This window comes from Orcinus orca, chromosome 5, assembly GCF_937001465.1.
Source record: "Orcinus orca chromosome 5, mOrcOrc1.1, whole genome shotgun sequence".
Classification (NCBI taxonomy): domain Eukaryota; kingdom Metazoa; phylum Chordata; class Mammalia; order Artiodactyla; family Delphinidae; genus Orcinus; species Orcinus orca.
Genome location: NC_064563.1, coordinates 52,821,526 through 52,965,704, shown reverse-complemented (window position 1 = coordinate 52,965,704; position 144,179 = coordinate 52,821,526). Strand labels below are relative to the sequence as shown.

General features: G+C 41.0%; 5 protein-coding genes and 1 non-coding gene across 15 annotated transcripts; 3 read left to right on the top strand and 3 right to left on the bottom strand.

The window, feature by feature from the left end:
- Positions 1-31,896: 31,896 nt before the first annotated feature.
- On the top strand, positions 31,897-45,299 carry LRRC31 (leucine rich repeat containing 31). The gene is made up of 7 exons (XM_049709802.1): positions 31,897-32,080; positions 38,026-38,126; positions 39,865-40,036; positions 42,718-42,882; positions 43,102-43,269; positions 44,050-44,214; positions 45,250-45,299. The coding sequence occupies exons 1-7, from the start codon at positions 31,897-31,899 to the stop codon at positions 45,297-45,299; spliced, it is 1,005 nt and encodes a 334-aa protein (XP_049565759.1).
- A 14,412-nt stretch (positions 45,300-59,711) lies between these two features.
- LRRIQ4 (leucine rich repeats and IQ motif containing 4) lies at positions 59,712-80,506 on the bottom strand. Its single transcript, XM_033429590.2, is given in 9 exon segments — positions 59,712-59,984; positions 63,644-63,840; positions 64,859-64,997; positions 66,449-66,622; positions 76,571-76,723; positions 76,725-76,967; positions 76,969-77,064; positions 77,066-77,621; positions 80,378-80,506. Coding segments are annotated over 8 exon segments (1,680 nt in total). The 5' UTR covers positions 77,591-77,621; positions 80,378-80,506; the 3' UTR covers positions 59,712-59,831.
- On the top strand, positions 80,439-100,207 carry LRRC34 (leucine rich repeat containing 34). 3 transcript variants are annotated; one of them, XM_033429563.2, is made up of 12 exons: positions 80,442-80,926; positions 84,679-84,741; positions 85,020-85,143; positions 85,845-85,963; positions 86,062-86,126; positions 87,136-87,219; positions 91,060-91,188; positions 93,426-93,521; positions 96,637-96,791; positions 97,175-97,330; positions 97,959-98,085; positions 99,866-100,207. In XM_033429563.2, the coding sequence occupies exons 1-12, from the start codon at positions 80,827-80,829 to the stop codon at positions 100,067-100,069; spliced, it is 1,422 nt and encodes a 473-aa protein (XP_033285454.2). In that variant the 5' UTR covers positions 80,442-80,826; the 3' UTR covers positions 100,070-100,207. The 3 variants fall into 3 exon arrangements, with proteins under 3 accessions (XP_049565751.1, XP_033285454.2, XP_049565750.1); XM_049709794.1 differs by lacking the exon at positions 97,175-97,330 and having other exon boundaries at positions 80,439-80,926; XM_049709793.1 differs by lacking the exon at positions 84,679-84,741 and having other exon boundaries at positions 80,448-80,926.
- MYNN (myoneurin) lies at positions 98,190-122,938 on the bottom strand. Of its 7 annotated transcripts, none has more exons than XR_004483643.2 (9): positions 122,294-122,937; positions 121,105-121,401; positions 115,349-116,139; positions 114,456-114,615; positions 112,447-112,625; positions 111,476-111,559; positions 110,328-110,414; positions 108,248-108,568; positions 98,190-106,615 (listed from the first exon to the last, which is right to left on the bottom strand). XR_004483643.2 is itself a non-coding variant. In XM_033429559.2 (9 exons), the coding sequence occupies exons 3-9, from the start codon at positions 121,368-121,370 to the stop codon at positions 108,306-108,308; spliced, it is 1,830 nt and encodes a 609-aa protein (XP_033285450.1). In that variant the 5' UTR covers positions 121,371-121,401; positions 122,294-122,514; positions 122,853-122,938; the 3' UTR covers positions 98,190-108,305. The 7 variants fall into 7 exon arrangements, 6 of the variants coding, with proteins under 6 accessions (XP_033285450.1, XP_004270618.1, XP_033285452.1 ...); XM_033429559.2 differs by having other exon boundaries at positions 98,190-108,568; positions 122,294-122,514; positions 122,853-122,938; XM_004270570.4 differs by having other exon boundaries at positions 98,190-108,568.
- A 2,598-nt stretch (positions 122,939-125,536) lies between these two features.
- On the bottom strand, positions 125,537-125,609 carry TRNAV-AAC (transfer RNA valine (anticodon AAC)). The gene has a single exon. It is a non-coding gene; the product is annotated as a tRNA-Val (tRNA).
- Positions 125,610-127,067: 1,458 nt separating this feature from the next.
- On the top strand, positions 127,068-132,390 carry ACTRT3 (actin related protein T3). 2 transcript variants are annotated; one of them, XM_049709797.1, is made up of 3 exons: positions 127,068-127,306; positions 127,887-128,819; positions 132,259-132,390. In XM_049709797.1, exons 1-2 carry the CDS (start codon positions 127,107-127,109, stop codon positions 128,803-128,805), a joined length of 1,119 nt encoding a protein of 372 aa, XP_049565754.1. In that variant the 5' UTR covers positions 127,068-127,106; the 3' UTR covers positions 128,806-128,819; positions 132,259-132,390. The 2 variants fall into 2 exon arrangements, with proteins under 2 accessions (XP_049565754.1, XP_004270620.1); XM_004270572.2 differs by lacking the exon at positions 132,259-132,390 and having other exon boundaries at positions 127,887-128,994.
- Positions 132,391-144,179: the final 11,789 nt, after the last annotated feature.

The window sequence follows — 144,179 nt, the reverse complement described above, 5'->3', positions numbered from 1 at the left end:
ACTCTGTTTGAAGCCCTATGCTTTATATTTCTTACACATTATCTCATGTATTCATCACAACAGACCTGTGAGGCAGGTACTACTATTACTTTCAATTTATAGATGAGGATGCTGAGGCAAGGATACAGGTAGGCTCCCACTGCCAGTTAGAGAATGGGGATTTGAACCCAAGTCTGCCTGGCTTCACAAGCTTCTCACCTTCACACACAGCCTGAGGTGGGAGTTGAGTGGATTGGAGCAGAACTCCCTCTTCCACTCCCCATCTCCACCCCCAGGTCTGAGCCATTGGAATTTCTGGGGCTTTTCCTGGTTATCCAGCCCCTGGTCCTGTCTCCCCAGGTTACTCATCTTTTTCTTGCAATTGAGGTCTCAGTATGCAATTATTAATATTGTGTGGTGACCTGGAGCATAACTGTCTACTCTTTGAAAACACAAGGTGAGCATAAGTTCCTTGAAGTTCTCTGCTAATGATGCTTGACACTCTTTGGCCAAAGGAACATGAGTCCATAGCTGTCATCTTTCTAGCTCTAGTTTTGGAAGCACTGTGATTTAAGAATGCAGCCAATCTAGCTGGAACTCTACATATCTGAAAGGGTGAGGCTTTCCTTTGCCTGTTTGCTCTGAGCACAGATTCCAAACAGCAGGAATGATGGTTATGTGAAGATGTTGTTCACACACTGAAAGCTGAATGGACACCTGGTTTGCACATTGGCCATGGGAAATCTTGAATATCCTGGCCGGTTACTAGGACTCCCGTTTGCATGAGGCCCCCTTGGGGTCTTGGGAAGTGGGATAGTGAATTTTGGGAAGTTACAAACTCCTAGAACATCAAGATGAGTCTTAAACAAAGATGTGATGAAGGCTGCCTTTGATTTAGGGGGACTGCGGTACCCTGAAATGCCGAGGATGTATCATGTCTTGAATGAAGGAAGGAAAACTGATCCCTGGAGAAGAGTTCAAGGGCAATAGAGGAGAGGTGCATTATTACTGGCCCACATTTCTCTAGATCTGGGAGATATATCCCAAGTCCCTCAAACAAGTAGGCTACCTTTTGAAGGAGGGCTTAAAGAATGTAATAGCCAGTATAAGACCAGGCCACTGGAAGTTAGGCCAAAAAAACTGTGTTTGCTGGCAGGGGAGAAGCTCTTCTATAGCTTTAAGGATTATTGCAGTGAAAGGAGAGAGATGAGAATCATATTCCAGGGACAGGGAAGTAGTAGCCACAAACCCAGGCCACCAAGAGCTGGAACAGGCAACATGAACCACAGCTTCATCTGTTGAGAAAGCTTCAGGAACAAGACCAGGAAGCCTGCCTTATAGCTAATAGGAAAAGGAAGGAAAGCTTGGGGCCTTGGAGTCCAGTGGCTTCCTTGGAAAACTCAAGAGTTTTCATCCCCAAGGACAGGGAGCCTGGGAAAATAAGAGTCACCCCATGTTATGGGTTGAATTACATCCCTCCGAAATTTATATGTTGAAGTCTTAACCCCCAGTACCTAAGAATGTGGCCTTCCAGGAGATAGGGCCTAGTAATCAAGTTAAAAGGAGGTCATTAGGATGGGCCCTAATCCAATGACTGGTGTCCTCATAAAAAGGGAATTTGGGACACTGACATGTACACAGGGAGAACAGCATGTGAACATGAAGGCAGAAATCAGAGTGATGCTCCTACCAGCCAAGGTACAGTAAAGATTGTCAGCACACCACTGCAGGCTAGGGGAGAGACATGGAACCAATTCTTCCTCACAGCCCTCAGAAGGAACCAAGCCTGCCCAAACCTTGATCTTGGACTTTTAGCCTCCAGAACTGACAATAAATTTCTATTGTTTAAGCCACCCAGTTTGTGAATCTGTTACGGCAGCTGTAGGAAACTAATGCATCCAGTTAAGCCCTCAGAGCACCAGGTACTGGAACATTAATATCAAGGAATGAAAGGGACAGCAGTTCTCACTATCACGATGAGGTTATGCCCCATAAATTGTGTTCTCGGTCCAGGCCGTGTTTTGGTGAATGACTAGAATGTCTTCTCCCCTGAAGTATAAGTGTGAATCCTGTAAAATACTATATACACAAATATTCATTCAATGAACACTTACAGGCACTATTATATGCTCAGCAACCATTATCAGTTTAAAAACATGACTAATAAAATTGGGTTAAACACTCAGTTGTCTCCTTTTTAAAATATTCTGATGAATGGATCCATTGAAGCCTGTCTCCAGCATTGCTGCTCTGGCCAGGGCTCCAGAGGTCAGATAGGGATGGAGAGGGGCACTGACTCAGCACATCTGGATGAACAGCAAGGTTTCATTTATTTCAACAACACTTTATGGTTCCTGTATGGAATACTTAACTGAGAGCACTGAGTGCTACAGGATTTCCCTTTCTAGAGTGGAAATCCTGTATAGAACAATAATCAAGATAACTGGAGGAATCAGGCTCCCTGACTTCAGACTATACTACAAAGCTACAGTTATCAAGACGGTATGGTACTGGCACAAAAACAGAAAGATAGATCAATGGAACAGGATAGAAAGCCCAGAGATAAACCCACGCACATATGGTCACCTTATCTTTGACAAAGGAGGCAGAAATGTACAGTGGAGAAAGGACAGCCTATTCAATAAGTGGTGCTGGGAAAACTGGACAGCTACATGTAAAAGTATGAGATTAGATCACTCCCTAACACCATACACAAAAATAAGCTCAAAATGGATTAAAGACCTAAATGTAAGGCCAGAAACTATCAAACTCTTAGAGGAAAACATAGGCAGAACACTCTATGACATAAATCACAGCAAGGTCCTTTTTGACCCACCTCCTAGAGAAATGGAAATAAAAACAAAAATAAACAAATGGGACCTAATGAAACTTAAAAGCTTTTGCGCAGCAAAGGAAACCATAAAGAAGACCAAAAGACAACCCTCAGAATGGGAGAAAATATTTGCAAATGAAGCAACTGACAAAGGATTAATCTCCAAAATTTATAAGCAGCTCATGCAGCTTAATAACAAAAAAACAAACAACCCAATCCAAAAATGGGCAGAAGACCTAAATAGACATTTCTCCAAAGAAGATATGCAGAGTGCCAACAAACACATGAAAGAATGCTCAACATCACTAATCATTAGAGAAATGCAAATCAAAACTACAATGAGATACCATCTCACACCAGTCAGAATGGCCATCATCAAAAAATCTAGAAACAATAAATGCTGGAGAGGGTGTGGAGAAAAGGGAACCCTCTTACACTGTTGGTGGGAATGCAAATTGATACAGCCACTGTGGAGAACAGTATGGAGGTTCCTTAAAAAGCTACAAATAGAACTACCATATGACCCAGCAATCCCACTACTGGGCATATACCCTGAGAAAACCCTAATTCAAAAAGAGTCATGTACCAAAATGTTCATTGCAGCTCTATTTACAATAGCCCAGAGATGGAAACGACCTAAGTGTCCATCATCGGATGAATGGATAAAGCAGATGTGGCACATATATACAATGGAATATTACTCAGCCATAAAAAGAGACGAAATTGAGCTATTTGTAATGAGGTGGATAGACCTAGAGTCTGTCATACAGAGTGAAGTAAGTCAGAAAGAGAGAGACAAATACCGTATGCTAACACATATATATGGAATTAAAAAAAAAAATGACATGAAAAACCTAGGGGTGAAACAGGAATAAAGACACAGACTTACTAGAGTATGGACTTGAGGCTATGGGGAGGGGGAAGGGTAAACGGTGACAAAGCAATAAAGAGGCATGGACATATATACACTACCAAACGTAAGGTAGATAGCTAGTGGGAAGCAGCCGCATAGCACAGGGAGATCAGCTCGGTGCTTTGTGACCACCTGGAGGGGTGGGATAGGGAGGGTGGGAGGGAGGGAGACGCAAGCGGGAAGAGATATGGGAATATATGTATATATATAACTGATTCATTTAGTTGTGAAGCTGAAACTAACATACCATTGTAAAGCAATTATACTCCAATAAAGATGTTTAAAAAAAATAAATAAAAAAAAATAAAAAAAGACTTTGTTGATGAAACCAAAAAAAAAAAAAAAAGATAATCAAGGCCTCTTTTCTTGGCTTTTCCTTAGAGGTGAGATTGGTCCATTTCATGCAATTTTGTTGGATTCCACTAGAGCCTTTGAAATTCTTGTTTCTGAAGAACATTTTCTTTGGTATGTGGTTTAGAAATACAAAGGGGGATGGTGGTTGGACATAAGCCCTAAACAAATCTTTTTATTGTGGATAACTTCAAACATATACTAAAGGAGACAGACTAGAAGGATGATCCTGAGTATACCAATTATGTTGCTACAACAATTACAAACTCGTGCCTACTCGTTTCAGTGATGCCGTCCACTTCTCGTTCCCCACACTGTTTTATACTGAAGTAAATGCTAGCTATGATATGATTCCATCCCCAAATATTTCTCTAAAAGAGAAAGACCTTCCAAAAATTACAATGACCCCATTACCACACCTAAAATAGTAAGTCTAAGTGGCATCTATTGCCCAGTCAGTGTTAAGTTTCCCTGACGGTCTCATCACTTTTTTTTTTTAAGTGTTTTTGTTTTTATTTAATTAATTAATTTATTTTGGCTGCGTTGGGTCTTCGTTGCTGCACGCGGGCTTTCTCTAGTTGTGGTGAGCTGGGGCTGCTCTTTGTTGCGGTGCGCAGGCTTCTCATTGCAGTGGCTTCTCTTGTTGTGGAGCACGGCCTCTAGGCACGCGGGCTTCAGTAGTTGTGGTGCTCGGGCTCAGTAGTTGTGGCACAGGGGCTTAGTTGCTCTGAGGCATGTGGGATCTTCCCGGACCTGGGATCAAACCTGTGTCCCCTGCATTGGCAGGCGGATTCTTAATCACTGTGTCACCAGGGAAGTCCCTCTCATCACTTTTTGAAAAGTTGATTTGTTTGAATGAGAATCCAAAAAATGTCCACTTGTTGCATTTAGTTTATGTGCCTTGAGTTTCTATTAAGCTGTAGGTTCTCCTCTCCCTTCTTTTTCTTTGAAATATATTTGTTTAAGAAAACAGGTTATCTCTGTCGAGTCTCCCACAGTCTGGTTTTGCTTACTGCATTCCTGTGGTGTTAATATGTTTCACAGGCCTCTGTATTTCCTGAAACCTTGTTATGAGATTTAGATCCTTGATCTGATTCAGATTCGATATTTCGTCAAAGCTGGTGTTGGATCTCCTACCAGGAGGCACATCATGTCCAGTTCTCTCTCTTCTTGTGATGTTAGTGCTATTGATAGTCAGAGCCTAGATCTTATTTCATTTGAGGTTTGCCAGATGATGATACTTTAAGTCTACTATTCCTTGAGTGTAAGGATACAGCTCATACAGGAAAGGCAGGTTCAAGCTTTATTCTTTCCCAAATATTTAGTTGGTTCACTAACATTCTCCAAAGGTGACCAATGAGATTATTGTTAAAATGTCATTATGACTTTTATAATAAATTTACTTAATGTTTGTCTTAATGCTCAAATTGTTCCATCTTTGGCCAGTTGGTGCTGTTTCAAGCTGGTGTTTGAGTCCTGCACATAAGATTTTTAACTACTTTTGGGGAAAGGGCATAGACACTCTTTCCAGAACTTTCACTCATAGAGCAGTGGTGTCCGAACTTTTTTATTGTTAACTCCCATTATAAAATATTTTCAAGTGTGAATCACCAATGTATGTTTATTTATAAATTATACACATGTACTATTATTTTATATATTATGTGCATAATAACACCCCAAAAAGAAAATTTAAAGGATGAGATAAAGCTGAAATAAATAATGTTTTAAAAATGATGGCCACCTACGAGATCACTGGATATGGCTCTCTTAGCCAGTATCTTGGCAATGGCAGAGCGCTCCACCTTTGTCTGGTGAAAGCCAGCCATCATAAGAGAGACCAGGCTGCTGGCCTCCAATACTGGGGCCTGGAAAGCTCAGCCCAGTTTCCTGCCAAGAGTCTGGCCTTGAGCACAGCTGAGATTCCTAAAGTGTCCTGGCACCCCACCAGGCTCTTTCAATGTCCAACAATCTGGTGAGCAGGCCTGAGTTGGGTAAATGTTCAGAAGAGGAGACACACAGGCTGGCTTCACAGATATGGAAACAGAATCATATTCAACTCTCCGAGAAGGAAAAATTTTAAGTTAGAAAGTATGACTTCCTTTGAGAAAGGAATCAGCTGATTAAAAAGAATTGATAAAGCAAATTACTGAAAAGTACTTTTTCATTGCCTTCCTATGCTGATAAACAAAGCCAAAGGATAAACAAATATTTATGACTCAGGCTGCTAAACAGAGGACTTTTTGAAGTAATCTGGTTGAGACAAACTCTCAAAGACTCAAAGATTTTGCTCCATCACGAGTAACAGATTTCCTCAGTTGTGCTTTTATGATATTCAGTTTATGAGGACTCTCTTACTGCCAAATTGTTTTGATATTCCACTAAATTGCAAACCTTCATGCTTGTCAATAACTCTGAAACATGTTTAGAAATTGTTAAACATTAATAAGTAAGGCTGGTGTTGGAAGTAATGGTGGTTTATGCAAGGAGCCTATTGTTATCTCTTCAAGGTGTCTGAGTATAAAATCAACTCTGATATTTACAAAAACAATCTTTTGTTCTCCAAAACAATTTAAAAAAGTCAGAACAGCATCTGGCTTTTGAAATGGTACCCACATTCCCTGCCTCTCTTTTGTAAAAGTTTAAAAGCAAACCTGGATAAAAGAAAAATTTCTCCTTTGACAGTTTCTAAATTTGAACATGGAATTTTACTCATAATTTGCAATTGTGGCAAAGAAAGTTAAGAGCTGAAAGGACCTGAGAGAGTAAGATCATCTTTAAGAAGCAGCAGAAACTTCTAAATGGTTCATCACCTGAAGTTTTACTCTAAGTTATTCATTTCTATGAGTTAAGGGTTGCTAACCCTAGAAGAATGCAAATACGTCTAGGAAGCAGAATATAGTACTGCTAACATTTTGGGTGAATCAGTCAGTTTTCCTACTGATTGAAGGGACCAGGCAGAGAGAGTTTGCAAATTTTTTGTGACAATCTCTTCAAGAGATGGGAAATTTTTTCACCTACTGACTTTTTTCTGTACAAACACTTAAGCCCTGTTTTTGTAATGCCAACCACTCTTACTGAAAAATAAAATTTGACCAATTTTAGCATCTATACTAGAGATTTATCCCAAAAGTTCAGTTCTCAAAGTTGGAAACAAAAGGCCTGAGCTTTTCATTTCATCACAATCACCTTCACCTTCACCTTCAAGAGGGCTGGCTAGCTCTTCAAGTATGTGATGATAACCCACCACCCTTACTGCCTCATTTATAAAATACCTCTAAAAATGCTCACCATCACTAATTTATCCAAAAAGGAGACAAGTAAACTACATCATCATGGAAAAATCTATTCTGTGTGATTTCCCAGCTGGATTAAGTACTTAGAGGCCCTGGGCGGGCAGACAGACGTTGAAAAGACAACTGTGCTCTATTATGTAAACAAGTAAAAACAATTTCAAACTATAAAATACTTGTACGGAATCCAGCAAAGCATTTGTATTTCCCATGATGACCACTTCAATTTATTTTTCAAATATAAAATATCAAAATTTTTTTAAAAAAGGTTTTTTGTTGCTTCTCTTTTTGCTGATCAGCATGTGCCTCTTCTTCTTCCCCTCGGCTGACCCAGTCCCATGTGTTTTCGTCACAGAAGACAACTTGCTACATAAAGCTGGATTCATGTCAGGATTCCAGTTTCTTGGGAATGGGTTTACCAGTTAATAAACAAGTTTTTATTAAGCATTTGCTAATGTCCAGTACTGTGCTGAGTACTGCAAGGAACTCCAAGACTTATAAGTATGAAGGTGGTATTTCATTCAAAGTGTTTATAACCTGGGAAAGAAAGGTGAGTATGTGAAAAATGTCAGTTGTTACACAACATGGATCTGGAATTGAGTATCTGGGAGACACTCTGGAAAAAAAGCTGGACTTGTGGGGTTTTTTTTTAATTACTTAAATTTTATTTTCTGTTTTGAGTAAAAATATTCAAAATTCCAAATTCAAAGTTTCAAAGATCTTCCTCTCTCCCCTATCGTTCAACTCCAAGTTTCCTCCTCAAAGGCAATTGACATTACTGCCTTTTTGTATATTTTTTCAGCAATATCTCATGCATATATAAATAAATGTGAGTAGATATTTTCTCTCCCTTTGGAGTTACAAATTGTAGCTAGTCTGTGCCTTGAAACACAGAGGTAGTACGGTGTAGCAAGCTATCAAAAGCTGAGGCTCTGGGTAGGGGGCTGAGAGCGATAGATGAGGGAGATTAAGAGGTACAAACTTCCAGTTACAAAATAAATGTCATGGGGATGAAATGCACAGCCTGGGGAATAGAGTCAATAATCATGTAATATCTTTGCATGGTGACAGATGGTGACTAGATTTATTGTGGTGATCATTTTATAATGTACAGGAATACTGAATCACTATGTTGTGCACCAGGAACTAACATAGTGTTGTAGGTCAATTATTCTTCAAGAAACAAACAACCTCACTCACAGAAAAAGAGATTATATTTGCGGTTACCAGAGGTGGGAGATGGGGGGAGGAGGAATTGGAGGAAGGTTGTCAAAAGGTACAAACTTCCAGGTATAAGATAAATAAGTCCTAGGGATGTAATGTACAACATGATTAACATAATTGACACCACTGCATGTTATATATGAAAGTTGTTCAGAGAGTATATCCTAAGAGTTCTCATCAAAAGGGAAAAACATTTTTTTCTTTCTCTTTTCTTTTGTATCCTTATGAGATGATGGATGTTCACTGAATATACTGTGGTGATCATTTCACGATGGACCTAAGTCAAATGATCATGCTGTACGCCTGAAACTTATACAGTGCTGCATGCCAACTGTATCTTAATAAACTGGGAGAAAAAAAAAAAGCTGAGATTCTGGAGCCTGTGTTCCAGTCTTGGCTCTGTCGTTTTTTACCAGTGTGACCTTGGGCAAAAGTCACTGAGACAGTTCACCGATCTCTAAAATGGAGGAAAGTATGAGTATCTGCCTCTTAAGGTTGTTAAGGATTAAATGAGCTAAGGTATATTAAATGCTGAGAACACTGCCTAGCATGTAGAAAGCACTGTAACATGTTAGACATTACTATTTTCACATAATATGTCTTGGAGTTTGTTCCTTATCAGCATAAACAGAGGACTCTTATTTACGATTGCTTAATGTTTCACTGAAGGACATACTATATTGTGCTTGGCCTCGAATGATGAATAGTATTTAGAAAATTAGGAAAATAGTGGTGTTACAGGGCATAAGGAGATAGAGAAAAAGTAACAGGTTATCACTATGCACCTTCAATTGGCTACATTTTATTTATTTATTTATTTGCCTCGCCTTGCAGCTTGCGGGATCTTAGTTCCTGGACCAGGGGTCAAACCCGGGCCCCCTGCAGTGGAAGCTCGGAATCCTAACCACTAGACTGCCAAGGAATTCCCTAAAATTTTAAAGACTGACCATACAGTGTTGGCAAGGATGTAGGAACAAGCGGAACTCTCTCTCACACTGCTGGTCAGTAGGTAACATGGTGTGATCATTCTGGAAAACAGTTTGGCAGTCTGGCAATTTCTTATGACGTTAAACACACATCTGTCATATGAGTCAACCATTGCACTGCCAAGTATTCACTTGAGAGAAATAAAAATATATATATGTTACTGGCAAAGCCCAGTGGGTCCCTGGAGAAAAATAAGATGGTATCTACGGGATAAGGTCTAACCTCTTCTTTTGTGCTTAGTCTAGTTTCACTTGCTTTTGGGGGCCGTGTGTAGTGGCCTTGAGCCTCACACATCGGATAAGGGTTCCCAGCACAGAACTGCTGCTCCTGACACCCCAACTTGGCAAGCTGTGTACAGAAGTGCTGCACACAGCACCTCAATCCAAGACAGTGACTGTGGACCGTGCGCAGACATGCTGCCCCTGCACTTCAGTGTGAGGTGCCGTGAGCCACAGAACCTCGACCGGCCTGCAAGCACTCCAGCCCTCCCTCTGCTCATGAGAACCCCAGAAAGCAACCCAGCCAAAGGCCTTTCAGAGAGAACATGGACTTTAGAGCTTGAGCTCACACCTCTCCATTCTTTGAGCAAAGAATAAAGCCTTCCTTTGCTTCTGAACCAAGCTCAGTCTCATTCTACTGGCATGAAGTACACCAGGCACGAGGATCCTTTTGGAGACCTAACTGAAAAGGGTCGGAAACAAATTCTGGCGATCACGAAGGATGGACTGTGGCCTTTTCAGCCGCACCTATCCACCAGGCTCCAGGCTCACCCCGGCTCCAGAGGGAGGATGGCAGAGGTTTGGGGAGGTTTGCATAAGGATGACTGACTCTGATCTTTGAGTTCACCCTGATGGGGTAGAATGGCGGCAGCCTTTGGCCAAATTCAGAGCAACTCTGTCCAGCAACCCAATACCCAGGTGTGGTAAGCACACAGCGTGGCCCCCAGAGTCATCTGGACTGCACCTCCTTGAGGGGATCATACTGTGGCAGTGTTGGGGATTGGAGACTGAAACTCACACGTGTCTGCCCACTGCCTCTGGCTGGCTTCCCACGTTACCAGACAAGACGGAGCCAGGCAGTCTTGCTCACTGTCTCGCCAGTAGTGCCGGCCTCCTGACCCCTGTACAAGGCAGCAGCAGCTGCAGCAGGGCTTCTTGCCCTCCTTGCCAACCTCCAGGGGTCAACAATGCATTCTCCATCATCACAGTTTGGTAAAGGAAAGTGGCCTGCCGCATGAGTCTCAAGAGGCTAGATGGGGAAAATGCCCAGGTAATAAAGACTGCCTGACAAAACGGAATGAGGGCACAGCATGTGAGTTCAAGAAAAGGCACCAGGGATGCCTGAGTATGAAAGGGGCCTGGGTACAAGACCGGTGACTTGACCGTTTCTGGTTAGTGACAGTCTCCCTGAAGTGGGCTGGGAAGCCCCATGAGCTGCTCGCGAGAACAGGAGCCCCATTATCAGGAAGCCCTGTGAGCTGCTGGCAAGAACAGGAAACACCCACCGTCTGACCTCTCCCTGATCTCTTTTCCTTCTAATCTTCCAAGCTCCTTCCCCCTACTGCTTGTGAGGCAAGCCTTGGATGAGTCTTTATCAACTGAGGCTCCACGGACGCTCCTCCTGGTATCAACCCTCGTGATCTGGTGAGTACCCTGATTGGAGGGGAATCCCTCATGCATTTAGCTCTCACTTGGCAGGAAGTCTAAAACTCCTTTCCAGCTGAAAGAAGGAAAGACACCCGCCTCAGCTAAGCTGCTCTGGCCTGGAGGCAGTCCCGTCTTCAAGCACCGACTGAAAGTCAAGGGGAACCCCCACATAAGAGCTCACTCCTATTTGGGTCTCTTGAGGAATCCATTAACAGTTTGCTGCTGGTTCCAAATTTCCCAAACTGGAAATCTTATTTGGGTCAAATCTTGTGGCATTTGCGTGCCAATCACTCCAAGAGCCCCGATGGTAGTTGGAAAAAAGTCATAGTAAGGGGTTGAGGGAAGATCCAGAGGGGTTCCTGAATTTGATTAGTGGAATCTTTTAGACCCATGATCCACATGGGCTGACATCTAGAGCCTCCTCAATGTACTCCTAATGGGGGAAGAAAAGGCCATGGTCTTTTAAAAAGCCTGAGAGGAAGCAGACAAAGAATAGAAACAATGTAGGTCATGTTATTTTCAGACCAGGAAGTCAAGGGGTCCCAGATAACAAACACAACTGGGACCACTGAGACAATGGATAAGGGGGTAGAAGGCAAAGGCTAACCAATTATAAAAATATGATCCTAAAGGGAATCCAAGCAGCAGGAAAGACACCTGTCAATTAGAATAAGATAAAGGAAATCAATCAAGAGCCATCGGAAAACCCTTTGACATTCCTAGACTGCCTCAGGGAATGCCTTTGAACAAATACTACAACTGACCCTGGGTCATTGGAAGGGAATGCAGACCTGAGGTTGTGTTTCATTTCCCAAAATGCCCCGACATTAGGTGCAAACCTCAGAAACTGGAAATAGAACCAGATACCTCTACCCCTTGCCTGGTTGAGGTTGACTACCAGGTGTTTAATAACTGAGATATAGAGGAAGAAAAGTCAGAAGATAAAAAGGTGTGGAGGCAAGCCCATGTCCTGGCTGTTGCCCTTCAATGTCAACTGGTCACACGGGGAATCTGGACTAACTGCCCAGACTCCACTGAGTGACCCCAAGTCCCCACCGAGGGATAACAGGCCAAGGAAACTAGGACCTAATCAGTGCCCGTGTGCCATGTGTAAACAAGAGGGACACTGGAAGGAGAATGCCCTTGCCACTCCCAAAGGGAGACAGAAATGGCAGATCCTGGCCACTACCCTTGAAGGCAGATGGTCCAAACAGATGAAGAATGATGGGGTCATGGGGCTCCTCAGCTGGTGCTCCAACTGGCCCCCGAGGAGCCCTGGATAACACTGGACATAAGGGGAAAGCCTGTCAAATTCTTAGTCGACACCAGTGTCACTTACTTGGTTCTGAAGACCAGATCAGGCAAACTCGATTACAAGAGTTGTAAATTTCTAAGTGAAATAAGTCAAACAGAGATAGACAAATATCATATGATATCACTTATATATGGAATCTTAAAAAATGATACAAATGAACTTATTTACAAAACAGAAATAGACTCACTGACAAAGCAGACTCACTGACAGAAAACAAACTCACTGACTCACTACCAAAGGGGAAGGGGGAAGGATAAATTAGGGCTTTGGGATTAATATATACACACTACTATATATAAAACAGACAAACAACAAGGACCGACTATATGGCCTTGTATATACTATATATACTTGAATATATACTATATTCAATATCTTGTAATAACCTATAATGGAAAAGAATCTGAACGAGAATACGTATACATATGCATAACTGAATAACTTTTCCGTACACAAGGTTTACATGAAACATTGTAAATCAACTATACTTTTAAAAAAATTGCTGGGCTTCCCTGGTGGCGCAGTGGTTGAGAGTCCGCCTGCCGGTGCAGGGGACGCGGGTTCGTGCCCCGGTCCGGGAAGATCCCACATGCCGCGGAGCGGCTGGGCTCGTGAGCCATGGCCGCTGAGCCTGCGCGTCCGGAGCCTGTGCTCCGCAATGGGAGAGGCCACAACAGTGAGACGCCCACGTACCGCAAAAAAAAAAAAAAAAAAAAATTGTTCACCTGGATGTAGAATTCTAGGCCAACAGTTATTTTCCCTCAAAATTAATAAAATATAATAAAATTAGTTTTAAAAAGAGTTGTAAAATTATAGGGGTAACAGGGAAGGCCCAAGAACAGGCATTCATAGAGCCATTAGACAACCCAGTGGTTACTATAAAAACCTGCCACACACTAAATCCTGCCACTTTACTACCTACAGAAACAGAGTCCTTGGAACGTGATTGCGTAGAAACAATAGATACAGTCCATGCCAGTTCCCCCAACCTACGAAGCGAGCCTCCCCAAACCCTAAAGAGGAATGGTTCATGGACAGGAGTAGTTTTATGAGGGAGGGGAAAAGGCTGGCAGGATACGCTGTAACCTCCCAGACTCCAGTAATAAAAAGGGTTACAGAAGATAGACAAGCGTCCCTCAAAAATGAGGGGCAGGACAAAAGACACAGGAGGGCTTCGTCACTGCCAAAGCCCATTAACAATTCCCAGAAAATAAAAACAGAAGCTGGGTAATAAAAAAAAGTCTCACCTTTTTCTTTTCCTTTGTGTTTAGTCTAGTTCCAAGCCGCGAGCAGAAACCTCACACCCAGCACTTCAGCAAAGTTCCCACTGCAAAACGGCAGCACCCGACACCTCAGCTCCAGCCGTGTGCAGAGACGCTGCGCACGACACCTTAATCCAAGATGGCGGTGGTGGGCTGGGTGCAGAGGAGCTGCACCTGGCACTGATACGAATGAATGCCACGAGCAGCACATCTGCGCCTGCCCAGTGAGGACTCCCCCCACCCCACCCCGCCCACCCCACCCCGCCCCGCCCACCCCACCCCGCCCCGCCCACCCCACCCCCTCCACTAGATCCCGATAAAGCAGCCACGCCCAGGGCCTGTCGGCCGGTTGGGGAGAGTGAGTGCTGCGGGCCGAGCTCTCATCTCTGCATTCTCTAATCAAAGAATAAAGCTTCCATTTGCTTCTAAACCGAGCTCAGTCTCCTTCTACTGGCACTGGTGACACTGGGCAGGAGGACCCTTGTTGGGGCTTGACTGGGGAGGGTTGGTAACACAAGGACTTGTACGCAAGTGGACATAGCAGCTTTGTTTTCAATTGCCAAAACCTGGAAACAACCCAGTGTCCATCAATGACTGAGTAGAATAAACAGGTTTTGGTGAATCTATACAGTAGAATACTACTCAGCAATAAAAATGGACAAACTAATGATAAATACAACGTGATTAAGTCTCAAAATAATATTGCAAAAGAGTATATACTGCAGTGAGTTCATTTATATAAAATGCTAGAAAATGCCAACTAATCTATACTAAACAGAAAACAGATTAGTGTTTGATGAGTGGAGGAGTGGGGGTGAATTATAAAAGGAGACTGGAGGGGATGATGAATATGTTTATTAACTTGTGATGATAGTTTCACAGGGTATGTACGTGGGTCAAAACCCATTAAATTATGTACTCTAAATATGTGCAGTTTATTGTGATAAAATGTACCTCAATAAAATTGGGGAAGGAAAAAGAAAATAAAATTGTATGTATTCAAAACAAAAGGGTTAGAGCACCCATAACAAGCTAATAGAAAAACTAAAATTTTTTGAATATCCAAATACAGTTCATTTGAGTATGCATACAAAAATAGCATAATACCAAATAACCCCCAAATCACTTGCATTTAGTTCTATTTCACACTTTCGCTTCCTTGCTCCCATACCCAAACTGAGTATGTTCGTAGGAGAGGAAAAATCTTTCCTTCTACCCTTCTATGGTCTCAGCTGGGTCTCTACAAAGACAGATTAATAGCAGAAAAACAAACAAGTTTGTTAACATCTCACATATGCATGGGAAAAACTTGGGGAAAGAGAAGAGTAACTAGAAGAGGTGGCTTAGAACTCCTGCTTTTATAGCATTTTCAACAAAAAGCAATAAATTTGTAGAGAAATGACAAGACAGAGGAAAGCAGTTTTAGGTTTCCAAGGGTGGCAAACTGTGGGAAGGTAAACATATAGGAGGAAAATAATGGAGTAAGGTTTGTTTGCAGATTCCTTGGGTTGTCTCTGGGCTCATAATTATGAGTCCAGAATCATCTCTAGTAAAGGAGAATTTATATCCTGCCTTTAGGCAGAAAAGGTGGACAGTACAGACAGGTTTTCCTGTTTGCTTCTTCTTAATTGCCTTCAGCTCAAAATAAATTTATGTCAAAGATGGGTATTTGGGGGTGACATTCTGTTTTCCTCTACCTTCATTACTCAGTTGGGGAATTTTTTTCTTTTAATTGCTTTGTTGAGTCACTTAATATTTACTTATTGAATTAAACTGGTTTTTTTTTTTCCTTCAGTAGGCGATGGGAAAGAGCTTGATTGGGATGTGTGTGTGTGTGTGTGTGTGTGTGTGTGTGTGTGTGTGTGTGTGCTCTTCGAGGTGGGATGTGTGGAGAGGTGGCTAGTAAGTGGCAGGGATATCTCTATTCAAAGCTTACACCAGTGATTCTCAAACTTTTTTGGCCTCAGGATCAATTTTGCTCTTAAAATGTATTGGGTGCCTTAAAAAACTTTTGTTCAAATGGAATGTATGTCAATATTTACTGTGTTAGAAATTAAAGCAGAATTTCAAAAGCATTTATCAATTCATTTAAAAATAACAATGAACCCATTGCATGTTAATATAAATAAAATATTTTTATAAAAAATATATTTTCAAAAAAAGTTAGTGAGAAGAATGGCACTGTTTTGCATTTTTGCCAATCTCTGTAATGTCTGGCTTAGAAAAAGACAGGTAGATTCTCTTCCTTCTTCATTCAATCTATTGTGACATCACATATCATGTAGCCTCTGGAAAACTCCACATGTCATGTACAGTCATGAGAGCATAGGAGTGAGCAAGGCAAATAACATCTTAGCATTGTTAAAGTGAGAATTGTTTTCACTCTAAGGACCTCAGTGAGAGGGTTCGTTTTTTTTTTTTTTTTTAATTTATTTTATTTATTTACTTTTGGCTGTGTTGGGTCTTCGTTGCTGCGTGCTGTCTTTCTATAGTTGCGGCGAGTGGGCTTCTTATTGCGGTGGCTTCTCTTGTTGCAGAGCATGTGCTGTAGGCGCGTGGGCTCAGTAGTTGTGGCTTGCGGGCTCTAGAGCGCAGGGTCAGTAGTTGTGGCACACAGGCTTAGTTGCTCCACTGCATGTGGGATCTTCCCGGACCAGGGCTCAAACCCATGTCCCCTGCACTGACAGGCAGATTCTTAACCACTGTGCTACCAGGGAAGCTCAGTGAGAGGGTTTTTACCAGCCCCAAAGCTCTTCACTGGGAGACACCTTGAGCCCATGTCACTAGGACCACCCTTGTCACAGCATCCAGCTGACACTCTATCCTGTTTTACAAGCGTTACCATTGAAAGAGGGTCAACAATGTTCCCAGTTTTACAAAATATTTACCAGATAAAACAGCTGGAGCCTCAGTAATGTAGGGGAAAGTGGATATGAGGCCAAAAATTACAAGGAATGCTTATGTATCTGATTCATGTTTGTCCTCAGAGCCTTAAAGATGTATCTAAAACTGGATTTTAAAAAATCTTTATTATGGCCAAATTCCTCTGAAAACTGGCCCACTAAATGAAACGCCTGGAGTTGCATAAGCCGTCAAGGGAACAGTCCCCTGACCGTATTTTTCTTGAATGGCACAGAGTTTCACTGTTTTCGTAGACAACAATAGTTAGTCATTAAGGGCTCTTTTAGGGCAGAACATGGTCTTCCAGTCAGTCATGCCTGAACCAGTGGGTTAATTTAATGTGATGTGCAGAAACCCGGTATTGTGTGTTAATGATACTGTTCCTCACCACAGAATTTGAGAACTAGTGGTAATTGCGCCTCCAGGAAAGGTCTAACTTCATTTAATGTATAAATTACATAAAGCCTGTTTAAGGAACAAAAAAGTCAGCAGGTTTTTGTTGTGCAGTGGTTCTTGAGGTTAATTGCTTACTTTCTCAGCAAGAAAAAAAAATTAAAAACCATAGTAAAATTCCAATGGCAAAATCCCTCCTTTCCTACACTCAGATTGCTTCTTTTTGCATTCGATCATGTTTACTTTCATCTTTTCAGCGTAGTGCAGAAGATACGTGATAAATAGGTATAGAACACTATTCTTGAGGGCTTTACTGGAACTCGTGGTACAGTACTTTGTAACTAAAGAATGAGGACAGGAGGGTAAAGGAGCTTGTTTTTAGAATTTAGAACAAATAAATATATGCAAAAGAACTTGCAAAAATATAAATTGTTTTATTGTCAACAAATGTTTATTGACCCCCACTACATGCTCTGTCTTCAGTATCATCAAAGGGTGCTGTGCTGGGCAATGTGCAGTGTATGCACAGGTATGAGGTGTCCTCCTACTCTGGAGTAGAGATAACACTTTGGTTGTAGAGATAAGCACTCAAGGTAATATTAGATCAGAACAGAGATGCAACATTGTATTATTGTTATTATATTGCATTATTATTATCATATTAGATCAGAGCAGAGGTGTGGCAAAACAGTCAAAAGGCTGAGAGATCCCTTCTGCTATAGATTGCATGTTTGTGTCCTCCCAGAATTCATGTGTTGAACCTAATCTCCAATGTCATGGTGTTTGGAGGTAGGAACTGTGGGGGGTCATTAGGTCGTGAGGGTGGAACTCTCATGAATAAGATTCGTGTCCTATGAGAGACCCCAGAGAGCTCCCTAGCCCCTTTTGCCGTGTACCAACACAGATCAAGATGGCTGTCTATGAACCAGGAAGCAGGTCCTCAACAGGCACTGAATCTGCTGGTACCTTGATCTTGGACTTCCCAGCCTCTAGAACTGTGAGAAATAAATTTGTGTTCATAAGCCCCACAGTCTGTTAAAGCAGCCCAAAGGGACTAAGAAAACTCCTTTCTGGGAGAAGCCTTTGTTGATCTGGTGTGATCTGAGCACTCAAGTTCTAGAAGAATAGAGTCATGTGGTATCACTAACACCAGCAATATTCTTCATGATTTCCTGGCCTGAAACTAAGTTTGCAGTATGTTGAATGTTTGAAATACCTGCTAGTATAAACTTCTTTGTTTCCTACAACCCCACTCCCCAAGATCTAAAGAAGGAGAGAACCAAAGAATTTCCATTGTGAAATTTTTTAATGAGTTAAGTGTAAATGATTCAGAAACATAAGGATTTTATTTCCCTTAAAATAAACAGAGATCCCAGCCCAAGGGGAAACTATGTGGCCAGTGCAGCTTGCCATGTTCGGGCAGGGTGTGAGGTTGGGAGGACCATTTGACCAGGGCTTCTTTGCGACATGTTGAGCTGACTGCTGTCAAGGACACTTTTTGCTATTGAGCAAACTGATGGTCATTCCCATTTTGCTTGATTAAATAACTTTCTTGGGAAAAAAAAAATTAGACATTGTTAATTAGATATTTCCCTAGAAAAATCTAATGGAGTCAATTCTGTTTTGGTGTTGTGTACTATAGAGTCTATCTTTTACTGCAAAGAGAGGTCTGGCCTTTGTCCTCAGCTGCTGCTTTTTTAAAAGAATTTTTTCTTTTATATTGGAGTATAGTTGATTAACAATGTTGTATTAGTTTCAGGTGTACAGCCAAGTGATTCAGTTATACATACATATGTAACTATTCTTTTTCAAATTCTTTTCTCATTTAGGTTGTTACATAATATTGGGCAGAGTTCCCTGTGCTATACAGTAGGTCCTTGTTGGTTATCCATTTTAAATATAGCAGTGTATACCTGTCAATCCCAAACTCCCTGACTATCCCCCCCATCCCCCCTGGTAATCGTAAGTTCATTCTCAAAGTCTCTGTGGCTGTTTCTGTTTTGTAAATAAGTTCATTTGTATCATTTTTTTTTAGATTCCGCATATAAGCGTGATCATACGATATTTCTCTGTCTGACTTACTTCACTCAGTATGACAATCTCTAGGTCAATCCATGTTGTTGCAAATGGCATTATTTTATTCTTTTGAATGGCTGAGTAATATTCCATTGTGTGTGTGTGTGTGTGTATATATATATATATATATGTATATATACACACACACACACACACATACCACATCTTCTTTATCCATTCCTCTGTCGATGGAAATTTAGGTTGCTTCCATTTCTTGGCTATAGTAAACAGTGCTCCAATGAGCATTGGGGTGCATGTATCCTTTTAGACCGCGTTTTTCTCCAGATACTTGCCCAGGAGTGGGATTGATTGTAGGATCATATGGTAGCTCTATTTTGAGCTTCTTAAGGAAACTCCATACTGTTTTCCGTAGTGGTTGCACTAATTTACATTCCCACCAACACTGTAGGAGGGTTCGAAAGAAGGCATACCGATGGCCAACAGGCACGTGAAAAGATGTTCAACATCGCTATTAGAGAAATGCAAATCAAAACTATAATGAGATATCACCTCACACCATTCAGAATGGCTGTCACAAAAAAATCCACAAACAATAAATGCTGGAGAGGGTGTGGAGAGAAGGGAAACCACCTACACTGTCCTCAGCTTCTTGACAGGAGAGTCTTTGATAGCCTGGGGGCCAGGCAATTAGTCACAAAGTGAGATAGGGTGGGTGTTTTGAGGTGGTATCAGTGGACCTCTTGAGGGGCTGGAACTTGAGGTTACCCACTGGATAAAGACTGGACACCGAGGCTGGGGTAAACTTTCTTGCTTGGTGATATTCAATGCGTATTGTCACACATCAATGTCAAGAAAGTGACAGTGTCATGACTCCATGGGAAGAGGAAACAGAAACAGCATTTCCTACTCTCTTAGACTCTGTCCTGTGTACGTCTTCCCTTGCCTGATTCTAACCTGTAGTGTTTAGCTGTATTAAAGGATAACCATAACAGCTTTCAGTGAGTTCTGTGAATTCTTCCAGCAAATTATCAAACCTAAGAGTGGTCTTGGGAACCCCTGAACTTGCAACTTGTGTTAGTAGTGAGGTTGGTCTCTCCTGTGGACTGTTTTCTTCTCACTTCTCAGTTGGCTAAACTCTCACAAGTTTAAAGGCACATCTGTATGGCCTGCAAAAATCCCTACCAGCTCGGCTTTGCTGCCTGAAACCCATCAATCCTGACCTATCCTAATAGAGCGCAGGCCAGGATATTTCTCCCAGTATTTTGGTCGGGAGAAATGATATTAAAAGAAAGATAAAGGGCAGTTTGGGAAAAGAGGACATATACACAGATAAAGCTGTCCATCAAAGTATTTATCAGAAGAGTGAATAGAGAACTGATTATATAAATTATGATATTCCATAGAGTGAATATTATTTTTAAAATCAGATAGATACTTTTGTCCTAACATGAAAAGATCTCCCAGTTTATTAAAGTATAAGAGCAAGATGCAAAGAATTAGCCTTTTTTAATTTTAATTTTTTAATTAATAACTGAAGCAAAGGGGTAAATGCTTTACTGAAGAAGTAAAGAAGTTTAAACAGTTTTCTTTGGGGGGGGTGTCCTAACTTGGGCATAGGATTTGCTCATTGGGGGACGTGGAATTGTGAAACAGAAGGAAGAAAAGTCAGTACAGTGTGTATTAAACAGGAGGTTACTCCTCACAGTTTACTCCCCTCTGGGGAACTCCTGAGAAAATGTGTAAAACGCCTTCACAGTTGTCAGCTCAAGGGACAGAAGAGGGGAGCATGTACCTGCTGCACGGCCCCCAAGTTCCCCTTGGCCAAGGTTTGTCCAAGGCGGGTGTGAACTTCCTGGCACTTCCCAGGCTTGCACCTGCAGTAGAACTCTGGGCAGCTCCCTTCAGCCTCCCTCACGGTGGCGGCAGAGAAGCTCCAGGGCCAAGAAGCAGAGCTCCTGGGTTCGCCAAGGCAGCGCTGTCCCGTGAGGCCTGCACACACTCGGCTGTCCCAGCAACGCCTGCAGCAAGCTGTGGGCTCGGAGGATGTCAGTCGGGACACAAAGATCTCTGATGTGGAGTGGCATTCTCAGATTAATCCAAATGCTGGACTCCCAGAAGATGTAGAACTTCTGGAATCCCAGGTGCAGTCATGACCTGGGAAGACTCAAAGTCAGAACCGAGACGACTGGGCCAAGGGGAGGCCTTCGGGATTTCTCCCCACCACTTCAGCAACATGCCCCCCACACCCGTTGACGGCGGGGGCTCTCTCCTCTACAACTGTAGCTGATCGTCTTCCTCCCTTTCCCCCCTCTTTCTCCTGCCTCTGAAATTCTTTCATTGCCCGACAACCCATTCTGTATTTAAACATACACGGCCATGAATTTAGGTAGTAGTGGGGGGATTTACATCTCGTTTCCTCAAGGGTTAGCTCCTTGAGGACAAGAACATGAACTGTGTTTCTCTGCACCTATCAACACCTGGTAAAGGAACTATGGGTAACAGATGGTCAATCCGTACGTGGTTGATTGTGGATGCTGGCCCCATGCTGCCAAGCTCCCAGAGCAGCTAATTTCAAGGCAAATGAATGAGAACAGCAGCACAGCCAGGGGTCATGTGTAACAAAGGGACTAAATGTGCTTGTCCTCATTGAGGCAATGAATAGATGATGAGCCAGCTTGGGTAAGCACATTCTGCTATTGGCCTAAAGTTCATTTTCACAGGGACATTTCTGGTAAAGCCCTGAGCTTAGGACTGCCTAGATAAGAATGCACATTAGCCAGTAGAGAACATGACAATAAAAGTGAAATGGGGAAAATATGCCTCAGAACAAAGAATATGATGTGCTTGCTTTAGGAAGTAAGACTCAAGTCACGAGTTATAGAATAATCAATACTTTCCTCCTTCTAACCTTAATGTTGAGGTCAGCTTCTAGGGTAGGGGGCTGCAGCAGACCAGTATTCATAGCTCTCCTTCCCTTCCTGGATTGCCCTTTTGAAGCTAGGTGGCCTTGTGACTTGCTTTGGCCAACGAAGTATTCATGGAGGTGATGCATGTCATTCCCTCGCAGAAGCATTCAGGAACCGGTGGCCAAGTCTCCAATCTATCTTCCTTTGCTGCAACAGTCATGGGAGCAGGTATTCAGATAGAGTTGCAACAAAACCGGAGCAGGAAGATGGAGTGCATACACGTAACCTATACTTACTGAGCCCCAGCTGTGTGCAAATCACTTTTAGATACTGAGGATATGACAGCCTCTACTCTCATGGACTTTCCTGTCTGCAGGGCAGACATCTATTAATATTTTTGACTTATATAAATCAGCATTTAACTCTGGCTGGGACTCATGAAGGGAGGTAGAACGTGTCAAGAGAGCACATCACATGGACATCCTGAGGTCTAATGAGAGAGTTCATTTAACAGCAAGTAAGAGTTACCAGTTAAAGAGTATCCGCAGCTGGGGTTCTGAGGCAGAGAAGGGAGTAGTGAATCTGAAGAAGAAAAGGCCAGCATGGCTGGACAAGAGAAAGTGAGGGCACAGTCCACCAGGTTCATGAAACACGTAGAAATCACATTGTACGGCCTGGTGGGCTTTGTTAAAGATTTCAATCTCTTTTTCTAAAACTTATTTGGGTATTCCTGAAACAATTAATGGTCATGTATCACCCTCCTATCATACTTTTCTCCACCCTGGAAGCCCTTGTGGAATGGCACGGAGTTCCTTCTTGCTGAGAGAGATTTAAGCAACTTGAGAGATTGAGCACGTACTCCTGTCCTATGAGGTTCCTGACTGGTGTCTCCCACTCCTCTGTAGCTCCCACCATCCCATCCACCCAGTATCGGGCAGCATTCTTCAGAAGAGACCAGGACTGCTCTGATTAGATTGGCAAAGAGGGATTTGTTACAGGTACTATATCAGTTATGGAATCATGGGGAAATGGATTCTGAGTTGTGTTTCCAGGAAGACCCTAAAGCCACCCCATATTACTGGGCCACCAAGAAAACTGCTGCCCTGTCACAATGAGGCCACTGCCTGTTGAAACTGGAAGCAGCTGCTACGGCTGCAGACCCAAAACCACACACATCAGGAAATTGGACGTCACGTAACCCGTCCCTCTCCCCATGTACCTCAGCTGCAAATTCAAGGCTTGCACAAATGCAGCGGATCAGCAGAACCGAATCACATCCAGAGCCTATAATTCACTCATTTAATGTGTACAATTCACTGGGAAAAGGCATTTTAAGTTTGTAGTCTCTGCAGTAGGGAAAACCTGCTGGACGGGGTTAAAAGAGATTTTGAGCATGTAATTCGTGGTGTTCATCACACCACATATCGAAAGAATCGAAGTGAGATCCCCCTTTTGAAAATCTTCCAATTCTCACATTAGCTCTTTAAAATCCTATACTTATCTAGTGCCACTCTCCTCGTCTTTCTATTATCTTTCCCCCTATCAAGAATAAAGCCACTGTAAAAGTGTGCATTACTCCACTTCTTTTGTATTTGGCTAAAGCATGTGCCTTTCTCTCCATCTGTTCCTTGCTTTAGGAACATTAGAAGCTGTAAGAGGGCAGGTTCCTTATCACAGATGAGCTTTGTCAGAACCCAGCACTGCATAAGGTACACATACATGCTTATTATACAAATGTTATTTGTCTCATTAAGTTCCTCTGTAAGGAAGCTGCTCCTGTTTTGAGAAGGGAGCATAAGTAATGCAGTTGGGATGAGCTGCATTGAGCCTCCAGCTTAAGGACCAGAGGAAGGTAGATCCTTCAGACCTCTCCAGGCCTATATTATTTTCTGTGACTAATTGGACAGCGCTTTTACAACTCTCTGATTTTCTTTGCATTTCCTTTATCTTGGGCTGCTTTCATGATCAGGATATGTCTAGGTAGAACTTTGATTCTCAGAATTCTGAGTCTTGATGTTCTCCTGGTGCTGGGCACAGGGAAGGTGATATCTAGGTAAGGAGAATGTTGGGAGCATCTAAACCCATCTGGTGATTTTTTAGCTCAAATGGATACATTCCTTATGCTACAACAGCGGTCCCCAACCTTTTTGGCACCAGGGACTGGTTTCCTGGAAGCCAATTTTTCCACAGACGTTGGCGGGGGATGGGGGAGGAGATAGTTGAGGCAGTGATGCAAGGGCTGGGGAGCGCCGATGAAGCTTCACTCACTGGCACGCTGCTCACCTCCTGCTGTGCGGCCCGGTTCCTAACAGGCCGTGGACCGGTACCGGGGGTACCAGGGACTGGGGGTTGGGGGACCTCTGTGTCACAATTTGCCAATAAGGAGACGGGTTCACTGCAGGAAACAACTAATGACCAACAGCCCTAAAACGGGAGAGAAGATCCCATGGGCAGGCTTGTCACTACATCCTTCGTGATAACTCACTGCATAATAAGGGATGCATGGGTGGATGATGATATAAGGGACTAAGTATTAGGGGCTGTGGAGAGGCCCGGAAGGTATTGGCTGCACCTAAGATCCTACACTCAAGACTGGTCTCTGTCCTCTGTTATCCTGGGACCCCAGAGGGGCCTTGGGTACAAGTGGAGGGCCTCACAGCAAAGACAAACCATCATTCCTACTTCCTGGTGGTTATTTCTAGATCTTCCCATGAGCATCCGATTAGCCCTAATGGTTGGAATAAATGCCAGCTACCTCATAGTCCCGGTGGTGATAATGATTATGATCATGATGACATCAGAATCTATTTATTGAGTTCTTACGATGTCACAGGCACTACAATAAGCATCTGACATGGATCATCTCATCTAATCATCACAAAATACTCTGTATTATATGTTATTATGATTTCTATTTTACAGAAGACAGTATTGAGTCTTAGAGGTTACAGATGTCCAGGATCACACAAAAAAAGAAGTAGTTGAGAAAAACTAAATGTAATAAGGGTTTATTCAGGCAACATATTCCAACTCTTTTATTCTTTTGTCTACTATTTACATCTGTATCTCTAAATAATACACTTACACTGTCATTTCAACTTTGGTACTATCTATTGTCTTCCTGATAGGGCAGATGAGAATTTATTTCTGTAAACTTCTACAAATTTCCCCTTTCCACAGTCCTTCAATATGGTTATTCCAGTTTTGTAATATAACATTTACTGTTATATTATTACAGCTATGTAAAAACTGTTCACATCTTAACCATAAAGTATGTCAGAAACGTATATACATTTTTTCCTGTAATTAATAATAGCTTCATTTTTTAGTAACAGCTTTATCAAGATAAAATTCACAAAATATAATTCACTCATTTAATGTGTACAATTCACTGGTTTTTAGTAGATCCACAGAGTTGTACAACCTTCACTACAAACAATTTTAGGACATTTTAATCTCATCGAAAAGAAACCACTTACCCTTTAACTATCACCTTCCCCTACCCCACTTTCTCTTACCCCTCTCAGCTTTAAGCAATCATTAGTCTACTTTCTGTCTCTATATATTTGCTTATTCCAGATATTTAATATAAATGGAATCTTATATGTGGTCTTTTGTGTCTGACTTCTTTTACCTAACATAATGTTTTCAAGGTTCATCAATGTTCTAGCATATATCAGTACTTCGTTACTTTTTTTAGGACCAAATAATATTCCATTGCATGAAATCACATTTTATTTATCCATTCATCAGTTGATGGACACTTGGATTGCCGTTTACTTTTTGGCAGTCTGGCAGTTCCTCAAAACTGTTGACAAACAAATGTTGGTTTGTCTTTGCCTATCTTCTATTCACAGCTCTCGCGCTTTCTCTCTGGTCCTTTTGTATCTCAGAGCAGTTTTTAAATGCCTATCATTCTTTGATACTCCTTCCTTCAAAGAGTGGATCTCTTTCTTCACCTTGAGTATGGGCTGGACTTAGGGACTCACTTCTAACGAATGGAATACGGTGCGAGGGATGGTGTCATCATCACAGGCATCACAGCTTCCTCCTTGCTTTTACCCACGAATCATGTGCTCTGGCATGTCAGCTGCCAGCTTGTGAGAATATATCAGGCAGCCCTATGAAGAGGCCCACATGGTGTACCTTAGGAGAGGAGGGTACACCGGAACTGCTTTCCTAGCTCGATGGCTTTGCTGTTCTTATGCTAAAGAGTCAAACAATATTGCCTTATGCTTTTTTTTTTAAAGGAATTTTGCCTTTTTTATTTTAAAATTTTATTTATTTATTTATTTATTTATGGCCGTGTTGGTTCTTCGTTTCTGTGCGAGGGCTTTCTCTAGTTGCGGCAAGCGGGGGCCACTCTTCATCGCGGTGCGCCGACCTCTTACTATCGTGGCCTCTCTTGTTGCGGAGCACAGGCTCCAGACTCGCAGGCTCAGTAATTGTGGCTCACGGGGCTAGTTGCTCGGCGGCATGTGGGATCCTCCCAGACCAGGGCTCGAACCTGTGTTCCCTGCATTGGCGGGCAGATTCTCAACCACTGCGCCACCACGGAAGCCCGCCTTATGCTTTTTTGAAATTACCTTTTCTTCCCCTTCTCCCACTTCATCTGGATCTTCTCTTGCCTTTGCTCATAGTATCTCTGTGCTGCTCAATTTAGATTCTACTGCCAGCAGATCCTTCTCTGTGAGGGACTTTGTCCTGGAAAGGAGAGTCAATTGGTTAGTTCTGAGATTTAATAGGGCCCAGACTGTCACACACCGTCTAATCTTTCCTTTGCCTTCACCCTTAGAACCTAGCTCTGGCACTGTTCCCCAAAAACCCAATTAGCTTTCTATGCTGAGTGGGCACATTTAGATTTTAGGGTAAGTACCTTTGGCAGTTTGATTACAAGTCTGATGCCGTTCAGTGCCACCAGAAGACCCTTTGCCTGCTTTCGACGTCCTCCTGCCCACTTGCTGATACCCTGTGGGTCTTTCTGCTGTCAGTTAATCCGCCCTTTCCTTGTATTCGAAGTTCACAGGATACCTTACTATTTTTATAGTAGATAATTGTTGTGCGTTTGTTGTGGTGGTGGTTACTGTTAGAGGAATAGGTAGATTCAAAACTACACGATTGCCACTTTAATCTTGCACAGAAATGATCACATTTTTAATTTCTAGAAGTTCCTTTATTCCCTAGATTTCCCCCTTTTTACATCTTCTGATTCTTGGTTTATGGGCCCAAGAACTAAGTATAATAGTGATTTTAAAACTTTTTTTTCTTCTCCTTACTTTGTCCTTATTTTCTCCAAGTTCCCTCTTTCTTACGGTTTCTACATCTCATTTTCATATCAGAGTCTTTCCTCAACTATCTTGAGGTCTTTGGTCCTCCGAGCACTTGTAGAATGAGGGGCTCTGTGTATATAGGTAGGACTTGTCAATCAGTGGGCTTCTCTGTAATTGCTTGGGCAGCACCAGATTCATTTAGTTGAGGGACTCTACACAGTCAATATCTGCAGGTTTTTTCTCTTGGGCTGGTCAGTTTCCCAGGTAGGTGTCCCCGCACCTGCCTCTATTGGGCGGGGGAAGAGGGTGATTAAGCTTGCCTGTTCCTAGAGGAACTAAAGGGGGCTTAGGGAGAGATCTCATGCTTCCGTGCACAGACTTTACTTCACCCCCTATCCAATACGGTACTTGAACCATGACCAGTGTCTCTGAATCCAGAACCTCTGTGTTTCAACAGTTTCTGAAAATAAACTTTCTATCTTTTCCAGGGCGGGGACGAGGACGGTCTCCTGTCTGCCCCGGAGTGAGAAATGGAATTTAATAGTTTAACTTCTTATACTTTTATACTAATCATCCTGTTTTCAGCCCTGCCCATTCCTACCTCTTCCTTCAGAGTTACCTGGTATAATTACTGGTTCACTTACTGAACCTCTGGGGATTCTGAAATTTGAAAAATCTGTTACCCCAAACTTTGCAGGTAATTAACTGTAAAGTCAGGTAAACATACCCTCCTCATGCTCTCTAGATTCCAAAATTTTGTTGGAATCTGTCCAGTTCTCTTTATCCTTACAGATTCATGAAGTGATTGTGTTTTTTTAATTCCTTAATTGTTTAAATGGGGTTCAAAAGGAGTGGAGGTAAACACATGTTTACCTTTGTCATCTTTTTAATAGAAGTTTTGTCATCCTTTTAATACATCCCTTTTCTGCTTAAATTAATTGAGAATAGTAATACTAACTAATGCTAGAAATATATCTACAATAATATGTTTTCAAGGCAAGAGGTCTGAATAGGGCTGAAGTAAGCCCATCAGACATGTAACTCAAGACACTGCATGCCGCCAGAATGCTTTAGAGCTGAGTGACTGAAGTAAGTTTTTAAAAATTACCTAGGATTTTACTTTATACTTATTAAAACTTATTTAGACATTCAGGTATGGATTTTTAAAAATCATGTCGTACTTGTACATACATAAGAAGAAAAATAAAAGCAGAAATTGATTAAGGTACTCTTAAAACTTCTTTACATTTAGAGTCCTAGCCTTCTGAATCATGTTTTTTAAATATATTTTAAAAAAATGTTTAATTGTAGTAAAAAAGCCCCACATAATATAAAAGTTACCATCTTAACCATTTTTAAGTGTGCAGTTCAGTAGTGTTAAATATATTCATATCGCTGTGCAACAGATCACCAGAACTTTTTCATCTTACAAAAGTGAAACTGTACAGATTAGACCACTCCCCATTTCCTCCTCCCCCAAGCCCCTGGCAACCACCGTTCTACTATCTGTTTCTATGAATTTGACTGCTTTATATACCTCATGCAAGAGGAATCATACAGTATTTGCCTTTTTTATGACTGGCTTTCTTCTCTTATGTCCTCAAGTGTCATTCATGTTGTAGCATGTGTTATGCTTTTTAATAAAGTAAGTTTTGTGGAGAAAGAAAATGCATTTCCCCTTAAGAAGCAACACTGAAAATATGATTCACTCTGAAAACACTGGATCAAAAATTTTAAGGCCTTTGAAAGCATTCCTCAAAAATGCTTTAAAATATACATTAAGCCTGAAGTGAGAGAGAGGCATGGACATATATACACTACCAAACGTAAAATAGATAGCTAGTGGGAAGCAGCCGCATAGCACAGGGAGATCAGCTCGGTGCTTTGTGACCACCTACAGGGGTGGGATAGGGAGGGTGGGAAGGAGGGAGACGCAAGAGGGAAGAGATATGGGGACATATGTATATGTATAGCTGATTCACTTTGTTATAAAGCAGAAACTAACACACCATTGTAAAGCAATTATACTCCAACAAAGATGTTTAAAAAATTAAAATAAAATAAAATATACGTTAAGCCTAAACCTAAGGATGGAAAAGAAAAAAAAGTATACCTCACTTTTACAAAAACAAAAATCGCTTCAGTGCAAGAGAAATTACATGCCAAATATGTATTATCCTTGGGGTTTCATGGCAAGTAACCTTACCTACTGATAATACAGTAAATATGATACGGTAACTACTCTGTTAAATGCCAGCCATTAGTTTTCCCAGAGGGCTCTTAAGTGAATGCCTCTGTTCCTGGGAGGAGAGGCAAAACCCTAGTTTTTAGTTGCTGTAGTCTGGTTATGTTGTGATCTGAAAATTTCCCCAAATTCGGTTTCCAGGATTTACCTTCACAGAGTAAAACCCAGTGCAGAGACAAGGGGGAAGCCATTCTTAAAGCTCGAGTTGGTGTGGGAAGCCTGAGGACTTGCACAAGTTTGTATATAAAGAGAAATACATTTTGAAAAAAATTCTTTTCTAAGCACGAGCATGGTAACCTACTGCTTAACCCACTGTATATTAAGAAACATGCAGGTGCTCTCCCCCCTGTTCTCACAAATCTGCCTTTCTCGCACCTGTTCCTTTTCTGGTTCCCTGTTAGCTCTCAGTTGCTTCCTTCTCTTGCCTTCCTCTCCTTTCTGCCTTCCTTGTTCCCTATGGTATTTTGTTTCCTCTCCCGATCACTCAAGTCCTGTGTACTTTCTGACCTTCCCTGGCTCCCTGGTCTTTCCCATCCTGCTCTGTGGTGTACTCATCTGCACATAGAGCCCAGCGGGGCCTCACCAGCTGGGTGGGGTTTCACTTGGGGAAATTACCACATCCTGGAGCGCCATCCAGCAGTGTTTTCTTAAGACGTGGGAGATGGAGTCACAGCAACTGGGGGGGGGGGGTAGTAAAAGCATTTACTGTGATGGCTCTCCAAAGAATAGCAGTGTATAAACCTCCCAAAGGTGAAAATGAGTGAAACTGACCATAGAGGTAAGTCTTGGGTGGGAGCCAGGGGACCAGTGAAAGGAAAAGCGCCCCCCGGCGTGACGGTGGGATCAGGATGGGGCAGTCAGGGCAGCAGGTTGTGGCTGGATTCACAAGCTGAAGGTCTCTCTTTCCCACCCACCCTACTGAGGCTCGGTCAGCTACGGGGCTGTGGCTGGGACACCTGTCTGGTTCCATTGCTGTCTGTTCCTGCGTGAGCCTGGTGGGCCGGATCCTGCTTCTAGGTTGGAGAAAAAAAAAAAAAGGATGCCCAGTTGTGACTTCTAAAATAGTACTCCGGGTATATGGAACATTCCATCCCCCAAGCAGGGAGGTGGGCTCTGCAAAGTCATTTTGAGGATCCCCTTGTGCAAAATGTTTCTTGAAACATTCTGGAACATTGTAAGACCTATTTTATAGGGAGGAAGCCATGAACATTGTAACTTTAAGAATACCTATTAGGCCCTAGCCTAAGGACAGAATCTAAATTTTATTAACAGAATCTAAAATTCCATTTATAGTTTCATCCCTTTAAGTCTTGAACCCTCCCTTAAAATGTAAGCAAATCCCCGGAGGGATTCATAGATTGACCCTTCTGAATCTTGAGCCTCAAATCATACCAGAACTACCGCTAACCTCCATCCTCCATTCTTGCTCCAGGCAAACCAGAATTCACTCCTAGAGGCAACCCCAGACTCCTTTAGATCTTCATACCTGGAAGTTTCTGAGCCTGATTTTTCTTCTTGGGACACTTCCCTCTCTCTCCTCTTTTTAGCTACCTCAATTCTTCAAAACCCAGGCGATGCCACTCATTGTTCAAAGGCTGTGCTCCAAGACAGGCTTGGTCCAACTGTGGGTTCCCTGGCTACGTGGGTCTCTCCTCCCTGACAGCCCTTGCTCCAGTGTAACCATCTTTCCACCAGGTTAAGACTTCAGTGACATGAGCTGTGTCTTGTTTATCATTGAATCTCTTAACATCGAGAACAGTGAGTTCTGTTTATGGAGTGAATTAATTCTTTACTGCCAATGTGTTTTTATGGCGTGTGGGTGAAGGGCTGCAGTAGAGAAGGTGAGAATGCCAAGAGAAAAAGAAACGGTAAGCCAAGAGATGCGACTGGGGTCCCTGGAAGCAGACTCTTCTGGCCCTTTGCAAAACTGTCGCCCAGACAGCTCAGAGGCATGCCAAGTGCTCTGACACTCTCTCTCCCGGAAGGTAACTTTAACTGACTGTTGAAATTTTAAAAGTATTGACACATTTAATGCACTTGCCAAAGTGGTGTTTAATGAATTGTATCTCACAATAAAATAGGGCAAAGTTTAAAACTCAAATTTGCTTTGGATTTCTATCTGCTATCATCTGTTAGTTCCAGGATCCTGGGTTGCATCATTCTTATTTTTATGTTAAACACTACCAGCAAGAAAAACGGAAAGTAAGGGGGAAATAAAGACAGGTGTAGGGAAGTTAGGATTTCACACAGGCTTGACAGACTCTTGTTTTCTTCTGAAATCCTAGAAAACAGAAAACCACAGGAAGATGGCTTATTGAGAAAGACCCCCTTCAACTTGTCCATGAGTCAAACAGGGAACAAGAGTTCCTCAGATGGAGAAACTAAACCCCAGACTTTATTTGTCAACAAATGCATCAGGCGGTCAAAATTCAGGTCCCCCAAAGCTGAAAACAGAAAAGAGAGCAATGACCTTAAAACAACTGCTTTTCGACCCAGCGACGAGACACCGAAACCTAATATGATGAGTCTGTTCTAAACATTTATTTTGTTAAATGCTTTAAATAATTTGCTCATTTTACTTTTTTGTTTTGGCCATGCCATACGGCTTGCGGGACCCCAACCAGGGATTGAACCTGGGCTCCCAGCAGCGGAAGCGTGGAGTCCTAACCACTGGACCGCCAGGGAATTCCCCTCACTTTCCTTTTAAATTATCAAAAGTAATATGTTGCAGAAAGGTTTAGAGAAAAATACCCTCTTTCCTTTCATTCTAACACAAATGGTCATTTCTTCAAGATTCTTTTCAGCCTTTTATTCATATACATGCATTTATGGTCAACCAACAAGTCAAACACTGAGCATCTGTGCCAATCACTTTTATTAGAAGGACAGCCATGAAAAAGAGAACATTTGCGTACATAAAGAACCAAAAGCAGATATAATTTCAGCGTGACAAGTCATATGAAGACAAAGTAGGCTGAGGAGACAGAGAATGATGGGCTGGGGGTGCTATTTTAGATGTGGTTGGAAGGAAGGAGTCTCTGATTTGGCGGCATTTGAGCTGAGATCTGAAAGTCAGCCACGTAGAATGAATGAAGCCAGCTACACAGGTATTTGTGGGAGCAGTTTTCCAGGCAAAGGGATGTGTAAATGCAAAGGCCCAAGACGGGAGTGAGCCTGGAGTGCTTGAGAGCAAGCCAGGAGGCTAGGCATGCTGAAGTAGGATGAGAGATGGAGAGAGGATGAGTAGTAGACCAGTCAGAGAGGTAGCTGGGGCCAAACGGACGTACTTTGTACGGTTATAAGAGCTTATAAAGCCCGCTTGATCTGACACGGAGCTGTGATCCTACTGAGACATATTATTATACTGCTCAGTTCTCATATTGTTACGTGATGTTCATATGCTAATTTTGACAGTGGCATAATATTCCATTACAGGCCTATGCCAGAATTACTGAAGTTCCTTTTCTGCCCTTTAGTGAATATCTTTGGCTTTCCCTCTCCCCTATTTTCTGCTTTAGTCTGTTTCAGCTAATTAGCACAAATTCCCAGAACAGAGGTTACAAATACAAGGGTTATGAAAATATTGCTAAATCTCTCTCTAAAGTTATGTCATATACAATGCCGTCACTATATTATTAGATTAAATGTATTTTTAAAACACTTTAAACTTTTTATGCAAACATATACAAAAGAAGAGAGAACAGTATGAGTCCCCAAGACCACTTACCTCTAACAATTACCAATCCATGGCCAATCTTGTTTCATTTAAACTTACCCTCATGTCCGTCAGATTATTTGCACCAAATACCAAAAATATCATTTTACCTGTAAGCAGATTGAATGCATTTTTGGAAGTAGAAAATTAAGAAGTCTACCTTTAAAAGAGGGCAGTCAGAAAGTTGTTGATATTTGTTCTAAAGTATGATTTGGAGCTTCAGGAACATGGTTCATGGATACCCACAACCATGATTAAATTAACTGCGCGAGACCAGTCAGCTGGTTACCCCAGCTGGGCAACACCATGCATGGTTTCTCCATTTCCATTTCTCCCCAAGTCCAGTGGCCCCTGGAGTCATGTGAATTCTGTCCTCCGAACAGCTCTGGGACCTCGTTCCTTCTCTCCGCTGCTGTCCTGGCTTTCATCGTCTCTTGCCTGGACCACTGCCACAGCTTTCTCCCTGGTTTCTCTACTCCTGGTCTTGCTCTGTGGCCAGCCTGTCCTCCACACTGCTACCGGGTGCTCTTTCTAAACCACAGATACTGTGGTGTCTCTCACCAGTTTAAAATCCTTCACTGAGTCTTTCCTGCCTTGAAGAGAAAGTCTATACTCGCAAGCATGGTCTTCAAGGTGTTTGTGATCAGTTGAATATCTCTTCACAACCTCTGCCTTCCCCCCAATCTTATGTTCATCCTCTACTCCTGACATTCTGACTGACTCTCTCCTGAACTGGCCACATTCCCCTGAAATGGGTACCTGTGCCTAGAAAGACCTACCCTTGTGGCATCCTCCCTCTGCACCCCTCCCCCATTTATTCCTCTCTCATGTCCACCCACCTGGCTGACTTTCACTCACCCTTTAAGGTGCAATTTATCTACCACGTTCACCTGGAAGCTTCCCAAGACGCACCCACTGGACTTTGGACCCTCTGTGGCTTTCTTGTCTGCTCCATCAGACAGGTAGCTCCTTGGCAACAGGAACTTGTTACCTTGGTTCCCTGTACAGCATCACCCATGTTACAAACATGTAAAAATGTTTTATGAAAGCATCGGGATTCTTGGTTGTAAACAACGGAAACAAGCCCCTACAGGTTTAGCTTGGAAAGGAACCTAATGAGAAGATACTGCTTGGCTCACAGAATCACCTGGAGAAGCAAGAGCTCGGTTCAGCAGTAAAGCCGCCAGAAAAGGCCCCGAGTCACTCCATGGAGCTGCTTACGTGTGGTCACTTTGCACCCTCCATGGAGTGCCAGCCCTCCCTCCTCAGCCAACCTGTAGCAGCTCTGACTCGTCTGTTTTATATAATGAGGTATGACATAAGATATTTTTTGAAGGAAGGGGTTTATAGATTAAAAAAAAGAAATATATGGCCTGTAAGGAGATGTCCAGGGGCCTCACAAACTGGTACTCATATTTATACTTAGGTGGTTTGATAAAGATTTGTCATCTTGATTTATTTTGGTTATTGAGGAACTGTAAAACTAATATTCATTCATTCATTCAGTTATTTGCTCGTTCAACAAATGTTTACAAAGTGCCTCTGATGTAAAAGGCATTGCAGAGTCCCATCTTCCTGGGAGGCCTCAGTAACTTTAAGTCACTATGCTCCTGAGAAATGAACCTGGCAGGAATTATAATTTCCATTTTATAGATGAGTAAACCAAGGCTCAGAGAAGTTAAGTGACTTGCTTACCTGATGGACCCACGAGTTGAACCAGGTTTTCCCGTTGTGCTGCCTTGGACTTGCCAATCATATAAATATTACAGAGCGCCCAAGTAGGCTGTGGTCTGAGAAGCGATTTCTGAATCTGTCAACTGGTTGGTTGGTGGACCGCACCCCACCAGCCTGCAAATCTTGTAGCTGCTCAGCCTTGAGACCAAAGAAAAAGCCTGGAGACAACAACAGAGACATCAAAGCTCATTGGTTAAGGGGCATCTTACACAAAGGTCCTGGAGCAACACTCCTTCCATGGATGGCTGGCAGCAGACAGGACATGGCAACAACCTCCACTACTTGGTGGAGAAGGAGGCTACCATTTATAGGGGGACTGATGTCAGGTGGGCTCATCAGTTACCATGGAAACCAGCAGCAGGGGCAGGGGGCAAGCACGGCAGGCAGTTACTGATTAAGCCCTATAATTAAGAGGATTGGAGAGTCATGTGAGTGAAGCAGGGCCTGGTGGAACAGGGGATGGACGGAGAGCAAGAGAACAGCCATCTTGAATGGCCTGACCATACGTAGGTCATTGGTGGTGACCCCTGAGAAATAATTTATTTGGCTAGGCCAGTGTGGCAACCAGAATGTAGAGGGTTAATTGGTAACTGTGGTGAAGAAGTGGGGTCAGCAAATACAAACCATTCTTTCCAAACATTTGACAGTAAAGGAAATGATTGACAGAACAGTGGTTTGAGGAGAAAACAAAGAAAAAGAAGGTTTGGTGAGGCTGGAACTTGAGCATGATTGTAGGTTGAGCCTATGGAGACAAAAAGCTAAAAAACAAAAGAGAGAGCAATAAGATACAATGCAGAGAAAATTTTTTTAAGAACAAAAGTTTTAAAAAGCACCTGCACATAATGGGCTTTGGAGTCGATTGCTCTGGGTTCAAATTCTGCCTCTGCTGCTTACTACTTAACAGTCTCTCTGAGTCTCAGTTTCCAAATCTATGAAATAGTGTAATTGTGACTCTTTGCATTAAGTTTACACAAAGTGCCCTGTACTCACATCCTCCACCCACAACTCTCCTCACCCAAAATTAGGGTTGCCAGAAAAAATACACGCAATATTTGGGACATACTTTTACTAAACAATGATTCCTTGTTTACCTGAAGTTTAAGTTTAATCGGACGTGCTATTTTTATTTTTCCTAAATCTGGCAACCCTACCCAAAACAAAATACCTTGTATCCAATGTACCACAATAAAAATTGAAGGCCAAAATGAAGAGGTAAATGGTAGGTGGATGATGCTGCCTCCTACTGGTAGAATGTGACAACACCAACTATCCCCGCAAAGATGTACAGCCTGTAGGTGGTTTTCTTAAAAATAGCAAGCCACCAAGAAAACAAAACAAAACAAGAATAGCAAGCCACCAGATACACTGTGGAGGAGAGGGGGAATTTTTATTATCCTGCTAATATTTTAGTCTAAATTTACTACTACTGTCATGCCATCATCTTTTCATTTCCACTGGTACTAATATATTTCTTTTTTGCTATGTGGTTGTATACGTTTTGTCAGGGGTGGTAGAGTATTACTGCACATTCAGAATTTATGCTTTCCTATTGGATTCCAGTATACTCTTTGCATGTGTTTTAAACTGTGCATTTTCACTTGCAAAACCTCTTTAAAGTCACTGTCAATACATGCCTATTCATTTTTCCTTACAAAAGTATGATGTGTTTCACATGTGTCTTAAATGTTGACACATTCATTAGGTAAAGCCCTGGTACATAGTAGGCACTCTATAAAATCATAGCTTTTTATTTTTATTTATTTAACTTTTAAAAATTGTAGTGATGGGCTTCCCTGGTGGCGCAGTGGTTGAGAATCTGCCTGCTAATGCAGGGGACACGGGTTCGAGCCCTGGTCTGGGAAGATCCCACATGCCGTGGAGCAACTAGGCCCGTGAACCACAACTACTGAGCCTGCGCGTCTGGAGCCTGTGCTCCGCAACAAGAGAGGCCCGCGCACCGCGATGAAGAGTGGCCCCCGCTTGCCACAACTAGAGAAAGCCCTCGCACAGAAATGAAGACCCAACACAGCCCAAAATAAATAAATTAATTAATTAATTATTTTTTAAAAAAAGTAAATCCTATTTTTAAAAAAAGTTGTAGTTATATCATGTAGTGTGGTATTATTACAGTGGAACTTGGTAAGGGTGCCACTTAAAAAGTCCCTAATAACGAGGACACATGAGGCTTTCTGAGTGTATTCTCTGGCAGGAGTTGAGAAAATACAAAAGCTCTCCCAGGGACTACTCTCTCCGGATGTGTCAATTGAGGGGTCTAGGAAATGAGCAGCGAGGGTTTCTCTCGCTCTCTTCAGCCATCTGAGGCTCATCAGTGGTGACTGCAGTGCTTCCCGTTCCTCACCTGTCTGGTTAGGAGGCCAGTGCCTGGGCATACCCCCAGCATTACATTCACCAAAGATGTTTGTGCATCCTTCCAGCAGCGCTGTCTTAAACGCTGTAATAACAAGTTTACCTCTTTTTTTTTTTTTTTTTTGCGGTACGCGGGCCTCTCACTGTTGTGGCCTCTCCCGTTGCGGAGCACAGGCTCCGGACGCGCAGGCCCAGCGGCCATGGCTTGTGGGCCCAGCCGCTCCGCGGCATGTGGGATCTTCCTGGACTGGGGCACGAACCCGTGTCCCCTGCATCGGCAGGCGGACTCTCAACCACTGCGCCACCAGGGAAGCCCAAGTTTACCTCTTTGTCCAGGAGCAAAGCTCCATCTACATGCAAGAAGCCCAGGTCAGGCCAGGAAAGAAAAGCCACTGAGTTCCTCAGGCTCCTTTGTAGGAAACGGGTCACTGGAGCGGCCAGTGGTGAGCACCGACCGCAGGAACAGAGGTCAGGTTTTGTCCCCTTCTGAGGTGAGGTTTCACAAGGGACCAGTTCAGGGTTGTTGTCCGTCTTCTCACTTGTCTTATGGTGATCATTATGCATCTTTAATACACTCTGTCATTCACAGCAAATTTTTCTTTATTTTTATAATACAGCTAAGACTATCACTTCAGAAATGGAATTAAGACCCAGGATGGAGGAGAAAACCGTTCCTGCCGAAGTTGGGCAAAAACCCTGTCGACAAGTGTCTAGATTTGAACAACTGTAGACTAACAACAGCGGATGTGAGGGAGCCAGGTCTGTATGGAGTTGACCTTGCGCAGAGGCACAGAGGGCCTTCGGGCTGGGATGAGCAGGGAAAGTGCTCGGTCCTCACTTGGTAGTGCTAGGTCTGCAGGGTGGCCCAGACAACTCAGGAAGCGCAGATGCAATGCTATTTTTTTTTTTTAAACAAGTTAATTGATTCTTCCTCAAGCTTCAAAGATTTGAGCCGAGTTTAAGAGGGAGATTTGTTTGTTTTTCCTGAGCAATCTACGGATTACCTCTAGCTCCCTGAAACACACCTGTTCCTGCATAGGATGTATACTCATCCATGAAACTGAGCCCTGCTCGGAATTTAAAGGGGCATCTCGTTGTTATCTGTGGAATGAAAACTATCACTACCAGCAATTATTGCTCACACCATTTTACACAAAAGTGCAACTACTGTTTGTGACACTGTAGCAGGAGTTTGGTTGTGAAGAACCATCTTCCCAACACCACTGTCACCACCTTTTTTAAAAACTCTCTTTTTTCAGATACCTTAAATCAAATCTTGAATCAAATTAGGTGTGTCTACCAACAGAGGTATCAAAAGAACTGCGTTTTGAGTGAGGGGTCCTTGAGTATTTTAATTAAAATCCATGCCATTATATTTGAGACAGATCTCTTACGAGGGAGCTCTAACCATGCCTGTGATACTCAAATGCCTATGTACATGTCAGAATCTCTTGCAGAACTGGTGGAAATGCAGGCACTTGAGTCCAACCCAAACCCACCGAATTGAAATCTTTGAGGGTGGGCCCCGGGAATCCTGTTTTTTTCCTTCTTAATGTGTTCAATAGTCTTTCATACTTCATCAAGTTAGGATCGTGGTGAACAAGATGAAGTTGTTAAAGTGCTTTGAATGCTAGTAGAAAGAAAACATATTTTTTTGCCCCCTAAGCATGTTTTTAGAATTTCTTTGGAATGGTGGAAGGTCAGGAATTGCTATGTCTGTAACTCTAGAAGCTCACCATGCAGCATCTGACTGCTGACACTATTTTAACATTCAAGACAGATGTTTAAAAGCAAGCAAGCAAAGACACTTTCACCCCCTGACTTTGGCATTTCCACTCTTAAGTCTTGTTGCTGCAGGAGATAAAGATGACCTTTGAGAATCTTGTTCACAGAGAGTAGCTTCAATTTTCGTGAGCAATAGAGGAGACTCAGAGAAGATTCTGGTCAGGGTTTGTGTGTCTAAACCTGCACATGTTGGCCCATGTAGGTATAACAGGAACTTTTTAAAGTGGTGACACCCAGGTGATCAAGATAAGAAAGAAAAGGTAACGGGCACCCTCAGTCTCAGCGGTCCTGCCAACGGAGTATTCCCCAGACCTTCAGCCTGAGGGTCCAATAGGACAACAGGGTGACGGGCGTCAGGGGGGTTTGCGAAATAAAAGGACCCGTATACACATTACAGTGACGGTGGTAGTAACAGTCCTAGCAGTAGAATTACAATTTCCACTACAATAAAGGAGTTCTTATGAAATCTTAGGGAAACACCACCGCATTTTCAGAATGCAGTTATTTGGCAGAAATAGAAAACGTCCCAAGAAATAGGTAAAGTAAATGTCACAATGTCTCCAGTTGTGCGGCTGAGAGATCCCTGCTTTGTGGAAAGTCAGCAAGTCCACCCTCCTTCTATCCGCTTACCAGAGCAACAGGCAGTGGATCCTATTGACTACAAATCACAAATTACACATGCAAATCTGTTTTTTCTTGTGTTCCCTTCTACTTGCTTTGCTGCCTTCTCTTCCAGACTTGGAAGAACTGGATATTTCCTGGAATGATTTCATAGGCAGAACCCTTCATTTACTCATGCAGCAAATGCATCTTGTCAGCAAGTTAAAAATCCTGAGGCTGGGTAGATGCAGACTTACTGCTGATGATGTTCAAGCACAGGGTATGATGAATGCTTCCCTTAAGAGATGGCTCCCCTGGAAGGATCTTTGCAACCCAAATCCTCAGGGGCGAATTATCTGGGTCACCACCCCCTCAAGTGCCCATGGACGAGGATGAGAGTGCTGCCTGTACATGATGTGATGCTGTGTTGAGCTCTTGTATACCTTCTAAGGAGCTGTGTAACCTGCACCTAGCATCGTGCTAAGCCCTGGGACAGAGAAGGGAACAGGCTGACCAAGCCTCTGTTCTCATGGAGTTTAAGTGGAGATAGTAACTGTAGAATTTGCTCACTTTGGGTCTGTTACCTCATCTGTAAATTAGAGGAGCTGGGATAGATAATAATTAAGTTCTTTTCCAATTCCAAAATAGTATTTCTCTCTTTTATTTTCCCATTCCTATTTTTTAAAAAATGATCAAAACAAGATCTTCCAATTAAAAGCAATGATTTAAATAGGACTAGAACCTCAATTAAGTTAGTTTATAGTATATCAAACATTGGATAACATAGAACATAAGATAAAATTTGTCATTAACCCAGCTGCTTTACTGGGTTATGAATGCTGGGTTATCTAGAATGCTTGCTGGTTTTAGATGCAATTAATACTTTTTCTGTCTTCTTTTTGTCTGAAGTTTCTTATTTCGATCATGTATTTTGATCATTTAAATCTCTGTAAAGATTTCTGTAAAAGCAACAAAATTTATGCCAATGTCTTCTCTCTAATCCTTCCCTAGAAAATAGGGGCCAGCTGATGTTTCCTGGTTCACCCTTCCTATAGCTAAGGAAAAACGTTATACATCTCAGAGCTGGCCAGACCCTTTCAAATCCTAGTCCCACTTCTAATTCTCTTTGTGACCATGGACAAAATACTTAACTTTCTGAGCCTCAGTTTTATTATCTCTGAAAAGGGGTGATATCCACCTCAAAAAAAATTATGGTGAGCATTAAATCATTTCTGTAAAGTACCTACTATGTGCTTGACACATTAGTAGGCGCTCAATAATTCTTTCTTTCCCTATTCCCTCATCCAAAATTACCTTTCTGTGGTTTTTCATGATCAATTTAGTCCCACTGGTTAGCAGCTGGTTATTGTGTACCAGGGTCTCAAATTTAACATACTGTTACTCAGTCATGAAGAGAAGTATAGATTATTTTCTATGACTAATCTAATCTTTTTTCATGATCCACCATCCTTAAGAAACCAGGAAGTGGAATTTCTGCCCTGGGACCCACTCTAAACTCATCTGGTCCAGGAGAGAGTCTGCACCCTTGTCACTAATGTTTTGTGTCCTTTCCCCTCTCCCCGAGATTTTATCCTCTCTGGAAGGACTTCTGCATCCTCTCCACCAGGAGGGGCTATCTTATCATCCATACTCTGCTTAGCCTTAATGGCAGATGGAGTATAAGGAGAATGAATGGTTTACTGATAAGAAAACGTAAATCAGAGGCATTTCAACATTATTGCACCTGTTACAGTTGCTTAGTGCAAGATTGCAAATGCCTAGGCCCTCCAGTACCATATGCGTTGCAGACAATCATGTACTCTTTCTCCCTGATCCTGGGGGATGCCTCAGGGCAATACATATCCACGCCCCTTTGACTGGCCACGGCATACAAAATGACACCTTTTTATCCCTGGCTTATGATATTATAACTCCTGGAGAATTTGCATTTTAACCTGAGGCTCCTGGACTCCAAAAACCTGAAACCATGGAATAAATAACCAGTGGCAGAAGTTCCAGCCCAGTAGTGGACGGTGGAAGAGAGGCTTCTGGACACAGTGGACCTTCCAACACTCTTAACTGGTGCTAAAATTGACTCCAGACATTGAGAAAGCACATTTGTCATGTGTGTGGCTCACCATTCTGTTCTGCCCCCAAAGCAGTGAAAATTATTCCTAAGGGCTGATCTCCCCACACTTCCCCTGTTCTCTCCCAGCTTCCACTCTGTAGCCCTCAGATGTTTCCTGTGTGAAATGGTATCAGAAATGTCAAGTTTCACCCCCCTCACTGTATCCTCCTCCACCCCAAGGTTGCATCACTGTTATGAGCTGCTAGTGCCTGATGCTCTCTTACTGGTTCCTCCCTGCAGTGGTTGGATCAGTTGTATGTGATATTCTTGATGTCAAAGTGAGCTTTTCCTCTGTGGTGGCCAGTGCCCTGCTTTGCTTCTACCAATCTTCCTCTGGCCAAAATATAAACAGTGGTTATGCTGGGGGATAGTATTATGGGTGATTTAAATCTTCTTCATGTTTTATTTTCTAAGTCTTTCACACTTCTACCTCTGGCCGAACTTCTCAGCAATGCTGATCCCCGGAGAAGGTGGATGAGAGAAAGTAGATGGATTGGTAGAAATATTTACTGCCATAAAAACAATTCGGTAAAACCACCCCTACTAACAGGTGGATTTTTTTTTTTTTTTTTTTTTTTATACAACGTTTGCTTACGAGCATGGCTTCAGAACTCTGGAGGGACTAGACTTGCTGTGCCTGTACCTGTATGTAGAAGCTCACCGTGCTGGGAGTGGGCAAGAACTGGGTCCTTTTCTCCTCCCTGTTCCCTGGCATCTAACCAGTAGCTGGCCCGGCTTCAATACTCCGTAAACAATGGCTGTATTGATTTTGAAATGAATTCCCTGCTTTGCGGATTAGCGATCAACCTGATCTTTGGGCCATTTTGTAACAGGAGAAGCACTTAAAGCGCTGCCTGAACTTGAGTTGAATTTGTCCTGGAACAGTAAAGTGGGAGGAAACTTGCCTCTGATCCTCCGGACATTCCGAGAAGGGAGCAAGATACAAATGCCTGAGCTTGTGGACTACGCCCTCACGTCAGAAGATGGGGCGTTTGTCGGTAAGTGGAATTTGGAAGAGTCCTTCCCAGGAAAACATGTGAAGGCACCCATGATTGGATAGCTTGGAAATCAACGTTGGCTGTGTTTTCTCTCACCCTGAATTGAAAGAGTGGTTCACTATATCCCAGGTCACATGAAGATGTACCTCCCTCCTGCCTGCCCCAACTTTCACACCCTGCATCTTTACTGAGTTGTGTTTTGGATTTCCTTCCTTCCAGGTCAGTTGCTACTTAGGCTGCAAAACCTTGAAGTACTTGATCTTTCTATTAACAGAAACATCGGTGGCAGTCTCAACAGTATTGCTCAGGGATTAAAAAGTACCTTAACTCTGAAAGTCTTGAAGTTACATTCATGTGGGTTATCACAAAAGAGTGTCAAACTACTGGGTGAGTTAGGAATGGCTAAAGTTTGTATATAACTTTATATTATACGGAATTTTTAAGCTGTTAGGAAATACAACAAAACATAAACAGTGGTTATGTTGGGGAATAAGATTATGGGTGATTTAAATCTTCTTCATGTTTTATTGATTTTCTAAGTCTTTTACAGTGAGCATGTACTTTCATGATTACAAAAATAATCTTTTAAAACGGCTGACTCTGAAAAGGCCAGGGTATTTTAGGTCTGAGAGAGACACTGTGCAAAATAAGTGTGCTACTAAAGCTGTCCATTTTTCTCTTACTTTTGAAAATGGCAGCATTATTTTATGCTTAGTAGTAGGAAGGAATTGGTATTGATAAAAAGAACAGCTTCAGTGACATCTGTAGTTAAAATTGACTCTGCTGTAGAGTATCCACATTAAAGAATAGGAAATGAAATGTGTATCTATCCCTTCAACTTCTAGAGCCTGTAAAATCCTTCTCCCTGGCAGTTTGAATAAGTCTAGAATGCTATGACAGCACCAATGCTCAAGGATAGCAGGGGAAGATTCATTAGTTGAAAGATTTTGATCAAAACCATTGATGATCAATGCAGATCACAGGGAGTGTGTATTTGAAGCCATTGTCAGGTCCGAAGGGGTAGATGGTACAAAGTGGACAGTTATCCCACTGTCTGGGCTTTTGTCAACATAGTGTACATATTGTCTCAGTCTCCCTTCTCCACACCTGCCCCCTCTCCTGCCGACCGCCTTGTAATATGTCAGAATGGGGTTCTGACCTTCGTAGATGCTGCTTTTAGATACTTGTGTGAGCTGAGGACGCTAGACCTTTCCTGCAACAAGGAGATGAGTGGAGGGTTCGAAGACTCCCCGGGGCTGGCCATGCTCGAGCATCTGGAGGGGCTGGATCTTCACCAGTGCTTGCTGATGGCCGACCACACGATGTGGCTGAGTAGGTACTGCAGAGCTGAGGGAGGACTCTTGGAGCCTTGCCATGTGTTTGCAAACCTGGCAAATTTGAGATGTGCTGTTTATGAAGTTACCAGAAGGACCACATCATAAAAGTTTTGTGAATGCCCCAATATAGTAATTGGCAAATATTAAGTGCCCAGTAATTGTTGGTGAATCTAAACTCCTCCTAGACACATCTGTAAAGGACAGATGTGGCACTTGAGGGAGAAAATTTTTGAATGTATGTGGCTGTTTAGAAACGGATCTGTTACTGTTACAAAGTGGATTACAAATAGGGGTGTAGAAGGAAAGCCAAAACGAAGGGTGTTGAGTCTTTCTCGCTAATCAAGTGAAGCCGAGGCACTTAGAAACAAATGAAGTTACAGAAAGTCAGCGGGACGGTGCATGACGGGTGTACGTTACAACTTCAGGTCACTACGCTTACTTTCCTACCACAGACATAGTCCTGTAACCTGTCATGTATAAGTGCAGTTTCCCCTAACAAACAGCAAGCGTACGCTTGAGATTATGGATTTTATTCCACCTACAGCCAAAATAAACCTTCAGAATGCATCAAGACTCTGACCATGGCTTACCATCTAGACCTCTACTACCCTGGTCCAGCCTGCTGTCACCTCATGCCTAGATTATTACAAGAGTCCAGATGGTTTTCCTGCTCCTCTGTCACTCTGACTGCATTCTCTCTTCCTTCCCCGCATTGGCTACTCCAGCCACAGCATGTGTGCTGACGCTCGTGCACACCAGCCGTGCTCTGCTCTCCCTCCGTACTACGGGCTCCTCCTGCGTAGGGATTTTTTTTTTTTTTTCAGTATCTCTCTGTTGCTCATGCACAGGGTCTGGCACATAGTTGGCAGCCAGTAAATGCTTGTTGAGAATGTGATTGATTGAATGAATCAATCAATAAAGGACGAGAAAAAGAATTTTTTGTTGTTTTTAGTACAATTGGGGGAGAAAAACAGTAAAATAGGTCTTTAGGTCTAATATTGATTTTTAGCCCTGCTAAGTTATTTCTTAGACTCTTATCCCTCAATTGGGGAAAATGAGAAGAGTTCAAGGCTTTCATGAAGATTTTAAAGTAGTAAACCATTCCTTTTGGGGCTCCAGGTGGAGACTGTGAAGTGTCACCATCCTCTTTTCTTATGAATGTCCTACCCGTGGAGACACTCCTGAATTACCAATCCACCAGATTCCAAATAATGAATTTCCCATGCTACAACTGAATAACACGAACGTCCTGTCTCATCTTTTTGCTCAGAGGAGGATTAAAGTGCTAGAGGATCTGAATTGTTAACGCTAGTACAACAGAGGGATTAGCCTCTCTTATCTAGATCTGCCACCAACACGGGTAAATGGCCCCAGAAAAGTAATGGTTATTTAATAACTGTAGTGAATTGCATTGTTCTCCTGCTTAAGTTTGAAAAGATGGAATTGAAAATACATCCTGTTTATACCTTATGATGTTAAAGAATTGAACATTCTTTTATCTGATCATTCTCGATAGCTCCAAAGGCATGGAATTACAGGTCATTTAGCCAACAACGTTTGATTGATCATCTAATTGTTCGAGGCACTGTTCTGTGGGCTGAGGGAAATTCACAGGCAGAAGCTTCAATCTGGTGGGGGCAGCAATAAACCAAATACGTGGTGAAGTACAAGGTGCTGGGGGCGTTAGAAGAGGGAGTCACCGCAGCAAGTACCTGCCCTTTTTTCCTTCCCTTCCCCTTCCTTTCTCCTGTCCTTTCGTCTTTCCACTAACATTTGTGCCTCTGGTTTCCAGGCTCTGAGGCACACTCCGGGCACGAAGCAGCCCCTACACACAGAGCTCACCTTTGGGGAGGGAGGGCAGAAGACAAACACATACACAAACAAATCACGTAACGGGGCTGCTGGGAGGAAAAGAAAATAGGGAGATGTAGTAGTGACCAAAGGGTTACTGTGGGTTTGGTGGCCCTGGAAGATTCTGAGGAGGTGAGCCAGCCCCACAGAGATCCCAGGATACTGCATTTCCCACATTCGAAAGAACTATGGCAAAGGTCTAGAAGCAGGAAAAGCAGCAGGAAGATAGTGAAGCAGGGGTAACACCTGGCACAGCAAGGGCCTTCAGGGCCCCACTCCAGTGCTGCTAGCCACAGATATCTGTTCTGATTTCTTGATTTCATTGCCTTTCTAGTACTTCTGACTTATATTCTGAGAAAAGAATGATCGTATCAAACATTAATTGAGCAATTAGTGTGTGCCAGGCACTGTACCAGGCACTTTACATATACCAAGTCGTTTTATCTTCCCATTGCCTCTGTGAAGTAGTAGTGTTATTCTTATTGAGAAAACTGAGGTTCAGAGAAGTTAAGTAACTTGTCTGAAACCACACAGTTCTTTAGTAGCAAGTCCAGGATTAGAATCACCAGTTCTGTCTCCAAAGTCTTTGCTCTTAACTTCTAGCCTTGAGAGAGGCTTGGAGAAGAGCCCAAGCTGCATACTGGGAAGAATGGCTGGTGTGTATGTGGTGTGTAATTGTGCGTAAGGCAGGGCAGGGGTCAGAGAGGGAAGAGCTGTGCTTGCTGATCAAGAAGACTGTGGGGGCTTCCCTGGTGGCACAGTGGTTGAGAGTCCACCTGCCGATGCAGGGGACACAGGTTCGTGCCCCGGTCCAGGAAGATCCTACATGCCGCGGAGCGGCTGATCCCGTGAGCCATGGCCGCTGAGCCTGCACGTCCGGAGCCTGTGCTCTGCAACGGGAGAGGCCACGACAATGAGAGGCCCGCATACAGCAAAAAAAAAAAAAAAAAAGACTGTGGGACCCAAACACCCAGAAGACCCTTTGTGAGATGCTGCCTAAAACATGTCACTGTTGATGTTTTAGTAGCCCAGGTATCCCTTTTCTCTCGAGTTTTCAAGAATTGGACTTATCTGCCAACAGAAAGATGGGCAGCTCTTCTGAAAAACTACTCAGCAGGCTCTGATTTTTACCAGCACTGAAGCCATTGTTAATCAACAACTGTGCTTTGGAAAGTGAGACTTTTACTGCCCTGGGTCACAGCATTCCCCAAATCCCTGCAGGCACTGGTACCATAACATCTGAGAGGGGAGGCCTCTCTTTGCCTACAAATGAATGCTCAGCTGTAGGCAACGTAAAGTATTAATTTGTCTTTCTTTCAGGAAATATGCTCTCTTGAAACTGACTTTCAAAGCCACATGAATGATTTCTAGCATTGTAAATTTAAAATTTAAAGTGTACACAGTTGGCCCTTTGTAACCATGGGTTACAAATCCGTGGATTCAACTGACAGCAAATCAAAAGTATTTGGAAAAAAATTTCCGGAAAGTTCCAAAAAGCAAAACTTGAATTTGTCTCATTCAGGCAACAATTTACACAGATAGCATTTACATTGTAATAGGTATTATAAGTAATCTAGAGTTGATTTAAAGTATATGGGAGGATGTGCATAGGTTATACGCAAATACTGTGCCATTTTATATAAGGGACCTGAGCTTCCATGGATTTTGGTGTCTGCAGGGTGTCCTGGAAACAATGCCCCTGTGGATACGGAGGGACGGCTGTATAACCAATTCTGAAGGCTCACATTCCTGGTAACTTGTACAGTATAATTTGGAATTGCTGGAAAGGGAGGCGTTTACTAGTGTGTGAGCCTAGCTGGCTGCCTAGCACCTAGTCCCAACAGGGTTTGTTGTCCTCTGTCAGGAATCTTGGCGTGCCTGAAGACCATGCATACAGCCTGGCCTACATCAGGGATTTACTAAATCTGACATTTCTGCCTATGCTGGGGCAAGGGCACTGTCAGCGAGTAGAGGGAGACATTTTGAGGCAAAGGGACTTTGCCCAATTTTCCCAAATATACCACACAGGCATCCAACACTTTAAGCACATGGTGCCAGGGGTCCTCAAACACATCCAGCTTCAGTGATTCACTGGAGGGACTCACAGATCTCACCGCTGAGATTTATGACAACAAAGGGATACAAAGCAAAATCAGCAAAGGGAAACATGCATGGGGCAGAGTCCAGAGGAAACCAGGCCCAAGCTTGCAAGATTCCTTTCCCAGCAGAGTAACAAGGATGCGCTCCGTTCCTGCAGCACGTTGTGACGTCATGGTCTGAAATGTTTCCTGGGAAGGCTCGCCTGAACCTTCAAGTCCAGGGTTTTTAGTGGGGCTTGGTCATGCAGGCACCCTCTACGAAGCACATACCAACATTCCAGACTCACAGAAGGAAAGCTAGTGTTCAGCATAAATCATCTTATTTGTACACAAACACTGTAGGCACGACAAACCACCCTGATAAGTTAGGGAATGGTGACGACACTTCCAAGTTCCCAGATGTCAGCCAAGGGCCAACCTTGCCAGCAGGACTTTGTACGGATAGTGGTCTCAGGCCCGCTAGGTTAACTCTGTTTTGTACACATGCGCAAGACTAGTGTGGTTGGATTCTGGTGCTTCCTGGGTAACAGTGAAAACAGAGCCCTTCTCTCTGGCCTTCCCTCAAGGGTTATGTTTGTTGACACTCCCTTAAAAATGAATTGTCCTATGGACCCAAGAGGGCTATTATTAATGAAAAAGAGGCATTCTATTAATAAAAAATAACAAGTAGTTATTTATTAATATCTGTTAATAAAAATAAGTACATATAATTTATCCCAAATTCTAAGAACTCTCTATTTAAGGTATTCTTGCTCTCCTTTTCATCCCAAGTATTCTGTTCGACCCACAGGGTCTTGGTCCTTGCCATGTACTGCTCCCAGCCCTCCCCCAGCACTGCTCATCTCATTGGCCACGTGTCTGGATGGGGAAAAGTAGCAGGATATGTACGTCTCTTAATCTGAGGTCCACGGCTCCTCCCTTAAGAGAGTCAGTCTATAGTTATGCCTGGGCAGGGGGCTGTGAACTCCCTAAAACTGATTCCAATTCTTTTTTTTTTTTTTTTTTTTTTTTTTTTTTGATTCCAATTCTTTTGTCGGTGGGGAATGTATGGTACATTTTTCTGGCTCCAAAGCACCTGGGATCAGACATCTGAAAGCAAATCCTGGCTCTAGCTCTCATGACCTGAGGTACTTAACAACTCTGTGCTTCAGTTTCCTTGTCTGTAAATGGAATAATAGGATCATATCTCATAGGGTTATAAGAATTAAACAGGTTATTACATATGAAATTCTTGGAAATGTGCCTGGCTCATAGTAAATGCTCAATATATGCCAGTTGTGAATATTATTATGGGGAGAGAGTCTATAAATTTTACTTAAAAAGTAAATTTGGGGACTTCCCTGGCGGTCCAGTGGTTAAGACTCCACACTTCCACTGCAGGGGTGCAGGTTCCATCCCTGGTCAGGGAACTGAGATCCCACATACCACACGGTGTGGAAAAAAAAAAAAAAGTAAATTTTATTGTAAAAGCCAGTGGTTGCCTGGAGAACCTCTGGTAAAATCCAGATTCCTTCATGTGATCTAACAGGCCCCCTGGCGGCTCTCCCCCTTGCTCCCTGAACCCAGCCTCAGTTGGCTTCTTTCTGTTCCTTCATATCACCGAGCTCTCTCCTGCATTTGACCTTCCTGTCCTCTAGAATTCCCTACCCCCCAGTCTTTCCTGGGGAGCTCTGATTGCAGGTCTCAGTGTAAATGTCCCCTTTTAAGACAGCCTCTCTCTGAATTAGAAGTCCCTGTATCTTCCTTATAGCCTTTATCAGTATTTATAATTATGTATTTACTTGTGTGGTTTTTTAATGTTGATACTTCTCCCAGACTGTTACCCTCTTGAGGGCAGGGATTGTGTTTATTCTTCACTGCATCCTTCAAAGCACGTTTTCGGTATTAGTTAAGTCAGTCAGTAAGTAGATAGGCAGGTTAGTAGATAGACAGACAGACAGACAGACAAATTTCTCAAAGGGGGCTATAATCCCCAAAATGGCTAGGTAAACACACACACACACACACACACACACACACACATACCCCACATTCCACTGCTCAGACTAATGTTGTTAGGAAAATTCCACAAAAGATAAATTTGGGGACAACATGAGATTTCATAAATATACTTCCTAGATGGAAAATGTTGAATATTTTTAAATAAAATTTTGTTTTTAAGTTTGTGTCTTCTGCCATCAGAAGGCACAACTCTTTTCAATTATAGCTACACAATCAATGGATCATAATCAAGTAGATATTACACAAAATTACATCATCTGACATAAATCTTTAGACAGTCCCTGACTTACAGCGGTTTGACTTCACACTTTTCGACTTCAAGGTTGTGTAAAAGCAATACACCAGTAGAAACCATACTTAGAATTTTGAATTTTGATCTTCTCCCAGCCTAGTAATATATACGTGGTGCAATACTCATGCCATCACGAGGGTAAACTTAACAATCACTCTACCCAGACAACCACTCTGTTTCTCACTTTCAGTATGGTATTCAATAAATTACATGAGATATTCAACATTTTAGTATAAAATAGGCTTTGTGTTAGATGACTTTGCCCAACCATGGGCTAATATAAATGTTCTGAGCATGTTTAAGTAGGCTAGGCAAAGTTATGATGATCGGAAGGTTAGGTGTATTAAATTCATTTTTTACTTAAGATATTTTCAACTTATTGGGACGTAACCCCACTATAAGTCGAGGGAGACCTGTTTAATCCGATTTGAATTAAGAAGTAAATCAACAATAAAAAAAAGAAGTAAATCAAGTAAATACATATTTCTCTGCATCACTTTGAGAAAATAAAGTTCAATTTCTTATTGATACGTCTCTGTACCATAGGAGTGGGAGGGTGCTCTTGTTAGATATTATAAAAAGAATATATATCTACCCTTCAAACGGATATTATTTTTTAGAAAGAAGGAAGAATAGTTTAAAATGTAATTAGTGGCTATACCTCGTGGATAAGTTGCTCTGGTTAATTTTTTTTTTATTTTATTTTTTTTTTTTTTGAGGTACGCGGGCCTCTCGCTGTTGTGGCCTCTCCCATTGCGGAGCACAGGCTACGGACGTGCAGCCTCAACGGCCACAGCTCACGGGTCCAGCTGCTCTGCGGCACGCGGGATCTTCCCGGACCGGGGCACGAACCCGTGTCCCCTGCATTGGCAGGCGGACTCTCAACCACTGCGCCACCAGGGAAGCCCTCTAGTTAATTTTAATGTTAGGGGAAACCGAGAACTAAGCAGAAAATCTTTGAATTTCCTTTAAAAATCTTTCCAATATATACTATTTCCCTTCTTAGTCTCTGTTAACTGCAGTTAAGTAAACACAAATACATTTTGGTGTTTCAGAGTTCTAGGGAGGTTTGGCCTTGTCTCTGAATTTCAACAGCAACCAGGACATGTAAAACCAGGACACACTCTGGAAATCGTGACTAACTGTGAAAACTGTTCGTCTCTTTCTCCCTCTTAAATGTGAAGTGAAGGAAAGAAATCCCAGTCAATAGTGAATTCCATTTAATCAAGTTTTTTAAATTTTTATTTATTTATTGGCTGTGTTGGGTCTTCATTGCTGCATGTGGGCTTTCTCTAGTTGCAGTAAGCTGGGGCTACTCTTAGTTGCAGTACGTGGGCTTCTCATTGCGGTGGTTTCTCTTGTTGCGGAGCATGGGCTCTAGTCGCACAGGCTTCAGTAGTTGTGGCTCGTGGGCTCTGGAGCACAGGCTCAGTAGTTGTGGCGCACGGGCTTAGTTGCTCTGCGGCATGTGGGATCTTCCTTGACCAGGGCTTGAACCCATGTCCCCTGCATTGGCAGACAGATTCTTAACCACTGCGCCACCAGGGAAGTCCCCATTTAATCAAGTTTTACTTTTCTAAAGTTTCCAACATTTCTCCCCAATAAAAGTAGACAACATAAATTGAGGCCATGAATTTCAGGCAGGAGAAACGGTCTCTACAACTGTCTTAACCTCACTGATAGAAACATGTTGCCCTAGCCTAGGTTCCTCAAATTCAAGGCTTATGGCCTCTAAGGAAACCTAAATTATTGCTATTCTTATCACTGTCAATTTCAGCTGAAGCCTGCGTTCACCTCCCTGCTCTGGAAATAGTCAACCTTTCTTGGAATAAGTGTGTTGGCAGCAACCTAAAGCTGCTCCTGGAAACGCTAAAGCTTTCAACGTCCCTTCAGGTGCTGAGGCTGAGCAGCTGTTCCCTGGTGACAGAGGACGTGGCTCTTCTGGGTTTTACCTACTGGTTCCATCCAAAGCAGTCCTGGCACTCAGAGCCCAGCGCGCCTGCTCTGGCCGTCCAGGACAAGGGAGGTGGAGAAGGCAGCGAGGCCTGGAGCTCAGCCCTCTGCGCATCTTCCCTGCTCCCTGACATCTGCTTAGGAGAGAGCTTGTTAAAACAGACAAGGGCAATTCTGAAACCAAAAAGACAGTGGAGCGTGTTTCATAAAAGGAGATGGAGGAATTTCCCTGGCGGTTCAGTGGTTAGGACTCCACGCTTTCACTCCCGGGGGCAAGGGTTCGACCCCTGGTTGGGGAACTAAAATCCCACAAGCCATAAGGTGCGGCCAAACATTAAAAGAAAAAGAAGAAAAAAAAAAAAAGAAGATAGACATAGATATGGTGGTGGAAGAAGGAGGATTACCTGATGTAGAATAGAAAGTTGGAACACTGGATGTGGATGGGTGAGGCTCCTTGTCCCTGAGAGGTGTGTGCATGTGTGGATTTTGTTTACGCCTGTACCCACCTTGGCTCAGCTGGGTGCAGTTTTCTGTGTTCACCTACTGTTTCCTGTGGATAAATTATGCATAAGCAAACAAGAAATTTGTGTTATGTTCACACTGTTCTCTGATATTTCAATCTAGTTGGAACAAATATATGTTTTCAAAGCAAGTGTTATGGCCAAACACTGTAATTAGAAGATGTGGACAAATCATTGTGATTTTATTTTGCATTTCCCTAATGACGGTGAGCATGTTTTTATGTGTTTGTGTTTATCTGTGTTTATCTGTAAACTGCATATATGCCTTGGTGAAGTGTCTGTTCTAATCTTTTGCCTAATTTAAAACACTGGATAGTTTGTTTTCTTCTTAATGAGAGTTCTTTAGATTTTCTGGATACAAGTCTTTTATCAGATCTATAGCTTGCAAATATTTTCTCTCAGTCTGTAACTTGTCTTCTCAACCCCTTAACAGTATCTTTTGCACAGCACGACTTTCAGTGTTGTTGTTGTTTTTTTTAATATTTATTTATTTGGCTGTGCCGGGTTTTAGTTGCAGCATGCGGGACCTTTGTTGCAGCGTGAGGGAGCTTTTAGTGTGGCATGCGGGATCTAGTTCCCTGACCAGGGATCAAACCTGGCCCGCTGCATTGGGAGTGCGGAGTCTTAACCACTGGACCACCAGGGAAGTCCCAAGACTTTCAGTTTTGATAAAGATCTATTTCTCTATTTGCTAATTTGATGGATAGAGCTTTCTGTGTTGCATCTTAGAACTTTTTGCAAAACCCAAGTTCTCAGGGATTTTTCCTAGATCTTCTTCTAAAAGGTTTACATTTATATTTTACATTTGACATACTATCCATTTTGAGTATTCTTGTACAAGGCATGAGATATGGGCTGAAAATATTTTTGCATACGACAGCTCAATTATTCAAGCACCATTAATTGAAAAGACTCATTGAATTGCCTTCGCGTTTTTGTCAGAAATCAATTGGCCAGTTTGTGAGGGTCTATTTTTGGTCTGTTCTGTTCCATTGGTCTATGCATCTATTCTTTTACTGATACCATACTGTCTTGATTACTAAAGCTTTATAGTAAGCCTTGAAATCAGGTAGCATGGGCATTCTGACTTTGTTCTTCTTTTTCAAAATCATTTTGGTTATTCTAGTTTCTTGACATTTCTATATAAATTTTAGCGTCAGTTAGTCAATATCTACAAAAAATCCCTCTGGAATTTTGATTGGGATTGCATTGAATCTATAGGTAAATTCAGGGAGAAATGACATTTAACTATATTGAGCACTCCTATCCATGAACACAGTATATCTCTCTTTTTATTTAGGTCCTCTTTGATTTATTGCATTGGTGTTTTGTAGTTTCTACCATGCAGATCCTGCATATACTTTGTTAAATTTATATCTAAGTATTTAATTTTTTGGTGCTATTATAAATGGTACTGGTTTCTAAATTTTGATTCCCAATTGGTCATTGCTAGTATGTAGAAATACAATTGATTTTCATATTGACATTTTATACTGAGTCCTTGTTAAACTCATCTATTAGTTCTATGAGATTTTTGGTAGATGCTGTAGGATTTTCTACGTAGGCGATCATGTCATCTCTAATTAGAGTCAGCTTTATTTCATCCTGTCCAGTCTCTATACCTTTTATTTCTTTTTCTTTGTTATTTAACTGGTTAGGATTTGCAGTAGGTGTTGAATGAGGTGAGAGCAGACATCCCTGCCTTGTTCTTGATATTGGGGGGAAAGCACTCAGTCTTTCCCATTAAGTATAATGTTAGCTATAGGTTTTTGTTTGTGTTTTGTAGATGTGCCCTTTATCAGGTAAAGGAATCCTAACCTGGCTAGATTTCTTATAATGAATTGAAGATGTTTTGTTGAGGATGTTTGTGGCTATGTTCACGAGAGGTAATTCCCTACTAGTTTTTTTGTAATATCTTTGTCTAGCTTTGGTATCAGGGTAATAATGACCTCAGAAAATGAGTTAGCAAGTGTTCCTGCCTCTTCTATTTCCTGGAAAGATTTTGTAGACTTGGTATTATTTTTCATTAACTTGAAACTTTATAGAATTGACCACTGAACCTGTCTAAACTTGGAGTTTTCTTTGTGAGGAGTTTTAAATTACAAATTCAGTTTAAAAAATAGATATAGCACCATTCAGGTTATCTTTTTCTTCTTGAGTTTTGGTACTTTGTGTCTTCCAAGGAATTGGCCCATTTTACTTAGGTTGAATTTATGGAAATAAAATTGTTTTCTTATAATCCTGTTAATGTCTCCTAATCATTTTGACTACTTCTTCTGTGACCTCCTTCCTCTTCAACCACCTGCTGGAGAAAATTCTCTGCTTTTAAAGGGCTCCTGTGAGTAGGTTAACCTCGCTTGGGTCTGCGTTTCTTAAACTCAGGTGTGCCATGTAATATAACCCAATCATGGGAACCCATCATATACACAGTCCTAGGAATTAGGGTGGAAATCTTGGGGTCACCTTAGAATTCTGATTACCACAAGAGGTTTATCAATATTACCAATCTTCTCAAAGAATAAGCCTTTGGTTTGTTTTGTTTTCCTGACCTGGACACCATTAAACATATTTAAATTATTTCATTTAAAGTTATTAAAATTTGCTTCTTCAATTTTTTATTTTTTTGGTCTGCATCATATTTTATTAATCATAGCTCCAGCCATTATATATTGTTTCTTAATTTTTACTACCAGGTTTTCTTCCTCAGGTCAAATTTATACTTTTACATTTTGTCAAGGGTATTTTTTGTTCTTTCAAGTTTTAGTCAATGATAAGTATTGCTGTGTGTGGCTTTAAGCATTGCCACTTAACTGTTTTGATTATTTCTAATAGAAACTTTAAGAATTTGTTAATCCCTAGTAGTTTGTGTTTTATTCTTTTGTAAATAACAGCATTGGTTTTTTTCATATAGTAAGCTACAAAAATAGTATTTTCATGACCTATGATACTATTACCCAGATTTTAAAAAATATAACGCATATAAAATACTAAAATATAATAAATAGAGTACTCACATCATTGGAAAATTCAGATAGTATAGGAAAGGTAAAACAATGTCTGAGATTTGCTTTAAAATACTAAAAAACAAACAAACAAAAATTAGGGGAAGGGAACTGGATGAGCCAAGATCAGTGTAATGAAAATAGCATTGAAGCTGATTGATGGGAACATGGGAGTTCTCACTCCTATTCCATCTACTTTTTATATGTTTGAAAATGTCTGTAATAGAAAATTTTCTAAAGGGAAAAAGCATGCACATTATCTTTAACACTTAGCTAGGTCTTGAGAACATGGTGAGTAATGTTCTGAGACAGAAAGATAGGAAGGGACACGATCAACATGAACACCTAGGGACCAAATGCAGCTGTTGAGTGTCCTGACCGGGATGATGAAAATGATGGGGATGGAGCATCCCACTTGGTGTGGAAGCCATGATGTGTGAGGAATGATTGAAAGACCAGGGCGTGTTTAAGCCTATGGGGGGACATTTGAGGGGACCTGACTGTTGTCCAACACTGCATGGTTGGCACGAGGAAGGAGCTGAGGTTCCCAGCAGGCTGAGGTGGGCAGTGGGGAAAGTCAGATAGGGCCTAGAGGCATGGCTTCCTCCTGCTGAGAGTTGCTTCCCTCTGTTGGAGCAACCTGAAGAGGGACTTCAGGCCCTCTGTTGGGCTGGTCCCCAGTAGAGAAGCTGTGAGAGGGATTTCTCTCTGATCATTGATCAGGTTGAATGAGGAGCCCTCCAAGGTCCCTTCCAACTCTGAGATTCTACACATCTCATCTCTGTAATCCATTCCTGTTTTTGGCTGAAAAGGGAAGCATGTCCTGTCTGCTTTGGCTGTCTCTCCTAACTCCTTTTCTTAGCTTCATCATTAACTGTTATTTATTGAGAGCCATTATGGGTAGTACTGTGATATGTGCTATTCAAAGGAAAACTTGATCCATGTATTAAAGTCTCTAATTGACCCATGAATTAGAAATTATCCAAGCATATTTTGCCCATGGAAAGTGCTCAATTAAATAACTGTTGAATGAAGAATGAATAAGCAATGAATAGTTAAACAGCATTAAACAGCAAGAAAACTATTCAGAAATGGTCCTGAGTTAAAGCCAGTGAGCCATCACCCTTCCCCTTTAATTAGAGAAAGTCTGCAGTAAGAGTTGGGACTCCAGTGGAGCAGAGAGCAGGAACTCGACAAAAAAGACACTCTTTGGAATGGGATTTGGAAAGAGAAAGAAAAATCCATTTTCAAGCTGTACATGAAATGCAGAAAGGAAATTTGTTACTAGAGTAATTTCAGATGCCCTGAATAAAACTGCTAGCTAATAACATTTCATTACTAAGTATCAGTCTTGTCATTATGAATCCTGGAGCTACTGTGTTGTGTTATTGGAAGTGGGAAATGGTCACACTAGAAAGTATCCTTGGCTTTTAGCATTTAGAGTGATTTTGTTTTTCAGCATCGGTAATCCAGACAGGTCACCTGCCCAGGCTGCGGAAGCAGGACCTGAGCTATAATGACAGCATCTGTGATGCAGAATGGACCATCTTCTGCCAAAACCTGTGGCTCCTCAAAGAGTTAACCGAGCTGGATATTAGCCTTCAGCCATCAGCTTTTCAGGAGCGTGGACAATGGTTTTAGACACTTGTTATGTGCCGTGACCAAACTTCCTGAGATCACCGAGATAGGAATGAAGAGGTGGATCCTCCCAGCCTCACAAGAGGAAGAACTAGAAGGCTTTGACCAAGATCACAAAAGCAGCATTCACTTTGACCATGGTGGGTTTCAGGAAGCTGACTTCTCAAGGCTCAACTAAGCTACACACCATCCTAAGGGAGAGGAAAAGAACAAGAGTGAATCCCGGTGAAATCAAGGAGTACCAGCTTCTGGGCTGTTTGGTGGGATTTACAGTACACGAGCTTTGTAAATATATATTGTCTATAATAATCTAATGTGAGCATGTCTTTATTCTCTATTTTATAAAACAAGAATGATACTTTTCAATGGATTTTCATTTGTTTTGATATATAGTTAGTTCACTTGCTGTTTAGAAGCCCTGACAAAAATGCTTAGATTCTGGTACTGCATCTCCCTTTGTCTTGCCCTGGAATTTTCTGCCTCTCTTTTCCTAAATATTTTAAATATAAGGGTGTGTGTTTATGTGTATGTGCGTGTGTGTGTGAAATTCTAATGTGAAAGGCACAAACTGTGGAACATTTTCATATTCTTTACCATTATACGTATCTTAATGTGGTCCACTCACATTTTTATCAGAAAGTATTCCTTTCAGTGGTATATTATTTTTTGTTCTCTTGGCTTTTATCTCAGGTATAAACCATGAACACTAATAATGGCCACTGACATACAAATCTTCATTAAAAGTGGTCGAAAATTCAAAACCCAGTATCAAAAAATACCTTGTGAAAATAAAGTAAAATATTTTATTGCTAAAATAAACAAATTAACATATTACCTGTGAGCATTTCTTTGGCATGGAATTTGCCACATAAAACCTACTTAACTCATTTAAGTTTCTGTGTTGCTCTAAGTGATTTTTGGAATTTTTTATTTTTCTCTTACTAGAGCATGAAATTCATTGCATGGCAGAGGGGTCTGTTCACACATTTCTATTCTGATATGCTCCAGTCAAGTTATGTTTTGCTTTCTTCTTGCTACACTAATAATTCATACTGCAATCATTGCTTGAAAGACATGTAGAATTTGAAATCAATACCACTCTAAAAGAAAAAGTCATCATGGGAATTCCCTGGCAGTCCAGTGGTTAGGACTCGCTGCTTTCACTGCTGTTGGCCTGGGTCCAATCCCTGGTCAGGAAACTAAGATCCCACAAGCCATACAGTGTGGCCAAAAAAAAAAAAAAAGGGTGAGGAGGTCTTGAGTGGTATAAATGGGGATGTTTTAGGTAATGATTCTTCACTTCTTTCAGCATTCCCATGAATTCCATGAACACCTGTGCTCATGCAAAACCCTATGAACAAATGTTCATAGCAGCTTTATTCATACTAGCCAAAAACTGGAAACAGAGCAACACCCTTCAAAGGGTGAATGGTGAAACAAACTATGCAATACTACTCAGCAACCAGAAAGGAATGAACTATTGACACTTGCACTACTTGGATGGACTGGAAGTGAATTATACAGTATAAAAAGGCCAGTCCCCAAATGTTACATACTATGTGATTCCATTTACATGATCTTCTTGAAATAACAAAATTACAGGTTAGGGATTGGAAGAGGGGTAGGTGGTAGGTGTGACTAAAAGCAATAGCACAAGGGAGATTGGTGGTGATTGATAGAACAATTCTGTATCTTGACTGTGGTGGTGGCTTCACAAAAGCTACATGTAAGAAAATTGCATTGGACTACACACACTCACACACACAGACACACACATGCACACACACAAAAGTGCATGTATAAGTGATGGAATCTGAATAAGCTCTGTGGCTGGTAGTGAGGTCCATTTTCTGGTTTTGTTACTATACTATAGTTATGTAGGATGTCAACACTGAGGGAGGGTGAAGGGTGCATGGACCTCCCTGTACATTTCTTTGGAACCTCCTGTGAATTATTTCATAATTAAAAGTTTTAAAAGTAGACATGATAGTAGAGTGAACCTCCATGTACCTATCACATGCTTCTTTTGGGCCAATCTTGTTTCAGTTGGATTCTTCACATTTACCTCTCCCTGATATTATTCTGAAGCAATTCCCAGGCATCATAGCATTTTTATCCATCAACATTTCAGTAAAAGAACCTTTATTTTTATATATAACCATAACTCTGTGAATAATTTTTGTGTGGTAGGCATCTAATTCCTAGAGATTCTTAATCCATCAGGGTTCATTACCTCAATTCATACATTTATAGAATTATTTCTTATTTTTCTTGACAGATTTTCCTTTTACATTCTGCTTTCCTTTCTTATCTTTTGGAGAATTCCTCCCCTTCTTTTGCAATTTTAGCAGGTCTTCAAATTTCCCAAATCCTTTGCGTACCATTATTCCACGCCACCATGCCTGAATCTGAAAACAAGAACAGCATCAGCTCGTACCACGGTGGACTGGGGATGGTTACAGCTCTTTGTTCTGGTATGTAGTTTTCAAGATGTGGAGAATGAATGTCACTAGAACTCTGAACCTTATTTTCTCTCTTTCTCACTTGGCCAGTCATCCAGGCAAAGCATTTTTCAAGTATTTGGTGCTTTATGTGCCAAGCACTGTTCTAGACATTTGGGAAACAGCAGTTAAATACCAATGTCACTGACTCTGTGGAACTCACATCCCAGTGAGGGGAATAGACGATAAACAATAAACACATGACTGTATAATTTGCCAGATGGCGGAGGTGACAGTGCACAGCAAGGGGAATGGGTATGCCTGTACCCTGCCTTCCTCTTGTTCCTGGACTACCTGCGCTCCTACCTACAGGTGGCCCTTACCTGTTCTTGAGATCCTATTCCTTCGCACCTGCTCAGGAAATCTCTTCTCTAGTAGACTCTTCGAACCTGCCAGTGGCTCCCTGTTTCTCTCAGAATAAAAACTCAAGTCCTGGCCTCTCACCTTCTGAGATGGCCCACACTCTGTCTGTGGAGTGTGTTTCTACCAAGGTCATTTTCACCTCTTGAGATGGACGGCATTCTGTCTATGGAATGTGTATCTCTCTAAATAAATCCACATCTTAAACAAAAACAAACAAACAAACAACCACCCCCCCCCCAAAACTCAGGGCCTTGCAATGGCTTACAAAGCCCTATCCAATCTGCCCCTCCCTCCTGATCTCTTAACTCTCTCCCCCTTGCTCACTTGCTCCAGCAATGCAGACACACGCAGGCACTGCTCCAGCTCAGGGCCTTTGCCTTTACTGCTTCCTCTGTCTGGAACACTCTTCCTAATATTCAGATGGTTCACCCCTCCACTTCTTCAAGAATTTGCTCAATTGTCATTGCTATGGACTGAATTGTCTATGGACTGAATTGTGTCCCCTGCTCCCGCAATTCGTATGTTGAAAAGCCTTAATGCCCAATGTGGTGGTATTTGGAGATTGGGCCTTAGAAGGTAATGAGGTTAGATAAGGTCATGAGGGTGAGGCTCTCATGATGCAATCAGTGCTCTTGTAAGAAGAGACGTCAGAAAGCTTGCTCTTTCTCTGTCATGTGAGGACACGGTGAGAAGGCAGCCGTTTGCAAGGCAGGAAGGGAGCTCTCACCAGAAACTGACCATGCTGGCACCATGGACCATCCCGGACTTCTAGCCTCCAGAACTGTGAGAAAATAAGTTTCTGTTGTTCAAGCCACCCAAGCTATGATATATTGTAATGGCTGCCTGAGCTAAGACAGTCATTTTCCCAATGAGGCCTACCCTGACCATCTCATTAAATTGAAACCCTTATAAATCTAAAAAAAAAAAAAAAAGATGCAAATGAACTTATTTACAAAACAGAAAGAGACTCACAGACTTAGAAAACAAATTTATGGGGCTTCCCTGGTGGCGCAGTGGTTGAGAATCTGCCTGCCAATGCAGGGGACACGCATTCGAGCCCTGGTCTGGGAGGATCCCACATGCCGCAGAGCAACTGGGCTCGTGAGCCACAACTACTGAACCTGTGCTCTAAGCCCGCGAGCCACAACAGCTGAGCCCATGTGCTGCAACTACTGAAGCCTGTGCACCTAGAGCCTGTGCTCCTCAACAAGAGAAGTCACCGCAATGAGAAGCCCACCTACCATGACGAAGAGTAGCCCCTGCTCGCCGCAACTAGAGAAAAGCCTGCACGTAGCAACGAAGACCCAACGCAGCCAAAAATAAATAAATGTATTAAAATAATAATAATAATTGATGTTGGCTCTAAAGACTGGGTAACCAATGCTTTTATAAGTCAGGTGGTTTCCGGCTCTTTGCCTTCAAGAAAAGTGAAGTTAATTTGTCAGCTTAGAGCCTGCTATCTATTTTTGGGGATATATCTGGAAGAAGTTCAGAGATATGTGAGGCCCTGTCACTTAAAACAAAACAATATAGGCAAAAAAAAACACCTTTTTCCATTCTTGTCAACTTAAGAATTTAAATGAGGTTTCTCATCTGTAAAATAAAAAATAAGAATGGAACTGATGCCAAACTTTATCTCATTCTAGCAATAATTAATAGTTATGCAAGGATGTATAAACTATGTGAAAAAGTCTTACCAAAACTCCTGTAAGTCAAATAATTAAATATCAAAATTTATAATAGATTTTATATTGTTTTGGTCAATTTTATACTACTACTAATTTCACTAAGACTCAATCCAGAACATTACAACACTGTGATCATAGAAAAAAATTTTAATTTATATAAATATTTTTGTAGCCTAGAAGTATGAGGTGATCCGTAAATGACATACACACACACACACACACACACACACACACACACACACTAAGGTTAATTCTGAGGGGAAAGTGGAATGGAAATACACGTTCAAGAAGAAAAAGAAATGACATAAAATTTTTGCATGTAAGATAACTTGTTTACTGACATACCAAATCATAATGGTACTTAGATTCCATTGGATACATTTAAAATACTGATATAACAACTCTATTTTAAGATGTCAGTATGTAAAATTCACTGGAAAGTAAATCCTTTGCAATGATTTAAACTTAGTGACAAAAAAGGTTAAATATCAATTTTAAAATGTGCAAGAGGGTGCATGGCTTTTCAAAATGCTTTTAAGAAGTATCCCCCAAATATTATTTTCATTCCTGAGTATATACATATTAAAATTAATATTTTAACATAAACTTTTTTCCTTTATGTTGCAGCTCGGGCATTATTTTGATTTATTAAAATTATGTTTGTGGTAGCTTATATTATCTATGAGTTTAATTTCAGAAGCGTAAAGGAGGTATCACACAATATTTACCAGGAAAGGGAGGATGTTAGGTCTGATATGATTGAGGGCCATCGATAAAGGGTCTTACAGACCAAAGACTAACTCTTATTTCAGGTAACATGGAGAGCTGTCCACTTCAGCAGAGGCATGGCAAGATCTGACCTAGGTTTTAACAGCATAGGTCTGACTGCTGAGTGGAAGATGTATCACAGGGGAAGCAGGTGAGGAAGTAGGGACACTAGTTGGAGGGCTAATGCAGTCATCTGGGTTTGAGATGATGGGGGTTTGGACCAATTGAATGAAGAATACTGAATACTGACTGAAGTGGACACGTTCCTGGGCTGTCTGGGATATCCTTATGTTTCCATGGGCTTGGTGGGCAAGGAGGAGAGTGACAAGGCTCTTAGCCCTTTGATGCTAAGTTAGGGGCAGAGCAGAACTCTGGTCTCTAGACCTCTGATCCATAAATGCTTTCATTTCTAATTTTTCAGTCTCATCTTACTGACTTTGTTAACATCAGCTTTTCACTCCAGTGAATAGTCCAACAGTTTTAGATAGTTTGGGAATTTGAAGTTTTGGTTTCTTTTGCCTATTTGTCTGCTTCTCATCTGACACAGAGAAAAGGAACAGAAAAGACAAAAAATGCTAGGATGATGTTAAAAACTCTCTCGCTTAGCCCTGGGGATATAAAAGTAAATAAGAATCTCTATTCTCAAGGTATAGATGTGTAAAGAGCAGCCTCATATATCTATAGTTTAACACTAATCCCACTCCAAGCAACTGTGAATACGTTATACAAAATTTTTGCTGATTTTACCTTTGTTGCCATTGTCTTCATATTTCTTCTTTCTTTAAGGTACGCCCGTACAGCCTCAGCGCCTTCGGCACACACTGTCATTGGGGGTTCTTCCATGGGATTGCCCATCAGTGTCAGAACTTTTAGATTCACTAGACTATCCAGATTCTCTGGAAGATGGGTGATCAAGTTGTCCTCGAGCCGTAATTCTTTCAAAGCTGAAATGATTTTTTTTTAAATAATGAATTTGTCTTAAAAACAAGCAAAATTAAAGCATGCATTCTTGAGTCCAATCACTTTGAAATGTTTCCTCCTATGCCATGTAACAAAAGACGGCACATTTAATGAGGCAAACCAAGTTCTCTTTTTCATAACAACTCAAGGTTGTTGGAGCCAGTGTAAATCAGTGTTAGAGACAGGAAAATAGTAAATACTAAAAAATGTTGAGAACGTTCCATTCCTCCAGGGATCAAAGAGAGGATAAAAATGCACGGTCTGGAGCATGACTAAGGAGTACCTCATACCCGCCCCTGCCGCTAATCTTTGAATTATGTCCTATGGGTATGGGTAGGCAACAGCTTCCACTCATATTCCTTCATCCTCCTTTCATTAAAGAATAAGTCATAGCTTGAAAACACATCTATAAACCTGAAGATTCAGCACATCATGGCAAAGAAAAAGTTTTTGTTTGGTTCCTGTAGGATCTCAGCAAAAGCCTGTTCAGCGAATGGATGGATTTACAAATAGTGGTTTAGCCTAGTGGAAAATGTTTGCATGTTCAAATATGAATCATGTATGATTTTTCATGTCAATCATGTAGCTCCAAAAGTCCCCCCTTGCTAATTTCATTACTCTGGGTCAATCCTTTTCCTTTTATTCAAGTGACTTATTGACCTAAAGCAAATTTAATACAGGACCCCCAACTCCAAATTCTGGCAGATAGTAGGTATTCAGTAAATTCTTGTTCATGGCATAATGACTATATGGATGAGTGCTAACTTTCTTAGCAGTTGCTATTTTCTTTTCAATTCTTAATAAACAATCTAATTGCCTTTGTGAGGCTCTTAGCTGTGCTAACCTGGCACCTGGCCTTCCCCACACTACTAGGAAGCTCTACAAGGAGATGATGGGGTAGGTCTAAGCTCTCATCACTGAGATTGATCTTTAGTAGGGCAAGGAAGCCTTCAACGCTGGTCTCAAACTCCACTGGGCTGTGGATCTACAAAGAGTCCTCACCTTGTGCTTGGCAAATGGCATCTGGAAGTTGCTTAATCAGATTGCAGCGGCAATCAAGAATTTCCAAGTTGGGCATCGATCCCAAGGATACAGGCAGGTACTCGAGATGATTGTTCTCTACATACAGCTCTTTAAGACTCTGAAATAACATGAGAGTATACCATAATGACCCTTACATTGATAAAAGAATTATGGTAACCAGAATCACCTGTGAGTTCCCATGTTCTTTCTTTTTTTTCTTTTAATATTTATTTACTTAGGCTGTTCTGGGTCTTAGTTGCTGCATGTGGACTCCTAGTTTCAGCATGCATGCAGGATCTTGTTCCCCGGCCAGGGATCAAACCTGGGCTCCCTGCATTGGGAGTGCAGAGTCTTACCCACTGGACCACCAGGGAATTCCCTCCATGTTCTTTCAATGGGGATATTATGCATTGGGGTAAAGGGAAACACACATTTAAAGAATCATCATCAAAAACTACAATTATTTTTGAGTTAAGCCATCAGTTGCGGTTCTCACGTATGCAGGGAAAAGAGAACATGGGAATCTAGTGTTTATTTGTTTCACGAGAACTTTATGGAAAAATAGTTTGGATCATTTAACTACAAATATCATTTGCTCCCTTTCAACAGCTAATTCTCTGTGGCAGTTGCTACAGAATTGCAATTGCCACAGACATCAATCCAACATTGCCCAAGTGGATGTAACCAAAATGTACAGAGAATAGGTTAACTATTTTCAGATTCACTGGGCAAGATTTTAATGTTTGCATTTCACCCTAAGATTTTGGAGAGTGTGGCGTGACATGTACCAGGAGCAAGTTGATGAAAGCAGTTCTGTGAACACAGGGCAAAGGAATAGAGAATTAGGAATAGGTGAGACGTACCTGTTCTGTACATGCCATTGCTCAGTTCCAGGACTGGGAGTTATGTAGTTACACCTACTTTATCATTATTAAAGTTACACCTAGTTTATCATTATTAAAGTGTAGCACCAGGAACATGAAAAAAAAAATCTTTAAAGTACGCATACATAAAGACACACTGGTATGGCTACTTTGAATGATGTCATCTTGTTGCTTTGCTAGGATTTAGCATAGTGCTGTGGACCCATCTTCAGCATGAACCTGGTGCAATAGTTAAGTACACCATGATACGCCTTCCACCATGCAGGGAGGGAAATCAGACTGTCCCATCCAAAATGCAGACTCCCAGCCATGTCATCTGTATGATACCTTAACTTCAAAATAGTATCATTTTCAGGGAATAGTTTTTAAAAGTGGAAATTAATTGCAAAGTGGTATGGCTCAGTTTCTGCAAATAAAACATGCCAAAGCACACAGTAGAAACAAGTATGGCTTGACATATCCAAGAGCAATTACAATAAAATATTCTTGGAGTATGGATCCCGGTGCTGTTTAGGAAGACAGTGGAAGCCTCAAAGCGTAACAGTGACTGCTTGCTGGGAGCTAGGAATCTTGTATGGATGATTCCACATGCAACCTGTGAGAACAACACCATGTCTTCTCAGTATCAGCCAATGTAAGGAATCAGGGCGTATAATTTTTTGCCTGCTCGTTTGGGGAGGCTTACCTGGAGTTTCCTAATGCATTCTGGTATATGGGTAAGCTTGGCTCCCTGATCTTGGCCAATGTATAATTTCTCTAAAGACTCTAAAGAAAGGATTTCTTCTGGAAAGGAAGGAAACTGGTTTCCGGTTAGTCCAAGAATCTTCAGTTTTGAAAGTAAACCAAAGTGTGACGGTAACTGGAAGTATTCCAAAAAGATAAGTTTCAGGTCAAGATTATTTTTAACAGTAAGAAAATAAATTGGGCTTTTAGTTTTGAGGCAGAATGTTTAAAAAATAAGTAGAGCAATTTAGCATCTCCTACTGATGAAAAGTTAGCCCATATGTTTGCATATATAGTATTTATACTCATAGATATATAAAGTCTGGAGTTCTACCTTTCCCCCAGCCTCTCTGCTCTTTACTTTTACGCACTGGATAAAATTAGAGCAATTTTTAACCTACTTTATTGCAAATTTTTAAGCTGTAGTGTATCAAATGCTTGACACTACTGAAAGAAAAAGTACTAAGCTTATTAGTGTAATATTGCAACTATAATATTCATAATTAATTCTGTTATTGGAACTGATCAATTTAGTGACATGACCTCTCACCCTTAAAGGCTTTAGCTCAGCAATTCTGAAACTTTAGTTAAAATCTCAGTTGGAAGGAAATAATGAATTACAATTATATCTTCTGCCCTCCAGTGAATCCCAAGGCTATCTGTCCTGATATTAGGCAGGCATTTCACAGACTCCCACTCCCAGACTTTCAGAGTTGGAAGGCCTTAAAAAGGTCTCTCTATTCTAACCCTCTAATATGGTGGTGGAATATGTTCCATCGCTAGCCATCCAGCCCATATTTAAACACCACCTCCTGGGATGAAAAGCTCATTGGCTGAAGACCACTACTTATCAAATTTCCTTCTCCTGTCAAGCCAAAAATCTGTGTCACTAATACATCCACCTATTGGCCTCTTTCTGGCCCTCTGGAACCACATGGAAAAATCTCACTCTTAAAATATGTGACACAATCACCCTATTGATTATGTTACAGAAATACCTATTTTCTTGTAGGAAAAAAGGCCCAACTCTGTGTCTTAATAGCTTCTTAACTCATTTTGAAATATAGTTCCCTGGCAAATCCTTCCTCACGGGTCCCTGCTTCAGCCTTTGGGCTTTCCTCCCACCCATTCCCTAATCTGCCACTCTACTTTTCATGACAATGGTTAATAGGGTTTGGCTCAACCCAATCTCTCTCTAGATGGGTGGAATAGGTAAATAATTAGTGAATAGATTATCTCTGTAGTGGGCTTTCTTTTGACCTACAGGCCAAAGTCTCATACACTTGGAATCTGCCATAAGCCATTTTTCTCTTTATTGTGTAGTGTGAGGGTTCATTTTCTTAAAAAGTTATAAACTGCTTACAGTTTTACTTATTTATTAACATTAAAAAAAGAAAACTCAGAACAAGTCAACCTCCAGAGAAACTGATGTTTAAGCTTTCCTTCTTGGCTATTTCAAAATTCTTCATCAGGCCCTTAGATCCCTTCAATGGGAAGCATCTGCATTCAATGCAGTCCAAAATAATGGAGAAAGAGTTTTCAATCTAACCACTTCATTATAACCTAGTCATTTCACTCTTATTGCTGTTTACTTCGTTCATAGGTTTAGCTTTTCTTTTTCAAAAGCCTACTGAATTTTTTTTTTTTTTTGGTAGAAGTCATATTTATTGAAAAAAATTAATATCTTTGCTATAAAATTTGTAACAGGAATATTTACTAAATGTTTATTTTGATGCAGAAACCTGAATTTTATACCAAGTACAAGACAGTAGCACTAGTTTTTCTTTTATTTACATTTTATGAAAATTGTTATGCTGTCCATGTTAAAAGAACTTATGATGGAGAACTGTTACATTAGAAAAATAATATTCTTGGTAAAGCATTCTCAAGGAGTACAATCACATCTTCTGCCTCTTCAATAAGGCAGAAGTCCCTATAACAGCATATAACTTAATTTACAAAATACAGTAACTGTTCAGACACATATTCAAGTTTTCTTTTGGTATGATTTATTTTCCTCACTGTAAAATTACTTTTTTTCTCTCTCTCTCTCTCTTTTTTTTTTTTTTTTTACTAAAACAGAAAGACTTTCAGGAAAATGTCATTGAATGATTTCAGCTATAGATTACATATACAACAACTCTGTAGCCTAGCAACAACCATTGCCACACCATCATTAACTTTAAATATTTTACTTGGTGAGCTATTCTCAAACGTAGCATATTTTAGGTTTTGCCATCATGACCGTGGAATCGTTGGTTTTCGTAGCAAACAGATCTGTCACAGTATGAAGCTTTGTTTGTTTTAGGGAACTGGTACACAATTACATTTCCACTCACGAGAGAACGCCACAGATGTAACTAGAGTCAGGCTCTGATGGCCCCATAAAGGTCCTGCGCTGGACCAGCCCCAAACCTCCTGGGCGCTCACTGCACAGCCCTGGCTGGGTTCAGGCAGTTTCATACCCAGAGACTTTGCTGCTCTTCACAGTTAGGTAGTTTTAATTCCTTCAAAGGCACACAACTTCCACCTTTTTTCCAGCGTTGCTCCTATGCCTGTGAATTCCTGTTTAAACATGCGTGGCAACCTCATCAAAAGCATTTCGATTTCGTTTGCAGATATCTTGGAGTCCAGCTGCTGCATGTATGACCAGAGATATTCTATATTGGCTCCAAAAGAGTGGACGTGAAGAAACGTTGATATGATGCCTTATCACCACCGTCCGCTAAGATACATCCTGGTACATGGCAGGCCACTAGCTCCCAAAACACAGTCCCAGAGGTGACTGCTTCAGTATCACCTTGGATGTTAGTTTTACAATACACAGAATCTCTGTGTGTGAGGACAAAGATTCTGTCTTTTAAACAGGCTGCCCAGATGATTCTTTTCCACAATGAAGGCTGGTAATTTTTAGAGTAGGCTCTTGACAAATGTTTGCTGATTTACTGATATGGACATTTGAGTCTTGGAAACAAGATTTAGGTCAATGACTCATTCTTTTTTTTTTTTTTTTTTTTTTTTTCAGTGCTTGTGATTGGTCTGTTCATATTTTCTATTTCTTCCTGATTCAGTCTTGGCAGGTTGTGCATTTCTAAGAATTTGTCCATTTCTTCCAGATTGTCCATTTTATTGGCATAGAGTTGCTTGTAGTAATCTCTCATGATCTCTTTTATTTCTGCAGTGTCAGTTGTTACCTCTCCTTTTTCATTTCTAATTCTATTGATTTGAGTCTTCTCCCTTTTTTTCTTGATGAGTCTGGCTAGTGGTTTATCTATTTTGTTTATCTTCTCAAAGAACCAGCTTTTAGTTTTATTAATCTTTGCTATTGTTTCCTTCATTTCTTTTTCATTTATTTGTGATCTGATTTTTATGATTTCTTTCCTTCTGCTAGCTTTGGGGTTTTTTTGTTCTTCTTTCTCTAATTGCTTGAGGTGCAAGGTTAGGTTGTTTATTCGAGATGTTTCCTGCTTCTTAAGGTGGGCTTGTATTGCTATAAACTTCCCCCTTAGAACTGCTTTTGCTGCATCCCACAGGTTTTGGGTCGTTGTGTCTCCATTGTCATTTGTTTCTAGGTATTTTTTGATTTCCTCTTTGATTTCTTCAGTGATCACTTCATTATTAAGTAGTGTATTGTTTAGCCTCCATGTGTTTGTATTTTTTACAGATCTTTTCCTGTAATTGATATCTAGTCTCGTGGCGTTGTGGTCAGAAAAGATACTTGATACAATTTCAATTTTCTTAAATTTACCAAGGCTTGATTTGTGACCCAAGATATGATCTATCCTGGAGAATGTTCCATGAGCACTTGAGAAAAATGTGTATTCTGTTGTTTTTGGATGGAATGTCCTATAAATATCAATTAACTCCATCTCATTTAATGTATCATTTAAAGCTTGTGTTTCCTTATTTATTTTCATTTTGGATGATCTGTCCATTGGTGAAAGTGGGGTGTTAAATTCCCCTACTATGAATGTGTTACTGTCGATTTCCCCTTTTATGGTTGTCAGTATTTGCCTTATGTATTGAGGTGCACCTATATTGGGTGCATAAATATTTACAATTGTTATATCTTCCTCTTGGATCGATCCCCTGATCATTATGTAGTGTCCTTCTTTGTCTCTTGTAATGGTCTTTGTTTTAAAGTCTATTTTGTCTGATATGAGAATTGCTACTCCAGCTTTCTTTTGGTTTCCATTTGCATGAAATACCTTTTTCCATCCCCTTACTTTCAGTCTGTATGTGTCTCTAGGTCTGAAGTGGGTCTCTTGTAGACAGCAAATATATGGGTCTTGTTTTTGTATCCATTCAGCCAATCTGTGTCTTTTGGTGGGAGCATTTAGTCCATTTACATTTAAGTTAATTATCAATATGTGTGTTCCTATTCCCATTTTCTTAATTGTTTTGGGTTCGTTATTGTAGGTCCTTTCCTTCTTTAGTGTTTCTTGCCTAGAGAAGTTCCTTTAGCAGTTGTTGTAGAGCTGGTTTGGTGGTGCTGAACTCTCTCAGCTTTTGCTTGTCTGTAAAGGTTTTAATTTCTCCATCAAATCTGAATGAGATCCTTGCTGGGTAGAGTAATCTTGGTTGCAGGTTTTTCTCCTTCAACACTTTCAATATGTCCTGCCACTCCCTTCTGGCTTGCAGTTTCTGCTGAAAGATCAGCTGTTAACCTTATGGGGATTCCCTTGTGTGTTATTTGTTGTTTTTCCCTTGCTGCTTTTAATATGTTTTCTTTGTATTTAATTTTTGACAGTTTGATTAATATGTGTCTTGGCGTATTTCTCCTTGGATTTATCCTGTATGGGACTCTCTGTGCTTCCTGGACTTGATTAACTATTTCCTTTCCCATATTAGGGAAGTTTTCAACTATAATCTCTTCAAATATTTTCTCAGTCCCTTTCTTTTTCTCTTCTTCTTCTGGAACCCCTATAATTCGAATGTTGGTGCGTTTAATGTTGTCCCAGAGGTCTCTGAGACTGTCCTCAGTTCTTTTCATTCTTTTTTCTTTATTCTGCTCTGCAATAGTTATTTCCACTATTTTATCTTCCAGGTCACTTATCCGTTCTTCTGCCTCAGTTATTCTGCTATTGATCCCATCTAGAGTACTTTTAATTTCATTTATTGTGTTGTTCATCGTTGCTTGTTTCATCTTTAGTTCTTCTAGGTCCTTGTTAACTGATTCTTGCAATTTGTCCATTCTATTGTCCATTCTATCTCCAAGATTTCGGATCAACCTTACTATCATTATTCTGAATTCTTTTTCCGGTAGACTGCCTATTTCCTCTTCATTTGTTAGGTCTGGTGGGTTTTTATCTTGCTCCTTCATCTGCTGTGTGTTTTTCTGTCTTTTCATTTTGCTTATCTTACTGTGTTTGGGGTCTCCTTTTTTGCAGGCTGAAGGTTCATAGTTCCTGTTGTTTTTTGTGTCTGTCCCCAGTGGCTAAGGTTGGTTCAGTGGGTTGTGTCGGCTTCCTGGTGGAGGGTACTAGTGCCTGTGTTCTGGTGGATGAGGCTGGATCTTGTCTTTCTGGTGGGCAGGTCCACGTCTGGTGGTGTGTTTTGGGGTGTCTGTAGACTTATTATGATTTTGGGCAGCCTCTCTGCTAATGGGTGGGGTTGTGTTCCTGTCTTGCTAGTTGTTTGGCATAGGATGTCCAGCACTGTAGCTTGCTGGTCGTTGAGTGAAGCTGGGTGCTGGCGTTGAGATGGAGATCTCTCGGAGATTTTTGCTGTTTGATATTATGTGCAGCTGGGAGGCCTCTTGTGGACCAGTGTCCTGAAGTTGGCTCTCCCACCTCAGAGGCACAGCACTGACTCCTGGCTGCAGCACCAAGAGCCTTTCATCCACAGGGCTCCTTAATTTGGGATGATTCTTGTCTATTCAGGTATTCCACAGATGCAGGGTATATCAAGTTGATTGTGGAGCTTTAATCCGCTGCTTCTGAGGCTGCTGGGAGAGATTTCCCTTTCTTTTCTTTGTTCTCACAGTTCCCAGGGGCTCAGCTTTGGATTTGGCCCCGCCTGTGCGTGTAGGTCGCCGGAGGGCGTCTGTTCTTTGCTCAGACAGGACGCGGTTAAAGGAGCCGCTGATTCGGAGGCTCTGGCTCACCCAGGCCGGGGGGGTAGGGAGGGTCACGGAGTGCGGGGCGGGCCTGCAGCGGCAGAGGCCGGCGTGACGCTGCAGCCTGAGGCGCGCCGTGCGTTCTCCCGGGGGAGTTGTCACTGGATCCCGGGACCCTGGCAGTGGCGGGCCGCACAGGCTCCCCGGAAGGGCGTGTGGCTAGTGACCTGTGTTCGCACACAGGCCTCCTGGCGGCGGCAGCAGCGGCCTTAGCGTCCCATGTCCGTCTCTGGGCTCCGCACTCTTAGCCGCGGCTCGCGCCCGTCCCTGGAGCTCTCTCAAGCAGCGTTCTTAATCCCCTCTCCTCGTGCACCAGGAAACAAAGAGGGACGTAAAAGTCTCTTGCCTCTTCGGCAGGTCCAGACCCCTCCCCGGACTCTCTCCCGGCTAGCCGCGGCGCACCAACGCCCTGCAGGCTGTGTTCACGCCGCCAACCTCAGTCCTCTCCCGGCGCTCCGACAAAAGCCGGAGCCTCAGCTCCCAGTCCCGCCCGCCCCGGCGGGCGAGCAGACAAGCCTCTCGGCTGGTGAGTGCCGGTCGGCCCGATCCTCTGCGCTGGAATCTGTCCGCTTTGCCCTCCGCACCCCTGTTGCTGTGCTCTCCTCCGCGGCTCCCAAGCTCCCCCACTCCGCCTCCCGAAGTCTCCACCCGCGAAGGGGCTTCCTAGTGTGTGGACACTTTTCCTCCTTCACAGCTCTCTCCCGCTGGTGCAGGACCCGTCCCTATCCTTTTGTCTCTGTTTAGTTTTTTCTTTTGCCCTAACCAGGTACGTGGGGGGTTCCTTGCCTTTTGGGAGGTCTGAGGTCTTCTGCTAGCGTTCAGTAGGTGTTCTGTAGGAGTTGTTCCACGCGTAGATGTATATCCCTACTGAATTTTAAAGATTTTTTTCCCCCAGGATATTTAAGATCTAATAATTAATCCCGTCATAGTCATATCAAAGTATAGTGTAAGTAAACTTGGATGTACAGAAAACCTGCCGAGCGTCAAATGAGAACAATTATTGCTGACACTATAATTGAGCTGTAGCCATTCTGAGGTTGAATTTTCCCCCTTAATAGTGTGAATGAAAAATGTTACCAGCCAAATCAGTAAAACAAAAGATGTTGCAGCCCCCTGACAGTGAGCCCTGAGGGAACTCAGGATGGAGACAAATGGGCTGCCCACTCCCAAGCCCTCAGCCACTGCAGTCACCCTCCACGGTGCACCCTGAGGAGACTCAGGATGGCCCTAGATAGCTGAGGTGCATATCAAAGGAATGATTTCAGTGAGCCCAGACTCTTGCACCTTCCCATACACAGAAATGCGCTAAATTCCTTAACTTGAGAATTTGGTTTTCTTTAATTAACAGTAATCTTTTGAAGTTCTGACTACCTGGTCTTTGTTGCAAAAAGTCCTATATATCCCGGCTCCTCCCTTCCCTCTGTGGAGCAGACCCTCTGAGCTATCTGAGAGGCTGCATCCCCTGCTTAAGTCCTCAGTTTTGTCCACCAAATAAAACATAATTCTCAACTTTTAGGTTGTCTGTCTTTTTTCAGTCAACAATAGAAATGTACCATACAAATAAAATCCATCTAGATACACACTGAAAGTTAGCTATTTTTGCCTCCATCTAGGAAAGAAAAAGCAACTGGCCAGGCTTCTAGTGCCAGAAGCCCATGAGGCAAATTTTGGGGTGTGATAAGGCGTTGGCTTAAAGGCAACGTGTCATTATGGAGAGAAATGCATTGGGAGGTTGCTGGAGGCATAATAGGAAATTGAAAAAGGAAGACAAAAGCCGCAGAAATACCATCATAAGAACTGAAGAATAATAAGCACTGGTACATGGAGATTTTCATGTTCAACATAATAACATTGAACGTGTTCACATTTAGGTGCAGTTTGACTTGCAGTAAAACTTGGTGTTGGGTGAGGCTAATCTTTGTTAAGGAGCCATCTGTGTGTGATTCCCTCCTCCACCCTGATTTCTTAAAATGTCTCACAGGGAAGGGTTAGGTATCACTCGTGACTCAATAGGATTTAAGTGAACTTCCCAAGGGTGCTTTATATTTTGAGCCTTTCACTCCCAACTGTGGAATGACAGACTTTGTTCACTATAAAAGGAATTTCTTACATGAGCTGCAGAAGAATTGGGAGCCGGGCAGAGGACTTCTCACAGAATCTCGAAAATCCTCCAAGGTGGGCTGCTACCTAAGTAGAAATTGAGTCCTAGATTCTTTTCCTAAATCTTAAAGTCATCATCAAAATATTTACTTCCTGAAAGGCAGTTTTGAAACTCTCTAGCAATGAGGAAAACCAAAAAAAAAAAAAAACAACCCAAAGTTCTAGAAATTGAAAGTCAAGTAAAAGATTAAAAAAGAACAAAAAACAACTTTAAGGCTAGGTCTTTTATAATGTATGAAGTACATGAGAGTGGTGTTCACGGCTAGGAAAAACAGACCTAATATTTGGTTACTGTTGTTGATTTCCAAACCTCCCTTTCTCTCTCTCTACAGTTGTCTTTTGCTTTTAACAGAACTCTGTTCTTTTAAAATTTCAAATATGAAAAAAAAAGATATATTCAATATCTTGTAATAACCTATAATGGAAAAGAATCTGAAAAAGAAACATATATATACACAACTGAATCACTTTGCTGTACACCTGAAACTAACACAACATTGTAAATCAACTATATTTCAATAAAAACATAAAATAAAAAAAAGCATCTGTACCCGCCGTCCAAACCTTTCGTTAATGAACAAAATGAACTACTGCAATTAAAATTGAGTTCTTGGGGCTTCCCTGGTGGCGCAGTGGTTGAGAGTCCGCCTGCCGATGCAGGGGACACGGGTTCATGCCCCGGTCCGGGAAGATCCCACATGCCGTGGAGCGGCTGGGCCCGTGAGCCATGGCCGCTGAGCCTGCGCGTCCAGAGCCTGTGCTCCACAACGGGAGAGGCCACAACAGTGAGAGGCCCGCGTACCGCAAAAAAAAAAAAAAAAAACAAATTGAGTTATGATCCCATCTTCATTTCCTTGACTTCCTCCCTCTTCCAAGAGGCAGCCATTATTAGGAATTTTGTGAGTTTTTTTCCAGTACATATTTTTATACTTTTATTACATATAAAAATATCCATAAAATGTGTTGTGTGTTGTGTGTATGTAGTTTTGTGTGATTAAAGATTTATATGTGATATAATATTCTGCCATTAGGTGTTTTACTTTTTAATAAACATCACACTTTTGAGATCTACCCACATTGGCACGTATAACTCCAGTTCACTTAAATTATTGTGTAGTATTCCATTTTACAAACATACCGCAATTTACTTGCGAATTCCTCTACCAACTGACATTTAGATTATCTCCCGTACGTCATGATTATCAACAATGTTACCATGAACGTTTTTGAACACACCACGCTGCACACATGTGGGAGAGTTTCTCTAGGGACAAACTGATTTTGCAGTTTCCCGTGAATGGAACATTAAAGCCTAAGGCTGTATGTGTCAGAGAACTATGCTGTTTCAGGAAACCCCGTTAGGAGGTAGTCTTGTTAAGAACATGAACCCTGCAACCCAGTGCTGTGGGTTGGCATCCTGACTCTCTCATGTACAGGTGTGTGGCCTTGACAAGTTAGTTAAGCTCCGCATGCCTCATTTTCCTCATAGATCATTGAGGATAATATCAGCCACATCGAAAAGTTATTGTGAGGATTAAATGGGATAATATCAATACATGTAAAACATTTAGCCCAGTGACCGGCACGTACATATTGTAAGTAAACATCAGCTACCGTTTATGATCACTATTGCTATTCAGAGCGGGAAAAGTAACATAAATGGTGACCCTGTTGGATATATCTGTTACGATTTTCACTCGTAAACTCAGTTCGAATTTCCTGATGTTTAGACACAGAACTACACCAGCTTAGGGCCGGAAGGGCCCTTGGTGGGAGCATAGCGACAGCCAGGAAGGGGATCGGTACCTTGCATATTTTATTATCATCCAGCGCCAGGATTTCCAGGTTCTGCAGCTCACAGATCTGCAGTGGACAGCGTTCCAGATAGTTCTGGCTGAGATCGAGGAAGCGCAGGTTAACCAGGCGTCGGAAGGGGCGGCGCAGCACCCGCAGGCCGGTGTTGTGCAGGTAGAGCAGGTGCAGCGAGGTCCACCTGCAAAGGACGTGCGGCACCTTCTCTAGGTGGTTCCCGCTCAGCCCAATCTCCGTCACCTGCGAGAGCTCGGCCAGGGTGTGCGGGACGGAGTGGAGGCGATTGTGGGATAAATCCAGCACCGACAGCTTGGAGCACTGGCACAGCGACTCCGGGAGAGCAGGCAGGCTGTTGTAGGCCACGTAGAGCTTCTTCAGCTTCGTCAGGTTCCCAATCTCTTCTGGGATGGCACTTAGCTTGTTCTCATCCAGGTCGATGATCTCCAGGTTGAAGAGACCACACAGCTCCAGAGGGAAAACTTCAAATTGGTTTTGCTTCAGGTGGATCTCCCTCAGTTTGGTCTGGTTCACTATTTCCTTGGGCAGAGATTTCAGGTGGTTTCCCGCCAGTCCGAGCAGCTCGAGGTGGTGAAGGCGTTTACAGACGAGGGTGGGGATCTCCGCCAGGTCCGTGCGGTAGAGGCGGAGCTCACGCAACTTGCAGATGCCGCCGAGGACCCGAAGGGACGAGGCCAGGAGCGGGTTGTCGCTCAGGTCCAGGCCCTCCAGGTTGCTCAGCTTCCCCAGCTCGGGGCACAGATTCTTCAGCTTGTTCTTGTTCAGGTAGAGGATCCTGACATCCCTTAAATGCTGAATATCCTTGGGGATTTCTGCAATCTGGTTGTTTTCCAGATGCACTTCCTCTAATTCTCGTAAGCCTAAAATCTCCGCTGGAATGGTAAGCAAGCTCTGATTAGAAGCGTCAATGAAAAATGTTCTATCAGAGACCTGTTGTGGATCATTTTTCTGATGAATTCTAGATGAATGTTCTGATTTTGTGCTGTCATTTGACATTATTCTGATGGAAAGTTCAAATATTCAAAATCTGAAATATTGTGAAAAGAAACAAAAAAAATATCAGTTTACTTGCCACCAGATTTGGTATCCTTAAGAGAAATAAAGTTTAGTTGATTAAACTGAGTGCTCACTACGACACAACATAAAATGTAGGCTTTTGTGTTTCATGTTGGGAGAATACCCCTCTTTCTCCTAACAGGTTGACTTATATTTTAAAAGAAGGATTGTCTAATTTCAATTTTTAGAAATGCCTCTTTTGATTCTATTTTCAGGTTGGATGTGGAAGGTTGCAAAAGATCATTGATCTTACCATAAACACCGAGAAAACATTAGGAAAAAAATAGTACTTTAAAATACTGCATTTTGGGGAGTTCCCTGGTGGCTTAGTGGTTAGTATTCTGGGCTTTTACTGCCATGACCTGGGTTCAGTCCCTGGTCAGGGAACTGAGATCCCGCAAGCTGCGTGGCCAAAAAACGAAACAAAAATTGCATTTTTCCTTCAATCCCCCAGAGAGTTGTGGATGTAAAGAAGGCCAGTAGAGGGCTTCCCTGGTGGCGCAGTGGTTGACAGTCCACCTGCCGATGCAGGGGACACGGGTTCATGCCCCGGTCCAGGAAGATCCCACATGCCACGGAGCAGCTGGGTCCGTGAGCCATGGCCGCTGAGCCTGCGCGTCCGGAGTCTGTGCTCCGCAACGGGAGAGGCCACGACAGTGAGAGGCCCGCGTACCACCCCCCAAAAAAAAAATCCAGAAAGTTTCACAAAGCAAAACTTGAATTTTCCGTGCCCTGGCAACTATTTCATAGCTTTTACATGGTATTTACAGCTGTTTATATAGCATTTACATTGTATTAGGTATTATACGTGGTCTAGGGGTGATTTAAAGGATGCAAGGAGGACGTGCATTGGTTATATGCAAATACTATGTTGTTTTATATAAGGGCCTTGAGCATCCACGGATATTGGGATCCGAGTGGGTCCTGGAACTAATCCCTTAGGACACCGAGGGACGACAAGGAACAATGACATCCTCACATATTTTCTTTGGTTCTGACTTCTAGAAATCTCAGATTCGAGTTAGACCTCTACTCCGAGTTCTTGACACATAAGCACCCAGTGAATCCACTCAGCATCCCTCTCCCCTGCTCCCCTTCCCCCCAATCAGGGAGGGGTTTTTTTTTTTCCCAAACTACATCCCTCCTCCATACCTGGAAATCACTGGGGGTGATGAGAAAGGTACTAATGGAAATGAGCTGTACATGTGGTGTCTTTTTGACCATCCTATTTGATATGCATTTTGACATTGCAGGCTGTCGTTCTGTGTAAATACTGTTTTGTTTTGCTAAGGCAGACGGGGAGAACAGTGCTGTAGTGCCGTTTGCCTGGTTAAAGCAGTTCTTTCCTGTTTATTCTGTTCTGACCCTGTTTGTTAGTCACTCTCTAGAACAAAAGTCTAATTCTGCCCTTCTTGCTCCTTTGGAAGAGTATGCTTCCCTTCCCCTGGAGCAGCAATTAATTAATCCTCAACCTCTCTTTCCCCTATTTTCTTAACTCAAAATACTTTAAGGGAGGAATAGGGAAGGGCGGGTGCTGAATTGCACCTACACTCACACTTGGGTATTTCAGGCTACCTCTCAACTTTGTTGGTAGCACGTGGGATAAATGAAAATATAATTGTCTTTTCTATCATCATCATGTGTAATCTGAAGAAATACAAGTGATGCTTAAAATCTGTGGGTGATGCTTAAAAATCTCTTGAGGCACAGGGTTTCAAGAGACCTCTGCCTTGCCTGGCACAATTTCTTGGCAGTGGAGCGGTGGTCTGGAATTGGCTGGTGGGGTAGTGGGAAGGAGAGAGGACTCAGACATTTTGTTTTTCACCTTTGAACTGTCTTCCTAACTGGCCTGTTTTTACCTTGAGGATCTTCCTTACACCTTTGCTCAGGCCAAGGAGTCTCTGACTGGTTCCAGAGTCCTCTACAGCAGGGGTCCCCAACCCCCGGGGCCATGGACCGGTACCGGTCCGCAGCCTGTTAGGAACCGGGCCGCACAGCAGGAGATGAGTGGCGGTGAGTGAGCGAAGCTTCATCTGCCCTCCCCATCGCTCACGTTACCGCCTGAACCATCCCCCGCCCCTTTCACCCCCTATACCTCCCCCCCCAACCCCCGTCTGTGGAAAAATTGTCTTCCACGAAACCGGTCCCTGGTGCCAAAAAGGTTGGGGACCGCTGCTCTACAGGGGCCTTCCACTTCTCTTCGATCTATGGTAACCCCAAATAGAGGGCCTTCCTTCCCTCCTTCCTTTTTTTCTCTCCCCCAGGCCCAAGTACCAAATCCTGAACATGTTACCCTGTAACTATCGCTGGGTTCTGTCTCCTTCTCATTCCCCAAAGTCCAGTCTTAGCTGATGCTTTATGATCTCTCCTGAGCTGCTTCATACTGCATCTCCCCTAGGTCGTGTCAAATCCATCCTCCATCAGCTGTTCCCCATTTGAGAGCTCCCAGCGCCCTGCCCCATAACAGCTCTGCTTCTCAGAGGATGCACAGGACTCCACGTGGATCTGGCCTCGCTTGCCACACAGCTCCCCCTTCGCCCCCAATACACAGTCTGGGCTCATCTGGGCAGCCCCAAGAACCTGCACATATCCAGAAACGCACAAAGCAGTTTTGCCCTCTGGCAGGTTCACCCCGGCCAGTCAGAATGATACCTTTTCCAAGAAGCCCTCCCTGATGCCCCCACCCCTCCACAAGACTGATCGACAAGCCTCTTTATGCTCCCTTACCTTCGCGCCCTATCTGTGCTAGTGCCACTCTGTGCTTTTGCGCCTGGCCTCCGCAGGTATGTGCACACTTTGGGGAAAGGACTGTGTCATAATCGTCTTTGTATCCCCGGGCCCTAGCCCATCAGCTGGGCCCCCTAAACCTCGAGAACTTCTCCCTGCAAAGGAGCCAGGGTGCCCTCCCTCAGTGTGTCTTTAACCCAGGGCAGGTGACCTGGACCCAGACGGGGTGACCTAGGAGCCTCCATAGCATCGGCGGTCACTGCCCGCCCAATCAGGCCTCAGGGACCAAGGGAGTAATGGCGAAGGTCGCCACAGCCGGCTGGTTCCGGCGCTCAGGGTCGCGCGGTGGATCCGCTCCCGGCGCAGATCGTTGGCTGCCTGGGGCGGCTGGCGCACGCGCGCGGTCGTCATGACAACGCCGCTGCTGCGGCCCGCGGGATGCAGAGAGCATGCAGCGTAGCCCGCAGGAGGCCAGGCCTGAGTCCCGGACCCCACCTTCCGCCCCATCTACGACCCCTACTCCGGCGTGGGCGGCGGCCGACGGTAGCGGTAAGAAATAGAGGGTCCTTTGGCGCCGGCCTGGCCCGGACGAAACGCGCGAGGGCCGTCGGGGCCAGGCCCATTCCTTCGAGCAGACTTCGGGCCAGAGGTGGTCCGGCGGGAGGGTGCCCCTGGGAACCCCAGCTGTGGCCGGAACTTCGGGGCGCCCCCAAACGCAGGCGGGAGCGGAGCCCCAAGTTCCCGCAGCGGGTACGCTGTTCGCGCGGTGGGTTGTCCTGAAGTACTAAAGTGTGTGTGTCGCTTTGCTCTTACGGTCTTTGAGAAGGTTGTCTGGATATACTTCTTGGGCCCCTTTTTGTGCAGTCTCCAGAGAGCAGGGCCCAGGTGGGCGAGAGGGTCTGGAAACCGCTCTTTGCACCTCGACGCCAGCTCGGTTTTAAGTATTTCTGCACCCATGAATTATCCGGTAGCAAGTTAGGTATAGTGTGAACGCCCTGTCCCTCCACCATTTCCATTTTGGACACTTGTTGTAGATATGGAATTGTGCCAGAAGCCTTCGTATTCCTCAAAGCACCATGAGATGAGCATTGATATACTCTGCTTTTAGCATAAGAGGAAATTTAAGATCGAAGAATTTAAGTAACTTGTTCAGCGTCACACAGACGGTCTGGATAGGCACCCAAGTATGACATCCTCAACCCTTCGATTTCCCAGTACTTGGCTGTTCCAGTATAGGAGGGCATTGGGAACCACCTCCAAAATGAGCCCTTAACTAGAATTTTTTAAACAGGCTGTTAAGTAAAAATTATTTGGAATTCAAGACTCCGGTGTGGATTAAAAATGAAATCTAGGTTAGAGTCTTGACATTTTCTTGTGTAATTGGTTATTCCTAGGTTTTGCTTTACACTTTGCAGACTGGTTTATTATTTTCTCCTAATATGAATACACTATAGGAAATAAATTATTGGTGTCGTAGAATCCTGACATACAATACTTAAGTGAATTTTAAATAAAAGAGAGAGTAGCAGAAAGATATAGCTGAAGCTTTAAAATAATCGACATCCATGGCCAGGTAATTAAATACAAATATTCTTGTAAATTTCTTTAGCTATACTTAGCTTGTAATCTAAGATTCCTTCATGTCTTCACAAAAACATGACCTGTAAGTCTGTCTGTCTGCATGTCCTGGATACGGTCGTGCCAGCTGAGGGCAGGCAGAATGAACGTCAGAGAAATTCTCAGGGCAATCCTCTCTTCTTTGATGACATACTTAAGATCGTTTAAAAATCAAAATGGAGTAACTGTGGTACAGGCATGCAACATGGAGCCAAGTGGCCATTGTGGATATGATTTCAGATGCATTCCTTCATCACTGAGAACTTGAATTTTCTCTAAACTGTATCAGACTCAAGGACACTACCAGCTGTTTTCAAAACAGAATCTGCTAGCAGCTGCTAGTTGCAACCTTGTAGTTTCAAATTACCCCCACCTTTGCAATTTTGTAATTGTTTCAGACTCCTAACCAGTCCTTGCTTACCAAGCACCCTTACTTCTTGCCAGCTCCAATCCTAATTCTTGACAAACAATTTATGTAACCTTGTGGGGTTTTTGCCTTTATAAGCCCCCACCATTTTGTAGTCTGGTGGAACACAGTTCAAGTGCTTCTTGGATCTGTGTCTCCTGGGTTGCAGTCCTAACAAACCCCAAATAAACACGTCTTTATTTCAATCAGGTCTCTATTTCTGAAATTTTGTTTAACATTTTTAATACCGAGGAAAGTAGTAGCCAGAAGAGAGGAAAGAAACCCGGTGAGAGCCCAGCTCCAGGAAGTAAATCCGTTTGAGATCTACTTGCTTTGTTTTCTGTTGAGGACGCTAAACTAGCATTTTTTGGATTGCATTCCATGTTAACCATGGTCACGAAAGTCCTAAGTCTGGGAGCACTTTTAACCTCCCTCCCCGCCAGGCTCAACAATCTGAGGAATCTTTGAGCACCTGAGAGTTTTAAATGTCCTGAGAAGTGTTGTAGATAGGAATCTCTTTAGCATTGTTCAATTCATCATTTCCCAAACTTATTTGACAGTAAAACCTATTCTATTTGGAGCATCTTGTAGATTAGTATTCCACAAAACACAATTTGGGAAATATTGTGCTAAAGTATTATTTAAATACATGAAAATTTCCTAAAGTAAGTGAAAGATTTCTTTAAAAAAATTTTTTTAAATTGTAGGTGATTTACAATGTTGTGTTAGTTTCAGGTGTATAGCACAGTGATTCAGTTATACATATGTATATATAAGTATATTCTTCTTCACATTCTTCTCCATTATAGGCTATTACAAGATACTGAATATAGTTCCCTGTGCTATATAGTAGGTCCTTGTTGTTTATCTATTTTATATCTGGTAAGTGAAAGATTTCTTATGTACATCTATCCACAAGACAGAAATTATGCTGATATTAAAAATTTTCAGAGAATATCTAATGATATGGGAAAGCTGCTCACAATGTTAACTTAAGAAAAAAAGGATAAAGAAAAATAATAGGGAAGAAATAGCCCCAGACCTCAGTTGTGGTGGTTCTTTGGTAGTGGGATTGCTGATGAATGTTTCTTTTCTTTTCTTTTTTCTTTTTGATATTGAAATTTCCAAGTTATCTGAAATAGTGTGGGTTAAATTTATTTATTTGGGCTGCATTGCAGTGCAGTGAAAGCACAGAGTCCTAACTACTGGACCACCAGGGAAGTCCCCTAAATTTACTTTTTAAAAGTTTATTTTAAAAAACTATAAGAAAAGTTTATTTGCTTGCACTTGTAATATGATGTTCCTCATCTTAAATCTTGTTTTGCATATTTGTTTAGCAAACTCTTTAGTTCATATAGTGCAGAAATCCACTCAGCAAATAAGATCTTTGAGATGTAGAGACTTAGAGAAGCTGGATCCTAAAGACCTCAGGCTGATTGAGTAGTGATATCTGAGCATGGACTCTTAAAGAGACATACCCAAAAGGTAGGACAGAAAATACAGACAGTGGTGTGTGCTTCTAAGAAAAGTGTCAGCATACCTTCTACCCAAGAAGGCCTGGGCCTCAAAAAGGATGCTTTTAAAGTAATAGCGAAGGGGAGGGGGGAGGGATAAATTGGAAGACTGGGATTGATATATACACATTACTGTATATAAAATGGATAACTAATAAGGACCTACTGTATAGCACAGGGAACTCTACTCAATACTCTGTAATGACCTATATGGGAAAAGAATCTTAAAAAGAGTGGATATATGTATATGTATAACTGATTCACTATGCTGTACACCTGAAACCAACACAACATTGTAAATCAATTATACTCCAATAAAAATTTTTTAAAAAGTAATATCGAAAATAATAAGACCATTAAGGAAAAGTGCAGGTATAACAGAGGAACAAGTTCTTAACTCCTGTTTTGTTTCTGTCTTCCTTACTAAGGACTGGACAGGGAAAATCACCTTTAGAAAGAGGAAATGGAAGGCCTGGGTAGGTGAAGTGCTTCTGTGAGCTAGGCCTCAACTTGGTGTTGGGAAGCACAGACAGAGCTGTATTCAAATGCCATCAACGTGCATTGTATAGAGGGTCTCCAAGAAGCCTGTTGGACTTGGTGATTTTTCGGATCCCTTTTGAGTTTAGACTCTGTGATAAAATTGTCTTTGTTTGAAGCCATGATAAGCAACCTTGAGTCACCCTAACCCATTATAGCAGAGTAGGAAGAGACTTTGGAGTCAGTATGATTCTGTACTCTGCCCTTATTTATCTGTATGATTTTAGGCAAAATACGTAATTTCTCTGGACATCATTTTCCTCAGCTGCCAGGCCTGTTACATAACAGAGGTTAGTTCTCCCTTTGTGTCACTTCGAAGTTAGTGTCTGCCCACCCTCAGTGGGTACTTCTATGGCCCTAGTTCTCCAAACAGCATTTTTCTTCTCTCCCATTCCTTCTTATTTTTCTTCCCTTTCTGTATTCTTAATGTCATCTCCTATTCTTCACCCTGCCCTCAACTCTATACGCACACATTTGTATCTTTGAAAGAAGTTTGATTTTCTTTTGGCGGGGGGGAAGCTCCTGGGATAATGTATATGTGATGAAGGGTAACGCATTTATTTTTCAGAAGCTGCAGAACCTATTGGCGGTCTACAGGAATATTATTATGAGCTATGTGTGGAAAAGTCCCAGGAAATTAAACCTTTTATATTGCATATACTCCAAAAAGTGGATGAAGAAATTGAAAAGGGGTAAGGAAGACAAATACTTGATCACATCAGTAACATTCACTGATATTCATCTGTGTGAAAATACTGGAACACTGAGTGATTTGAAAGCCATTTGCAAATGCTTGATAAAGTGGACATACTTTTTGATTCAGCACAGATGATTGACATAGTTAGGTCTTGGAGGTAGTGGAGTTTACTGAGTTCCAGATTTGTCCTTAACTCCTGTGAGCTGGGTTTACTTATGCAAATCATTGAAGTCTTCAATGTCATTATCTGTCAAGTGGGAATACTTTGGTTTTCTTGTGGTTGAGAAATTAAACTATGCATATATATATATATATATATATATATATACACACACACACACACACATGTATATATATATATATATATATATATATATATATGCAGGCTCAGCGGCCATGGCTTACGGGCCCAGCAGCTCCACGGCATGTGGGATCTTCCCGGACCGGGGCACGAACCCGCGTCCCCTCCATCGGCAGGCGGACTGTCAACCACTGTGCCACCAGGGAAGCCCTAAACTATGCATATATTAAGGTGCTTTGCAAAAGCTGTAGCATATTCAGTAGTTTTAAGTTACTTGATATAAATCTGTACTGTGGTACATACTTGGTTCCAGTAAATTCTATCCATGATGTTACTAAACATGAAGGAAAAATACTTTTATTTCTTTACTGGATTTCTTTTTTATATTTTAACAGATTGGCAGGAATCACATTAAATGTTGCTGGTAACTGTCGCTTAATGCCAGTAGAAAGAGTAACAGGTGAAGATTTTTGGATTCTTTGCAGAATTTTAAAGAATAATCCATATATTAATGGTATGTCTCCTTAAGAATCATTCCTTCCAGCTTTCATTTTCCTGATTTTAAGTGTTCACTAGAAGGAATATCAGCTTCTATTCATCTGTGTTCTTCAGGTTTGGATGTTAGATATAACCTCATAAGTGATGTTGGTGCATCCTATGCTGCAGAACTCCTTCAGGTATTATTTTACTACAAAATGTTCTTGGTTAATTTTTTTTTTCTCCCAGGACCCAGTTAAGAACCAGCCCTTTCTTTGGAACGTGCAGGGTTTCAGCACCCCTAGCCTGCTAAGCTAACCCTTTACTGCAGACTTCACTTTGGAGATACCCAAGCTGAAATGCTGTTTTATGGTTGCATTTTATTTACGAAAGACAGTGTGGCCCACCAATCAGAATAGGTGTCGTTAAAGAAAAGGCTTTGTTTCAACCTCAGAAGATTGGCACATACGTATGTATGTCTGTATTTTCAGTTAAAATAAAATGTTTAAAGCAGCATATATCATTTTTTATCCTTCCCTTAAATTGGCCTTTTAATTTCCTATTTGTTCCTTTCTCATCTGCTACAAGTGCTTCTAATGAGCTTAAAATGAACTTAAAATTCTCATGTCCATGAAATGGCACACAATGTGTGGACAGAGTGAGGATTAAAAAAAAAAAAAAGTGAAGTAACCAAGTTATTTTCATCAACCACAAATAAAAATGCTGCAAAAGCATCATCATCAAAATATTCTTAGTTCTGTTTACGGTGAAATCACCTAGTCTAATGACACACACACAAAACACTAGTTTTGCAAAATGTCAAGTGTCCTGACTCTGTGCCATATTTATAACACTTGAAATATACTAAAAACCCATTTGTGTATTTGGTCTCAGTAGAGCTGGTACCTAGAGCCTCCTGAGTCATCTTTTGCAAACTCATACACTATGGTTAAGTACATAAAGCACATCCATAGTTTGAATCATTGATCAAAAATGAATATAGTTCTTTTCTTTATATTGCCATTATATTTGTTTAAATGATCATGTTGATTTTTTCCCTTAATGGTCCTTTCTTTTGCTGGACCTTGAAATTTCCTGGTTATAAAGATTTTTTTTGGAGGTAAACACTTTTACTTAAAAAGCAGCTCTTACATATTATTGATTTCTAATAATATATATGTAATAGCTTCTTTTCTCTCCTTATTTTAGAAACAACATAATCTCATTTACTTAAACCTTATGTTTAATGACATCGGGCCTGAAGGTGGAGAACTGATTGCTAAAGCACTACATGTAAGCATTCGTATACCTCAAACTAACATTTTATTTGGGAATTTTAACTTCTTTAGTTTTAGCTTGGAACCAACAGAAACAAATGTTAATGTCAACTTATTTTAATATTGTGCGAATGTATATTTTTTATTTCACTTGAGTTTATTAAAATCTGGACATTACATGAGCACTTTTGAACTCATTTTTAAAAATAAACAGCTTTATGGATAAACCATAATGGAAAATATAAAAAAAGAATGTATATATGTGTATAACTGAGTCACTTTGCTGTACAGCAGAAATTAGCACAACATTGTAAATCAACTATACTTCAGTTAAAAAAATAGAGAATAAAAAAATAAAGAGCTTTATTAAGATATAATTCACATATACAAAATTTACCCTTTGTAAGTGTTCAATTCAGTGTTTTTTAAGTATATTGAATACAGTGGACCCTTGAACAGCACAGGTTTGAACTGTATGGGTCCACTCACATGTAGATTTCTTTCACTAAATACATGCTGCAGTACCACACAATCTACTGTCAGTTGAATCTGAGGATGCAGGACCTCGGATACAGAGGGCCAAATGTAAAGTTAAACTCATTTTCAACTGCACAGAGGGTCGTCGCCCCTAACCCCTGTGTTGTTCAACAGTCAGTTATATTCACAGTTATGTGACCATCAGCACCATCACTGTTTTTAGAGCATTTTCCCCCAAAAAAGAAGCCCTGTACCTGTTAGTAATCCCTCTCTGTGCTTCTCTCTCTCACTCTCCAGCACCTGGCAGTCACATCTACTTTCTACCTGTAGATTGCCGATTCTGGCCACTTATAAATGGAATCGTACAGTTTGTGGCCTTTAGTGACTGGCCTAATGCTTTCAGATTTTATCCATGTTGTAACATGCTTCATTTCTTTTTATTGCCAAGTAATATTCCATTGTTTGGAAATATCACATTTGTTCATCCATTAGTTAATGGACATTTGGGTTTCCACTTTTGCACACATTTTTCTGTGCATGTATGTTTTCAGTTTTCTAGGGTACATACCTAGGAGTGAAATGGTTCATTTGGAAACTCTGTTTAACATTTTGAGTGACTGCCAAACTGTTTTCCAAAGTGGCTGTCCCTTTTTACAATTCCACCAACAATGTATGGGTGTTCTGATTTCTCCATATCCTCACCAGTACTTGTTATTGTCTTTTTTTTTTTTTTTGCGGTACACGGGCCTCTCACTGTTGTGGCCTCTCCCGTTGCGGAGCACAGGCTCCAGACGTGCAGGCTCAGCGGCCAAGGCTCACGGGCCCAGCGGGTCCGCGGCATGTGGGATCCTCCCGGTCCGGGGCACGAACCCGTGTCCCCTGCATCAGCAGGCGGACTCCCAACCACTGCGCCACCAGGGAAGCTGTATTGTCTCTTTGATTCGAGCTATCCTAGTGGGTATGAAGAGGTTTTGTGGTTTTGATTTGCATTTCCCTAATGAATAAAGATGTTGAGTATCTTTTTATATGCTAATTAGTCATTTGTATATCTTCTTTGGAGAACTATCTGTTCAAATCTTTTGCCCTTTCTGGAGCCCCTTATTAGATACGTGATTTGCAAATATTTTCGCACATTCTGTAGGTTGCCTTTAACTTCCTTAGTGGTGTCTTTTGAAGCACAAAATTTTTTAATTTTGATAAAATTCATTTGATCTATTTTTTCTTTTGTTGTTTGGGCTTTTGGTGATGTACCTAAGAAGGCTACAACTTCATGACTTTGCCTAATCCAAAGTCATGAAGATTTACACTTACGTTTTCTTTTAACAGCTTTTTGATTTGGCTCTTTTAGTTCTCTGATACATTTTGAGTTAATTTTTATATATGATGTGAAGTAGGAGTCTAATTTCATTCTTTTTCATGTGGATATCCATTTGACCCAACACCTTTTGTTAAGACTGTTCTTTCCCCATTAATTTTGACATCCTTGTTGAAAGTCAGTTGATTATAAATGTGAGGGTTTATTTCTGTACTCTCCATTCTATTCTTTTAATCTATATGTCTATCCTTAGGCCAGTCTCACAATATCTCGACTACTGTAGTTTTGTAGTAAGTTTTAAAGTCAAGAAGTGAGTCCTCTTTGTTTTATTCAAGATTGTGTTGGTTCTTCTGGGTCCCTTGCATTTCCACATAAATTTTAAGATCAGTTTATCAATTTCTGCAAAAAATGCAACTGGGATTTTGAGAGGGATTGCTTTAAATATTTAGATCAATTTGGGGAATATTGCCATCTTAATATTAAGTCTTCCAATCCAGGAACATGGGATGTGTTTCCATTTACTTAGGTTGTTTTTATTTTAGTTTTTTACTTTTTTAATATTTATTTATTTTTGGCCACATTGCACAACATGTGGGATCTTAGTTCCCCGACCAGGGATTGAACCCATGCGTCTTGCAGTGGAAGTTCGGAGTCTTAACCACTGGACTGCCAGGGAAGTCCCTGTTTAGGTTGTTTTTAATTTCTTTCAACCATGCTTTGATGCTTTGTAGTTTTCAATGTGCAAGTCTTGCCCTTTTGTTAAATTTATTCCTAATGTTTTATTCTTTTTGATGTTATTATAAATGGAATTTTCTTAATTTCATTTTTGAATTGTTCATTGCTAGTGTATGGAAATACAGTTATTTCTGTATATTGATCTTGTGTCCTGCAGTCTTGCTGAACTCATTTATTAGTTCTTCTTTTTTTTTTTTGGCCGGCTTGTGGGATTTTAGTTCCCTGACCAGGGATTGAACCTGGGCCCTCAGCAGTGAGAACACAGAGCCCTAACCACTGGACTGCCAGGGAATTCCCCATTTATTAGTTCTAACAGCTTTTGTTTTGTTTTGGTTTGGGTTTTTTTGGTGGATTCCTTAGAATTTTCCACATACAAGATCATGTCATATGCAAACAAGAGTTTTATTTCTTTTCCAACCTGGATGCCTTTTTTGTTTCTTTTTCTTGCCTAATTGTCCTATCTAGACCCTCCAGTACAATGTCAAATAGAAATGGTGAGAGTGGACATCCTTGCCTTCTTCCCACTCTTAAAGGGGTTTGACTTAATTTTAAAGTTAATTATTTACACTTGTATGTCCAGATATTTATTCACTAGGACAATGAAATGTCTGTAATTTTGTGAAAGATTTATCAAAAGAAATGAAATAAGAGAAGGAATTAAACTTTGCAAATGTCTGAGAAATTGTATCACTTTCAAAATGATACGGGGGAATGTGAAGTGATTGCTCAATGGGTACAGGGTCTCCTTTAGGGGTGATAAAAATGTTTTGGAATTAGCTAGAGGTGATGGCTACACAACACTGTGAATGTAGTAAAATCCAGTGAATTGTACATTTTCTTGCTTATTTTTTTTTTCTGCACCGTGCTGCTTGCGGGATCTTAGCTCCCCAACCAGGGATTGATCCCAGGCCCTCAGCAGCGAGAGCATGGAGTCCTAACCACTGGACCGCCAGGGAAGTCCCAAATTGTACATTTCAAAATGGTTAATTTTGTGTTATGTGAATTTCATCTCAATTTTAAAAGGTGGTATAATTTTCTTAGAAGATAAATTTATAGATTTTCTAATGAAAGGAAAGTTATTAAAATCTGCTTCATTCACTGGTCATTATTTTGGTATCTATTTCCTGGGCATTCTTTCTACTAAACTATTAAACTAGATTTTTATCTGTTATGGGAAATTGAATGTTACCTTTAAGGAATATATCCTGTTCTATCTCCATGAAAAACTGATGAGTCTGCAAATAGTAATATAGTCTCCTAACTCATGTAATCTAAAGAGAATTCGATGGGTTAAAATTTTAACCAAGTTTTGCCTCTTTTCCTTTTCAGAAGAATACAACTCTGAAACACCTAAGAATGACTGGAAACAAGATTGAAAATAAGGGTGGAATGTTTTTTGCTGCAATGCTACAAATTAATTCATCCTTAGAGAAATTAGATCTGGGTGACTGTGATCTGGTGAGTAAAATTGGGTATGAGATAGTCACTCAGATATTGGATCATTCTCCCTGGAAACTAGCATAGAGAAGTGTCAGAGACCAGCTAAATGACAGTCTTATGAATGATTAAGCTTGTCTCTAAGGTCTAATATCAGAGAAAATATTTTTTTAAATAAGAATCAGATTATAATAATATTATGGAAGAATATCCAGTGTAATAAAAATCTTCCTAAACTTCCATCTGTTACCCTTCTTAACTTGTATGGGATTTTCTAAAGAAGATGATTATGTTCCTTTTAATTAAACAAATACTACTTCATTTGTATAATATAAATTTTTTACTTATGGAAACATTTTGCAGTGAGTAGTTATGTTATAGCATAAAACCTAAGATGATGCTAAGAGCTGCTCTGAGCCTTCATCTGGACTGATAATGAGAAGTTTGTCTGTTTTGCACGTCTTCAAATTCCAGGCTTCATTTTCTCAAACATGCCTTCAAACCTTCAGGCCTACTGTTAGGAACCTATTTTTAATAGGTTAATGCAAAATTACTGGGACAGGAAAACAGTAAGGTGGGCCAAGGAGGCTCTTTGGGGTAATAGGCTCTAAAGCTTAAGAAGTGGGTAGATGCAGCCAGTATGGTCTTGGGAAAGCATTAATCCAATACACAGTTGACTCTTGATAACACGGGTTGAACTGCTGGGGTCCAGTTATATGCAGATTTTTTTCAATAGTAAATACTACAGTTGCTACAGGATTCAAGGTTGTTTGAATCCATGGCTACCAAGGTACACAGTTGATCCTTGACCCTTTAAGGGTCAACTGTGTATTGTCTACACATACCAGTCACAATTCTAGATTCTAAGGATACAGGAGTGCATCAGATATGATCTCTGCCCTTATAAAGGTTATATTTTAGTTAGGAAAACATCAGTAAATTAGAGAAAAGTGCTACAAAGTTGGCGAAGTACTCTGATAATGGGCAGAAGGTAATATGCATGATAGGATGGTTCCCTGAAGACCTGAGGAGGTCATACTTAGGAGTCGTGAAGGATGAGAAAGAGCTCCCTTGAAGAGGGTCCATGGCAGAACATTCCAGGCAGGGGGTCCAGAACCCACAGACTCTAGGTTAGTGCTTCCCCAAGTGTGGTATGGGTAGCATACTGACTGACATAATTTGAGGTAATTTTAATACATATTTATTTTTACAAATGCTTTCTATTTATTTCAAGGGATTGTGGCTTTCCATTTATGGTAGTGAAACAGTTTTAAAATAAATATAAGTGAAAAGTGAGTTGATTTAATGGAAAAGTATTAGGTAAAGAGTAAAACTGATACTCAGATATGGCAAAAATCATGAGGGGAGTACATGAATGATGAAATACTGAGTCTGAGAACTAAAAAGCCAGAGTAGCTACACAAAGGGAGTTAAATGCAAATTATGGAAAGGCTTTAAGTTGAGGGGTGACATGATATGATTGGTGCTTGTAAAAGATCACTCTTGTCTCTCTGTGGGGAATTAGAGGGTGGTGAGAGGAAGCCCAGTGACCACTTAGGCAGTTTCTGCAGTAATTCAGGTGGGTGATGAGGACTGGCGTTGGGGTGGTAGCTACAGAGATGGACTAATTTGAAACATCTTTTGGAGGCAGAATCTGTAAGACTTGCTGATCAACTGATAGGAGAGTAAGAGGACTGACTGGTGAAGTGGAAGAAAGCCCAGGTTTTCTGGCATAACAACTAGATGTGTGTGCATCACAGAGATGGCGGAGGACTAGGCCCTTCCAATAAGGTAGAGCGAGGCCTGTGGCAGCAGTGAAAAATGTGATTAGTAACCCTTTCCTGCCACAAACACACACCTAAAGTACTAGTATGAATGTAAAAGAAAGCTTGCATTAAGGATATACACTATAAGTAGTATAGAGCCCTAGCTGGGATCCACTTGTATGTCTGTATTTCTGTGCATCATATAGAACCTTGAGGGGTTAGGAGCAAACCTAGAGGTAAACACCGGAGGAAATGGATACTGAAACCTTAAGAAACTCCCCATGTATGTTACAGATTTCAGGGCAGAGAGAAAATAACACAGTAACAATTCATTTCTGAATTTGATCAACCTACAATTGAAGGATCAGGAAATTACTTAAACTTTTTAAAAACACGATTTTGATTTGTCAGAATCCAGATTAGTGATCTTGAAATATTAGGGGTTAATTTATATACTTTGTCAGTTTCCTTAATGAATTTACCTGTTTTTAGGGAATGCAGAGTGTGATAGCATTCGCTACAGTCCTAACTCAAAACCAAACAATTAAGGGATTAAACCTAAACCGACCTGTACTTTATGGTGAACAGGTATGTATTCAAAGTGAGCAGTTAATAAGGCTACATGTGAATAAAATGAAGGTACTACTTACTGAAGGTTATGTCAAGATTCATGAATGCATTGTATTTTTAGAACCGTAAAGTACTGTTTACAAAGAAAAACTTGAAAATTTTAAAATCTTGGTAAAAGTTTTATAAATATGGTTTTAGATGTTGCTTATTTAAACAGAAAACATGTCTATTTTTCTTATAAACTCATTCTCAGTGAGTAAACCTGTGAGGGGCAGAGGGCTTAAAATGAAAGCATAAATGATGAAAGTTTTAAAGGCTGGAGGATTATAAGAGCCCAGTGTGAACTGTTTTGTGATTTGTTTGTTCTTGTTACACTGATGTGATGAACCATTACATTTGAAATCCTGAGCTATAATGGCAAATTGCATATGAATAGCAGTCTGGGAGGTCTGGACTTGGTGCTTCAGGTAAGCTGCAGGCTAGAGACAGAAAGACGGTAAAAACATGGTTCCAACTCTCAAGGCTTCTCCTTGCCCCTTAACACTCTTAGGTGGCTCTCCTCTCTTATCAGCAAAATGCTAGGGAATAAGAACTCGTTTTACTATTGGTCTAAACAAAAACAGAATATCTACTAAAAGAAAAAGTTCAAGGACTTTGGTCTTTAAATCAGCTACTTCACTGTTCCCCATTAGTATGAGTAACTGAGAATTAACCATATTTTTAAAATATTTTTCATATTTGTAAGTATATTTTGCATTCGTTGTCTACATAGATCTCTCCCTTTGAATTATCTCTGTACTTTCCTGTACAAAAAATTTTGGAATTTTACATCATGTTAATTGCTTCATGTTTACAAATTTAATCTCAAAAAGACAACCAGAATCCTCAAATAGAAGAACCTACTTTAAAGACCAGCAAAATACCTGGCTCAAAGTAAGCATTCAGTAAATTGCTTCATTTCTCATTCTTCACTCAGTAAATATTTGAATGCAACCCTAAACAAGAAACAATGCTGGTGCCAGGGATAATCTCAAAGCACATAGCCCTCATTTTCAAAGAGCTTTTTTTCAGTCCACATGGAGGGAGATCCACAAGTCTGGAGAGTGATATGCTCAGGGTGCCTTGGGAGCAGGAGAAAAGACATAGAAATCAATGCAGGGGGATGAGAGGTGGCAGGGAAGCTTCTCAGATTGAGGACATGTTAAGAGATATGAAGGCTGAGTCAAACTTTCCCGGATTAAAGCCCTGAGGAAGTATGTTAAACTATATGAAATTATATTAGAAGCACAATCCCTCTTTTAAATGTTGAGCAGTGTCATTACTCCTAAATCCATCTGAGAATAGTTATTGAAAGCCCAGGGCCCACGCCCCCACCCCCCCACCCCACCACTAGAGAAAGCCCGTGCGCAGCAACAAAGACCCAACACAGCCCGAAATAAATTATTAAATAAAAATTTAAAAAGCCCAGGGCTCTTTCTCAGGCCCTAGACCTTGCTCTTAGCCTGGTGCTTCTGGGCAGTCAGATAAACTAGCCTGCTTTCTATTCCTCTCCAAGGCAACCACCATCTTCTATCCCTGACAGTACTATTCTCTTAAATGGTTGTGGAGTAGAATCCTCTTGTGCTTCCTCATACCTGCTGTTCCCAAATACAAGCCAGCAAACCTATTTCATTTAAGGATTTTACTGTTCATTATCCGGGGAGCTTAGAAAAATGCTGATGCTAGGTGCCACCCTAGGCCAAACTAAGCCACAAACTGAGTGGAGCTAAAAAAAAACACCAAAAAACAAAGCCCTTTACTATTTGTGATACTAGTTCCCTTTCTTAATAAGGATGGTCCCTCTTTCAATTTCTTGACCTAAAAATGCAGTCGAGACATACATCATATCTGTATTGAGTATATCCTCTGCTCCAGCACTATGCAGAGCAATACTGGACCTCGTAAGTGGTCAGTTTTCATTTAAGATTTCAGACTACAGCTTCCCTCTGCATATGTATTTTCAGTGTCAAAGCAATAACTTAAATCAGATACCGTATTATAGAATATTGAACAATAATAAATGCTTTGTGGTTTTCTATAGAACACCAATTTTGTGCCAGGTACTTCTGTTAATTTACTTCTGTGAGGGAAGTAAAATTTTACCTATTTTATATAGAAAAGGGAACTGGGACTCAGCTAGATGAAATAATTAGCCCAAAGTGATAAAGTTAGTACAAGGTAAAGCTAGCATTTGGACAGTTTTATTTTAAAGCTCATATACAATCTGCTATTGCTATATGATTTTATTTAACTTTTATTTTTTCTCAAAGTACTTTTAGATAATTCGAGCATATATGGCTATCCATGATCAGCATTTCCAGTGACTATAAAACTTATAAAAACAGCAATAATGCATCAGGACTTCTTATCATAAAATACTTTGGCCCATTCATTTTAAGACATGCTCTGATTCTGTTAAAAATTTGAAGTGCTTGGTGTTCAGATTCTCACTGAGGTTATATACCTTTTGCCTGGAAGCAGCAGAGGAAGGGAAGAAGGAAGGAAGGGAGGGAGGGAGGGAGGGAGTCTAAAAACTACAAAGAGTGGAGATCAAGAGCAAAGTTTAGAAACATCTGTAAGGGGCAAGAACACCTTGTCTTGAGAGGACAGCAGTAAAGGAGCTTTCATGCTCAATTTTTTTTTTTTTTTTTTGGCCACACCGTGCAGCTTGTGGGATCTCAGTTCCCTGACCAGGGATTGAACCTGAGTTCCAGCAGTGAAAGCTCCAAGTCCTAACCACTGGACCACCAGGGAATTCCCTCATGCTCAATCATGGGACCAATTATTTTGATTTATTTTTCCTGCTGAGATGATTGTTGCTTTTTTAGTAATGATTTTTTTTAACCAGCATCTCTTAAATCACTTAGTCACTGCACTTTACTAGTGCCTGCTGCCTGTTTCTAAGACAGTAAAGATATTTGTGGCAAAATGATTTTTTTAAAAAGCCATGCCAAACAAATTGCAAATCGTAGACTAATAATAGTCTTAACTGATAAAATCTTTTTAAAAAGCTAATTTAAATAACTTTGCATGTTTGGAATAAACATGTACTGCTTCAAAATTATATTCTAGAAAAAAGACTATCTATTTTTAGGAAGAGTCCACAGTTCATCTAGGCCACATGTTGAAAGAAAATCAGTGCCTTGTTGAACTACACCTGTGTAAGCATGACATAAAAAACTGTGGTATGAAACAGTTATGTGATGCACTGTATCTGAACAGAAGCCTGCGCTACCTTGATGTAAGCTGGTAAGTGATAACATATATTAATTCAGGAGTTAAATCATGGGAATAATCTCTGTAAATATTCACTGTAGATAAGATTCTTTGTTAGACACTAATTCCAGAAATTAGAAAATGCAGCCATTGTTGTCAACTTTTTATCTTGAGCCTTAGTATTTATTCGGCTTATACCGATATAATAACTTGAGAGCAATTTAAATATGTAAACCAGAATAGAAGCAACATTTTATGGCAACTTTTTATTAACTTTTTGGAAATTGAGTGATTAAAATAAATCTTAACTAAAATAGAAAGTACTTATTACTATATAAGTTTTCAAGCATGCTATCTCTATGAATAAAAGAATACTTCATATTTCCAAATATAACTATGTATTTTTCCTTTCCCAGCAATAAAATAACTCAGGATGGAATGGTGTGTTTGGCCGATGTACTGAAAAAGAATACTACCCTGGAAGTAATAGATCTTTCTTTTAACAGAATAGAAAATGCAGGAGCAAACTATCTCAGTGACACTCTTGCTTCACACAACAGGACTCTTAAAGCGTTAGTATGGTTTTATACTTAACCAAAATAACAAAGAAAACCTTAAATTTTTTAGAATATTAACCTTAAACCTCTTACCTCTTAAGATTCATGGTGAAATATGAAAACTCAGTTTCTAAATTGACATATTAAGTTACAGGAAACATTTCAATTTCTTCTATTTTTCAAAAGTAATCTTAAAAATTAGATTGATTCTAGTTATGACTGCTTAAAATTAATGAGAAAACTCTTATTTTATCCTGAATTCTAACAGAAAAATTATAATCATTCAATATGATCAAGACTCTAAAATAAGAATGAATCAAAGAAAATATTACTTGGATGACTTTATCTTGAAAAATATATCTGTAATCCACCCCAAACCTTTACTGAATAATAAATAGAAAACAATAGGCTGTTTATTTCCAAAATGTAGGTAGCTCTACTTAGGTACATGAAGTATCCAATTAGAAAACTAAGTTTCTTGGATTTTAGGAATTATTAGGTCAATATTTTGATTATACATTAAATGTACTTAATGCTATGACTTAACACAAAAAAATGTGTGTAATAAATGCTGTTGCTAGCTTACGCATTCTCTTTGTGGAACTGTTGGTTTCCAGGGTTATTACTTTTTGGTTTTCCAAAGGTTGTCAGTGGTAAGCAACAACATAAAGGGAGACGGACTTGTTGCACTTTCACAATCAATGAAAACAAATCCCACACTCTCTAATATCTACCTGTGGGGAAACAAATTTGATGAAGCTACATGTGTGGTAAGTTTTTTTCTTCACTGAGGCTTTTTCTGGGGTTTTCCCTATAACGTCAGATGTTATATACAGATGCCTTAGACGTGATTACAAAGTATAATGAGACACTGCAGTTTTGATAAATTTTAATGTTAAGTCCTAAAAATTAGCTATTGGAAAGTTTTGTGGTTGAAATAGGAGAAGATATCAAATACTACATATTAGTATAAAGGTCACTGAATTACACAGTCCCAATTTCTCCAAAGTTTTTTTAAATCACAATTGTTGATTTATTTTAAATTTGCTGTAGCACAATCTCCAATCTGCTACCCAATAATTAAACCAAGACACAGAATTTAGAGAGATATAGTAAAAGCTGTCAAAATATTTGGTGTGTTGCTTATGTAAATACAGAGAACCCTTGATACTGCTTTCAACACACACAAAAAGCATAGTAACAAATAGTTTTCATTTGGAAAGAAGAGAAAGAAAAACAAGATGTTAGGGGACTTCCCTGGTGGCACAGTGGTTAAGGGTCCACCTGCCACTGCAGAGGACATGGGTTCAAGCCCTGGTCTGGGAAGATCCCACATGTCGCGGAGTAGCTAAGCCCGTGTGCCACAGATACTGAGCCCGTGCGCTCTAGAGCCGGTGAGCCACAACTACTGAGCCCACGCGCAGCAACAAAGACCCAAGACAGCCAAAAAAATATATATATATATGTTCGAATTCTCAAAAATTGCCAAAAGACTAACCAGAATTCTATCACTAAAAAGGCTAATAAAATGTACACTATTAAAAAAAAAAATCCTTGGGCTTCCCTGGTGGCACAGTGGTTGAGAGTCCACCTGCCAATGCAGGGGACACGGGTTCGTGCCCCGGTCCGGGAAGACCCCACAGGCCGCGGAGCAGCTGGGCCCGTGAGCCATGGCCACTGAGCCTGTGCATCCAGAGCCTGTGCTCTGCAACGGGAGAGGCCACAACAGTGAGAGGCCTGTGTACTGCAAAAAAAAAAAGAAAAAAAAAAAACCCTTGATTTCAGAAAAACATCATATCCACATTCTATACACTAGAGGCTGAGCTGAGTTGGAACTACTAATGACAAGCTACAGCAGAAAGCAACTAGACTTTTGAATCTTTTACTGTCTAATTTCTGCCTTTCTCTATAATCGCAACCTTACTGACAAACTAGTTTAACATGTTTGTATGACACTTTTATGTAGATATCAATGATCCATAAGAGATATACAAAGAAAATTCTACAATGAAGAAATAATTAGTGGCCAGCCAGGCCAGCATCTCATACTATGGTTATGGTCTCTAGTCTAAGCCTAAATCTATAGATTATCTTCAGAGGGTCCATGAATTCCATACAGTTGTATGCCAAAATCTGTGATTGTTTATTTTGCTGAAAAATGGATCCCTGGCTGTCATCGGATCTTCAAGGGCATATACAACAGCCCTCCATCCTTATTTATGAGTCAGTCACCTTAGGACTTGAAAATTTTGACCATGAGACCTCTGGTCCACAAAATTGGTAATACATAGAATTGTTATCTCGGGGAGTCATGAAACAACAAAACATGCCTAATAACGTTAAAATGTAGAAATAAGTTTTGCAAGATTGTAATTACATTGTGTGGAATTAATAAAAACTACAATGCCTGGAAAATAAAATTCAGCAGTGTTATACAGAATATTTTAAACTATAAATTATCACATTTAATTTGAATGTTGATATTTGTTTAAGCACTGTAAAATGAATAAACTGTTTTCTTAATGATACAGTTTTTCTTAAAAATCCTAGGCATATTCAGATTTAATTCACATGGGCCGTCTAAAATCAGACAATACAGATGTGGAGCCATATGTGGTGGATGGACACGTGTACCTTGCAGAAGTCTCCAATGGCCTTAAAAGGCATTATTACTGGACACCAGGTTATGGAGAAGCTTGCAGCCTATCATCTAATGCAGGTCTTACTCTTGTACCAGTAGGTCAATATCTATGAAAAACAAGCTTTAATTTTCATATATTTGTCTTATTACTCTTCACGGAGATTACATTTTATTGTCTATTAAATTTTCTTTCATAAATTAGAACAATGAAAAGAGATACTAAACTGTGAGTAACTGTCCATTGTGAAAAACTGAGTAGTGTAATTTTTTCAAAGAAATTTAGCAAAAGAGGGACTAAAATTTGAACACCTGGAGAAGGAAATCAAGGAACTAATTTCTTTTTATAAAGAAAATATACCCAAAGAGTAAAGTAGCATACAAGGAAAGGTCATCATAGGTATCCTAACTGAAAGTTGTCATGAAGTGGTAAAAAGGTTTCAGGTGGCAGATTCCAGGGACTGTCAAGGGGTTTAGAGGTTGAAAAAGTATTTTAGGTATTTTACAAATGGGTATTGATACAATTTCACAAATACAGGCAAATATATATATACATATACAAATACATATAAATGTATACTTTCCAAACAAGTCAGTGCTGCCAGTGAACTTTTAAAAAAGATAATTCTCTCTTTTGGAGGATGCCAATAACATTTTCATGATTTGATGGCAAACAATTACTGTTGTCTGTGGTCAATCCTGTTTTCAAATTAAAATTTCTATGAAGAGGCAACAGACACCACGATCCTTTGATTACACACCCATGTTCACAAATTAATTCATACATACCACTTAACTGTTTAATCTGAATGATTTATTACTGCTAAAGCTGGCAAAGTGTGAGAAAAAAAATTTTATGTGAACAATTTAAAGAGGTTACTTGAAGTTCTGCAGTCTAAATGGAAAAACCATCTGTCTCTAAATGTTGAGAGGAATAAAGGTGATAGCTTTACAGTTGTCAAAGTATTGGCCTTCACTTAAAGTACTGGGAATTCCTCAAATCACAGCTGTATTTATTCAAAAAATTTAACATTACAGAAAACCCCCACATCTGTCATTGTCCATTCCTTTAATAGATTAAAGAATTAAATATGCCCTACTCACTACTTAATGATTCTTAAAGTTTAACAGGTTTTTCCTTATATTCAGCACCTCATACCACACTTCCATACTCCCTGGGGAAACTGGGGTGGTGGTGATGAGGGGGTGGCACAGATGGTGGTGGTGGTTATGAAATGGGAAGAACATCTGAATAAATTATATGAACCATGATTTGCACTTAATGTTCTAGAGCTACTGAGCCAGAAAAGACCTAAATGCCTTACCAAATCCATTCTCATGCTTTCAGAGAGATGAATCTTATTTTACTCTTAGTTATTAGCTTTTATCAAACTTTAGTTTCCAGTGTTCTCTACATGTTTCAGATCTTTCTTTCCACTTTAAGATCTCTCCTCTGCAGATATAAAGACTAGCTGTTTTTTACCAAGTTCTTTTACATTATTACATGCTGAATATAGCTAGAAATAATTGACTGTATCTAAAAAAAAGTTGTGTGTCCGAGGAAAGTCATGTCTATAGTGTTAAAAATGCAATAGGAAATTTAAAAAAATTTTGTCTTTTGATCAAATTTGAAAAACTGCAGAATTCAATGAGTGCAAGAAAACCATGGTGTAGGAAAAAATACAAACATTTCTAACAACTGTCATTACATTTGGAAAACATTAAGCTGGTGAGGAAATGCTACTCCTAGCAATTAGATAGCCAATACACTCAGACTTGAGAAACACTATGACAGACTTCTGTCACAGACACTTGAACATCTGTCCAAAGAGTAAAGACAGTTTAAACTGAAGATACTAAATCAGCATTTTTTAAAGTATGGAGCATCAGAATCACCTGGGGCAAATGTTAAAAATACAGATTCTTAGAATGAGAGCTACTGAATCAATTTCTGAGGACAGTCTGGGGAATCCGCAGTTTTACAATCCAGGTCATCTTTAATCTCACTGAAGTTTGAAAACCAATGCTCTGGTTTTCTCATTCTTCAAATTAGTTTCTTTAGTATATACTTCTTTTAAATGGAAGTATCTAAGTGAATAGCGAGATGAATTATCACAAAGCTAACCCATCTGTGTTAACCAGGACCCAGATAAAGATAGTAAATGCCATAAGCTTCCCCAGAACCACCTCCAACTATCTTCCAATAGACAACCACTATCATGATGTCTAACATCACAGAGTAGTTTTGCATGTTTTGGAATTTTATATAAATGGAATCATACAGTATAGATACGCTTTGTGTCAGACTTCTTTTGTACATTATATTAGTGCAAGTCATTCATGTTGTTTAAAGTAGCAGTGTCTATTCAGCTTTCATTGTTTTGAAGTATTCCATAATATGCTGGGTAGTAGAGGAGTCCACAGGATTCTGGAAGAGATACTCCCAGGCTAGGACACAGCCATATCAAAGTAAACCTTCCTAATGCAGTTTGCTTTCCCAAGCTACTCTCTGTTCCTCTGTGCTACAGAGGGGACCGAAAAGTTCCTCTATTCTCCCAAGGGGAGACTGACAAGGTAGCTGAGTGGGAAGCAAATAGGTAAATGGGAAGTAGGCTTATCTGGAGCCTGCAGTGGAGTGGCATGTGCTAAACCTGCAACCTGACTTACACGGGACCGCTTGAGACATTTTTGCAGAAGTCTCAGAGCTCTCTTCTCCACATCCAAGAGAACTAAGGTGAAGCCAGGTCAGCCAAGAATTACTGGGCTCTGACCAGGCTAAGGAAAACCTGATGACATATTTTACAAGCTGTTGCCTATTGCATGAGAGGCCAGCAGGATGCTCAGAGAATAGAGTGAAGACAGTGTCTTCCCTGATGCCATTTTGTCATGCAAGCCTCCTCTCCTCCCCATATATGTGGACATCATTTTAGAGAGAAGACAAAGGGTAGAAATAAGACAGCAATTTTCAAAATGTTTAAGCACTACCTTAAGATATAAATTCTAGCTGCTTTGTATCAGATTAGGTTTTAAAGTGCCTAGGACTAAAAGTTAATTTTTTTCTAGACTTCCCACTGGGTGCAAGAGTTCTGTAGGAAAATTCACCTTCTTCTGCACATCTGAATTGTAACGAGCAAATCTGCAATCATATACATGTTATACATTTCCTTCCATTTTCCTCTTAGCAATCATCCTTTAAGATCCAGCTCAAATTACAGTGTTACAGACTCTAGTATGCTCATCATTTAACAAAGTTTCAAGTTTGAAGCAAAAAAGCAAGAAATAAAGTGGTTTATACCTTTTAGATATTTGATAAAATGATCTTGTTTGCTGTACACACTCTTGCTTTTCAAACTAAATGGTAGTATTCATTATGTCTTATCTACTACTCAAACCATATCAACCTGGGTTCTACTCCCACTATTATTACTGCAGCTGCCTTTCTCAGGGGATCATCATGCTCCAATTACCCAACCCAATTACTCAACCCAATGTTGTCTTTGATTTGCATCCTATCTAATTTCTCTGTACCACGTGATCAGTACAAAGCCACTTTTGTCTTCGTGAAACTTGCATCACCCTGGTTTTCTTCCTATTATCACTTTCCATCTCCTTTTCTGTCTTTTGCTCATTCTTAAAATGCATTTCCCCCAAGATTTTGTCCTCATCTTTTGTTCTTCTGTACTATCTCCCAGGGTTGCCTAAATCATTTCTATCACAATAACTATTAGCCTTATGCTGCAAGATCTGTTTCTCTAGCTTTAACCTCTGCTGGGTTTCAGTCCCCATTTCCAACTACTGCTAGACATTTTCACATAGGTATCTCACCACTGATCAAATTCAGCACATACAAAATAAAGTCTTCTCTTCCATAAACCTCCCCCTTTTCTTGCCTAGCAGTTAATGGCACCTCCATATACTCAATCGCTGAGGATCAGAACTTAGGATTCTAAGTTGAAACTGCCTAACTACATGCAACAGAAACTGACTCAAGCCTGCTTAAGAAAAGGGGGATTTAGGGAATTTGCGGGTTCAGTCCCTGGCTGGGGAAGTAAGATGCTGCAGGCCGCGCGGCACGGCAAAAAAAAAAAAGAGAGAGAGAAAAAAAAAAGGAAAGGGGGCTTTACTGTAAGAATTTAATAGGCAAAAATCACTGGCATCCAGAACAAGGAAATGAAGCATAGCTGTGTGACCTCAAGAAAGGTCTGCAAAGCCCGAAACCAAGCCACTTCTCTCACAGGGCCTCAGTCGCTTGGTTCTGCAAACCTACTTCATCCCCTTGCTTCGCTCTACAGGTCAGCTTTCTCTGCTTCTTCACTATTTCTTTTAGACTTTGGCTTGCTTCAGTGACTCTGGACCAGATCTAAATGATCTTTTCCATGTACACCAATACCTAGGAAGTCTCTGAATTTCATAGCTCAAATTCTTAAGAAAGTCGCTCCGTTTGGCCTAAGAATTGTTTCTCCCTGGTAAGCTGTTCGTCAGCTGTGGTCACAAGTATAGAATCATATGTTACAAGTGTGGCTGTCTAATCCCTGCCCTTCAGCAGTCAACTGTAGTTGAGTGTGTGAGATCCTGGATTATAAACATGGCTATCTAATCCCACTCTTTCAGCACAGGCTAAAGGTAGAGGACTATTTCAAGGTGGTATAGATAGTGCTAGATGTGTCTTTGATTCCTATCTCTGCCACCACCTTTCAGACTTTCTCTCCATTCTCCCTACCTCAGTCAGCTGTGTACAAATTCCTCCCATTAGCCATCTCCTCTTGTTTGCCTATCCAGGGGAGTAACAGCCCTTTCTCTGTCCACTCAACTTCCATTGACTGCTCAGCATTTCCTTTCTTTCCTTCCTCCACTATAACACTTGGCATTCAGGCTTGTCTTTCCCACTAGACTGTAAACTTAAAAGAGGAGATCATTTTATTCATCTTTACAGCTGTATGTATTCTGATTTCAATAATTTTCCAGCATTTGAAATAATGGCCAGATATTTTAATCCAAATATCTGATTCACATCCATGGTGTTTATTTCAGTATATTCTTGAAATTAAATACCCTATTTCTGAATGATTACTGTGTTTACATGATAATTATCTAAATTCCTTAAGCAAATACACCAAATCTCTGTTCAGTGAAGGGGGGGGCAGGGGTTGTAGAGGACAGGCGAGTAGACCATATCACTGTCTCAAGAAATGCTCCAATAACTAAATATCGGTATTGTTCATACATAATGAGTAAAAATGTAGAATTTACAGAAATTGCATTAAAGTACAATTTCTTTTTATTTGGTGGTATTTCTAGCCAAGTTCTAAAGACTCAAAATCTCTGAGTAAAAAGTGAAAAGTTATATCAAGAGCTTCATTTATCAAGAGCCCACAGAGAGACTTCCCTGGCAGTGCAGTGGTTAGGACTCTGCACTTTCACTGCCGAGGGCCCGGGTTCAATCCCTGGTCGGGGAACTAAGATCCCTGCAAGCCGCGTGGTGCGGCCAAAAGAAAAAAAAATAGAGCCTACATATCACATATCAAGAGCCCAAAGGAAGAACACCAAGAAATGTTTAGGATAATAGTTCTCAGTGTTTGGTATGCATTAAGATTACCTATGGAGCTTTTCAGCATGTTCTGGAGATCGTCTGATTCAGAGAGCCTAAGGTGGGGTGGGGCTTGGACACCACTATTTTTAAGCTATGTTTCTGATATGCATCAAATGTCAGTTACTGTTCTAGGATATTTAAAAAAATGAGTACATGTAGATTGTCTTTATATAAGCACATTTCAACTACTCTCATTTGTACAATTGCTGTAGAAATGAAACATACAGAAAAGTGACACACTATTGTTGCAAGAGAAATGACAGAACCTTTTCTTTTGGAAAAAATAAAACAATTTTCTAAAATCTGTCTATCAAAATCATTCTATGAAATTAAACATAAAACAAATACCAGCAAAAAATCATTTATATATAATCTATGGTTTTTTAAAAAGCCTAAAACCTAACGATACAGAAAGAATAATCTAATACAAATACAAAACAAAATTAACTTAGAAAATAATTTCTCAATAAGATGTTCAGCATCCTAAAAAGACTTTCAAAAAACTTAGTAATACTTACATAATTAAGAATAGAACTTTCCCAAAACACTGCATTGTAGTAAATATATTTAAAGATGAACTTAACTGATAATTGTGAGTGTTACAATGATAGCAGATACAACTAAAATACATGCATGTTATGATAAAGAATAATACAGCATTATGAGAAGAATGACAAGACAAAGATACTCAGTCTTCAAGCTTTCTTTACATGTCATTCTGGAAGAGTGTCAAGCCATGTCAATTTAAAATAAAATTATTTTAGCTAAGAAGCAGATAATGTGATGAAGAGAATAGATCAACTTCAGTCACTCCAATAATCCTAAATATAATAAATTTAAAGACTAATTTATGTAAAGGCAAATGCTAATTATCATCATGTTAGAGGAAATTTGGTAACTACTACCCTTACAGAATTATGACATCACTACAGCAGCTTTTAAAAAGAAATTTTGTTCATTAGATGCTTGGATTAATGAAGATGTGAATTAAATATAGCCTCTCCATTTCAGCAGACTTCTTAAAAAGGCTGAGTCTTAATTTTCTTTAATTTCTTCACATTCCAATAAATTCCTATTGAATTTAAGCCAGAATAGATTAGTTGAACATTTTTATAACTTTATAAATTGTATTTAAACCCAGTATATTAAATTAATACATATGCATAATTAGATTTCTTAGATAAATTAAATACTAAGTTTGATGTCTGTTATACAAAGGCAGTATTTCAAACTCTATTTAATTAAGTCAATCCCACTGGTGGCAATTTATTGTAAAAATGCTGCATGTGCTGTAAAATGGTGATGATCTCTACAGTTTAGAAGAATTTAGTTTTACTAAGTCTTCTACTTGGTTCCTATGACAAGGAACCCCAGAGAAAATACAACTAAAGAAATCAATACCAATAGAAAATACATTAATTTTGTTACAGGTATAGTTTAAAAGCAGAAAACAAATGATGCACGGCAGAAGTAAGAAATAATGTCACCATGGTGTTTGATCAGCAGTATAGGAACTGACTTTGAGGAACTGATAATTTACTGTCCAAAGATTAGGCAGTGAAATAAATCAATATGTGGGAAAAATGGGAGGGGGAAGAGTGGTAGTAAATATCAGAATAAATCTGAATTTTCTAAGTTCATTAGGAAGGAAAAGGACTACTGTGAAACTACGACCACCATGAACTGTTGTGGTTTAATCTATAAAAATGTAAAACTCGAAACTTACAGAAAACTCAAGTATAAAATGTTTAATAAACTGGCTTTCTGATAACTCAAATGTTCACTTATAACTGAAGTTAATTTCTTAACTATTTATGAATATAATTACAAATTCAGAAAACAAGTGTTTTATACTATGCATTAAGTTTCTATTTAGAAAATTCTTTTTAGGATTTTATATTTTAAAAAGTGCATAAGAATATGAGAGGCTTATCAAAAATTATCAAAACTCAGTATATTTTCCTCATCTCCAGTAATCTAGAAACCTTAAAACAATCTGCATCAAATCTGAAGCTGTCTTTAATAAGATAAAAACACCAAATATCTATTTAAAATTCACTTTGAAAATGTAGTCTCAGATAATTCAAATCAAAAGTACTGACCATTGGTTTTATCCAGAATACTGAGTTCTAAATGAACAAAATTTATACATAGTTTTCTAGTTTTTAAGAGAAGCACTTTTTGTTTCATTAGAAAAGTTACCTCCAATGGACTATATTAATAGAGAAATAGCACAATTCTTACTCAGTACCTAAATTTTCTTAGGCAGAGATACGAATTTTTTTTCCCCATAGTTTATGTACTGGTCTGTGGCGCTTAGTAACAGCACCACTCTTGGGCTGATACTATTATGGATTTTGTTTAAATTTTGAGGGGAAGAAAATAAACACATCCCACAGGTCATTAAGTGAATCATAAACTGATAGATTCCACTTGAGTAAATGAAAGGCAATTCTAAAATGAAAATAAATATGGAATTAAGGCAGCTCTAAAAGATAGTAAAACTTATCCACCCCAAATAGTGCTACTGTAGTATAATTCATTCCTTTAAAAGCTGTGTGTATAATGTAGACATAAAAGCCAAATATCAAAATAAGCATTGCACAGTTATGATGCAGCATCAGGTGCTTTTACTTCAGTGAATGAAAAATAATGGCCACAACTCAAATGAAGGGTTAATTTAATATGAATATATGCACCTTACCAGAGATGTTTATGTTTACTACCAGAGACGATTTAGCAATTCCATATTCCTCACAAAGTCAGTATAATTGTTGTAAAAAAATCAATTGTGGTTCTGAATACCCGTTCACAGTTGACCTCAACAATGTATCTGATGTAGGAGACTGATTATCTGTAACAGGCAGAAGCATGTGGTGGTCCTCAGTCCCAAGTGCAAGAGTTAGTGGTAAAGTCATATCAGAAGGCTTCACATCCAAAGTTTCTGATAAAGGACTTTTTTGTATGGAATCTTGTTCACTCAAGGGATGATCCTCTATACTGGAATCTAGAATTTTATCTGTACCTGAAATGGAAGATAAAAAAATTCACCATCTTTAAAAACAAAACAAAAACCATGAGGAAGACTCAATCTATTTACCACCCCCAGAACTTGCATTTCAGCCCCACACCTTTAGTCACACTGTTTCCTTTTTGCTGATTTGCCCTTAGCATTATCTATACAAATCCATTATGGGGCCTCAAGATTAGGTTTAAGCACCATTATAAAAATGGACTTAACTGTGCTAGACCAGGGTAAGCTGTTTCCTATCTACTTTATCACTCATTTGTCAGTTTTTCATATACCACCTTGTGACATCTGTCTATCTCACTGGTATGTAACATTCTACTTAGGTGTGCCTTGAATGCTCAACAGACTATAAATTCCTTCAAAGTAAATGTCTAATTATACTTCTCTAATTCCTTCAAAGTACCTTATAGTGCTACACACATAGTAAGTACCCAGTTTATTCAGTGAATGTATTAATGAATAGTTCATATTATTCTGTGAGTTCAAGTTCAGAGGTATGGCACTTTCATTTATTTTCAGAAGTAAGAAATTCTGTGTTACTCAAGGGAGTAATTACCCCACTGACTAAAGATACATTTTTCCCTTCAAATTTTCCACTAGCTTTACCACGCACGCTCTTCTCACTTCCGAGTACTGACATGATTTCAATCTCACTAACCTTGTTAGACAAAATTGCATATTTGCTTTTTTAAAGTTATGATTCTGTTTTTGCCAGACTATTCTTCAGTTCAGCCAGCCAAGAATACAACCTGCGCTCTCTTGTTGCGATGACTCTCTTCACAATATTCTCTCTGCCTGGGATGAACATTCCCTTTCCCATCTCCACCCTTTGAACTCTTCTCCACCTTTCAGTTTCCCTAGAATTAAGCCTTTCCAATACTCAACTCAGAAGGACTTAATCTCTTCTTCAGTATTCTTGCATCTCTATTATATCCTGTATTTTGTGTTGTAATCAGTTATTTATGTAGATTTCTGGTCTCCCACACCAGATGGTAAGCTAGGACTATGCCTTGCTCAACTTCATGTACCCTGCATAGTTATGTGTACTTTAGAGGTATTTAATAAATGCCTGTTGAATTAATGACTCACTGAAGTTTTCAGACATCACTACCTCAATCCTTACGATGTTTATATTTACTATCAAAGACTATCATCTCTACACAGTGAAGAAGACTAGTGTTTTGTTTCTAATCATGACAGAATGGTAAGCACAGTGAAACTTTCTCAAGGATTCATTTTAAATAACAGACTAAAAATTGTGTAGTCTGGCTTTCCACTTCATGCATCATAACAATTTGGGGATACCTGTTTCCCTATTTCCTCTTATACATTTTTGGACTAGCGTTCATGATGCTCCTTTCTTCGCATAACTACAGTAAACCCCAGTTAACCTAGATTCTAGTATGGGAAAGAGTGATATATAGTTGTTTATGTATTCTCTCATTCTTGCAATCGTTCATATATCTGGTTATTTATTTATTTATTAACATCTTTATTGGAGTTTAATTGCTTTATATATATATATCAGGTTTTTAAAGGAGGAAGTATTTCAAGCAATGTTTATTACAAGGTCAATATGGAAAGAAATTCAGAGTGAACTCATCTGCACATTATAAAGCTACCTTCCTCATATGTGTGCACCTAGTTTTTAAAAATATATATCTAATATAAACTGTTACAATGTGTATCTTAACATTTTAAGGAATAGTACAAATATGAGAGCACCAAATTTTTAAAAAACAGAAGCATTTACCAGAATGGACTTTTGTTTTGTGCTTCTTTAAATTTTTAATATCTGTGTAAGAATTTCCACATAATTCACAGATAAATGGTCTTTCTCCTGAAAAACAAGTTAAAAAATTAAAATCTCAGTATTTCAGAAGCTACTAAGGCAAAAATATCAATGTTCACGAACACAATGCAAACATTATATTGTTTAAATTTAGTTTCAAGTTACCATTTTAATCTCTTGGTTCTAATATAGTGAAATGAAAACTTCTATATGCATAGGCACTCCTTTCCTTTATAATACAAAGTGTACCTATTTCAAGGAAAAATCGAGCATTTTCACTAACAGAACCTTCAAACTAAAAAAAACTTACTTTTTTATTTCTATCAGACATTTAGTGAGTGCAAATTATATGCCAGACTCTGGCTAAGAGATGTAGCTGGAGGAAAAATGCGTAATTATGGTTTCTGCTCTCAGGTAGCGTATAAATTAGAAAATCCTTTAAAAATACTCACAGAATAAAAATACTACAAAATTATAATTCTTTTGAAATGAGAACTGTTCATTGCTTTATAATGCAAAGTAAGGAGCTGAGGATATAGAAGTTGCCAGTAAACTTATTAACTGTTTACTACTAGGTGCTCACACAATACTAGATAGGGATTACAAGAAATAACTTTTAGAAAGAAAAAGTACAGTACATTTTCAAAGTGGTGTTCTCCTTTGTTTTAAAAATTTTTTTGTGTATTTCATATTTTCTTCATACTACTTATATACACCTTTTACAATAACCATGTCAATATTAAAATATATTCCTAAAACGTGCATACTGAACATTGTTTAATAAGAAAATCTGATATTATCTTGGTATTATCTATTCCTTTTCATTTTTTGGTATTATCTGTGTAATTTTATCCAAATCATTTAAAAACCATTGATTATCTGGCACAGTTCTTAGAAAATCTACACAATTCTTGACCAAATTTAATCCATAATCCAAACAACTAAAAAAACAAAAATAAACAAATAAAAAGTTGATATTCATACATTAAAATATAGCTACAGTTAGAGTATGATTAGATACCATCTAGTCCATAATGGTTTAAAGTCAAGGTTTACATAAAAAGAAATTAGAGAGAACAAAAAATAATACGTTCTCCCTAAACACAGACCTGTATGGGATCGAAAGTGTTTGTTGAGCTCTCCTGAGGAAATAAAACTTTTCCCACAAATACCACATATGTATGGTTTTTCACCTAGATGGAAAATAAAAGATAGCGAAGTGGTGTACTATACCAATATAATATTTATCAATTACAATAATCTAAAGTAAGCTGTTCTAAAATATTATTTAAATTAAAACCTCTTTGTATTGTATTTCAGAGGTATTTTCAGTGTGATCCAACTTAAATGAACATTAGTAATTACTTTACACTGTGCATGTAACCTGATGCTTTTCATATAATAAAACTTTCTCCAAATATCCTTCTAGTAGACTAGAGGTGGGCAAAAAGTCTGATTTTTATATAATTAAAAACATGAAAATTCATCAATCCATATTTCAATTTTTGCTGTCTATAAGATTATTAAAGGGGAATAAAATCATTTAGGAAAGATCTATTAAAAAATTACCCTACAAAAAATGAAAATTTTTGAACAACAGGTTTTGCTTCAAAATTGATACTTTGGGTTTGAAGTATCTATTTAATTTGCAAATCTTACAATGTCTGTAGAAAAAGTCCTAAGAAGTTATTAAATCAACGTTCTACCCAAATTCACCCCAACCCCTTAACTTTACAGTTTTATCCAAGGGAAATGAAGCTTCAAGACCCTAAGGAGTTCTTCTAAGGTCATAAAAAATGTCTTACTAACTCAAGTTTATATATTGTCAAAATTATCTGATTTTAATGTATATAAGTTACATGATAAAAAATTTCACCCACTGTGTATTATTCTAGAAAATAAGTCTGCTTTTATATCTAATATTTAGGTGAAAATCAGAAACACAAAAAGCTTCAAGAAGCACAGACACAACAGATATATAACTACAAAGCCTATAACCTACTTTTTGTAAAGGCTCAATTTCCCTTTTTCTTTTATTTACAACTTTCCTTGTTTTAAGCCACCTGTGTCAAATCCTTACCGGTATGTTTTCGAGAATGAGTAATAAGAGAACTAGAGACAGCAAATGCCTTCCCACAGGTGTCACACACATAAGGCTTTTCTCCCGTATGCCTTCGAACATGATAGGTCAATGTGCTGGCTTGGGCAAATCGCTGTCCGCACCTATCACATACATATGGCTTCTCTCCACTATGCTTCCTGTTAGTAAATAAATATAAAGATACATGTTGGCAAGTAAAACAATCTAAGGATCATGCCACACAGCAAACATTTTTCATACAAATTCTTCATGCGGTATCTTATTTCATTTCATCTTAACAGATCAACAATATGTATTTAAAATCAACAGTTTTCAATGTATACTGTCAAGAATAAATGTTTTGATTTTCAAAACATTAGTTCTGAGACTAGTTCAAAGTTTTGCCATCAGCCTTATGTGGTAGTCAAGTGTGCCCATAATACTGCAGGCAATTATTTTTGTCTGTCCATTCACTCACTCTTCAAAACTCTTTCCTCAAACCTTCAGCACCTCCTCACCCATCCTCACTCTCAGCTGATGTCCTTGCTTCCTGTTTCACTGAGAAAAATTTAGGGAATCAGAAGTAAATTTCTACCACACAAATCTCCACCTATAGGCATCTGTATCTATAGGGTTTGCTTTTCTTAACTCTAATATGAGAATGACAGTTCTTCTGAATCCAAGTACTCCAGTTTATATACTTAAGCTACTATCCTCCTTGCCTACTCAGTGATCACTCTTGCAATTTCCTCCATCCTATATCATCTAGTTTCACCTCCCCTTTGGATCGTAGCGTACAAATATACTGAAATATCTCCCATCTTAAAAAAAAAAAAAGACCCCTGACCTTACCTGCTCCTCTATTTTCTGTTCCCCTTTAGTAAAATCTTGAGTCTCCAATGGTTCTACTTTCATTTCTTCTCTACTAGCCTCTGCTAACACTGCTTTTGTCAAAACCACTGCTAACCTCTCACTTTGCCAAATCCAATAGTCAATTCTCACTCTTAATCTCCCTATCAGAATTTGACACAATGATTACTCCCTCTGAAATCATTTCCTCCACCTGGATTCCAAGACAGCCCAATCTTCTGGTTTGCCCCTATATTGGTTGGTCCTTCCTAGTCACTTATAGTGACTTGCCCATCTCCCAGAACTCTTAGTGTGCCTTATGACTCCATCCTTTGATCTCTTTTTTATCCATCTTCATTCTCTTGGTGACCTCATCTAATGTTATGACTTTAAATACTATCTACTCAAACCAGTCCCCTGACTTCCAGACTTAGATAACCAACTATCTAATGCACGTTTCCATTCAGATGTCTAATAGTCATCTCAAATTTAACATGATCAGAACTCTACTCAACTCCTGTACTCCTACTTCAACTGCTTTGTCCACAAATCTCCACTTCAGTTAATGGTAATTCTATCTTTTCAGATGCTCAGGCTCAAAACCTGAGAATCATTTTTAATTCTACTCTTCTTTTTTTCTTTCATACCCCACATCCAATGTGCAGCAAATTCTGTTTGTTGTACTTTTAAAATACATCCAGAATCTGACTACCACTTATCTCTTCCACTGCTATCTCTCGGACCTGAACCACTGTCACTCTCACTTGGGTTTTAGCTATAGCTTCCTAACTGGTAACTTTGCTTCCACTCTTGCAATCCTACAATCTTTTGCTTAACATAGCATCCATAGTGATCCTCTTACAATGCAAGCAAGATTACATCACTTACTTCTCATTCTCAAGAGTAAAAGCTTTACAATGACCTACAAAACCTTCACCTTCTGGACACCCTAACACCATTCTGATCTTATTTCCCTCCCTCACTATTCCCCTCCAGGCACCATGGCTCCCTTGCGGTTCCTTCACTGTACTAAGAATACTGTGTGGTGGTACCACAATTAGAACTCTACTGTCCTGAATTCTCATACGATAGTCTATTTAAGGCTATAGTGAATGACAGACTCAAAGATCAAACATCTGTTTTTTTGTTTTTATTTTTACCTTGCATGAATCTTGAGATTGCTAGAAGTTGCAAATTGTAAATTGCATACATCACATTTATAGGGTTTTTCCTCACCATGATGCATGCGACTATGGAAGACTAGCTGGCATTTCTGAGCAAATCCTTTATCACACAATTCACATTTGTATGGCTTCTCACCTAAAAGAAAAGTAAATAAAATTTATATTTAGAAGGAAATATTGTTTTAGTTGCTTAAATTAAGCCATACAAGCTTTCAGAAGAGTTCATCAACCAGTACTAGTTTCACTATTCAGAAAATATTAACTCTAGAAGTAAAAAAGCAAATAGGATATTTTTCCAGATTGATTACTGAAACCACCAGTAGAGTTAAAAGAAATTAGTGTTTCTTAGTCCATAATAGTGAAAAGTTATCAATCAGAGAAATACATAATGCATCTTAAAAAGCACAAATCTAACTGTACCAATAAAGGTAAATATAGAGGCTGAGGAAGGAATGTATATATAATTTATGTTCAGAAGTTCGACAAAGAAACAGGTGGTGAGATGTGTTGGTAAAATGTGAGAATCAGCCTGAGTTGTAATTACTTTTTATCAGTTTTAATATATTGTCTGTTAAATATTTAGCAAGGTAGAACTAAATTTATGCTTATTTTAATTGTGAGGGAAAATGGTTTAAAGAGTTCACACACTGGGACTTCAGAGTATCAGTTACAACAAAACAAATAGCCATTAAATACTTGGTCACAATTACAAAGACATTTTCAAGTCTAACATGCTCAATACTTTTATGAATACAAGTATATACCAAATTTTGGTCACAAACAGTCAACACTGTATGTTAATATGTTTATAAAAATATTATTTCGGTCACAATATAAAAACAATTATACTTTCCACAAACCAGTCTTACCTGTATGAGTTCTTACATGCGTTTTCAGCTGGTTACATTGGGTAAATGCCTTTCCACACAAGTGGCAGACATAAGGTTTGACTCCTTTATGTATTCTCATGTGCCTTCGCAAGCTGCTGGCTTCTGAAAACACTTTCCCACACGTGTTACACATTGGTTTGGCCTTGGAATACCTCTGATCCAGCTCTTCCCCGGAGCTCTCCAGCTCATAAGAGTTCTTGACACTGGCTATATTAGACATAGAGTGTTCTTTCAGAGCACAGTTTGGCTGTGATTTTCCACGTTTCCGTTTCACTGTAACAGTTTGCACAATATCTTGTGCTGGAAAAGTATTTTCCACAACTGATGTCAACTCAAGTTCTGAATTATTTCTTTGTGCAACTTGTTCTATTACAGGTGTGGACAATTTATTTGCATCTAGATATACTTCAACTGATGCATTCTCTAAAATGTCACTGGGATATTGCACTGTTTTATTCTGCCCTGTTTTCTGGGAGTTGAAGGCCTTCTTCTTCTTTTTAGTTTGAGATGACTTCTTTGCTAAAGCCCCTTGTTTAGGATTTGCCTGAACTAAATCTGTAGACCCTTCTGATTTCTCCCGACTGTTATAATCTCGTAGAGTAAGGAGACAAGTCTGTTGATTCAATTCAATGTTTCCGGTAATACTAGATATCTCTGTAGAAGAGGGATTAGCAATAAAAGCAAAATCTTCCATCTTTATTTTACATTTAGTGACCACCTCTTCCACTTTGAGATAGTCAGCAGCCTGATGGATTTCTTTAACATTCCAACTGTAAGGAAACAAGGCTAAATGACAATGTTCTGATCAAAGAAAAAATGTTTTTGAAACAGAGCTACACAAATATTTCTGTCTTTTAAAGACCTAATGAAGTAGAATGATACAAAAGGCCTAAGAGAACAAATTTATAAAAAATTTATTCACTCAGAATGTTTAGGCAAAAATCTCCAGTTTTACAGAACTTGAAAAGATGAAAAGTAATGGATTATTCATATGTACAACCATGGAAAAACAAAATGTTAAAATTTCTACTTGTTAAGAAAACAGCTGGAACACGAAAGTGGCTGTTAGCAACTTACTGCCTCCTCCCATTTCTCCTGAGGCCTCTTCAGATACCAACCAACTTTTCTGGACTGGCAACAAGAAGAGTCTAAAGAAATTATTATCTTCCTCTGCTCCCCTGTGAAGAACTTCAACTGCACTTCTCAAACTTCCCTGTGCATGTGAGTCACCCAGGGATTTGTTAAATGTGGATTCTGATTCAGCAGGTCTGCTTTGGGCCTGAGCATCTGCATTTCTAACATACGCCCTGGTGATGCCAGTGCTGCTGGTCCACGGATCATGTTTGGAAGAACAAGGTTTTAGAATGCACTAAGCTCTCTCTAGCAACCTTCCCAGCTTTTTTTGTGTATGATCCCCAACCCAAATTAGCTAGAGAGTTTGTCATATTAGAGTTATATAGAAAAAATTAATGTTCAACATTCCAATCAATATTTACTGAGCATTTCACTTTACAAAATGCTTAATCTGCCAACTCAGGAGCCTGCAGTGCGGGGTGGGGTAGGGTGGGCAGCTGCCCATTAGACCAGCAGAGCAGGACTGCAGGGGTGCGGCCCTCCCTCCCCTGCCCTTCTGTTCAGATACCCAAGGGGCCCATGTGCACCCCTGGGATCACATGGCCGAACACAAGACCCCAGAAGTTTCCAGAGTCTTTGCCTACCAGAGGGGCTGGGGCGGCCCTGCTGGCCCATCTCTGAGCAGAGCATCCCTGGATGAGGCAGAGCTGCATGTGGCTGGGCTAGACAGGGAGGGGTGGGGCAGTGGGCTCTGGAAGGGGCTGATGGTAGCAGATAGGGTGTTGCTGCCTGCCTGCAGGTGGGGAGCACCCTGACTGAGTGGGTGGCAAAGGGTTGGTCACCAGGCCCAGACACCCAGCTCCTTTGGCTATAGGCTGACATCAGAGTAGTGGCTCATGGGAAGTGGTTAGCTGGAAGGTCTGAGGCCTGGCTCACAGAGTCAGGGAGGAGCTGGGAGAAGGGGACAGTACTGTGAAGGCAGATAAGGGGCAGCAGCCTCAGGTTTATGCCCCCCACTCCCCTGGTATTTTCCAAGCCAAAGCCAAAGCCTGCAGCTTACTTTTTAAAAAAATTTTTTAAAAAGAAAAGCAATTTATAAAAGCAAAAAATTAAAAATCTCCTTACTGTTAAATCTTTTAATATGTATTGTTATATGTATTGAATAAAATATGAAAAAAAAAAGAAAAAGCAAAAAAAAAAATTTACTGAGCATTTACCATGTGTGGTACTGAGAGCGATATTAAGAAATATCAAATAGTCTCTGCCCTCCAGAAGTTTACAATGTAGTGAAAGGCTGGCTGTTCAGTTACACTAGCAATGGCTCTGGATCACTAGCTGAATTAATTAGAATAAATCAGCATCTTTGGGTGCTTCAATTTTCTTAGCTGTAAAGTCAGAGAGCTGAGTTGGTATTAACACTAAAAATATGCCCTTTTAATTATCTGACAATGGATACATACATAAACATACACATACATACATACATACATACATACACACACACACCCTCAAGTAACCTTCCTACTTGTCATTTTCCCCAGATATTATTTAATTCTTCAGAAAAATTAAGTAGATTTATAGGCTAGTTTGGAAACCTAATCACCACTTTTAGTGAACATTTTATTCTCTGGGAAAATCCATCCCAAGTTCCTAAACATACTACAAATAAACTTTTGGAAAACAATCTGTTTGTAAACTGACTCCCTTAGCTAAGAAAACATTACTTACAATAGTCTTTTCTTATGGCCTTTGGCTATAATTCTGGAGCAAACAACGAATGATCTTTGTAATCAAGTTAACTCCGTTTGCAAAGATACAGCATGAATGCCCCAAACATAAATACAATCTTATTCATCTTCCATACAAAATGTTTTTTGCATGTATATAGCACTGTCACTCTCTAAAAACATTACGTTTCTTAAGCATTTTTATTGATTCTGTTACACAGTCTTATTAAGTTACAATAAATGAGAGAAACTATTAGAATGAAAACCAAATTTACTCCATCACTTATTATACTTAGGTCTCAAATTATAATTGTGCTTAGTGCTTCATAAAATGAATCACCAACAAGGTGAGATAGCCTTTAAGACCAATACAAACTAGTATTGAGTCACACACTAACTGTTCAGTACTGAAACAGTAATTCATACAAATTATTTATCTATTTCACAGATAGCCTATAATCTCAGTTACAGTTAAGAGAATCAGCATTTGTTTATGTCAATAACTGATCTGCTTTTGTTTATAAGCATGAAGTTAAAGTGCCTGCAAACTTGCTTTCACTTTTTGAATAGTCACTGAAAGTCATTTAATTACATATTGCCAGGTATATGGCTAACTGCTTTATATGAGCAATTATAATCCCCATTTTACATACAAATGAAGGATCAGACGTCCAAAGAAGTTAAGTAACTTGTCCAAGATCACAGAGTGTTAGAACTAAGATTTGACCAAGGTAATCTAGCTCCTGAGTCCACTTAATTCTTTATTATTCTGTTTTCTTAATCACCAAATTGTACAGACTTTCTATTTTTGGTATATGTCTTCTCTTGCATTTGTGTCTGAGCTCAAACAATTGGCTCCCCAGCTCCCCAGGAAAGACATGTATCAAAAAAGACTGAGCCAGCGACTTCCCTGGCAGTCCAGTGGTTAAGACTTCACCTTCTCATGCAGGGTGTGCGGGTTTATTTCCTGGTCAGGGAGCTAAGATCCCACGTGCCTTGGGGCCAAAAAAACAAAACATAAAAAGAAGCAATGTTGTAACAAATTCAATAAAGACATTAAAAATGGTCCACATCAAAAAAAAAAGATTGAGCCAAACATCTGGCTCTTCTTCACATTGGTTTTTTGCATGAAGGCTCAAAGTAAGGCGCTCTTCATTGTGTTCCAATTAGTTCAAGATTTTTGGGGCATCCCTGGTGGCGCAGTGGTTGAGAGTCCGCCTGCCGATGCAGGGGACACGGGTTTGTGCCCCGGTCTGGGAAGATCCCACATGCTGCAGAGCGGCTGGGCCCGTGAGCCATGGCCGCTGAGCCTGCGCGTCCGGAGCCTTGTGCTCCGCAACGGGAGAGGCCACAGCAGTGAGAGGCCCACGTACCGCAAAAAAAAAAAAAAAAAAAAAAGATTTTTGGCAAAGTTATTTGAAAAAGGGAAACCACTAAATTGAAGATCAACCAAAATTCACTGGTTTTGTGATTATTTTATATTATGTATTCTAAATTTTTAGATCAGAGGCACTTGTATAGCCAAATATTCAGTAAATTTAAATAACATCATATGACATTTATCTATGACACTGCTTTATTCCTTTAATCAACTTACACGGAACTGACTCAAAAATTTCATTACATCAAAATTTAAAAGCAATTCCAAACAGCATGAATGGTTCCTTTTCAATAGGATTAAGGAACATCCTAATTCCAGCTTTTCAATACTTCCACGATAAGCTGCAGTGTAAAGAGAGGGAAGAATATCTATAGAGATCATCTGGAAAACAATGAAAGAATATTTACCGAAGTGTTAAGAGTGGTTATCAGTGGGTGGCAGAATTTCAGGTATTTCCTTTTTTGTTTTTTCCCTAATTTTTCTCCAATAAATGCAGAATTAATGGGCTTGTAGAGTAGGATAGAGAAGAGGAAATAAAGGAAGGAAAGTAATGTTCATTGGGAGGTAGTGAATCCTAAATCTTCACAGTAACAACCAATGTAGTTATCATCTCATTTTTACAAATGGAGAAACTGAGGCCCAGAGAGGCTATAGCTTGCTCAGAGACATGGTGACTTGACAGGCAAGATCTAATTCTAAAGCCCATAATCTTTCTATGTCAGATGATGATCTATTCATGTTTACACTTTCATAAAAGATGGAGAAAAGAAGACAGGAGTAAGTTGATTGGTTTCTCTTTCCTTTTATCCCCACCACCTTTCCCTCAACAACGAGTAAACATATTAGTATTAATCTAATTATACAGTTCATCACGTATGAAAGACACAAAATGCCTGCATTATCAGATTCCTCAGAACCTACTTCTTGTCAGTGCAGTGACAGCATTAAGCATCTCAGAGAAGCATCCTAGCATCTTAGACCAGACTTAAGCATTAGCACTGATAGCTCTACCAGGCAACAGGAGTCATGGCCATTAACACGCCAATGAAGTTATTTTCCTGAATCAAGATCAGGAAGAGGTCCTGCAGGTTGCTATTTACAGCTGGAAATGGGAGCACTATTAAATGAACAGAGATTCTTCCTTCTTTCTCCACCTATACCTCCTCACCCCTAACACCTTAAGAGGTAGGGGATAGAGAGTGAGAGAGAAGACCAGAGGAACATAAAGACCAAAAAGCAAGGGGAAATTGGAATTCAATTAAAATTCATCATATTTTGATCTTTAACTTTACATAACTGAAATCACAAGCTTTGTTTCAGTAGATAAATGTATCAAAAACCATACTTTAATCGTATTAACATCTGTACTTTTTGTGCTTATGAAATGTGGTCTGTTTATCTCAGAGACACTGACTTCTTTATTAAAAACAATACTGTGCACATCAATGTTTGAAGACTCAGAGTTCAGGGACTAAATGGAAAAAAACTAATCTGCTTTAGCTCTAAAGACTATTGACCAGCTTTTATAAGTGGAAATAAAATGTGTACCTTACCTGTCAAGATTTAAAGTTCCTGTGTATATAAATTCCAACAGTTTCTGAAATCCATCAGCCTTCACCTGACTCTGATCAAGAAAGACATTGTTCTCTGAAGTGCTTCTGTAGATCGCACCAAAATACTCACTAAACGAGGCAAGCACATTCCTATGAGCTTTAAACTGGAATTCCCCAATTACTATGGTGCAGTCACAAAGAAAACCTGCTTCCCGTTGTTTGTTCAGTCTCTCTAAAAGGTGCTCACAGTGGTGCGAATACTGCATTTTGATATCAGAATCGAATTTTACCCTTGCTCTAAAAAACAAAAAGAAATAGTAAATCAGTAACCCTAAGTTTTCATCAAACTTTTCACCCAAGCAATTGGTGAGTGAAGAGACACAGAACATGAACTAGAATAAAGTCTGTTCTCATTTTATATCCCCAGAAAATTCTTATCAAACAGATATGGATAAAACTGCCGAAGGGATAAATGCCTTTCTAGCTTTTATTTCAGCTTGGTAAACTAACACAATCCTTTAGACACGTCAATAAATGGCGATGTGCGAAAACATTTTCCACAAAGTGGAAAAAAAAAAAGCACCGCAAAATTTCACGCTTTTGCATCAGTTGAACCTTCAGACTTTCAAGCTCAGCAGGCACACGTATATTACGAAAAAAATTAATAAACCACTAAGAAATGATTTCTTGGGACAAAGGGGGAAAGGACACGGTATGAGTTCTTTAAAATTGCTCTCAATCGCTTCTCGGCCTTTTGGCTAAGATCAAATGTAAAACTCTCAAATCACTGAAACCTGTTAGCTTCCTCGGAGCATAGTGGCTTCAAACGCAAGGTGGGCGCCCAGGGGGCGGAGAACCAGCAGGGCCAAGAGTTGTCAAAGGTTAGGTCACTCGCCCCAGGAGGCCACACCCCTCCCTACCCCGCCTCCACTCGAGGTGGCATCGGAGAGTGACTGCGAAAGCCGGTCTCTCCTGGCTTCCGCCTCTCTGCCCTTCGCCGAGCTCCCACTCCCGCGAATTCCCACAGCAGAGGTTGTGGCCAAGGCCAACACGGGGGCTGCCTCGCCCAAGCTTTCCACACTAACACCTTCACTCCGACCTGAGCGCGAACTCCAAGGAGCCTGCCCTCCAATGCCCCTGGGTCTGGAAAGAGCGGGGACAGCAGGCTGAGGGCGAAGACAGAACTCACCTATAGTAACCCAAAGGGGAACACAGTTTCTTCACTCTCTCTCCGCCATGTTGGAAGGACGTCACCGCGCCACGCTCCACCTCTCCCTTCTTCCTCCACGGCGACGTCACATCCGGCTCCGGGCGTTCCGTGGCAACACCGTAGGCAACATCGGAGGGCCGATGCCGGCCTGTGAGGAATAGTCTGGCGTACAGAGACACCGCTACCTAGCATGCCAGGAGCTAGGGAGAAACAGGGAGAGTCTTGGATACGAGATCTAAGGGCTCGCTCACAGCGCCACACCTGTCTTCCTCATTCTGAGCATTCTGGTTGGAGGACAGTCAGCATCTTGCACTCCGCCCGCGTTCTGGGCCGAGGCTGAACCGCGCTGCACCGCGGGCCTCTTTCCAGAAGCCAAATAGCGCATTGCATGCTGGGGCTTGTAGTTAGTTGCTCGTCTTCTCCCATCATCCTCCCCTTCCCTGTGGCCCCGCGAGTAGGAACAGCTGCTGTGTGTACTCGGGCTCTGGGCCATGGGAATTTTTGAGCTGAAACTGATCACCCCTTTTAGTTTACGTACCCGAAAGCTCTTGGGAACCCACGAGTCTTGTTTGCATCAGCCAACTGGAGCCCAGTTTCCAGGATACCCTTACGTCGTGATTGAAGTCTGAGCTGCATGAAAGCGGAGCAAAGCAGTAGGGTACACTGGGCATGCGCATGGGGAAAGGTGGGCTTTGTACCGGAAAAGGTTCTTCTGCGTCTGGACTAGAAAATTTTTAATACAATTATTTACAGATTTTGTACAGTGAGGGAAAGGGGTGCCAGTTATTTGCGTAATATAAAAAGACGCAGAAACGGTAAGATAAGTCGTGCTGATATGTTAGGGTGAATTCTTTCGTACTACCGGCGGACAACATAATCTAAGAAAACCAAAACGTCAACATTTTTTCTTGTTAAAAGTTGTAGCACAAAATAGATAGATGGTGGGAGGCAGCTGCATGGCACAGGGACATCAGCTCGGTGCTTTGTGACCGCCTGGGGGGGTGGGATAGGGAGGGTGGGAGGGAGGGAGACGCAAGAGGGAGGAGATGTGGGAACGTGTGTATGTGTATAGCTGATTCACTTTGTTATGGAGCGGAAACTAACACACCATTGTAAAGCAATTAAACTCCAATAAAGATGTAAAAAAAAAAAAGTTGTAGCACAGGGAGCTCAGCTCGGTGCTATGTGATGACCTAGATGGGTGGGATTGGGGGATGGGGTGGGAGGGAGGTACAAGGGAGGGGGGAATATATGTATATATCCTGATTCATGTAGCTGATTCACTTCGCTGTACTGCAGAAACTAACAAAACATTGTAAAGCAACTATACTCCAACTAAAAAAAAAAGTTGTGTCAGGACCACAGGAAATTTACTCGTGATTTTATATTAAAGGACAGTCTCAACTTGAATTTATTCTTTTCTTCTCTCTCGAGATTTTTTACAACTAGATTCTGTTTGCTCTCTTTGTAAATTCTTTCTTCCCGGTAAGAATCATGTTTGTGAAAAAACCCACAACCGTTAGGTTTATAAGAAAAAAAAAATGAGGCTGGTTCTTTCTTGATTTCATTTTTATGAATATAATTTTTTTCTGATTCCACTTTATTTTTGTCAGAATCCTTTTCAGTAATTTATTAATTCAGAAATATTTGTCTCTACTAGGTGTCAGATACTAAGAATATGGAAAAAGCATAAAACATGGTCTCTGGCGTTTAGAGAAATCAGCAATCTCAGGGGGAAAACTAATGGAAAACCAAATGACTTGTAATACAAAGAGTGCTGGGGGCAACAGAGCTTATTTTTTACGCGGTGTTTGATTACTCTTATTAGGCTGTACATTATATTATTTTTTCAGTATCAGGTTGTGAGTTTTAAAAACTTTTTTAAAGTCTGAAACACTTCTTCCATGTGCAAGCCGTTAATAAAAAAACATTTGGTGAACAAGCAAAATAACATCCAAGTTGAAAGTTCAAATTCCCAAGGTAGTGGAAATTACTGTCAGGATTATGTTTTTTAAAAAGCCAACGTAACCCAATCCAAAAATGGGCAGAAGACCTAAACAGACATTTCTCCAAAGAAGATATACAGATTGCCAACAAACACATGAAAGGATGCTCAACATCACTAATCATTAGAGAAATGCAAATCAAAACTACAATTAGGTATCACCTCACACAAGTCAGAATGGCCATCATCAAAAAATCTACAAATGCTGTAGAGGGTATGGAGAAAAGGAAACCCTCTTTCACTGTTGGTGGGAATGTAAATTGATACAGCCACTATAGAGAACACTATGGAGGTTCCTTAAAAAACTAAAAATAGAACTACCATATGACTGAGCAATCCCACTACTGGGCATATACCCTGAGAAAACCGTAATTCAAAAAGTCATGTACCACAATGTTCATTGCAGCACTACTTACAATAGCCAGGACATGGAAGCAACCTAGGTGTCCATTGACAGATGAATGGATAAGGAAGATGTGGCACATATATACAATGGAATATTATTCAGCCATAAAAAGAAACAAAATTGAGTTGTTTGCAGTGAGGTGGATGGACCTAGAGTCTGTCATACAGAGTGAAGTAAGTCAGAAAGAGAAAAACAAATACCGTATGCTAACACATATATGGAATCTAAAAAAAAAAAAAGGTCTGATGAACCTAGGGGCAGCACAGGAATAAACACGCAGACATAGAGAATGGACTTGAGGACACGGGGTGGGGGAAGGGTAAGCTGGGACAAATTGAGAGACATATACATATGACATATACACACTCCCAAAAGTAAAGTAGATAGCAAGTGGGAAGCAGCTGCATAGCACAGGGAGATCAGCTCAGTGCTTTGTGACCACCTAGAGGGGTGGGATATGGAGGGTGGGAGGGAGACGCAAGAGGGAGGGGATGTGGGGATGTACGTATGCATATAGTTGATTCACTTTATTATACAGCAGAAGCTAATACAACATTGTAAAGCACTTATAGTCCAATAAAGATGTTAAAAATAAAAAGCAAACATAAGGAATATCACAAGACCCTGTTTAAGTGGACGTAAACAGGGGGAAAAGGAGTAAACAAAAATAAAATAAAAAGCAAACGTAAGGATCAAATAAAAAGCAAACGTAAGGATCATCACAAGACCCTGTTAAGTAAGTGGGCAAACATAAGGAGCATCATAAGACTCTGTTAAGTAAGTGGACGTAAACGGGAAAAAATAAGAACACTGTTTCCGCCCGGTTTCGAACCGGGGACCTTTCGCGTGTTAGGCGAACGTGATAACCACTACACTACGGAAACCCGCCTGTCAGCAGTGGCTGAGAAAGTCCTTGATATCGCTGTTGTAACGTGCAATTCACGAGCGCTTAAAGGTAGGGTTAGCGTAACTTTTAATAGAAAGAACAATGAAACCAAAAAAAAAAGGAAAAATAACCGTATGTCCAGTTGAACAGTAGTACCATTTCAAAAGTTGGAATTTGCATACACTTTTTGCAAAGCCCCTAGGTAGAAATCGGGCACCCGTTGGTTGCACTTTTTTGCGGTTTACTTTCTTCTACGGAAAAGAAGTGTTATATTTCGCGTTACTCTGTTGAGAGTACCGGCTGAGTTTCAGGGCTTTGGCGGGCTAGGAAGGGCTGGCCGCACGCGAATCCCGGAGTCCCGGCTCCCGCAGCGGGGCGCAGCTCCGCGCAGCACCAAACTCCCTAGCTGTTACTTAGCTAGCGAGAAAGCGATCCTTTCAGCCTCTGGTGGAGGGACTTTTGAATTTCCTCTGCTCTGTACTTGTTTTAGACGGCACTTGTTTTAAAATCTTCTACAGGGTGTGCAAAATTGAAGAGGTTAAAAAAGAAAATCAGACATCGAGATGCACTTTTTTGGCACACAACATGAATAAATTTTTCTAAGCCTGAGCTTCATATGACCTAAGGAATATCGTTTTTCCTGCAAAGAGACAGACACATCCTTATGCCTAAAAATCAAGAATTTTTAGGGAATGAGAATGAGCTTCCATATTACACCGGGGGCGGGGGCGTAGGGTGGGTAACCTGATGGGATTGCTTAAAAAATTTAAAAGTGAGATTATACGTTTTTGGTTTTGAGTACATTTTGCTTAGAAAACACGGGGAAAGAAACACAACAAAGTACTGCCCAGAATATATAGAAATAATAATAAAAGTATTTAAAACCCACTTTAAGTCCTAGCACTTTTTCCCTTTCTCTTTTTACAAGTTGACGAAATTCTCTTTTTAGAAGTTCAGAAGCATGAACCGTACCTCCCCCGCTACGACACTTTACCCTGTCAAATCTCTCCACCTTTTTCCAGTTTCGAGGGCGCATTTCAGAGCTTCCCGCAGGCCCTTGGACAGACATCTATTAACCAGAATGTAATGACGTTGAGAAATAAAACTGTTTTTATGGCTCATCGAGGTATTAGAGAAAGCCTCTTGTGAAGGGTTAGATTTGTATCTAGCTTTCTGGGAAGAAAGTCAGGTTTTCCTGATATTGGTATTCCCGGATTCCAAGGGGGTGAGGAGTGGTCCAACCCGGGTGAGACGCAATCGTGGGTGGCACTTTAGAGTGCACCTTGCATCCATCGAGTCCCCGGCCTGGGACTCCCCCCCGCCTCCCCGCCAGCCCCCGGCTCCCTCCAGCCCGGCTTAGGCCCCGCGGGGCCGTGCCGGGGTCTCTATGACGCGGCGTTCCAGGTCTTCTGACCGGCACATCACTTTCCGCGCTCCCCCCCTAGCCCGCAGCCAGGGCAGCCCGAGCGGCCGGGCGACAGGAGGCGGCGGCGTCATGAGCTACTACCAGCTACCGGTGGTGATCGACAACGGCTCAGGAGTGATCAAGGCGGGCCTGGCTGGGTCCCGGGAGCCCCAGTTTGTCTACCCGAACTTTATAGGCCGCGCCAAAGGCCAGACCTGGGGGGCAGAGGGCGCGCAGGAAGTGTGCGTGGGAGACCAAGCGCAGCAGCGGAGAAGCGCACTTTCCATCAGGTACCGCCTTCTCCCGGCGGGCAGGACCCGCGTGGAGGCAAAGTAGGGGGATCCCAGAGGAGAGGCCCAACGCTGAGAGAAAGGATAAGAAGTGAGGAACAGGAAAGTCTCTGCCAGCTATCATTATTGCAAACGCTCGAGCCGCAAATCTCTGAGGGTACCACATACCTAAAGAGTGAACATTGCTTGCTCGCTGTATCTATTCAAATGTATTCAAACGTACAAACACAGTTATCGTTCATAAAATACAAGTTCATTTAGGAATGTTAATTCAAGGTAACTTTGTCTTCCGGGCTATTTGTTTTCAACTAACTGATATTAAAACTGTGAAGATTTCCCTATATATATATTTAAAGTCAAAAGGGGTATTCCAAAGAGGCAGGGAAGATGGAAAGCAACAAAAATTGCAGAGGAAGGTAGCTGGGCTATCTTTTGCCGGCAGTTACCATCTCTGAGAGGCTCTGGCGGGCACTGCCCATAAAGTGCTACTGGTAATAAATACGGGGATTAACCCATGTTTGAAGAGAGTAGACACTGGAAAAATTTAAAGCTGCCATTTATCTTATTGCTTTTCCTACAGCTACCCAGTGGAGCGTGGTCTCATTACTTGCTGGGGGGACATGGAGATCATGTGGAAGCATATCTACGACGATACCCTGAAGCTAAAGCCCTGTGATGGCCCAGTCTTGATTACAGAGTCAGCACTGAACCCACTGGCCAACAGGCAACGGGTCACTGAAGTGTTTTTTGAGCATCTGGAGGTTCCTGCCTTCTATATGTCCATCCAGGGGGTGCTAGCTCTCTTTGCTACTGGCCTCACAACTGGCTTTGTGCTGAATTCAGGTGCTGGGGTTACCCAGTGTGTACCCATCTTTGAGGGTTACTGTCTGCCTCATAGTGTCCAGCAGCTAGATCTGGCAGGTCTTGACCTTACCAACTACCTCATGATGCTGTTGAAGGAGCATGGCATCATGCTGCTTAGTGCTTCAGACAGAAAGATTGTCACAGACATTAAGGAAACCTATTGTTACGTGGCAATGAACTTTGAAGAGGAAAAGGCCAAGAAAGCTGATTGTATAGAGAAGGTTTACCAACTACCTGATGGGAAGACAATCAAACTCCATGACCAGCTCTTTCATTGTCCAGAGGCCCTCTTCTCTCCAAGTCTCCTGCATCTTGAGACCCCTGGCATTGATAAGATGTGCTTCAGCAGCATAATGAAATGTGATACAGATCTGAGGAATTCCTTTTTCTCCAATATTATCCTTGCTGGGGGATCAACCTCTTTCCCTGGTTTAGATAAGCGGCTAGTTAAAGATATAGCAAAGGTGGTGCCTGCCAACACCCCTGTGCAGGTTATTGCTCCCCCAGAAAGGAAAATATCAGTGTGGGTGGGAGGCTCTATTCTTGCATCCCTCTCTGCCTTCCAGCACATGTGGATCACCACTGCAGAATTTAAAGAAGTCGGACCCAACATAGTACACCAAAGATGCTTCTGAATACAGATAAAATGGTTAGAAGAAAATGTTTTGAGTACATGTGACAGAAAACTTTGGATATTATATGTTTCTGGGAGAACAAAATATTTCAGTTATTGGAAGGTCCATGTCTCTGTTGCATTTCTATAATGGGGGAAAATAATGATGAAGCAGTCAAATAACATATTTATTGAGTAGAACCAAATTAAATGCTAGAGGAGACATTACTCTTTTAATTTTATTTATTTGGCAGTGCCGGGTCTTAGTTGTAGCAGGTGGGCTTCTTAGTTGCAGCATGCATCTGGGATCTAGCTCCCTGACCAGGGATGGAAGCCGGGCCACCTAACATGGGAGCATGGAGTCTTAACAACTGCACCACCAGAGAAGTCCTGAGAAGATGTTATTCTTTACCTTGGAGATCTTACACTTCCTTTGGAGGGAGAGAGCAATTTGTGGTACAACATGATATGTGCCAAATGAGTGATACAGATTGAAGGTTGTTGAAGTTTATGGAAGGAAGTTTGCTATAAGGGAAGATTTCATAGCAGAGGTATGCCATCATGAATAGGGTGGTATTAGGATGGGTGTGGGAGCATAATAAAAGAGGGCAGATATTCAGAAGAGCATAGTGGAAATGAGCAAGAAGCTAGATAGGATGAACAAAGCATACTCAAGGCATGTTTAATACACTGGTTTTGTTAAAAATGAAGAGCTCATATCGAGCAGACTAAGAGCAATGACTAGGAAGGTAAATTAAGGCCAGAGACTGGAAGGCTTTGTTTTAAATGTCCTATAGGCAAAAAGGAGCCTTTAAAGATTTGAAAAGAGGAGACATAAGGAAATTAAGATGAATGTGGTAGTAGTTTGGAGGCTAAATTGGACTGGGAAAGGCCCTGGAGATTCAGTGATCAATTAGAAAGTTGTTAGTGTAGATATAAAGTGGTAAAGTCTTATACTCAAGATTATAAGCAATAGGAATTAAAAAGAAGAAATTATGAAAAACTGACAAGTCTTGGTGCCTAATTAGTTATGAAGGGGAAAGAAGGGTCTGAAATGACGAAGGTAGCTGAGAGAATGATGGCAATGTTGACATAACTCAAAGTATGTAGTATCTGCTCTATGGAAAGCACTGTGCTAAGTGCAGTAAGTGCTAAATCAGGAGTCAGATTGTGTCCTTAAGAAGCCAGCAGTCCAGTGTGAGAGGTGAAATTCATACTTTAATTGCAATAATATAAGGTGGAAAGTGATTTAGTGTTCTAAGAGAAATATAAAATGGGACTTACAGGACTTCCCTGGTGGCGCAGTGGTTGCGAGTCCCCCTGCCGATGCAGGGGACACGGGTTCGTGACCCGGTCCAGAAGGATCCCACATGCCGCGGAGCGGCTGGGCCTGTGAGCCATGGCCGCGGAGCCCGTGCTCCGCAATGGGAGAGACCACGACAGTGAGTAAGCCCGTGCAAAAAAAAAAAAAAAAAAAAGGGGACTTACAGGAGGGAAAACAACTTGAAGGCTCAGGGAAGACTTTTGGGGACTGGGCTTGAAGCTGAAATTTAAACCTAATAGAGTGCCCGTCCTTCTGAATTTAGGGGCAGTATATGTGGGTTCAGGTCCAGGCCCTGCCACCTACCCGCTGCATGATTTAAACAAATTGTTTAAATATTTTGAAGATCAATTTCCTCATTGATAAGTGGGGTTGCTAATCCTAATCCCTATCTGTCTCACAGGGTCCTTATGAAATACAAATGAGATAATGTCTCTATGGGAACTTTCACAATGTTATTTTTTGCTTATAGAATTAGACTATTTATAGGTCCAGCTCATGCTACTTCCTCCATAGTCAAAATCGATTATTTGTATCCTTCAGCACATTATATTACTTGTACTTTTATTGACCATTTAATTTATGCAGCCTTATCTTTTGGTTTGCTTGTCTTTCTCCCTTACTAGATATGTTCTTAGAGGACAGGGATTGTGGGCTTTCTCTTTTCATCTCTGTCCCCTTCCCTGATGACTTCTGTGGTGCACTCCCAGTAGATATGCAGTTATATAGAATTGACCAGAAGCACACTGATGGCAGAGGGAACATGAGGGCAAAGCCTCCAAGGTGTAAAAATCATGGGCATGTACAAGCAGCAGGAAGTAATTCAGTTTGGCCTGAAGCATTTGTGAAGAGGTGCATTTCATTTTTTGACATGTGTTTATCATTTTATGATTGTAAGCAAAACTACTAGATTGGATAAGGTGTAGAAAATGATTATCTGAGAGCAGTTTGAATAGTCGATGCCGTACTCACTAGAGTCACAAGCACTGTAGAGAGAATTGTTGCAGGAAGGGGGACCCCTTCTTCCAGGGCCCGAGAGTGGGCTCTTGTCTAACACTCGGAAATGAATAGTCCGAGGAGACACACATGCTGACAAAGCAAGAGGCTTTATTGGGAAGGGGCGGCGGGGCAGAGAGCAGCAGGGTAAGGGAACACAGGAGAACTGCGCTGCCACGTGGCTCGCAGTCTCGGGTTTTATGGTAATTGGGTTGATTTCTGTGTTGTCTCTGGCCACTCACTCTGACTCAGGATCCTTCCTGGTGGCACACGCATCACTCAGCCAAGATGGATTCTAGCGAGAAGGATTCTGGGAAGTTGGTACAACACATGGACTGGAGTCTCCTCTCTCCTTTTTTTGGGGGGGCGGGTGGTTCGCGGGCCTCTCACTGTTGTGGCCTCTCCCGTTGCGGAGCACAGGCTCCGGACGCGCAGGCTCAGCGGCCATAGCTCACGGGCCCAGTCGCTCCGCGGCATGTTGGATCTTCGCGGACCGGGACACGAACCCGCGTCCCCTGCATCGGCAGGCGGACTCTCAGCCACTGCGCCACCAAAGAAGCCCTCCTCTCTCCTTTTGATCTTCCCCAAATTCTTCCGGTTGGTGGTAGCTTATTAGTTCCGCATTCCTTACCAGGACCTCCTGCTTAAGATAGCTCTTGCAAGTGGTTACTATGGTACCTGGCCAGGGCAGGCGGTTTCAGTCAGTGGTTCCCCTAACAGAATGATCCCAACCCCCTCACTTTAGAATTCTTAAAGTGCTTTTTTCCTAAAAGAAGTTTCGGCTAACCTGTTTAGATACATTTATCTAATTTAAACTTCAACATCCCAGAGAGATGGGCAAGACAAATAGTATTTCCATTTACAAATTAAGAAGTTGAGATGTAAAGAGGTTAAGAGATGTAAATTTAAAGTGTTCTCCAATGTAGCTTGCTAGATTAGGCAGGGGCATGGTCCTTAACTGTGGTTTCTTAGGCAGTTAACCCAACAACTAGCCTGGAATATTCTGTACAGACTCTAGCCTCTTCATTGGGGTCATGGATGATCCTTTTCAGGTAATCTAGGGAAAGGAAATAAAATGTGAAATTTGCGTTTAGTTATATTTTCCCCTATCTTAAACCATATCGAACCAATCCCCTTAACATTTTACTTTTCTTTCAGATCGCGGTGCCGCTAGCGACAACTCCATGAAGTTCACCCAATTGAAGAGTTCAACTTTTAAGATTAGCCAGTTATATGAAAAACAGCATGTACCGGCCAATATAAAAACCTGCTACAATTTATGGTGCATTGTTCTTTTTTAACACTATCACGACACAACATTAAAGCAAAGTCAATGACTGAAAAGCCTTTATTTCCTAATAAAAGGGAGATTCAGTCCTCAATGTTGAGATCGAGAAGAGAGTAGTTATACGTAATAAAACAACCTCTGCTCAGGAAGGGAACAGGTCAGGATCGCGGAGGCAGCCCAATGAGCCAAGCCAAGATTCTGTTCGGGAATCTATTTTGGTAAAGTTCTCTAACAAACGTGATGATCCGAACTGAGAATTTGGCCCTACAATTTTTGTATGAACTCCATTTCTTTAAGATAGTAACGTGCACCTCGCCTGGTCTGTAAGAGATGGAAAACAGCGCTAAAAAGCATTCAAGTTAGTTTTCAAATTACAAGTTAATACGTCTGAAGAAAAGATCCAATCTTCCCGTAAGGAACATGTGGGTGGGGCGGCGATTGTCCTCATGGCGGGAAACAGAACTTTTGAAAAAAAAAAATTTTGCGAGACCGGTTCTCGCGAGAGCCGCGGCGGGCTGGCCCCAGCCAATCCGCGCAGGCGGCGGCCACTCCCTTTATAAGGAGACGCTGGAGGAGGCGCTGTGGGTTGCGGAGGGTGGGCCCGGGAGTGGTGGCTGCCATTTCGTGTCTAACCCTAACTGAGACTGGCGTAGGCGCTGCGCTTTTGCTCCCCGCGCGCTGTTTTTCTCGCTGACTTTCAGCGGGCGGAAAAGCCTCGGCCTACCGCTATCCACAATCCAGACCGAAGCAAACAAAAAATGTCAGCCGCTGGCTCGCTCACCTCTCCCGGGAACCTGCGTGGCTCGCCCGCCCAGGCCCCGCGCCCCGCCTGAGGCCGCGGTCGGCCGGGGCTTCTCCGGAGGCGCCCACTGCCGCCGCGAAGAGTTGGGCTCTGTCAGCCGCGGGTCGCTTGGGGGGCCGAGGCGAGGCTCTTACCGCAGGGAAAGGAACGGAGCCGGTCCCCGCGCGCGGTGCGCTTCCCTGAGCTGTGGGACGTGCACCCGGGACTCGGCTCAGACACTTGCAGCCGGAGGAGCTGCGGGGGTGGGGCGCGGGCAGTCTGTTTTCTCCCTGGGAGGGACTCCGTTGGTGCGCGTCCGTCTTCCCTCGCCGTCAGTGGTGGGCCTGTGGGCCTCCAAACTTGCAGATTGGACCACAGTGCGTGCAAATCAACTGTCAGAAGGACACGTGGAGGCACCTCCAAAATTGGTCCCAGTGAATGGGCAGTGAGACGAATAGCCAGCTGGCCGTTCCTGTGTAGGGCTTTTTTGTCCTCCCTCTCCTCTGGTTTTGTTGCCCTTTATCATAGTATCACAACGCAGTTCCTGCTCTGCGGATTTTGTCGAGGTTTTTGCCTCTTCCAAAGTATATCCCGATCAGTCCCGACAATCGGGTATGGAAGAGAAGTGTTTTTTTGTGAGATTATTAAACACTTAATATTTGTTAACTGGAAGATCTAGTCTGTTCTTAAAAGAGTGGAAATTCTGTTCCTTAATGGTCGTTGCTTTTCATCTTTGTCTTCGTCTTTGGGTGCAAAGTATTAAGTGGTGACGGAAAAGTGTACGAAGAAATATATATCCCACCCCCAACCCCCCAAGAATTGGGTGAGGTTTCTTTGCCAAGGGGGGGGGGGGAAGAAAAAGGCCCATTAGGAAACAATCAACAGGTCATTCTGCCCATTCGTCTCCGAAATCTAACTTCCAGGTTTATGTGGGAATTGAAGTCAGTGCCTTCACTTCCTTGAGACAGCTCTTCTGGCGGCAATTGCTGGGACAGAGAGTACCCTGCAGCCTGAATTGTAAAGGCAAATTATCAGTGTGATATCCAGCCTGGAGCTGGACCCGACAATGGAAAAGAAAAATCAGGACCATGTCAGTATCTACATGAACATGTCTAGCATTTCATCCTGTTGCCTGAAGTAGGTCCCTCAGTGTCGTCTAATACAATTCTTAGCTTTCAGTTAAGAAATGTGAAAAACCTGGACTGCACTGTTTCTGGTAATGTTCTCTAAGAAGGAAAAAGTTTACCCATCAGCATGGTTTTGTGGAAAGAACATGGGGTAAGTTAGTGAATGACGTGCTCGTTCTGATTTTGCCAAAGATTTTTCTTGGTTTTTCAGGTAACTCAGCTAGCTTCACTAAGCTTCCATTTACTCAGAAAGTGACCTTTTAAGATCGCTTTTGAAGACTGCCAGGGTTCCTTGAACTAGAAATAAATAGATGTCTTTTGTTCCTGCTCCATCTAGTGGTACTTTTGCTTCTCCACATGTACAAAATTTGTGATGGAGTCTGCCCTGAGGCAAGGATGGCCACCTACTGGGGACAAGGCTCTTTTTTTTTTTTCTTTTTTTCTTTCGGCCTCCTGAGGCCTGCAGGGTTTCCCAAACACATGCCCCCTGCAGTGGAAGCCCAGAGTCTTAACCACTGGACTGCCGGGGAAGTCCCTCTCTCTCTCATTTTTAAAAAAGAAAGTAGTGATTTAATAAATACAATTTAAAAGACCACAGCCGTTTTCTAGTTCTTATACTTGAAATCCTCTCCTTGACAAATGTCTTATAAACATTCCAAAGGAAAATTCTCAGTATTATGAACATCTGATATATTTTTTTCTGTTTTGGCAGAATGATTCTCTTCCTTAAATTATATAATTTTGGAGCAAGAAGGGGCCATAGAGTTCAACCAATGAGATAATTTACATGATAACATTTTGGAGATAATAATTATGGCAAATGTGACTTCTTATTGCTACAAGATTTGAGTCCCTCTACCAGATGAAGAAACTCCCTTGGCTAAGTTAATTTTTTGCGGAGTTGGAACCAGCAATTAGCCCCCTGAACTTTAAAGTCCAGTGTTCTATTTACTATGTGGCACCTTAATGCTGCATTGGCTTGTCTGGGAAAGATGATTAGTGTTAGCTCCACCACCATTTTCTGGTTTAAAATAAAATAACATCTTTAAAGGTTACTTGCCTGTGAGCTTAGTTTTCATCCCCTGCTCTCTTCCCTCCACAACCTTCTTTGATAGGATTTTGTGCTGGAAAGTCCATTGTGTGTTTCACTAGTTTACAAGTACAGTTTATTCTTGTTATTTGTGGTAGTTCGTTCTATAAAGTCACCGTAACACTGAATTAGTGAATACGAAACCATTTCTCCTAGGGGAAATACAAGATTAGGTTCCTGAGAGCCTCTAGTCACATCATTTTCATCAACTGATCAATGAATAATCTTGTTTTATGTGTGTTTCTATTTAAAGACACCTTATTTAAAATATACTATTGATTCATTATCATTGAACTCATATTCAACGACTCTATATATAGCTCTTGCCTGTATATGAGCTTATCTACACATATATTTTCTGTAGGCATATCACAGCCTTCTTTCACTTAGGAACACCAGACAGCACTTCAGCACTATACCTGGGGTCATTTTAAACAGCAAAATCATCAATAAGCACAAAAATGAAAAAAAAAAAAGTTCCACTAAATAGATCACAAAAAGGGCACTTGTTTACAGTGTTCTTTTTGGAATAAGTAGGCAGCGTGTCACCTTGTTGGACCTCAGTAGGGAAACTTTGTGTCAAGTGACTCAAATTTTTCACTGCTCAGCATGTGTCCATGAATGACTGTAAAAACGCTTTAGCTATTGATTTTGGGGTTACAAATAAATTTTAGTAGGTGGATTTACAAATATGGAATCTGCAAATATTGAGGATTGCCTATACTTCAAGGTCTGTGCAACCCCTGTACCTGAGAGAGACTGCATGTATCCACATGGCCCCTGAAGTACTTGCGGCTTATTTCATGCCTTTAAGATTATTTAAACAGTGATTTGCAAAGGGTTTTAATGGGGGAAGGGGTAAATGAAATTTGAAAATAACTATTTGTCTCATTTATTTATTTTTAGTTCCTTATGATGAATTTCAAATAATAAAGGAGAATGTGAGAATTTAATGCTTGTGAAGGAAATTACAGCTTTAAAAATATTGAGAAACATGGGTTTTGTTTTGTCTTTAGAAAGAGAGGCTTCTTTTCCAAGGTCCTGGGTTGGCTGTAGTTTTTGATTCTGAGGATGATGTGAGTTTTAATTTAGTTTGTCCTGGTTCTGCGGTCAAAAATTCCATGTTGGCCTGGCTCAAGACATAAGAGACAAATAGAAGACATCTGCACCCTCACTCACACAAAGTGTAGAGGAAAAGTAGTTTTAAATTAAACTAAGGTGAGAATGAAATGACAAAAGGTAATTGTCATTCCTTCCCCATTTATTCTTTTAAGGTAATAATGTGTGATGGAAGTAAAAACAGCAAAAACACCCAAGGCTTAGGCCAAGGTTTGCAAATTTAAATGTCTGCAGTGCACCAGAAGGAAACAAAAGGAGTGAATCACACCAAGAATAAGACTGTGGAGATGGTGGGGAAATATCCTTTTTAAAGGGGAAGCAGCCTTGTGGGAACGGAGGCCTAAAATTGGAAATATTTCAGGGGGAGACAAAAAGTTTAGTTTACGTGAAGACTGATTTTAAAATGTTGATAGTAAATTTAAAATAAAATTACATATTGTGTGTGTGTATAATAAAGAACTTGGATGGCTTTTATTCCTGAGTCCTGAGAAGTACCTTCCATATCCTTGGAATTTCCTGATTGGTAGGAGTGCCTTTCTTATTCCTGGTGGGCCCCTCAGACAACACCTAATAGCTTATGGGATGACCTAGATGGGACTGGTCACATCAACAAGACCAAACATGTCCTTATCAGCCAGACCTCCTAGGAGAGGAGTGGGGCTAGAGACTGCCTAATGACTCAACAAATCATGCTGATGTAATGAAGTCCCAGTCAAAACTCCGGACACTTTGAAGCTTGGGTGAGAAAGCTTCACATTGGGGGCCCTCCCAGACCTCACCCTATACATCTCTCTCTTTGGCTGGTTTGGATTTGAATCCTTTTTCTATAATAAAACTGTAATCGTAAGTATAGCACTTTTCTGAGTTCTGCAAGTCATTCCAGTGAATTATCTAACCTGAGGGTTAGCCAGCTGAATTGTAGCCAGCTGGTCAGAAGTGGGGATGGCTTGGGGAACCCCAGACTTTAAGCTGGTGTCTGAAGTAAGGGCAGTCTTGTGGAGAACTGTGCCCTTAACCTGTGAAGTTTGGCCTAACTTGGGTGTTGGTGTCAGAAGTCATTGCAATGGGCCACTCAAAAAACCTTTTGAGGAAAAATCTGGCCCATCATAGCTACTAATCTGTGACCTTTGGCCTACGCAAATTCAATGATACTAGAAGTCAGGAATGATTTTCCCAGAAGTATGGGAGTTTGGGCCATCCCAAAAGGCCTATGCAAGGTAACTGTATGTGAAAGGAGGCTATGCTCTTAGCATCTTTTATAGGCCCCTGGGAATATCACTAAAGACAGAAATTTCAAAATAAAACTTTAATAATATTCTGAAAATAGAACTGGAACTCCTCCCCCACATTTAGGACACCTACGATATTTGCTTTATGAATCAGCCTGAGGCATAGGCCTGTCCTTCAGTGTCTGTTCTGTCAGATCCTGGTGGGGCTGTGAGTGTAACATGGGAGAGTGAAATCTGACTACAAGCTGGATCTGTTTCTTTTACTTTAACCTTTGCTTCCCGTTGCTTTTGTTCACTAAAAGGATACTGTCTATACACAATGGCCTGCCTCAGGGAACACTGCCCCTCTGCCTGAATGTTTAACAAAAGTGCCTTTGTTCAGGGAAACATCCTGACCCTGTCCACCTGTAGATAGCTGAAGAAAGAAGAAATTAACATATCCCCTCCTCGAGGCTGGCCATTCCAGGGGACATATGTGAATCTTATGGCCTTCTTACTTTACTTCCTCCCCCTCTCTGTTCTACAAAAGAAACTGGCATCCAAACCCCAGTAAGATGGTTTTTCAGAGACACTAGTCTGCCATCTTCTTGGTCTGCCAACTTTCCAAATAAAGTCGTATTCCTTATCTCAACACCTCATCTCCCGACTCATTGGCCTGTCATGCAGCAAGCAGAGCGAGCTTGGACTTGGTAACATGAGGAGGCTTATACCATCACCTGGTGGAATTGAGGACATTTCTCCCATACCCTTCCTCCACCTTGGTTTAGATCTCCCTTCTTAGAAAGTCATCACAGTGTGCAGTATTGAAACCAAGCAGGACCCTGTGGGGCTCCTGGGTACAAATCCTTTCTGTGTCGCCCATTTCTATTAGGTTGGCCAAAAAGTTCATTCAGGTATTTCCATAACTTTTTTTTTTTTTGGCTGCATTGGGTCTTCATTGATGAGCATGGGCTTTCTCTAGTTGTGGCGAATAGGGGCTACTCTTCGTTGCGGGCTTCTGATTGCAGTGGGTTCTATTGTTGTGGAACACAGGCTCTAGGCACACAGGCTTCAGTAGTTGCAGCATGTGGGCTCAGTAGTTGTGGCTCGTGGGCTCTAGAGCGCAGGCTCATTAGTTGCACAGGCTTAGTTGCTCCGCGGCATGTGAGATCTTCCCGGACCAGGGATCGAACCCATGTCCCCTGCATTGGCAGGCAGATTCTTAACCACTGTGCCTTCCATAACATCTTATGGAAAAACCCCAACACATTTTTTAGCCAACCCAATAGTTTGTAGGAAATAGGCTTCACTTAGCCTCCATGAACTTCCCTGAGCTTCGAAGGGCAGGTTCAAACAGTTGCTAATCAGGGAGGAGAGAGAATGCAGAAACAAGGGAGGAGCAGTCAAGAAGCAATAGTGTAGCCTTGGGGCAGGGTCCCAGTCCCTCCTCAAGGAATATTTATAACAATATCTTTGAGTTCTTCGGCAGAAATAGGGTCCCCACCCAGATGGAGGATGGCAAGTTCAGGCTGAGCACAAGATTCCTGGAGCACCACCCTGGGTTACCTCACCACCAGCCTATCAGAAGAAAGTCATACACCCTGCAGCCCTCGCCCCAAATTTTGCCTATAAAAACTCTTCCCCAAAAACCAATGGGGAGTTCAGGTTTTCTGAGCACAAGCCACCAGTTCTCTTTGCTTGGCCCTGCAATAAACCTTTCTCTGCTCCAAACTCTGACGTTTTGGTTTATTTGTCCTCACTCTGCATCATGCACACAAACTTTGTTTGATAACAGTATCTTCAAATTCTCATTTCTTCCTTGAGAGAAAAAGGAAACAGGAAGAAATGGTCAAACGATTTTAACCTGGGTTCTGACCTGGCCAAAAGAATCTAGTATAAGTCTCCCAACTTCAGATTCCACATTTATTAAATGGATATACTAAGACTTACCTTTAATGGTTTTTTTTACATCTTTATTGGAGTATAATTGCTTTAAAATGGTATGTTAGTTTCTGCTTTAAAACAAAGTGAATCAGTTATACATATACACATGTTCCCATATCTCTTCCCTCTTGCGTCTCCCTCCCTCCCACCCTCCCTATCCCACCCCTCCAGGCGGTCACAAAGCACCAAGCTGATCTCCCTGTGCTATGCGGCTGCTTCCCACTAGCTATCTACCTTACGTTTGGTAGTGTATATATGTCCATGCCTCTCTCTCGCTTTGTCACAGCTTACCCTACCCTTATTTTTTTATTTCCTCTTTGATTTCTTCAGTGATCACTTCATTATTAAGTAGTGTATTGTTTAGCCTCCATGTGTTTGTATTTTTTTACAGATCTTTTCCTGTAATTGATATCTAGTCTCATAGCGTTGTGGTCGGAAAAGATACTTGATACGATTTCAATTTTCTTAAATTTACCAAGGCTTGACTTGTGACCCAAGATATGATCTATCCTGGAGAATGTTCCATGAGCACTTGAGAAAAATGTGTATTCTGTTGTTTTTGGATGGAATGTCCTATAAATATCAATTAAGTCCATCTTGTTTAATGTATCATTTAAAGCTTGTGTTTCCTTATTTATTTTCATTTTGCATGATCCGTCCATTGGTGAAAGTGGGGTGTTAAAGTCCCCTACTATGAATGTGTTACTGTCGATTTCCCCTTTTACGGCTGTTAGTATTTGCCTTATGTATTGAGGTGCTCTTATGTTGGGTGCATAAATATTTACAATTGTTATATCTTCTTCTTGGATCGATCCCTTGATCATTATGTAGTGTCCTTCTTTGTCTCTTCTAATAGTCTTTATTTTAAAGTCTATTTTGTCTGATACGAGAATTACTACTCCAGCTTTCTTTTGGTTTCCATTTGCATGAAATATCTTTTTCCATCCCCTTACTTTCAGTCTGTATGTGTCTCTAGGTCTGAAGTGGGTCTCTTGTAGACAGCAAATATATGGGTCTTGTTTTTGTATCCATTCAGCCAATCTGTGTCTTTTGGTGGGAGCATTTAGTCCATTTACATTTAAGTTAATTATCAATATGTGTGTTCCCATTCCCATTTTCTTAATTGTTTTGGGTTCGTTGTTATAGGTCTTTTCCTTTTCTTGTGTTTCTTGCCTAGAGAAGTTCCTTTAGCCGCTGTTGTAAAGCTGGTTTGGTGGTGCTGAACTCTCTCAGCTTTTGCTTGTCTGTAAAGGTTTTAATTTCTCCATCAAATCTGAATGAGATCCTTGCTGGGTAGAGTAATCTTGGTTGCAGGTTTTTCTCCTTCAACACTTTCAATATGTCCTGCCACTCCCTTCTGGCTTGCAGAGTTTCTGCTGAAAGATCAGCTGTTAACCTTATGGGGATTCCCTTGTGTGTTATTTGTTGTTTTTCCCTTGCTGCTTTTAATATGCTTTCTTTGTATTTAATTTTTGTCAGTTTGATTAATATGTGTCTTGCCATATTTCTCCTTGGATTTATCCTGTATGGGACTCTCTGTGCTTCCTGGACTTGGTTAACTATTTCCTTTCCCATATTAGGGAAGTTTTCAACTATAATCTCTTCAAATATTTTCTCAGTCCGTTTCTTTTTCTCTTCTTCTTCTGGAACCCCTATAATTCGAATGTTGGTGCGTTTAATGTTGTCCCAGAGGTCTCTGAGACTGTCTTCAGTTCTTTTCATTCTTTTTTCTTTATTCTGCTCTGCAGTAATTATTTCCACTATTTTATCTTCCAGGTCACTTATCCGTTCTTCTGCCTCAGTTATTCTGCTATTGATCCCATCTAGAGTATTTTTCATTTCATTTATTGTGTTGTTCATCTTTGTTTGCTTCATCTTTAGTTCTTCTAGGTCCTTGTTAAATGTTTCTTGCATTTTGTCCATTCTATTTCCAAGATTTTGGATCATCTTTACTATCATTATTCTGAATTATTTTTCAGGTAGACTGCCTATTTCCTCTTCATTTGTTAGGTCTGGTGGGGTTTTATCTTGCTCCTTCATCTGCTGTGTGCTTTCCTGTCTTCTCATTTTGCTTATCTTACTGTATTTGGGGTCTCCTTTTTGCAGGCTGCAGGTTCATAGTTCCCGTTGATTTTGGTGTCTGTCCCCAGTGGCTAAGGTTTTTTCAGTGGGTTGTGTAGGCTTCCTGGTGGAGGGGACTAGTGCCTGTGTTCTGGCGGATGAGGCTGGATCTTGTGTTTCTGGTGGGCGGGTCTACGTCTGGTGGTGTGTTTTGGGGTGTCTGTGGACTTATTATGATTTTAGGCAGCCTCTCTGCTAATGGGTGGGGTTGTGTTCCTGTCTTGCTAGTTGTTTGGCATAGGATGTCCAGCACTGTAGCTTGCTGGTCGTTGAGTGAAGCTGGGTGCTGGTGTTGAGATGGAGATCTCTGGGAGATTTTCACCGTTTGATATTCTGTGTAGCTGGGACGTCTTTTGTGGACCAGTGTCCTGAAGTTGGCTCTCCCACCTCAGAGGCACAGCAGTGACTCCTGACTGCAGCACCAAGAGCCTTTCATCCACACGGCTCAGAATAAAAGGCAGAAAAAGTAGAAAGAAAGAATTAGTAGAAGTAGAAGGAAAGAAGGAAAGCAAGAAAGAATGGAGGGAGGGAGGGAGGAAGGAAGGAAGGAAGGAAGGAAGGAGGGAAGGAAGGAAAAAAAGAAAGAAGATAAAGTAAAATAAAATAAAGTAAGATAAAATATAATAAAGTTATTAAAATAAAAAATTATTAAGAAAAACAAAACAAACAAAAAAACCTGGACGGATAGAACCCTAGGACAAATGGTGGAAGCAAAGCTATACAGACAAAATCTCACACAGAAGCATACACATACACACTCACAAAAAGAGGAAAAGCGGAAAAAATCATAAATCTTGCTCTCAAAGTCCACCTCCTCAATTCAGGAAGATTCGCTGTCTATTCATGGATTCCACAGACGCAGGGTACATCGAGTTGATTGTGGAGCTTTAATCCGCTGCTTCTGAGGCTGCTGGGAGAAATTTCCCTTTCTCTTCTTTGTTCTCATAGCTCCCAGGGGCTCAGCTTTGGATTTGGCCCCGCCTCTGCGTGTAGGTCACCAGAGGCCGTCTGTTCTTCGCTCAGACAGGACGGGGTTAAAGGAGCCGCTGATTCGGGGGCTCTGGCTCACTCAGGCCGGGGGGGAGGGAGGGGCACGGAGTGCGGGACGAGCCTGCGGCGCCAGAGGCTGGCGTGACGTTGCACCAGCCTAAGGCGCGCCGCGCGTTCTCCCGGGGGAGTGTCCCTGTATCCCAGGACCCTGGCAATGGCGGGCTGCACAGGCTCCCCGGAAGGGGGGTGTGGATAGTGACCTGTGCTCGCACACAGGCTTCTTGGTGGCGGCAGCAACAGCCTTAGGGTCTTATGCCCGTCGCTGGGGTCAGTGCTTTTAGCCGCGGCTCGCGCCCATCTCTGGAGCTCCTTTAAGCAGCGCTCTTAATCCCTTCTCCTCACGCACCAGGAAACAAAGAGGGAAGAAAAAGTCTCTTGCCTCTTCGTCAGGTCCAGCCTTTTCCCCGGACTCCCTCCTGGCTAGCCGTGGCGCACCAACCCCCTGCAGGCTGTGTTCACGCCACCAACCCCAGTCCTCTCCCGGCGCTCCGACAGACCGAAGCCCAAGCCTCAACTCCCTGCCCCGCCCGCCCCAGCGGGTAAGCAGACAGGCCTCTCGAGCTGGTGAGTGCCGGTCGGCCCTGATCCTCTGTGCGGGAATCTCCCCGCTTTGCCCACCGCTTTCCCCCTCCGCCACCCGCAGTCTCCGCCCGCGAAGGGGCTCCTAGTGTGTGGGAACCTTTCCTCCTTCACAGCTCCTTCCCACTGGTGCAGGTCCCGTCCCTATTCTTTTGGCTCTGTTTATTCTTTTTTCTTTTGCCCTACCCAGGTACGTGGGGGGTTTCTTGCCTTTTGGGAGGTCTGAGGTCTTCTGCCAGCGTTCAGTAGGTGTTCTGTAGGAGTTGTTCCACGTGTAGATGTATTTCTGGTGTATCTGTGGGGAGGAAGGTGATCTCCGCGTCTTACTCTTCCGCCATCTTCCCGGAAGCTCCTCTAATGGTTTTATTAAAGAGGAGAGGTAGGTCTTATTCTAATAGTTTGCAAGGAATGATTTTACAGCAATATGATAAGAGCATTGTGGCTACTCCAACAGAAAGTGGTTTTGATTTGTGTTGGGTATACAGGTAAAGGATGTGTGGATAAGGGTGGAAGTGCTAATGTCAAGTTTTTTATATAACACTGATTATGAACTTGATGCACATCTGCAATAAGACATGTTGTTCTAGGGACTTCCATGGTGATCCAGTGGTTAAAATTCCATGCTTCCACTTCAGGGGGCATGGGTTCAATCCCTGATTAAGGAACTGAGATCCAGCATGCTTCACGGCTGGCCAAAAAAAATAATAAAGTTGTTCTAGATGATGTTCACTATCCTATATTTTGTCTTGAGAGTTGTAGGTGTTTACTTTGG

Excerpts from the sequence above, each read along its gene's own strand:
- LRRC31 (XM_049709802.1), top strand. The coding sequence starts at position 31,897 with ATGAGTCAAACAGGGAACAAGAGTTCCTCAGATGGAGAAACTAAACCC. Across the intron at positions 42,883-43,101 it reads AGAAGATGGGGCGTTTGTCG|GTCAGTTGCTACTTAGGCTG; the intron begins GTAAGTGGAATT and ends CCTTCCTTCCAG. Across the intron at positions 43,270-44,049 it reads AAAGAGTGTCAAACTACTGG|ATGCTGCTTTTAGATACTTG; the intron begins GTGAGTTAGGAA and ends TGACCTTCGTAG.
- ACTRT3 (XM_049709797.1), top strand. The coding sequence starts at position 127,107 with ATGAGCTACTACCAGCTACCGGTGGTGATCGACAACGGCTCAGGAGTG. Across the intron at positions 127,307-127,886 it reads AGAAGCGCACTTTCCATCAG|CTACCCAGTGGAGCGTGGTC; the intron begins GTACCGCCTTCT and ends CTTTTCCTACAG.
- LRRC34 (XM_033429563.2), top strand. The coding sequence starts at position 80,827 with ATGCAGCGTAGCCCGCAGGAGGCCAGGCCTGAGTCCCGGACCCCACCT. Across the intron at positions 85,964-86,061 it reads GAATAATCCATATATTAATG|GTTTGGATGTTAGATATAAC; the intron begins GTATGTCTCCTT and ends TGTGTTCTTCAG. Across the intron at positions 93,522-96,636 it reads CTGTACTTTATGGTGAACAG|GAAGAGTCCACAGTTCATCT; the intron begins GTATGTATTCAA and ends ATCTATTTTTAG.
- MYNN (XM_033429559.2), bottom strand. The coding sequence starts at position 121,370 with ATGCAGTATTCGCACCACTGTGAGCACCTTTTAGAGAGACTGAACAAA. Across the intron at positions 114,616-115,348 it reads GCATGTAAGAACTCATACAG|GTGAGAAGCCATACAAATGT; the intron begins GTAAGACTGGTT and ends CTTTTCTTTTAG. Across the intron at positions 112,626-114,455 it reads AATCTCAAGATTCATGCAAG|GAAGCATAGTGGAGAGAAGC; the intron begins GTAAAAATAAAA and ends ATTTACTAACAG.